This window comes from Apteryx mantelli, chromosome 7, assembly GCF_036417845.1.
Source record: "Apteryx mantelli isolate bAptMan1 chromosome 7, bAptMan1.hap1, whole genome shotgun sequence".
Taxonomy (NCBI): Eukaryota; Metazoa; Chordata; class Aves; order Apterygiformes; family Apterygidae; genus Apteryx; species Apteryx mantelli.
Window position 1 is genome coordinate 28,350,122 of NC_089984.1, and position 126,822 is coordinate 28,476,943.

A 126,822-nucleotide genomic window follows, 5' to 3' on the forward strand; every position below is an offset into this window, starting at 1 on the left:
GGAGAAAGAAACACAGCAGGGGATGTCCAGTGAGCGTTACAGAAAGGGGATGCGAAGTAAAGCATAGCCAGTGGCTAGAGGCTGTCTGCCTTGATAGACGTAGAGCTCCCTGCAGTTCACAGAGAGGGATGGGCGAAGGCAATGCCAGGTGCCCTTTGATCCCTTGCAGAGAGCCCTCAGCTGGACTGGGCTGTTGTGCTGGCTCCTGTGTCGCTCTGCCTCTTGGCTGTGGGGAAAAGTGGGGCTGTGTCCAGCCACTGGCAGGCTGGCTGGGGCACCTGCTCCTTAGCTCTGCCTCCCTCCTCCCCACTCTTTTCAGGGTGTGATATTTTGGAGGCAGCATCTATCCCCTCAGACTCTCCTAGCCCCATTACTCCATGGTTTCAGTTCTCTGCCATTATCTGCATCCTGCCCTGGGACAAAACACATTAGCAGACTCATAGCAGGAGGCTGAGGTCTGCTCTTCGCCCTGCCAATGGCTCCTGAGACAGGTAGGGGCTGGTGCTACCGAAGAACAGCCAAGCACCTTTGGGAGACAAAGTGGGACCAGGTGCTCTGGACAGCAGTGTGGCTCCTGCAATGCTCTTCCTAGGACAGGCTGGACAGCTAGAAATTGGGTTATAAAAAACAGTGGCTGGTGATCCCTGCCCCTCGCTGTTGCCTTGTGAATGCAGTGGGACCTCAGATGCAGTCTCTTTGGAGGCGTGGAGGACTGGCAAGAACCCCCTGATTGTGGCATCCTGACACACATCATATGCTTCACTTCATGTACTGGTCAAGGCTCTGCCTTAAATACATTGCGGTGGTTCTCCCACCTTCCTTCTCTTCATCCCACCCTACCCAGCCTCTGAAGTTCTTCCAAAGCTGCCCTTTTCTTAGGGTTAGAAACCTTTTAATTTTCAGCCTAAATTTATTCATGGTCAGTTTATCCCTATTTGTTCCTATGCCAACATTGTGCTTTAAATAGCTCCTCTTCTTCCCTGGTATTTATTCCCTGATGTATTTATAGAGATCTGTCATGCCCACTCCTAGCCTTTGTTTTGCTAGGTTAAGCATCCAGCTCTTTGGCTTTCCTTTGTAAAATTGATTTTGCTTTTACCACATTACTGTAGAAGACTTGATTTGTTCTCTGATGGTCTGATTTGCAGATCTCCCCTCACAGAAGCCCACCTGTCTCCATTTCCCTCCATCCCTAGAGCACGTTGTACCCCACTTTCACTCTGTCCCTCCCACAGGGAACCAGTTTCACCTTTCTGTGTGGTCTCCTCATTCCCCATCTATGTGATGCTGTACCCTGCATGTTCGCTAGTCCCCTTCTCTCTCCCATAATTGCTTGCACTACTGTAGTCTACTCCCTCTCCTATACCCTCCTGCAGTTTTGCAGGCACTGCTGTACCCCACCAGTCCAGCTTCCTGCCTGGCCTCCATCCCATTCCCACCATGAAGGGATTTGCATGTCTTGTTCCACCTCTACCCCATAGCCATTTTTTTGATCTTTGTTTGGCTGGGTGTTTGTTTTTTCCCTGGAATTTTTTGCGTAGATCTACTAGAAGCACTTGTTGCTGAAAGACTGATTAAACAGGATTCAGCTAACCAGGTACAACTGAAAAGGTCTGTCTGTCCTACATTACTGTGTGTATTAAATATTCACAGAGATGCAAAGCAATGCTATTTCTCTACTCTCTGATGGGAAAAGATGAAGAAAGAGCATAGCTCAGTCATTTGTCTTTCACAGCTCATCTTCCAAACCGTCCTACGACATTCCATTGCCCTAGGAGCAACTCCCTGCACAAGAAATATAGCTGTTTGTTGGTACGAGATTTTCCATGGGCAAATTGCTTCCAGCTGATTTAAGCACTGAGTTCCCATTGTATCATAACACTAGTCGAGGCCCCTTATTGGCAATGCTTGTCTTGGCCCAAGAGTTAGTTTACAAGACTAGCGGCAGGGGCAGGGTCCTGTAGAGCCCTGAGCCAGCAGGGGACACACACTGTGTTACATGGTTATTTTTGTTCTTTCTTCAGGTGCATTTCCAGCTCAAACAAGATGTGGTGAGGAAGCTCCCAGAGCGTAAAACCTCAGGCACACGCACAAACAATAAAGCCCTTCAGAAGAAGGTAGTGCCAAGAGCCACCCACCGGGGGACCCAAAGATGAAGACAGCTTCCTTGGCTGAGAGCTGGGGGAAGCCATTTGTACGAGGCCTGGCTGATGACTCCAGCCAGTGAACTTTCCAACAGTCCAGCAAGAAACTAGCCCAAATTATTAGGTTATTAAATGAGGAAGTATTTAATCCCTGAGCAAACAGTGAAGTCATTCACAACAGAATGTGCCTAGGCTGCAGTTCCCAGGGCAGAGCATCCGTAGCTGCTGAGCTGCTCTCCTGCGCTCAGTCCAGCTAGGTCAGCTCTGCTCCCTTTACTCTTGGACTCAACTCAGTTGCTACAGGCCACATAAGGTGTTCAAACACTGGTGCATAGCAGAGAATGAATCCTGGCCCTGGTTTGACAGCTGGACTCAAGCTGGGCACACAAATCCTGGCAGGGCACACAAATACTCTGGGTGTGAGTCCCATGCTTCTCCCTCAGCTAAGGATGGGAGCTATCTATATGGGAAGGCAAATTGGTAGATCACTTTTAAAGCAGTTTGAGAAGTGACAGCTCTGAACACAGTTTGTGTCCTATGCATAGCATAACTATCGCTGGTTAGCAACTCCACAGGTAAGAATGCAGCACTGGGATATGGTGTTCCAAAGTCATCTCCTGGCTGGTAATGCCACATTTATTTTGCTGCGCAGATGGGACTTTCTGGTAGCTGGTTTGGATTATTTGTAGTCAAACTGGCTGAACCAATACACATCGGCAAAAGCAATGGATTATCCTGTCTCCTTATGTCTTCAGTTCCAAACCAGATGGCTTTCTGAAAGGTCTGCTCTAGCCAGCACAAGCTATTAGTCTCAGCATAGGCAATACTAGGTGAGATCCGACAATCAGTGATAAATAGGAGTGCGAAACAGGTGACCTGAGGGTTTTTTTGAAACAAAGTCTCTGAACCTAGGATTCTGTCAATGTGCAACAGGGAAATATAGATGCATGACTGTGATACTAGCAATGTGCCGCGTCGGCACAGAGCAAGTCATGTGAGCTGTAATTGGGTTAGAGAAGACATGTTCCACGGTTCAGCAAGGTGGGGTACTGCAGACTGAGTCTTAAAACACTGCTTACAATGTCTGAGCAGGTTTAGAGTCAAGAGTGGTGAAAGCAATGCCGGATATTTCTATGGTAAAAATATCTAAGCAGGCAAAACCCTTCCGGCATTCTTTATAGAAATAAATAACTCCAGGGGGATAAAGAGCCCCTCCCAAGTGCCCCAACAATTTATTTTCCCTTGGCTGGTTATCCATCTCCCCTATATAGCCCTCTGTTGTACAGGCTCTCTCCATCTCTCAATCCTGTCCAGAAAGCATTCCCCAACCATCTCCTGAGCTCTTCCTCTTTTGTAGACTTTTCTTCATCTCTTGTGAGCAACCTCTGCCACCCTACTCCATAGGCAATATTCTGCACTTCATCCCTCACCGACAAATCCTCCATTGTCTCTGATATGTGAGGCTAGCGGCATTTTCTGCCCTAGCAGTGTACACACACTCTTGTACCTCTGCTAACAGAAGCTGTTTCTCTGCCATGCCTCCTCCTGGGAAGGCAGAGTGGCCTGGTCCTCAGACTGTCCCTTCCAGCTGTTGCAAAGAAGCACCACAGAAACGGTAGGGCACACCACCATGGCTGTCAGTGATTTCAGTCTGTACAAGCCAGTGTGGGCCAGGGACGCTGGTCAGTTCCACGTTCATAACCAAAGCTGAATTCAGATTCTCTGCATTTTTCTCTTTTGGTGTTTGGAAGTGAAAAAGGACAGCGAGGCTGAGGCATAACTCCTTTGTGGTTTAACATCTCTTCCCTGGGCCAAGCCTAGCTGCCTCACTCCAAGGTCCCCCGTCTGAAGCCAAGTGTACCTACATATTCACACAGATGTTTTTTCAGAGGACCTGCAGGCAGGATGAGGAAGGCTGGCCTGCTCTGTCTGTCCCACAGCCTGGCCCCATGCTGCTTGCAGAAGGGTCCAGGTTTTGCCAGGCGTCCAACCTGTGTGCAGGAGGGTACTCCTTCCCCTCAACCATGGCACCGGCTCAGCTGGCTGAGCTAACCACTCATCTCCAAGGATATGCATGAAGCTGAGACTGAAGAAAGGGCTCCCAGGGAGAAGGCCAGAGCCTACAGGTGGGATCCTGCTCTGGTTACAATGCTGGCTAATTCAGCTGGGGGCTCCCTGGGCAGGGTGATGCCTCTGCCTGCACAGGGCTGCCCATGCCACCAGCATCGGATGACTGCCACAGGTCACCTCACTGAGCCTGATGGCTGCAGGGTGCTCTCATGATGCCCTCTTGTGGCCCTGAAAAATGTAATAACAGAGCAATTCCCCTTGCTTTCCAGGGCAGACTCAGAGGAACTGGGATTTCTTCTCTGTTTGGAACAGGGCAGCCCATCCAGGAGGCCAAAGCACTCACCTTTGCAGGCTGCTGTGGGGTCAGCAGTGCAGGAGCAAAGTTGAGAGTCTTGGTGGCGAGCTTTTTGCCTTATAAAACAGTTCCTACAAGATGCAACTTTCTGGAGGAGTCTCAGTCTCTCTCTCTCTCTCTCTCTCTCTCTCTCTCTCTGGGCTGGGATTTGTTCAGCTTCATCCAGAGTTTGTTCTCCTCCCAGCTCTGAATATTTTTGTGTTGAGCAGTTTGGTAAAGCTCCACTTGGCCATGGTCAAGCTCTCCACGTGAAAACATGGTTACAAAATGTTTCTGAGGCACCACTCTCTTGAGCCTGCCTCTCAAAGGCTTGCCATGAACTTAGCCCCAAGTGTTGCAAGAAGCGTGGGCTAAAACAGTGCTAAACTTTTGGACGTAACATCTGCAGCACGATGGTTTCACATTCATTTGAGACTCAAGTCAAGGCAAAAGCAGTTGATAGGTTTGTGTCAGAAGAAACAGTAAACAGTCAATCCTTCCCCATCCTTTCTGGGCCACTAATGATTTTGTAGACCTCCTACCCCGCTCCTTGTCCTTCTTCCAGGCTGAAGAGTCCCAGCTTGCACAGTTGTTCATTGTACAAGGTCTGTTCCGTATGAATGAGCATCCAAAACTTTTTCAGGTCTCATTTATCCTTTTTGAGACAAGAGGACCAGAACTGCATGGAGAGATGGTATAAACAATGTGAAGCTGGGCCCAGAAGAATGAACCAAACTTTTACAAGCAAGACTGTGAGGATCTTGGGATGAGCAGGAACCCCAGTGGGGAAAGGGACTTCTTTCTCTGTGCATGCTGGTTTCTGCAGCTGGCATAAAGGAGGCAGAAAGTGGGAAAATACAGACAGCTGAACTCAAAGAAGAGTGAGGCAGGTTTTGTGGGGATGCCAGGAGAGACGGCTTGGTCATGGCAGTGACCTGAAAGGTTGCAGGGGGGGATCAGGATGATGAACTCTCTAGCAATACTGAGGTTAGAAAGGACAGAGCTAGAAATGGATGATTAAATGAAGAGCAGTCAGCAAACTGCTTAGTGTAAAAGTACAGGGAGGCACATCTTACAGCAGAAAATATAAAAGGCTTTTGTAAGTGTGTAGCTTTTCTTGGAACACCGGAAAAGTTGAACTCAAAGCCAAGGAAAGGGTTGGCTGGAAGTGAAAAGGGCAATGAAAAGCTCAGAGCAACCATGTAAGTTATAGTGAAGGTAAGTGCGTAAGAAGAGGGACATAAGCCTGCACAACTGGATACTTTAAATCCAGTGCAGGAGTCAGCACAGTCTTGCAGGACAAGCTGGTGGGGTCTCAGAGCTGTGACTGATCCACAGGCCTCAGTGTCTGTTTGAGGACCTAGTTCCCAGAAAAAGCTTCACAGTTTTCCTTGGATGATGTTACTTCTGTATTGGCGTGTATGAGTTTAGACCAATTGCGTTGCTTCCTGCTAAGGGGCTGTGCACTCTTACCCAGAGGTGCCACTGTACTCACCTCCCATCCTTTGCCCCCAGTTGCATTTCTACGTTGTTGTCATTGCAGTGCCACAGCCCTGTGGACATGGACATCTGCATGATCATTTTATGGTGCCCAGGAGAAGGCAGCGGAGCTGCACCAAGCTCACCCCTAACTGTGGGTAGTCTGGATCCCATTCGTGGCTCTCGCTGGCTGCATGCTATAAGCACAGAGAGATTCCAATGAAGTTACGCACAGCACCCAGGTCTTTCTGCTCATGAAGCACCAAGTGGGAGCCTTTCATCCGGTGGAAGCATACTGTTGGGTAAACATTAGCTTCCCTGGGCAGTGTTGCACTTCCCTGGGGCAGAAGATGATGTTACTCATCTTTGCTCAGGCTAAGGTCCTCTAGAGCAAACAAACTGTACCTGCTGCATAGTGAATGGGGTGCCCTAGCTCCATTCATTAGATAGTCTCTCTGCTGGGAAGAACAGCAGACTTTTGGGCCAGGAGGAAAACAAGTAAAGCTCTCTGTCCAGAGCTGATGTCCACCCTTCAGCTCCAGCAAACCATATTTCAAGCAAGCATACCTGTAGGGAAAAGAGTATCCAGCTCCTTGTGCAGCCTCGGGCCCTCTGCCAAGAGCAAAGCAACCGTGCCAGCCGTGGTGGGTCCCAGCATCAGGAGACGGGGTTGCAGCTCCTGTCCTGTGCATGTACTAACACGTACAAACACTACTTTCACAGTGCAGCTTGTTCTGCACACCCCAATCCTTGCTGGTGGCCAGCCAAGCAGTGATCTCGCTGGTTGCTATGGAGAAGTGTAGCTAAATGCACAGGCAAGTGCCAAGCTGTGACGACTGCACCGAAGGCTGAGAGACGTGGGGCTTTACAGCATGTTGCTGAGGGATGGTATCCCGTGAGGCACGAAGGCTTTTTTGGGCCTGCCAGGAAAACCAGTGAGGGACCAACTGTACTTGGTGCGTCCAGCCTCTACGTGACATGTGCAAACCACTCTTCCATGTTACAGCTTTCTGCTGGCCAACTATTTGTTTTTCTTCATCTCAGTGCTCTGGAGTGATCTTACAGTGCAGCTAAGCAGCAGGAGCCAGCTCCTAGCAGCAAAATCGGAGGTTGCACCAGATGGGCAGCGTAGACCCACTCCCCCCATGTTTGGATAGAAACCAGGTGCAGGAAACGGAGCCCCAGCGCTGGTCGTGTCTGCAGGGCAGCCACGCTTTGCAGGGAAGCAGGTGCTGAAGAGGGTTCGGGAGGCAGCTGCAGAAGCTGGCCTCGTGCTGCGTAGGGCTCCCGGGCGGCCTCTCCGCTCAGGTGGGGGCACTGAGCACCCCCGCCAGCACCAAGGCAGGCTTGTGGCACGCAGGCACTGGCGCTCGCAAGTGCTGGCTGTCTGCCTGTGCCCAGGCCGCCGCCCGCCCGCCTGGTGGGCTGTGTGCGGGTGGAGGCCGTGGCCACGCGTGCCCCACGTGCGAGCGGCGTGTGCGGGCACACACCGGGGCAGGCAGCCCGCGTGGGGCCGCGTGTCCGTCCGCCAGCCCCTCCTGTGAGCCCGGGCCCCGCTGGCAGGACCGGGCCGAGCCGAGCCGCGCTGCGCTGCGCTGCGCTGCAAAGGGGCCGCGGGCGCGGTGCCCACGCCACCCCGCGGCGCCCGGCCCGGGGCTCCCCCGCCGCCGCGCAGCCCGGGCCCGCTCCGGCGGCTCCGGCCGCGGCCTGCGCGCGGGGCCGAGGCGGCGGCGGCGGGGGCCGGGCCGGGCGCTGCGCTGCGCGGCCGGGCGGGGCGGGCCGGTCGGCGCCGGGGGCCGGGCCGGCGCCGGGGCCGGGCGGGGCTCGGCGGGCGCGGGGGGCGGAGGCGGGCGCGGGACCCGCGGGGCCGGAGCGGCCGGGAGCGGGCCGGGAGCGGGCCGGGAGCAGGTAGGGACCCGCCGGGGCGGTCGGCGGCCGCCGGGCGCTGCCTCCGCGGCGCGGCGCGGCCCAGAGCTCCGCCGCTGCCCGGCCAGGGGCCGGCGCCGCCCGCGGCAGGAGCCGCCCGCCCGTCGCCGCGCGCCCCTCGGGCTCCGGCCTGCGCCGCCGCGGGGCCCCGCGCTCGCCCCGGCCCGGCCCGTGCTGCGGCCTCGAGCCCCTCTGCCCCGCGCCGCGCCGCTTCCTGGCCCTGCGCGGCCCCTCGGGGCTCCGGCGCCTCGTGCCCGGCTGCGGCACCCGCTCGCCCTCCTGCCCTGCCCCGGCGAGCCCCTGCCGCCGCCCGGCCCTCGCTCTGCGCCCCGCTTCCCTCAGCCCCGGTTGTTTGGCCTCTCCTCAGCCCCGAGCCGGCGCTGCGGGCCCCGGCGTCGAGCGAGAGGGACGGGAGGCCAGGAAGGGAGGTGGCGGGCCGCCTGGCGCCGGGGCCTGCCCGCCCGGGGGGTCACGCCGCGCCGTGGGCCGCCCGTCGCGCGGGGCTGTGATGGGCCACGCGGGGCCAGCGTGATGCAGTGCGTGCGGGGTGACATGTGTCCCCCAGGGCTGGCGTGCCTGCGGGGCTTCCTGCTCGCGGAGGTTGGTGCGCTTTCCGCCCTGCACGGCCTCCGCGTGTGAGCCGCGTCTGCGCCTCGTGCGGGGATCTGGGTTGCCAGCGGCACTGTCCGTCCGACCCCGACACGTGGTTGGATGTTCACTGTGTCTCCCAGACTCCATCCACAGCGCCCACCCTGCCCGGCAAGCGTTTCAGGCACCTCTGCTATATGGACCAGCTGTCAGGTACAGCCCGAGCTCTGCGGGAGCCACCGGTGTAATTCCCACAGTGCGTTCCTGGTGGAGTGCCAAGTGGCCTAGGGATTTTGATCTCTTAAGCTGTGTCTGTGCAGTTGGCGGGCCCTTGGTTTGATAACCTGCCTGGGAGACCCGTGGTTTGTGGCAGCTGGCGTTCTCCAAACGGCTTTTTTCAGGAGAGATCTTGACCATGTAGAAACAGGGCAGGCATTTGGGGCCTTGAATGCGCCAGCAACAAGAGCCTTCAGCAGTGATACTCTGGAGATCAGCAGTGCAAATGGTTGCACCTAAAAAGCAGAAAGTCCAAGCTGCAGCGCTGTGCTTTTCCAAGCTGCTCTTCTGAGAGTTTCCTACTGTTCTCACTCCAGTAAATGTAAATCCCTCTGCATTGCTGCATGCCTGACACCGTGAAGGAAAGAGCCACCTTAGGCTTTAACAAAGATGAAGTGGAAGTGCCTCCTCAGATGGCCTCACCAGGGGATGTACTGCATCCTCAACGTCAGAGAGGCTGCTGCTCTTGTGCTAATGTCCTGCTGCAGCATGCTCAGCTGATCTTGTCCTTCATACCATTTGGCCTTTGAATTCAAATGTCTCTGCTGCAATTTCTTGTGTTTGAAGTGCCCCTCTCCCCACTTCTTTCACATCTCAACCTCTTTGCTGTAGTACCTAGGAAGCCTCCAAGTTGTGTAATAAGCATTGCAAGTAACAGCTGTTTTGAGGTTCACCATGTTTCCATGGCTTTCACATTTTTCTGAAAAGGCCCTTTCTCCCCTTGCCTCTGCATTCTCTCCTTAGCTTCCATTACAGTTCTGAATTTACCTCTGCAAAAGGCCAGAAACAGTTTGTAGATGTAGCATTTGTAGTTTTGTAGATGCTTTGCCAAATACAGCCTCTGTACTGTGCTATGAGACGTCATCACCATCCCCCTCATCTTGACTCACTCTGGCTCTGAATTGTGCCGGGCATCATGTTTAAATGTGTTGTCCTTGTTTTCAGGGCCCTCTATAGCACAGTTAATGCCCACATCTCTGAGCTGGCTTGTTTTGCTGTTCTTTCCTTCTAATCCTCTGCTCTGCCAAGGACAGCAGTTTCAATGCTCTCTCCAGCTGCTCTCAAATGCCCCTTTTCCATTTTCCCCAATGCCTGGCTGTAGCTGCTGCACCCACTCTGTTGCCTTTCTGCTTAGATTTAGCAGTGACATCTAAAGCTAGTATATACATACTGGGCAATACAGGAGAGGGACGGAATGAAACTAATAGCTCTGCCGGAGCGTCGAATCTGTTAGCTGTTGTGGAAAGCACGTCTGTGTGGTGCCTCAGGGTTCAGTGTGTAGCTGAGATGTCTTTTTCAGTGAATGACTGTTCGGATGGACTTTGTAATGGTGATGATGTGTGCTTGGGTGGGATAGCCTGAACTGTGCTTACCTTAGGACTTCACTACCTTAACTGATAATTTCCCCTCAACCTTCAACAAAGGTATTTTTCTAATCATGTTTCTAGTGATTGCTCAACCCTACTTCAGAGTGACACAGCTTTTACTTTGTTTTATTTTTAGAACCTTTCTGTTAGGAAATACATTTATTGCTTCCTTCTCAGGAGCACCTAGAGGCTCTGAAAGGAACTGTGATGCCAGATATCGACAAAGTCCCTATCCAGGGGATTTAGGTTTTGTGGAGGTAATGGGCAGCACAGAACAGAGCTGAAGGCAAAGAGCAGAGCTTCCAGTTCAAACTGGAGTAATTTCCAGATTTCTGGACTTCCTTTCTGGGAACCGAAGCATTGTAATGGGCTTCTTTCCAAAAGCTGTATTGAAAAATATGGTTCGGGGCACAAAGTGAAGCACTCAAGTGTTGAGGAATGTCCTTGTATCCCCAGTACAACCTGTTTTGCCTATGAATTCAAGATATAATGACTAATTTTGTGATCATATGCTGCCTTCCCACAGGAGCCCAGCCACAGGTACCGCACAGCAGAAGTGGTGCTATTATTAGGATTTTGTCTGTTCTCCATTCTAGGTGGCCTTGTCTGGAAAAACGGCAAAAGAGACAAACATGTGCCTCCTGGGGGGAGAAGATAGGACTCACTAGTAGTGTTTGTAAAATGCATGCAGCCCCTCAGTACAGAGTCCTGGCTAAAATTTGTGAAACTATTGTGTCCTGTACTGGTGATCTGGCCTTTGCATGGTTGTTTCCACAATGCCACAGATTAAATATCTATAACAGTGCTCTTGCTCACATGTTTTGGCAAGGTGTTGTGCCTTGCATTAAAAATTGATGCTGTGCTCTAGTTGCCAGATGACTTTCGTTTGCTTGTCATCTGGCCCAACACAAGTTCCTCTTCCGTTCTCCCCAACCTGCACTTACCCTGCACAAATACTGCCAGCCTGCCCTGACCTGCGTCCTGCTAAAGAGCAGGCGAGAACACTGTGACAGCCAGTGTCCAGCCGGAGAAAGAAAAAACAAAAAAAGAAAAGAAAAAAGAAGTGGTTTGAATGACTTGTCTGGCATGTGGCAGAGCTCCTGTGGCAAATATCCCAAACTGTCGCACATATGCTGTGGGAGGCCAGAGGTTGCTCAAGCAGCTCTTGTTCTTGGCTTTCCTAGTTCTAGAGGGCTTGACATTGCAACCTAAATATATTTATTTTAATGATTTTTGTATGTCAGGTCACAGACAAAGGAAATGAAGTTACTTCTCTTTCTCCTCCTGGGAACCATATGGAGTTAGGAGATGGAGTACATAAGAGAAGATTTCCCATTTCTAAATGTATGAAGCTCACTGGAGAGTTCTTGGGGATCTGCTGAGGTGAGCAGTGTCTCCTAACAGAAGAGGTTGCAGCAGTCAGCATTTTCCTGGTGGGAGAAGGCTCCTCTCCTCCTCATCACTAGGCCTCTCTTTCTGCCCTGCTTGCTGCCTCATCCCTTCTGTTGGGATGAGTAGGGACGGCTCTACAGTTTGCCACGGAGACTGAATCCCTGCGTTTGCTCTGTACCCAGCTGGGGACCAGATGCCCTCGCTCAATGGGATATTGTTTATCCCACCCAGGAACACGCAGTCAAGCAAAGATCCCCAGGAGCAACATGTTCTGCCCAGAGCAGTGGGAGTGACTGCGGCCAGGGATGCTGCTCTGAAGGCTTGTGTGAGGGTGTGTTTGTGTGTGGGCAGTGTCCCGTCTGCGAAGCGTGGATGGGGATTGTGCAGGCCTTGCAGATGCAGTGGGGGTAAGAAAGAGTGAGGGAAGGAGGGGTGTCCAGATTTGAAGACCACAAGGAGGTAGGAGGAGCGGAGGAAAAGGGAAGGGAAAATGCTTCGGCATGTAGGTAGTAAGCTTCTGTTCATGACACAATCGTGCGACAAACCAAGTGACACTTGTGGTTTCCTCACGCTAAATATCAGGTATTGATCCTGCATCCCAGAGCACAGTGAGAGCTGCAGCAAATCCCTTGTCAAGGCCAGATCCAGCAGCTGGAGAGTGCACTGAACAGGGTGGAGGGGCATCTCCATTTCTGGAGGTGGATTCTGTTTTCAGGGAGCAGGCATTAAGTTACAATGAGTGGAAGGAGGCGTGAAGAGACATAGGTGAAATGCATGGCATTTTTCAGTTTTAAAAAAAGATAACTTCACTGTCAGTCTCTGTTAGTTTTCTTGACTTGTTCTGGGATAAACTTGGATTTGTACATTTCTGGGAATCTGGCTCCTCCCTGGTCTACTGCTCAGGCAGGCTCTAAGTCTTTAAGGAGGCTGAGCCATCTGCTGCGCAAGAATACACTTGTCTTTCTGGTGCAAACCAAGTGTGCATGTGGAAGCCCGCGCTACATTTTTTATCTGTTTGGTGATATGTTAGTTTCTTGGTTACTATGCTGATAAATTATGCTATAACGCTGATCACCAGCAGGTCTAATAGCACTGCCTCTGAGTGAGAAGTTGAAAAGTATTATTTGGGAGAAACAGGTGGTGGTACTGCCTGTGAAGTGTGGTTCTCCTTTCCGCTAAATTTGTGGCATCTGTGCATTATTGCTTTTTATCTCTTCATCTAATCCACAACTTGGGTATGCCACTGGATTAGTTGTCTCTGTCTGTCCTCGTTAGGTCTGCTTCCATGTAAGTAATGGCTTTCTGAGCAAGTGGCTGACAATAATTCACCACCCTGGTGCTGGTGAGTCTGTTATTGGAGACGTCTTACCCTGTCCAGTTTCAGCTGCAAAGTGAGAGGAGGGATATGAGAAGTTGTCTAAATCAGTGTGTAAATGCCTTCTCTTGGCTGTTGTGATGTGGTCCAGTCTGTGCTGAAGATCTCAAAACAGTATTGTAGCTGAGTTAATAGCTGTCCTTTCATTCTGATCTGCCTTTCATGAGCCCCCACCAGACCAAACATACTCCAGAGCTAATGGCAAAATAGGATGGGCTATATTCCATAAAGGTAATACAAATGTGTGCTAAGCATGCATTCTGAGAAGCGTGATTCGTGCTCCGGGAATTCACTTTCTGCCTTGCTGCACAATATTGTTGTGTCAGGCCCAGAGCTCAGAAACAGACGGGGTGCAGTTGGGCGACTGGAACATGTTACCTAGTTTGTGGAGGATCAGGCAGCGAGACAGAGACAGCGTGTTCTCAGAGGGGCGAGTTCATTGCTCTGCTGCAACCTCATACTTGCACAGTGAGGCCTCCTTTGGATGTGGATCTGCTGCTAGGCGGAGGCAGGAATTCTGTCCTCCTCCAACTCTGCTGTGATTTGCAGCCCTGACCTCCAGCAGGGTGAAGTTCCAGTGTTTGCTCTGTTGTGGACAAGCTCTCCCTCCCCCTGACAGGGAGGGATTACCCATCCTGGAGGTGAGAGGGGATAGTGCTTGGCCAGCAGTCAGGAGCCATGACTCACCGTGGATTGCAGGCAGAGCCCAGCTCTCCCTGCAGTCTGCTCTTCCTGCTGGAGTCTGTGCGTGAGCTGTCGCTGGATGTTTATTTTCACCAGGCAGATCTGGGATGGATCTGGATGAGGTTTGTGTCCACCATTAAGCCTTAAGATTTGAATTCAGTAAATTTCCAATCTGGATGATGCTAGGAGGCTTCCTTCTCTAGATAGGGTTTGGAGAAAATGTTGCAGTCAGCACTCCATGGAGTAAAACAAGGCCCAGATCCTGGAAAACATAATATTTTGTGTTCAGATCATGTTATGGAACAAGCAAACCCCACAAGACTGATTCACTGCCTTCAAATACAGGGGCATACTGTCTAGACTCGGAGGGAGAGAAAAGGATAGCAAACATTCCTGTATTCAGGGGAATTCCCTGGTCCCTTGCTGAAATAGGACAGTTTACCAAGTGCTGGCACTGAACTTTGAAAGGACAGACTGACCTGGGAGCTCTTGCTCCAGTAGCCCCAGCTGTGCTTTGTCCTTCTGGCTGGCAAGGGACTGCTCAGGTGTAGCCTGACCTGGACCCTGCTTCTGGTCCAGCTGGCAGGAGACAGTTTGGGGCGATTCTGCTTCTAGACAAGGACATGCAAGTGAAGTATCTGATATCTCTGGAATGAGGGCAGGAGTGTGGTCTCATCAGACATTTCTGGAAATCTTGGAGCAGAGTTTGTACATGCCTGGCTCTTGTCCCCCTCACTGAGCATCCCCTGTGCCCACTGGTGCTTGCGTCCCTCCAAGGTGACTCTCACCCGTGCTGTGTCTGACTGTAACGACTCCTTTCCTCTCTTTGTTCCAATGGTCAGTCAGCAGCTCCTGCAAAATAAAAGTATGTTGTTAGATTAGGGTTTTCATTGAGATACTAAGCACTTAATGGAGAATGTTTTCAAGTTCCTCCTGTTGTCAGTCTGTAAGGCTTCCAGATTCCCTTTTTCCTTTCCACCGATCTATATGTGAAACCCTTTTGTCAGGGAGGGATCCCACTCTTCACTGTACTACTGAGGGAATATGAGGTGCTTGGGATTTTTTTTTGACAGTTTCAGAAATCACTTCATGCTTTCTTGCATCATGGGCTGGCTCTCAGGGAATGCTTTTCATATGAACATGTTAGAGCCAGTGTTTTTTTATAACTGCAATTAATAGGTGCATAGCAGAACAATTGCGATCCTGCCTGTCCCTCTCAATCTTCTGTCTCATCTGAAAATCTTGAGCATTTTAATGAATGAATCCCCAGAGCTCTGGGTGAGTTAAGGAAGTGATAGTGCTATTTTCACAGGCAAGGAACTGAGTCCCAGGCAGTGGGAGGGCTGTATCCTCAGCCTCACAATGACTGCTGCAAAGCCAGGATTTGGATGCGCAGCCCCCATGCTGTAATCCTTGTACTCCTCAGCCCATGCTGATGGTACATCCACTGACAGAGGAAACTACAAGAAATCTCACTCTGCATGTGCCCTGGGGGAAACTTCCCCTTATGCCTTGAGGCAACAATTACACCTGTTTTTTTGGTGTTTTTTTTTTTTTTTTTTTTTTTTGCTTGTCCACCACAGCTGCGTAATGTGCATATGGAGAATATGAGAAGTGAGCTCAGTGGTGTCTTGTGCCAGGGAGCCCACAGACTGTCTGCGGGGTGGTGGCAGCCCCAGATGCCTACGCGGGGCTGTTGCCAATGCGCCTGTTCATGCTGCTGTCCTGCTCCCGTCAGAACATGCAGCCGGCCTGCCCCAGCCACCCCACCTTGAGCAGCTCTGGCTACTCTCTTGTCTTCAGTGTTTCCAGGCTAATTGATGGTTCTTGCATCTTTTGCCCTGCTCCACATGGTCGTGTTTTTAACACTGTTGCTCTTTCTGCCTCAGTAGGTTCCTGCTATCCTGAACTGCAGCTCTTTGTGTTCCTGATTCACTCTAGTCCATTCATCTCTTTCTGGTGGCAGAGTGCTGTCTGCTGCTGGATATTGGGCTCTTTGTGTGCACGGCCAGCACAATGCTGGTAACAAGGCGGGAGCCTGTGCCCAGGGAGCTCACGTGCTGAGGGTAAGGCGGTAGACAGCGGTAGGCATGACAGAGAGGACAGCAGAGGGGCAGTGGCAGGAGTCCGGCTGGGGCAGAGCAGCTGTGCAGCCCCACGGTCGCTGTTAGGGGTCTGTAGGGCAAGGCTTGGGGGCGGCTGGTGGGGAGGGGTGCAGACGTCTCTGTGAAAGGCACCAGTTTGCTGAAGGCTGCAGGGTTGCACAGCCCCAGGCCTGAGGAGCGCTGCCATGAGGGGTACGTTGCAGTGCCTCCTGTTAGCGCTGCCATTTTACGGTGTTGGCAGACCCCGTTAGTGTCCTGCCTCCAGCCTTCCCTGCACCTGCCTGCTTGGTGTCATGCTCGCGCTGATCTCGGCTCTTCCACAGTCTCCTGCAGACGTTGCCCTTCGCTGGGTACCAGCAGCCCCGCGCTGGGGAACCAGGGAGCTGGGGTGAGCCCCGAGCAGCACGGCGTGGGCTGCGGGCCTGGGGGAGCTGCGCGGCTGCGGCCGTCTGCCGCGGTGGGGGCACGGCAGGGGGTGGGAGGGATTGCTGAGGAAGCGGTCCTGCCGCGCACAAGCCCGCTTTGTTCCCACGAGGTGAGTCCTGCGTGATAAATAGAGCGGTCCCGTCAGCAGAAAGTGTTTCCCTGGCTGCAGCTGCCTGCTGGCATGCTCGCGGGAAGCTTGCTACACCTCGTTATCAGGGATATTTTTCTCCTCTCTGTGTTAACGTGTCCTTTTCTGGACTTGCAAGAGGCTCAGGTGGGCCATACCCAGCTGTATCGAGAAATGTCAGCCCAGGTGGTGGTTGCGGGTTGAGCTCTCTTGAGAGGACTTTATGCCTCTGCGGTGCCTTTGTGCTGGGCAGAAGGGTGACACCGCTTTAGTGCGCGTTTCCTCTGGCTCTGACAGCGAGCCAGCAGCTGGCAGTGCCCTGACAGCGGTGCTGGGGAACGGGACGCCTTCGCCTCTCCTGCAGGAGTGTGTGCGGTGGGACAGTGTGTGCGGGGACCTGCCTGCCCGCCCTGCTCAGGCCCTGGCAGGCTCTGTGCCCTTGGCCTGTCTGTCGGGGAAACACTGGGCTTCCTCCCCTCCTCTCGCTTCCTTCCTGACGGGAAATCATTTCCAGATTTTCTTGCTGCTTCTCCCCCCACGATGACACAAACATACGTCCCAAAAGAGAGATCCAGAGAGGTTGGACAAGGCAGGTTGGACTTGGGGACGTTCCCTGGCTCCTGTGGCAATGAAGTCTGAAGCCTGGAGAGGGGCTTCAGTGACCTCAGGATGGGACTAATTTGAAGTGCTCCTGCATCTCTTGTTTGGGAAGGATTTTTCTTTGTGAGTGTGTACGTGATAATTTCAGGTGTGTCCTGTTGATAACAGACTTGCTGTTGTGTCTCAGCCTTAGGTACTGATCTGCCTTTGGACCTCGCGAAATGGAGGCTGGCTCCGTGGTACGAGCAGTCTTTGACTTCTGTCCCAGCGTCTCTGAGGAGCTGCCCCTGTTCGTGGGAGATGTCATCGAGGTGCTGGCTGTGGTGGACGAGTTCTGGCTCCTTGGCAAAAAGGAAGGCGTCACAGGTAAGAGCTGGAAGTGCCTGCGTCTGGATACACAGATGCACACTGATTAGCACCCAGCTAATCAGCCACCCCGTCTGCGCACCTTCCCTTGTCCAGCGCTGTTCTAGGGGGGAATGCAGGCGTAGACTCGTTTTACTAAGCCTTGCACTGGACTTTGCTTGGGACTGAAGGTGCAGGTTCCCTGTTGCTGATCTCCTGACAGCTTTGCATCAAGCATTCAGATAGCTCTTGTTTGTTGTTTTTTTTGAGAGAGGTATGTCAGTTCTCAAGGAGATTAGAGCTTCATAATACTAGGTGCTCCATCCTCTGCGGTGAGACAGCCCATTTCCTGGCTAGTTTATATGCTGACCTGCTGTGTAAGGGAGGGAGAGGAAACAGATGCACAGAGAGTGGAAGTGCCAAGTGACCCTGTCAGGTCAAGTCAGTGGGAGATGCAGCGACAGAATCAATGTCCCCTCCAGAGTCCTCTAACTCAGCCCACTTCCGCCTTTCTGCTTTAAAACATTCCTGCACAAGCTGCCATCAATACGTGGATGGCTGAAGTAGAGTGCAAGACTGTTAAACTTTTGGAGGGGTATTAGAAACTTCTGAAGCAGCAAAAATGCTCTTAATGAATCACTTAAAGGGTCTCGTAGTCCTTTTTTTAAGCAGCTCTTCTTCATCTTAATAACAATGTTGAGAGGATGTGTGAGCTCTCAGAGAGATGAAAAACAGGCCACTTCAAAGCATACGCCTGACTCTCTCCTCAGCGTGAGAGTGGGACTGCAGTTTCATCCCTAGCCATGGAGATGTGGCTGCTATTGGAGCAGTGGTCTGGGCTTGCTAACAGCTGCGGGCTGTCAGGCGCCTGTCTCCAGGGTAAAACAAAGATGGACAGGAGCAAAGGTGGAGAGGAGAACTCTTCTCCTGTGCTCCACATAGCTGATAAATGGCATTGAATGAGCACCTGATCCTGCTACTGCTGAAGTTGCTGGGCACAAATTACTACTGCAAAAATTACCAGTAGCTATTTCACCTCAGTTTTGTCTCCCAACATAGTTGATGTGCTTGTTTTTAAGAAGATGAAGCTATGGAGGAGCAATAAGCAGATGTGTATCATAGCTCAAAGATAAAGAAACATGCAAAATTCAAACAGTATAGTTTTTAATGGCATTTAACTCAATACCCACTTGTATTCCTGCTTTTCCTTGGAACAGCTCTTGAAGTTTTCTTCACAGTTTTCAAAGTGACGAGCAAGTGACTTCATAGCATGACACTAAGCTAAAGTTGTAGGAGATTAAAATAGCACTTTTGAATGGAAGCTATGGAGATGCTGCAGCCTACCAATAATAATATTTAACACTGTGTGGGGAATAATTAGTGTAGCTCCACGACTTCCTTTCAAATAGCATTAGATTATTTCCATATACAGAGCAGGAAGCTTAAGACATGGAAAAAGAAGTGGAATCAGTTAAAACTGTGAAGGGAGCCAGTGAGATGAGAAGCCTGTGCACTGCTGGTCATACTGCAAGTTAATGACAGCAGATGTCAAACTGCCTAATGCCAGTGGAAAGTGCTAGGTTTCTGGGGTATGGTATTTCCAGGGAGGGAAAAAAAAAATCATCACCAGGTTTAATAGGACTTTGGAGAACATGAACGTCATGTTGAGTGGACATTGTGAGTGAATGCTGGAAATACTACTATCCCATACTCCATCATTCCTCCTTGCCACAATTTACCAAAGATTGGAATGATATTTGTAGTGGCCTTTGTGGTTGGCTCTGCCAGCTCCAGTGCTCTGGGGACTGAAATTGGTAGCTGAATAAAATGGCCAGCAAGTGTGCACCGTCCTTTCTGGCAGTGACTTGCTCAGAATAGCTGTGCATCCAACAGCAACACTGGGTGAAATAGCTACACAGAGGTGATAAAACAGGGAAGGACACTGGAATCTCAGCAGTGACGCAGCTGTGACAGAGCCTGTGGCTTGCAGACGTGGCCTTCCCAAGCGTGGCAGCCCAAATTCTGCGTTGAGGCCCTGTGTGGGCTGTGCCTTACAGTGTGGGGAGCCCAAGGTGGATGTGCCCCGTCACAAGAAACTGGTCTGTGGTCCAGCACTTCTGGTTATTACAGTCCTGATCTTGCCCCCTGAATTGGGAAACAAGCAATGAAAGTGAAGAAAACTAGTATGTCTGTTCCCAGAAACTGTGTGCTGGTGGCGCAGTCCTGGTAATGAACATAGTCTGTTGGTTGCCTCGAGTGAGCCAAGGGCACAACGCTTTTTGTTCTCTTCTAGCTCTTAAGCATTTAAAAACCTCAGGAGTTCCTGAGTCCCAAACCCATTCCTCTTCCACCATGCTATTGAGGCACCCTGAGTAGCTTCCTTCTTTGGCAGGAAGAACAGATCCCAAGATCTAGAAGGACAGTGGAGGGAGTGGTGGTGGGCTACAGGGAAGCTTCATTGCTGACAACTGCTTCTCATTTTAGGGCAGTTTCCTAGCAGCTTTGTGGAGCCTGTGGATATTCCCCCTTTGAAGCAGGGAGAAAAACTGTTTGTTTGTACCAGTGACTTCACATCTCAAGAGCCAGGAAGCTTGTCATTGCAGAGAGGTAATCTCTGTTCCTTTTCTGTTGCTTTGCATCCTGTAATCCCCACTTGTCCTTCCAGAAGCATATGGTGGACCTAGTCACAGCACCCTCCCTAGTGTGGAAGGAGAGAGAAGGGTATTTCCTGATATTTCATGACATGGGTCATGTCACATCCACCAGGGACCTTGTGTATGTACGAGGCTGATGATGCTTCATGCCTTACCTCATTCTATGCTCTTGTGCATCCCCAGCACACACTGCTTTCTGTGCAGAGTGCCAGGCTTTATCCACAGCCAAGAAAGACATGGGGAGGCAGGAATAAGATGTGAGAAGTAACCATGGGGGCAAGTCTTTGACCTGATGTGTCTCATTCCCTGCAGGAGACCTGGTGATCCTGGGGGGCTCCCTGGCCTCCAGCTGGCTCCAGGGCCGAAGCAGCTGGGGTTCCAAGGGCTTTTTCCCCTCCTCATGTGTGCGGGAGCTGTGCCTTTCAATTCGGAGCCATCAGCTGTCCCAGAGTGCCCTCCTGGAGGTGCCTGCCTATTCACTGGGCCAAGCCCGAGCCCTGATGGACCTCTCTGCTCAGCTAGAAGAGGAACTGGACTTCAGGGAAGGGGATGTTATCAACATTGTTGGCATCCCAGAGCCTGGCTGGTTTGAGGGGGAGCTCAGAGGCCAAAGGGGCATTTTTCCAGAGGGCTTTGTGGAGCTGCTTAGTCCTTTGAGAACAGCAGGAACCTCAGAGGATCCAGAGCCCACAGGACCTTGTGCCACCAATGGGACAGTGGAGATGCCCCCTAAGGAGGAGGATAGCAGAGAAGATGGGGGGCAGGAGCCAGGGAGCACCTACGGTGTTGCCCTTTATCAGTTCCAAGCCCTGGAGTCCAAGGAACTGGATTTTGATGTGGGTGACAGGATTCGGATCGTAGGGATTCTGGAGGATGGCTGGCTAGAGGGGGAGCTGAGGGGGAAACGTGGCATCTTTCCGCACAGATTTGTGAGGCTGGAAGCCTCTGATCCCTGCAGGGAAAAGGGCGGTGCTGGAGATCCCCAGGGTGGAGGCAGCGGTGGAGTGACCATCCATCAAGACCCAGAAAGCACCTGCTCCAAAGCTCTTCTTTTGCCAGGAAAAGATGACAGGGAAAAGGAGGATGGCTCGGTTTTGCACCCAGAGCCTGATACTGTTCTGTCTCACACAGCGGGGAGGACAGAAGGTCCTCTAGGCAATGATCTGGGAAAGAGTCAGGCCTTTCCCGACACAGGACTCCAAGGACCGCTTCCCAAAGACACAGCGGACTCCCTCCCCTTTGGCTGCACAAACAGAGTCAATGGCCTTCTCCCCTCTGCTCAGCTGCCTCCCCAGCAGAGCAGCAGGCCTGGCCAAGCAGATGTTTTGGAGCCTGGGGGGACCATATCAGCCTCCTCAGGAAATTCAGGAACTCATGCCCTGCCTGAACATGATGGAGACACTCCCACTGTGCCCCCGCGATCTCCTTGTTTGCCCCCAGGTACCTACAGGAGCAAGGTGATTTCTTCTAACAGCTGGGCAGCATCAGAGTCCAAGGAGAGCCAGAGCAGTGCCCAGGACCTTGACAGTTGGGTGGACGGTCAACAGGAGAAGTCCAAATCCTGTTCCTCCAGCTTGGGCAGTGCCCATGGGGGCCTAGACACGTGGCCTGGAAGCTGGGGGGAATGCTCCCCGCTTGCAGTGCAGGGAGACAGCTGCACAGACCTCGACTCCAAACTGACAGAGCAGCTGGCACAGTTTGAGAAGAGTCTGTCGAGTACTGGTGCCGAGCAGGACAAGGTCTCCCGCCACTTTTCTATCTTGGACTACAGCTCTGAGAAAGACATTGTTCGTGGGTCTCCTGAGTGTGCCCCTCACTCCAGGCAGCCAGAGAGAAGGAAGGTACTGAGGCCACCCCCTCCTCGGCCCAGCACCCTTGCGACGACCCCTGGACACTTGTTGGGTGGCCAGGTTCCCAAAGGCAGGTCTCTGTCATTCTCGGTGAAGCCCTCCCGGCCTGCACCACGGCCTCCATCAAGCAGTCAGCGGAGGAACGTGGCCCCTCCGCAGCTTCAGCCCAGCAGCCAGGAGCAGCGTGCGGAGGAAGGCCGTGAGGATGTGCCTTGGGCAGAATCAGCTTCCTCGCGCTCCATTCTGCTAACAAGGATCGGTGAGGTGGAGCAAGACCTGGAGGCCTATGGCAAGACCCGAGCCGAGCTGAGCTTGATGCTAGAGGAGCAGCAGGACGAACTGGTGAGAGCGGAGACCCTGGAAAACCTTGATTTCTGTGACTCCAACATTGAGAGCCTCAGCATGGAGCTGCAGGAGCTGAGAGGTGAGTCTGCAGCAGCCTGGGATGGGGGTGCTTTAGGTGGACAACTGGCCCTTACCACGTACAGGTACATGGGAGCCAGTCCTTTCTTTTGTGCTTTGATTCTTGCTTTCTATTGTTTTTGTAAGGATTGTTGCAATACAAATCTTCATGGTTTTGTCTCAGAGAACCACAGCATCATTCTCTGGGCATCCCTCAGTCCTGGCCTCCCCCCCTCCCTCTTTTCATTCCACCTCTCCAGTCTCATCTTCCAGCCCTGCTGTGCATCTGGAGTCCTCATCTGTTCCATTCACAGCGTTTCGTCTGTCTCAAGCAATAGCAGCGCAACTGCTGTGTTTTAACCTCCCTGCCTCATCCCCTCTTAGCTGTAGGGAAATGAGTGTAGCTTCAGGGTGGCCTGGCTTGTGGTCTCTTCTGCAGTAAAAATCTTAGTTGATGTCTGTGGAGTGAGAGCTCCCAGCTTGGGAGGGCGCTAGGTTTGCTGGTGGTTCCCGCTCCAGGGGCAATATGGAGCTTTTGGGACTTGCCAGTCAAATCAGAGGGTGTGCGCAGAAGGACACTGAACCAGGCCTGGCAGTGGGATGGGTTAGTGAGTAAAAAGTAAAAAATGTCCCTTGGCACCTTCCATTCTTTGGAATCCAGAATTTCAGCTGCCTTTGGAAAAATGACTCTGTGCTGCCTATAACAGCAACAAAGGCCTTTAAATTGCAACATGTCTGTAGCTGAAGCTGTGGCATTAGTCCATGCAGCCCAGAAGAATTACTCAGGGAGGAGAGATTTGCTTTGTTTATATCAGCACATATGGGCTCAGAAACCCAAAGGTGTGATATAAAGATCAGTGCTGTTAACTACTTTATAGCTGATAATACAATAGGCAAAGTGGAAACGTGGGACCATGTAAGTCTCCCACAGTCCCTTCCCCAGCTTCTCCAAGGCGCTCTTACAGTGCGGTTCTGTCATCAAAGCCCACGATATGCAGGAAATGTGGGCACTGCATGCGGGAGGTGGAGTGAAATGTCAACTCCTGACTTGGGATTACTCACTCTGACTTCATTGCCTCCATCCTCCCACTACTTAAACAGGACTGTAGAGCCCAGGCACTTTGCTGCAGGATTTAGATTTGTCTGATGCAGAGCACATGGGAATGAATGATGATATCAGTGCACTAGGGAAACAGGGTAACAAACAGCCTCCACATCAGTGGAGTGTGAGAGAGATGCTTAGAAGATTTGAGGCTACAGGAAATAACTTGAAATTAGGAAGAGGAAAATCTAGGCTGGATCTCAAGGAAAATTTTCCAAAGGGATGGGATGGCTCTTGCTGGGAAACATCTGCCACTGTCCCACTGCATTCTGACAGAGGACAGATCCTGCTGAACCTATGCCCTATTGGTCACAGAAACTGGCAGTTTTATCCAGGAACTAATGCACTGTCCTGAGACATCCTACCCATCTTGTTATCCCCTTAGTAGTCCTAGGGGATTTTTCATCACTTCAGGGAACCTGAAGATTTAGAAGTAGCCTGCCTGGTCCTATGACAAATATCTGTCCTACCCAAGTTCTGTCTTGCCAGAGGAATCACAGAAGGAAAGTCCCTTTGGGTCTGGGAGTGGACCCCTTCTGCAACATCCAAATGTGGCTGTAGGGCATGTCTCAGGCTTGCTAGCCCAGTTTTAGTGCAGTGGGTGAGATCACTAATGCAGTGTTGCATTGGCTCGGCTGGAGACATATTTACTGCATCGTGCCTAAGGACCCCAGCAGCAGATGTGACCCTCTGCCTTGCCACAGTTAGTGGGACATGGAGGCATACCGGAGGAAGAAAAGCTTTTACGAAGCTTTGACCAGCAGCCAAAGTAGGACTGAAGAAGTCCTGGGGGAGCCCAGCCCTTTTGCATGCCCTTTGGGGAGCTAAAGGACGAGCAGAAAGTACACATTCATCACTGTAAAATCTGTGGGTTGTTTCTTTGGCCTGTCTTGCTCACCCATTTTGAGTTTAGCTCATTACCAGCCTGGGGCAGGAATTGGTCCTTGCCCTCTTGCGGTTGGAGTGGCAGGGTCCATTGGCTTTATTCTTGTCTTTTACCAGCTGGGAGCGTTGGCAGTGCACACCTGACAAATGTTGCAAGAACCTAAGACATGGATGGTATCCATGGATTCTCCTGCTTTCTCTCTGGGGCACTTTGTGGTCATCTCTTGGTTTCTCACTAGAGCACCTGAGTCTGTCATGGAAAACTGAGGGTACTTTGTGGCTTGTGATGATAGGAGTTTCTGGAGTGCATGTTTCTGAAGCCTCCTGGTAACTTTTATTATGTGATTGCGCACGATTGTGGGTGACCAGGCTCAGTAATCCAGGTAGTCTCGTCAAGTGCATTCCCATCAGCAGATGCCTCAGTCGTTCAGCCTGGAGCAGGGAAGGGGGCAGCCCTCACACCGTGGGCACCACTTGGTGACACTCTGCTGTGCAGAGAGAGTGTGTTACAGCTGTACCCCAGTAATGTCAGCTGCCCAAAGGCCTTGCCTTCCCCAGCAAGGTATGGAGCAGAGCCCAAGCTCTGCTAGACTGACAGGTTCGGGCTTCATGCTCACCGCTGCCACTGGCAGCAGGTGTGTGAAGGCGGAGGAAGGTGTTCTGGTATCCGATATCTGGTCTGTGGCTTCCCCAGTCTCAGGTGCCTCTTTCCCTTCCATGGGGTTGTTGGTCTTGGGGCACGGCCTCCTCATGCTCCAGTGCGCTCCTTTTCCCTGCCTTTGAGCAGCAAAGCTGTGGAGAGGCTGTGTGCAAAGCCGCGGAGCCGGTTTGGGCGGTGAGAGCCTGCCCAGCCCACGGCCTCCCTCCCCAGAGCTGGTTACTGATTACTTTGGGCAGCAGGTGGAGGAGGCTGAGGCTTGCGGTGACTGGGCACGCGCGTCGTACCCTCACTCCGTGGTTTCAGGAAGTGGTGCTTTGCGTTTCCCTCGGGACGAGCACTGGAGCAGAGGGGAGAAGTGGTGTCAGACTGGGCTGGGGCTCTGCGACCAGGCGGCAAAGGGGGTCAGCACCTTCACTGCACCCTGGAAGGACTATGTGCACTTATCCCAGGGCAAAACATGGAGTAGAAGATCCAAGACAGGAGCCGCGGTTGCTCAGCTGGGAATATGAGGACTGTTGTGCTGTGAGGAGAGAGGACATTGGTGGGGTGAGCGCGCTGCACAGCAAGGCTTGCAGGAATGACGGATCTGGAGCCAAGAGGCAGCACGTGGACTGCAGAGGAGCAAACGGAGACTGGGCCAGTGACAGGAGAGGGGAGAGCAGCTCTGTAGACCGATGGAGCATGGACGGAGGCAGGGAAGGTTTCTGGAAGGGAGATATCCAGTACATGGACTGCAGGAGAGCAGAGGGTGCTTGGAAGGGTGAAAGCCAGGATACAGAGGGTGGAAACTGTGGGGTGTATGAGAGGGAGGGTATTCAATATAGGGACTGCAATTCTGGGATAGAAAGGTGGTACAGAGAGGACAGAGTACCTGGAGAGTACAGGGAGGGGGGAAGGTGGCGTACAGAGGACAGGAACCCTGGGAAGTATAGGGAAAGGGGAAGGCGATATAGAGAGGATGGAGGCTCCAGGGAGTACAAGGAGGGGAGAAGGCGGTATAGCGAGGACAGAGATCCTAGGGACTATAGCGAGGACGAAAGACGTTACAGGGAGGGGGAAAGGTGGTATAGGGAGGAGAGAGGCTCTGAGGAGTACGGGAAGGGGGGAAGGCAGTATAGGCATGATGGAGTCCGTGGAGTACATAGGGAGGGAGGAAGGTGGAATAGAGAGGAGGGAGGCCCTGGGGCCTATAGGGAGGGGGGAAGGTGGTATAGAGATCTCAGGGATGTAGGCCAAGACTTTGGGCAGCACAGGCAGCTCAAGAGCCATGTCATGGACCACAGCAATCTGGCTGCAAGTTGTGAAACTCCTGCATTTGCACTCTGGTCCTCAGGAGATGGTAGTGTGAGCCCAGAGTCAGATGTCTGTCACACAGAGTCGGAGACGTGGGATGTGGGATACGATGGCCAGGGGGAGCCAGAAGGAGCAGCTCCGGGGCAGGTGGCACGGGCACGGGGTGGCTGCGGAGCAGAGCGCGCAAGGGTACGCACAGGCCGTCCTGACTGGAGCCAGGTGTGGGAGCAGGAGGCAGCGGAGGCAGGCGGCGGGAGCTCCTTGCTGCAACGAAACAGTTTCTACAGGCGGACGGCTCCCAGCGCCCTGAGGCACTCCGAGTTTGTACGCACCAGGAAGGAGAAACAAGGTATGCAGAGAAATGCTTGAGAGTTGCAGGCAATGTGGTCTTGGGTGTTCCTTCACCCTGCTCTAGCAGGGGAGCCCAGGGTCTGGCCCTCTCGCTCAGATGGGCAGCTGGCATGGCAGAGCTCTCACAAGAAACCTTGGGGCTTACTGGAGTGAGCATCATCATAGTTACCTCTCTATACAGTTACCTAACTGCCCTGCAAGGCTTCTTGCCCCTGTTTCGCAGAGGTCCAGATGGGAGGGACACACTGAGGGGCGCCGTCCCGAGGCACACTGCAGTCCTTTGCTTGCTAGTCCTGCTGTGCCCCAAGCACCTCCAAGGTGTTTTCTTTACCAAAACCTGTGGCCCTGCTTTGTCTGCCATCTCAGGACCCAGAGGAGGTTCATATGGGGTATCTGGCTTGCCTGTTTTGCTTTTATAACCTGATGTAAATGGGTGCTGAGCTGCATCTGTCAACTGTGTATAGGAACCAATTCCCATGCTGTTACCATATAACCCTCCAGAGGTGGGCAAGTATGGCAGCTGTTTAAAAGCAGCATGAAGCAGGAAACTGGGGAGGCTGTTATAGCGCTTGGAAATATATGGAGGGCAAGTTCTGTTTCGTGTAATTGCACAAGGCCAGGACATCAGGGCCGGCATTTTGGCACCCACACAGGGACTGTCACAGATGGGAATGGTATCTCTTGCATCACCAGTCTCCTCAATACTGTGGCAATCCTTGTGATCTGAATTGCCCTTGCTATAGTAGTTGCAAACCCTGTATTCTGGATCCCTGAGCCTTCCCTAGGTCCCCAATCCAATCACACATACCCTGGAGCTGAAGAAATATCAAGCTGGAGGGTTCATGCTGTCCTAGCATGGGCAGAGTTGTCCTGTTAATTCCCTGGCTGTGATGGAGTTGTCTGCAACAACTTTATGGGGTTTCGCTCGTGGTTGCAAGGATATTGGTAGGAGTTGGGGAAGAGGCAGCAAGATGGCTGGGACTTGGGGAAAGAGACTGAAGGAGCCGTTCTTGGTGAACTAACCTTGCTGTTGGACAGGCCCACGTGCCCGAGAAGCTGTTTGCTGTTGTGCCCTTTCTTCCAGTGTCAGTGTCATGCACCTGCATGCAAACTCTCTTTGAGAAGGAGTTGAAACACAGAGGGAAATAGCAGTGAAGTACAGCAGCCAAAGAGGTAGCAGGGCTGGAGGCTGTGGCTGCCTGTCAGCTTATACGGCGTGAAGTCTGTTCTCTGGAAGTATTTGATTGAGCAGGCTCTGCTGGCTGCATTTCTGCACACTCGGGCTGCCCCGGTAGGGTGGGACTTTGCTCCGCTGTGTCCCCAGGGCAGGGGAAGGGAGAGGGTTTGCAGTGCCAGGACGTTCAAAGGGCAGCAGCGAAGCTAGGAGGAGCCAGGAGCAGAGCGAGGAGAAAAACAACCCACAAGGCCTCGAGAAACTCAGAACAGGGCAGGGACTGGCTCAGCTTGGGGCTGTGGGAACTGCATCTGGAGAAATTACGCAAAGGGCTCCACGCCGGGCCTGGGGAAACCATACACCCACCTCCACTATTGGTCCAGCTGCCTGCAGCTCTCCTGGAAAAGTGCTGACCTGGCCAGCTTTTGCAAGAGGAGGGAGGACAGACTGCAGTGCAGGGCGAGCGCCCGTAGTGCTGAATGGGACACTGTGTTCACTAATGCTTGCGATGGGGGAAGCGAGGCGCTTGGTTTTTCCCCACTGCGGCAGGCTCAGGGCCGCAGTGGTGGCTGCACGAGGTGCCGGGGCAGGGGTGCGCTTGGTGAGAGCAGTGGCCACCAGCTGGAAGGGAGACCTCAAATCTTCGTACGCAGGGGCCTGGGGCTGCGCGTTCGGGGCTTGTAGCCAGCAGGAAGGGGTGGCAGGAGGAGGCTCCAGGCAGACATAGTTTTGTATCGCTGTCTGTCTTGTGGCCTGTTTCTGAATGAAATTCCCTGTTATGTTCCTCCTTCTCCCGCCCTGCCAGGGCACAGTGCTGCAGCAGGAGCACCCTGCTTCGGGAAGTATAGCTTTGCTTCTGTAGCTACGCTGCCCTGATGTAAGACCCACGAACACCTGGGAGTCTTCCCAAAAGTCCTTCCACAGCACTTGGCAGCAGACACTCTTCTGTCCAGCTGGTAGGAAAAAGTCTTCTCTGTTTTTAGCTCCATGTGCTGGAGGCTCCTTCCGTAATGCTGGCTGCTCCTCTCCCAGGTTCCTCCTCCTTTCCATGGGCTAACAGAATTGAAGGCTTGAAAGCCCAATTAGAGATGATGTCAGCAGGGTTATTACACTTGGTACTGATTTCTCTGCAGTGAAGTCCGGTGACAGCCACTTGGTCAGAGCGTCTCTTCTGAGACGATACTCAGTCTGCCTAACACATCAGCAGGAGAACTCACCTGTCAGTTTTGCTGTTTAATCACCAGCACCCTTAAGTGTTTTGTATGCTAATATGTTGCGTTTCAGCTTTGAACCCCAGCCTTTCTCTGTCAAATTAGAGCTTTTTAGTTTGTGGTATTTTCCTCAGACAGGAACTGTAATTAAGTAATTTTCCCATCTTCAGTTCTTCGTAATGATTAAAATCTTAAGATACTCATGGCAAGGACTCACAGAAAGACCTTTAAATGTTTATTTTTCCTGATCCTCACCCATTTTTCAGTTCTTATTCTTTTAAAATAGCTGACTTTAGAGCTGCGTGAGGCATGCTGGTACTGGTTTCAGCACTTGCTTATACAGCACCTTGCCACATTCCCTGCCCAAGGACCACATTTTTGCCTCAGCAAAAAAAAAAGCACTTTTTGCCTCAGCAATGCTCCAGGCACTCAGGCTGAGTTTTGGCCAACCTGAGCAGAATCATTATTCTCCAGGATACAGTCCTGGGTATGGCTGCATTTCTTATTCCCAATAAGATGTTGATGTGTTCATCTGCACTAAACCTGTTTTGTTTGAATAACTCCATCTTATTCAGAATGTCTTGGATCAGTTAGTGACTAATATGCCCCATCCTTATTTGCAATTCTATTGAGTCGACATTCAGTTCTCTGCATTACAGCAGTGATTTTGCATTTACTTTTAAAGTGTTATGTAGGATCAACTTTAAAGACAGCCCCTGGTGAATCTGATTAGAAATGCTCTCTTTTCTAGATATTCTCCACTGGCAGTGTTTTCTGAGGTGCAAGTTAGCAAGGTCTTATTTCTGCTCTTTAAATGGAGAGAAACAGAATATTTATTGTACACTCTTGCCTTTTTGCCAAACTTATTAAGAATTTTACTACCTCTGCTTACTCATGGGATTACATTACTGAAAGGTTTTTCTTTTGTTCTGGGTGGAAATAAAATTGTATTATAAAGTAGCATTTCATTTCCCCTTTTAAAAAACAAAAACTGAATTCTTAGTTCTGCCATCCATGTTTTTTTCTTGGTATCTTTCTTCTCTTCTTATTTTTATGTACTTCGTAGTTCCTGGTATCTATTATCTGTTTTTCTACATTCACTCATTTATGTATTTCCTTATTGTTCTCTTTCCTGATTGCATAATCATGGTTTTTTGGATTATCTATTTAAAATATCCTTATAAAGAACTCCCAGTTTTCATTCCATTTTTCTATCAGTGTTTTTGCTCACGGTCATTTTTGTTGACACTTCCTCAACTTTGGAAAATTAGCTCTATGCAGTCCATCATATTACTTTGCTTTTTTCTGTGTTGCTGGTTGGGACTGTCCTCTGTTCATACTGATTGTAGTAGAGTTGTGTTGGTTTCTGGACAACCGCAGCCTGCTGGGGCAATGGTTGTTGTTACCTATCACAGGGATGTCCCCACTGAGCACTTAATGGGGTTTGTCTCATCTCCCTCTGCCATGGTTACTCTGTCCCCACTGTCAGGGCATGGCAGGCAGGGGATCATCCTCGCAGCTTGTCTGGGGCTCACAGCACTGCCGTGGTTCCCATGCTGCTACCTGCTTCTGGGCCACTGCTGCCCCATGAGGTACGGGAGCTTGGCCAAGAGGCATACCGGTCCCATCTACCTTTAAAGACCTTGTGTACTGCTGTTCATCCCAGGGCTTTTCGCCTTTGTTTACAGGTGAGTGTCTGGTGAGGGTCCCTGCTTTTTTCCAAGGCTTGACTGTTTGGTTTGCTGCGGTAGGGAGCCCAGCCCTGCCAAAGGGGAGCCTGGCAGAGCAGCTAAGCTTTGCAGTGTGGTCAGTTCCACATACGTACTCCCGTAGGACCTCAAAGGTCACAGTGGGGAGCCAGCAGACTCTGCCAGAAACGTCTTGGAGATCTTCTCAGGCAGTTCTCCCATTCCAGTGATCCTGGAGAAGGACCCCGTTCTGTTCCCATTTAACATCTGCTTGTGTTGCAATATCTGTATTCTTGAAAGTGTCCTTTTCCACAAGCTGCATGTGCTTGTGACCATGCTGCTGCTGAATTTCCCATCCGTCTCAAGGACTGACATCTAGGTTTGGATGGCCTACGCTGGCTGTCCTGTTCGTACACTAGCTCCTCCTCTGGGCTCTAGTCATCACCCCTTCTTCAATGGGTAGGTACAACTCCTTGAGCAAATGTTGCCTTCCCTCTGCTTTATATTTCCTTACCAGACATGAGAGCTGAGCTCACTTTTATGGTTTATCTGGATTTATCTTCACAGGACTTGGTCACAGGACTCTGCCAAGGCCTGTGGCTGCATTCACTTCCTTGAACTGAAGTCCTCTTTTACCATGGCACTTCTCTGCTGCACCTCCTGTTTCCACCTCAGGAACTATGAGCCACTGAATATATTCAGCTTGTTGCTTTTGGAGCAAGATAGTATGTTCTGTTATGGGCTGATTTTCATCCAGTGTCCTTTCTTAGCAGTGATATTATCTATGTCCAAAGTGAGAGTTTTTGCCCCACCAGTTCCTTCTCTTGGCAGAGAGTTTAGCCTTTCACTCAGTTTAATTATTCCCTGCCCTAGTTTCATCCCCTCTCCTCTCTTGGTAAGAAGTAACTCCTCCCCTCCTGGCGTTCACATTCTTCAAATATTTGCAGCTGGTTTGTTTTGTCCTGAGTCATTGCTTGACTGTGCTGAGCTGTGAGCCCGAGGCTGGGCTCTTCCTGCTGGTGGGTGCAGTTCCCATCGGAGATTTGTGCATGCCGAGCCTACGTAAGGGGTTGTCCTCAGTGCTGAGGCTCTTTGGGCTCAACTTGGGAGCTCTCGGTCCCTCTTCTGCTGCTCCTCTTGGAGCTGTTTTCTGTGACTCACCCTCCTTCTAAAGGAGTCACAGACGTGGAGCTGGAGGGGACTGTCCGGTTGCAGCTGTGGTGTGGGGTGTCCAGCTTCACCCATAGCTACTGATGGAGAGCAGTCCCCTCTTCAAATGGTTTTAGCTGCCCTCCCGCTGGTCACCCTGCGAGGGCTGCGCCGTGTCGCACCGCGGGAGCGTGACAGTGATGGGGGATGCTGGCAGGTGAGCCGTGACGAGCGGAGCTGGGGAGGGGATGCGGCCCTTCTGGAGGGAGCTGCCAGGCCTGGGCGTGATGGACATGAATCCTGTTGGATCTGGTCTTCATGGGTTAACCCGGGTTCCTCTTGGATCATTCCAGAATGGGGCAGGGAGAAAACCTGTGATTGTGTGTGTGCTCATGCAGGGAAATCAGGTAATAAAAATGAGAAATTCTGATTGAAAATTGATGGAAGTAGTGTTTTTGAGATGAGCCATGGGATTGCAATGTTAAAATCACAGCCGCCACGGGAAGGGCAGAGGTGGGAAGTGTGCTCTGCATTGACACCTTGCTACCTGTTTTCAAGGTGGTGATTACCAGTTGCTGCTAAATCTCCCATGCATCAGTATGCGAACTAGCAAAGCTCAAAAGCAAGCGCTACTGGAAGCTGTCTCAGACTATCAAACCAAGCCAGCAAACTAAGGGCTTGTCTTAAAAACTCTGAAGGAGATAGAGAAAAAAACATTGTTAGAAATTTTAATTTAACAATACAGATTGCAGAGCTCATGCAACCTCATGCAAGGAGAACAAAATTTAAGTATCTAAATCTTGTGATTTAGAATATTGTTTTTGTAAAAGTACTTGTGAATGCACTTTTGGCATCTGTATCTCAGGTAAGCAAGAATTTGTCACTGGATTGGAATTTGGTGGCTTCATTAGAAATACCAGTTACATTCCTGTAGACTAACAGAGACAGTTCCAGTCAGTAATGTATATATTTACTGCCTTCAGAGTTGATGGGCATGATGACTCAGATTGAAAGGTAACATTTAAATAGAAAGTATGTGGATTAGAATGGGGATCTGTTTAGAAAGCATTTATTAGATGACTGAGAAACCACAGCTGTGAAAGAGATGATTTTAGTTAAATGCTCAATAAGCCTCATTTAGATAAAGCTGCAATGAGACATACAAGAATATATAACAAACAGGAAAAAAGAAATTGACAGAAATTCAACAAAGATGATGTGAAATAAGAAAAATGAGAGTTTTAATATACATCAGATACAAATCCTAAATATTAAACATATCTATCAAGTAGAAATACCAAGTATTAAAAACATATTCTGTATATGAACCTTTTGACCTCTGAGCATTTGGAAAGAAGTAGAATGACTTCATTAATTCTTCATTAATGAAGAAGAAGGATGTGAGACTAGTGATAAATAGCAAGAGTCATAAAAGAGCTGGCCACAGCTTACTCTCTTTTTGAATTAATCTCACAATATTCAGAAGAAACAAGAAGGCTGGAGGAGAATTAACTTGTGAGAGTAGCCAGAAATCACAGGCAAAATAATGGAAGCACAGACAGAGTGTAAGTAACTAAAACTGGTGGGCAGTGTTGTGTCAGGTCAGACAGGCTGATCTGATGACCCCTGCGGGCTTAAAATTTGTACAGGGAAGGTTTCTGCTTTCCCCCAGAGAGGGATTTGAGACTTAGAGCAAAGGCATAGTGGAGCTGGAAACAGGAAGTTCGATGTCACGAGTGTCCCTCCGAGCCTTGCCACAAGGCGCTCTCTATATGGGTCTGACCTAGATTTTCATGCATCAGGTTTGCTCGGTGGAACGCAGGGGGCTGGTGCGTTGGCTGCCGGCGTCGGGAATCCTTGGCTCTGTTTCGGGAGGCTGTGGGAGTGGATGACAAGTCCCCGCTCGTCACTTGAAAATGCCCAGCTGGGGCTCCCAGCCGGCCCAGTGGACGCAGCACACCCTGCACCAGCCCCGATGGAGCATGCCGTTTCTGAAAGGCTCAGGGTTACCCTCCAGGTCAGAGGGGTTGCAAATACCTGGAGCAAAGATCCAAGGGCCTGGGTACAAGAGCTTCCTTGCAGTTAGACTTATTCTTGCAACTGCCAGATAGACAACTAGGGATAAATCTGGGAGCACGGCAGGATCATGTGGCAATGGAGGAAACCTCTGAGATATCTAGTACAGATGTCCTGGAACTGTCCTCTGGGTTTTTGTCACTGTGCATGCGGATTAGTGCAAAACTCTGTTCTTTAGCCATGGCAAATTTCATCTTTCCCACTGATCTTCACTAATGCTGCTGCGTAGTTCATTTCTGGCTGTTGTTGAATATAGGCTTCATTTTCAAGATTCTTCATGGATTACTCCATTTTCTTCTTGATCTCATTCAATATTGCAGTATCAGCTCTCCCACCCATCCTTGCATGGTTTTCACACACTTGTTTACATTTCGAATTAACACTTTTGTGCTTCTTTCATGTTGCTCTCCCACTTGGGTTTGCTTTTCTGCAAAAAATGCCATTCCTTAAAAAAAGTCCTTCTTTAAAATAATTCTTGTTATTTCTGTCTCTTAACTTTTTATAAGTTACCTGCTGCAGAGACCTGCTGACCATATTAGCTTAGCATGTCTTTGTCCCCTCTGTGCATCTGGATCTGTCTTGCCGCCTCTCCAGACTTCAAGCGCAATACCTCCGGCGGGATATCCTTGTTGTGTGTTTGCAGAGGACCTTGCACAGTCGGGCCTGGTCCGTGACTGAGGCCTTGCAGATGCTATGGAAATACACACGGTAAATATTAAACCCAATGTCTGCTCCCAGGCCCTCCTCACAGAGTCTCGCTGCATTTGCGTTGATAAAATTCATGATGTGGAGACTTCCCTGGTGGGAAGTCAAGGCAGTGATTGAGTAAGTTAGCTGAAAGCAGAAGCCTTTTCCCTTATATAGGATGACCATGATAGTGGTGTTTTTAAGAACATTTGCCACTAGGAATTAGTGAAGTCTGCTCTTCCCAATATGCAGTAATTGCTCACTAAATGTAATGCTAGTTGTGCTGCTAAATCCTGCTCCACTGAGCTGGCCCTTTTGCCTCTGCCCAGGCCTGATTTCAAGACGGAGCCGCGGAGACTCCTGGTCAGAGACAGGTATTTTCCCTCCAGTCTCTACGGCATCTTCAGCTGGGTGCTGGGTTTCAGCTGGGTTTCCTGTTTGCTGCTATTGGAGGTGTGTGGCTGGTTTTGGAATTAGTTTTCCTGCAAGAGACACTGCTTTTTCCTCAGTCCAGGCAGATCCGACTAGTCACTGTTTGATGCTGATGCTTTTAGTGTGTTTGTTGCTGTTGCTGTGCAACAGGAAGGGCTAGAAACAACGGCACAACTTCAACAGGAGTTTTGGGCCAAGTCGGTGACTCGCCCTGGCAGAGTTTCTTCCCTTTTCTGGGGATGGTTTCGGTGTGAAGGCCCAGCCTGGCAGAGCAGCGGGCAGGGCATTTAGGCTGAGGCAGCGATCACCCTTCCCGCGTTTCACACTGCGGCTGGTTACTCGTGTGTCCCTGCTCCGTGCGCTTCTTGCAAGGTTTGCAGCCGATGCCTGGGGTCCCTGCTCGGTGCCCTGAGGGATAGGAGGGAGCCGTCAGAGCCCCCAGGGATACAAAGCAACTGCGAGGGTTTCCCTTTGGTCCGCAGAGAGCCTGGCCGTAGCGGCTCCGTGCTCGCTGGCAGCCCTCCCGCCTAGCGGGCGCAGTCCTGGTTGGAGCTGGCGTCTCTGTGCGCTGGGAGCGCGGAGGCCCGAGGCAGGAGCTCGCGTTGCCTTCGACACCTGCCCGGCTCGGGCTCGGCTGCTGACGGGGATAACCTCCTGGCCCTGCTGCGCGTCCCGGGGGCCCGGCTGCCTGCCTGTGCCTTCCCCGAGCCAGCCCGCACGGCTGGAGCTGGAGGCAAGGCCGGCTCCCTTCGCGCCGAGTGAGCCACCGTTGCCTGGGGCTGGCACCGGAGAGGTCGGGGAGGTGGCGAGCAGGAAGCGCCTGTCCTGCGGAAATATTTTTACAAATATCTGAGCCGGGGTATTTCCGCAACTTCAGTAAGATCTCAGTGAAACAGAGCAGCTGGGGATCTGTGGGAGGCAGCTGGAGCTGATGGGCATTTGTCAGATCAGCCGTTTGCGTTAAATCCCGTACCTGGGGCGGGTGCAGTGCAGCGAGTGTGCGTGCAGGGCTCCAGGGCCCAGCAGCCCCAGTTCTGCAGAGCAGCAATAAAATGCAGGAGGCTGAGTGCTTGCGTGCCGGTCCCTGCCTCCGAGCAGCCCTGGGAGGGGGCCGGGGGATGGGGCTGAGCAGGGAGACGAGGGAGAGGGGCTCGTTCTCTCTCTGGCTGAATTTGGGGGTGGGCTGTTGTTGTGTTTTTGGCCAGAGGGCACATGCGGCTCCTTTTAAAAGCAGGCAGGTGGGGTAGAAAGTTGCTGAGGCCCAGGAATCTGCAGGGGTAAAATGTCTCTGAACCTGAATGAAGATTGGAGGGGGCTGGGCTGGCCTGGGAGCCGCAGGTGGGACGGAAAACCAGGAGGAAAATCAGCTGCCCGGGCCTGGGCTAGGGAAGAGGCGGCTGGCGAGCTGTCTGCGCGCCCCGAGGCCGTACGTACAGGGCAGCTTCACACCCCGTGTCGCGCTCCCCTTTTCGCACCCCAGCAGTTTGCCAGGCGTAGCGCAGGGAGGCGGCTACCGGGGCACGGCGCACGCTGTGCTTGGGGCCCAGCGTCCTTCGTGCCCTGGGACCGATGCCCTGGCAGCGTGTCCGTCCGCGTGGGGTGCGTCCGGCCAGCCCTGCACCTCTGCCTTGCTCTGCCTCTGCGTGTACGTGTCCGTGCACCCCGCGTGTGCGGTTTGGGCTCGTGCCCGTCTCGCTCGGCCCCCTCGCGTGCTTTCCCCGCTGCCAGGGGCTTTTCGGTGGACTCAGCCCTGGCGACGGGGCAGGGGCACCGGCCCCTCGCTGCCAGCGTAGGCCGGTGCTGCTCCAGCCTTCCCGGCGGTGCGTGCTGGCGAGCTGAGCTGGCCTCTGTGACCGCCGAGCCTCTCGCCGGCACTCCAGCTCCAGGCTTTGCATCCACCAGCCCCGCTGTGGTGCAGGGGGCCTCTGGCTATTCAGATGGAAATGCCCCAGAGCTGGAGACTGGAGACCCTGTCCCCAGCCTGAGGGGAGGCTCCGCCATAGCCAGCGCCCCAGGTAGGTAGCTCCGGTTGCTCAGGGAAGAAGGGCGCAGGGCCCCTCTCCATGGGGCTGAGCACAGGTGGAGGTTTCCTGGGGCAGCAGAGTTTGGGGTGCAGGGCAGGAGAGGGGTGTGCATCCCCGGGCCGGGACGTGAGGGCCTAGCTGGCCTCGGGGGGGACAGGCTGAATCTGCTCCCTTCTCCTCACTGAGCTGCCAGCAGCGTGTCTGAGCACCCCGGCCCTGCCGCTGCCCTGCCAGGGCCTGGGCTGGCCTCCAGCCGGCCACAGGCATGCTGGCTCCACGAACTGCAGGCCTGGAGCAGGTTTCTGCAGCTTGGTATCTGTGGCCCCTAATGCCAGGAGCAGCAGAGAAGTGGTTAACGCCTGGCAAAATATTTGGATTGCCACAGCTACCCCCTACCCCTTTGCCAAGGCCGAGGGAGCTGGAGGCGCCCCAGGCTCCCGGCAGCTGGTGCTCTGAGAGCAGGAGGCACAGCCCCTGCAAGCTGTCCCTGTCCCTGCAGCACTCACCGCTGTGGGGCCCTGCTGCAGCAGTGGTACTGCGAGTGCTGGAGGCTGAGGGCAGCCTGTGGGAGCAGAGCAGAGTCCTGCCACCCTGGGGCTTGCAAGAGCACAGCAGGGAGAGAGAGAGCCAGGCACAGCCTCTCCAGAAAGATCCTTGGTTAGGACAGTCCTGCTGGCCCTGCTTGCTAGCCATCGTGTTTGACAGTCCCATAGGTTGAGAGTGGCACAGTCCCAGTGCTATGTGTCTCCTCTACTTGCCATGCAAGGGTCAGGCCAGGTGTCACTGGAGGGTGCTGATCTTGCCTGTCTGTCTTGCAGAGATGACCCTCCTTTCCTCCCAGACACCATCCCTGGAGACTTCCTCGGCTGCCGCTGAGAGCCCAGAGCAAAGGATGCTGGAGAAGAGGTCCAAGGTTATTGAGGAACTGCTCCAGACAGAGCGGGACTATGTCCGAGACCTGGAGATGTGTGTGGAGAGGATCATGGTGCCTCTGCAGCAGGCACAGGTAGGAGCATGGGGGCAGGCTGCAGTGTAGCACTGGCAGGGTGAGGTGAGGATACTGAGTCCACTTTGTTGTCGAAGGTGGCTAAAAACGGCATGGAAACCCACACAGGAAATTCAGCTGCATCCAGGGGAGCAGGATGGCTCCCTGCACCAAGGGAATATCCCATCTCTTTTGGGAACCTGCTGAGTTCTTGCTGTTGCTGATACCTGGCAAGTGTAGCAGATTGATTTTCTAGGGTGGGAAGTGCTGTTCCTCTTCATTTGTTTGAGGTTAAGTTCATTGTCAGGAGAAAAAAAATGGAGTCTTGGCATGTGGGCAGAGCTGGTGGGAGGAGAGGGAGAATGTCAGGTCATCAGAAGCAGGGATGAAGTTGGTGGGGAAAGGGGAGACACGTCAGTGACACTGTGGAGCTGGTGGGACATGTTCTCCTATCCAGGATCTCTCTCCTCCCGTTTCACAGATGCCGAATATAGACTTTGAAGGCCTTTTTGGAAACATCCAGGTGGTAATTACCTTTTCCAAAGAGCTGCTTACCACCTTGGAGGCTTCAGATGCCATCGGTATGAATTTTACTGTTGTTTCTTCTCAGCAGGCTGCGAAGGTTTTGCGAGTGGGGTAGAGAGGAGCAGAGTGGTTTAAATGGTGGGAGAAGGTCACTGGGGTTGAGCCCAGGACAGTGTTTCCTCCCTACTGGTTCGTGTCAGAGCTCATCAGTCCAGCAACAAAGCTGGGGAGATCTCTGTTGCCCCATGGGTCTCTATGCTGAGACATTTGGTGTCTGTGGCCCTCCCTGGCTCCTTGCTCCAAGGGGACACCCATTCCCTCACATCTGGGCTTTCAGCTTTCACCATTCAGGCCATGGGCAGCCTGTGCCTTTGTTTTCTGTGTGGCTCCCTGCTCACACTGCCAATGACCAGTTTCCCTGCTCCTCATCCCTTGGAGAGCTGGATTAATTGAGGTCGCTGTGCTAGCGGCTCTCAGGGGTCCTTGTGGGGCTCCTTGACTATCCCCTCAAAGCATGAGTGAACATGCGCTGGTGAGTTAACATGACATGTTCTTGGCTTCAGCCCACAGGGTCTCCTTGCTTTGGCAAACCTTTGTTGCATAGCTTCCAACTTTCTGTCCTGACTGCCTGCAGTGCCCGGCCTGTGGCTACAGGGAAGCAGGAAGGACATGTGGGTGTGCTGAGGGAGATTAAGAAGGATCTCGGGTGCTCTAACAACACTGTCCTCTTGAGCTGTGTGGGAGAGGGACACTGGGCATCTTGCTGTGGGATGCACTGGGGTTATTGAAGGCAGTCGAGGGGCCAGGAGACGCTGAAGTCTCTCTTTGCTGCTCTCTGCAGGGCCAGTATTCCTGGCACGGCGTACAGAGCTGGAGGACATCTACAGGGTGTATTGCCAGAACCACAATGAGGCCATCGCACTTTTGGAAACCTATGAGAAGGATGAGAAGATTCAGAAATTACTCCTGGACCTGCTGGATAGCCTCAGGTTGGAGCCTCTGGCTGTTCTGGCCACCAGGCTGGTGTGGGGGGTTCAGTCTCCAGCATCCCTGCCTCCCTGCCAGCAGTACTCAGACAGTTCAGGTGGTGGCAGGAGAGGGGCAGGCTGTGTTCCCTGTGTGCCACTGCATAGATGACCAGGTTCTGAGTTCAACTAGAAGGGGCCTTGCTTGAGCAATGCCCCTCTGCCCCGGTGCATAGGTGCTGGGACAGCTGTAGCCCCCCTTAAATGCTGGGCAGAAGCCACCAAGGTATGGAAAAGGCAGTGTGTCCTGGGTAAAGGGTTCAAGCCCTGCTGTACCATGGTGGGTGAGGAAACAAGCCACTTTGCCTGGCTCAGCAAACACCACGGCTCCAGCTTGTGGAAGTTAGTGCCCCGGGAGCTGGCAGCACCAGCTGCTGCTCTGGGACAGCACTGCCCACTGTGTTGGCAGTGTCGTTACAAGATGGGGTGAAGGCACTGGCTGCGGGATTGCACGCCTATCACCCTGTTAACCAGTTGCTTTTCTTTGCTTTTTGGCACTCTGTGGGCCGGCAGGAGCCTGTACAGTGAGTGGTAAGTGTCTCATTCCTGTTGGTCCCAGCTTGCCTGTCTGTCTTGGCCTGGCTGCCCCTTTATGACTAACCTTTCACCACCAGCTGTGTGCATGCCTGGGGGCTCTAACAGTACCTTGTGGAGCTGAGGAGGAGCGTGGCATCTGTGGATAGGATTGTGACAGGCAATAGATGGGCTACACAGACAGGGAGTGTTGGCAGATGATGAGGCAAGATAGGGGGTCTTGGGCAGAAGAAAGGTTTTGGTAGCCATCAGCCCCTAGGAGAGCTGTGTGCAGGCTGAAGTCCTGAGCACAGTCAGCCCGTTCTGCACTGCAGGTCAGATTGGGGCTGTAAACATACAACCAGGGTGGTAGGATGGAGGCTGAGGCGCATGGAGCTCTGGTAAGTTTGAGGCTGTGCGCTTGTGGGATTTCATGGTGGGACCAATGGCAGCCTGGCTAGGAAGGTCACTTAGTATGTCAGAGGTCTGGAAAGCCTGGAGCTGACTTGAGATCTTGGTGGGTTCAGGAGTGCAACAGGTTTGGAGATGAGGGTGCAGTGACTTAGGAAGTTAGAGGTGTTGGTGCTCTGGGTCTGGTTGGGGTTGGTTTAAGGGGGCAGGAATTGTTTTGCACAGCTGGATTGAAACCTGGTGCATCTCCTTTGTCCCAACTTCCCAGGGGCTGCACAAACTACATTAACCTGGGCTCATTCCTCATCAAGCCAGTGCAAAGGGTGATGCGGTACCCGCTGCTGCTGATGGAGCTGCTGAGCGCCACCCCTGAGTCTCACCCTGACAAGGCGCCTCTCACAGCTGCTGTCCTTGCAGTCAAAGAAATTAATGTCAACATCAACGAATACAAGCGCCGGAAGGACCTGGGTGAGTAGTTGGGTAGAGCTGGGGAGCAAGGGACAGGAGTGGATGTACTGAAATTGGAGTCTGTCAACTCCAGAGCATTAGCTTGCAACCACAATAGTGCAGGGAATCTGCTCTCAATAGACTGTGCCTTCACAGCAGTATATTAAAAGAAGTGCATTTAAAAATCTAAGCATGAGATACAGTACACAAAGAACAATGCAGTACATATATGACATGATTTTCTTGTGATACAGTGATATGAAATGTATGCAATTGCTGATCATGTGCCTACCAAATGAAAACAAAAATAGTTAAGACAAAATAATAGATATTTTCAGTTAAAAATTGCTATTTTGAAGAACACAGGTAGGGAATTAATCTGTTAGGGCAGTACCTTGTGTATGTCAAATGGTTATTGTATGCCAGCTCCTATGTTATCTTATGCTAATGCTACGTATATTCCTGCTGAAAGAGTTTGTTTGAGTAGTGGGTCTGCAAACTGCAGGGCAGATCCAGAGCCAAGCAGGAACATTACAGGTGGCAAGCACAGTGCTGGATTGCAGAGATGATATGAAGCATGGGGCACTTGGGACTACAGAGGCTTAGGAAGGATGGGAAGGAGAGATCCAGCAAGGCGAGTGTTGTTGAAGCAGCATAAGACACAGGCATTGGGCTGGTGAGGGTTCTGATTTCTACATCAATCTCTTTAGTGCTAAAGTACCGGAAAGGGGATGAGGATAGCCTCATGGAGAAGATCTCCAAGCTCAACTTCCATTCCATCATCAAGAAATCCAACCGCGTGAGCAGCCATCTCAAGCATCTCACAGGCTTTGCCCCTCAGGTAACATGTATCAAGTGCCAGGGGCACTTACACTCTGTGATGCTTGAGGAGATGGCAATACCCACTGCCCCTCCCCACCCCTTCCCTGACGAGTATTTTAGATCCAGGGCAGGGCAGAGTGAGCCTGGGGTCTGAGCCACACAACTCTGCTCTCTGGCTTGTGGGCAGGAGGCCCCCCATCTTGCACTCTAGGAGGTGCCAGCTTTCTGCATTGCTTCCCTTGAGTTATTTTCTCTCATAGCTGAAGGATGAGGCCTTTGAGGAGACAGAGAAAAATTTCCGGATGCAGGAGCGGCTGATCAAGTCCTTCATCCGGGACCTTTCCCTCTACCTGCAGCATGTCCGGGTGAGTCTATCTGGGTGTGATGCCCATGGGGCTCTCTGTGTGCTGCCGCTCCAGCCTGCATGGTGTGCACCTGCCAGTGCTCCTGCCCACAGCACTGCCTGGGTGTGTTCTCTGCTCTGGGCTGCCCTGGGGAGGTCCTCAGGCTGCCCCTGGCAGTGTGGGCCTGTGCCAGGAGGCCCGTTCTCCTAGGCACCAAGCGTGGCTGTGCTGACTGTGTGTCCCTGGCACAGGAGTCGGCCTGCATGAAGGCTCTGGCAGCGGTGAGCATGTGGGACCTGTGCACAGAGAAGGGCAGTGGGGACTTGGACCAGTTCCAGAAAGTGAATCGGCTCATCAGTGACCAGCTCTTCTCCAACTTTGTGAGTGAGCCTGTACCCTCGCGCACTGGAGGCTCCCCTCAGGGGCTCTCTCTGCAGGGCTAGGTACAGACAGGCAGAAGAGCCCTCCTGACCGTGGGATGCTGCAGGGAGGGCAGCACAGCCTGGGAAAGGTGTGAGCACCTCCATTCGACTCTTCCCCTCCTGAGAGCTTTGATGCCTGTGGGCTTGTGTGGTGCATTGAGCATGCCTGTTCAGGACACATTTTTTCAGCCCTACCCAAAGGGGCGCAGCCCCCTGTGTGAGTGGTTTACATCCCTCCCAGAGGGTTGCCCATGCTGGCATATTTACATGGGATTATAGAGTGAGATGTGGGAAGGGACCTCTGGAGTTCTGTTGAGTGGTATCTGGAAAAAGGACCCTACGCTGTCCTGGGAGTCTTGTGTGCCAGAGAATGAGCTGTGGGTGTTTGTGGCAGGGCAGGGGAGAGGTGAGATCTGGAGCAGCTCATTTCACCTGCTCCCTGCGTCTCTGTCCACCAGAAAGAGCGGACAGAGCGGCTGGTGAGCTCGCCCCTGAACCAGCTGCTGAGCATGTTCACGGGGCCACACAAGCTTGTGCAGAAGCGCTTCGACAAGCTCCTCGACTTCCACAACTGCACGGAGCGAGCGGAGAAGCTGAAGGACAAACGAACACTGGAGGAGCTGCAGTCAGCCCGCAACAACTACGAGGCCCTGAACGCCCAGCTGCTGGACGAGCTGCCCAAGTTCCAGCGCTTTGCCAAGGAGCTGTTTGCCAGCTGCGTGCGGGGCTATGCCGAGGCTCACTGTGACTTTGTACGCCTGGCCCTGGAGGAACTGAGACCCCTGTTGTCGGTGGGTTCCCGGAGCAAAGCTAGTGTGTGGCGCTCACTACAGCACTGCTCTCGATGTAGGGCTGCCCCCTGAGCCTCTCTGAGATCCATCCCATTGCAGGAGAAGCTGCTGCTGCTGCAATTTCAGGCTCTGAGTGCCTCAGGGAGGGCTCTTTGCGGGCTGTTCGCAGGCAGGGGTTGCCTGGTCAAGATGCAGTTGTGTTTAGAGATGTTGGAGATGAGACTCATGCTCTGGCTGCTCCCGGAGCAGTGGCAGGTGGCATTTGCCTGGGAGAATCTCAGGGCCTGAGTTTGGGGATCACTCAGAGCTGGGTCCTGACAGTGCTGCAAATCCAGCCCTGATGCAAGTCACAGGCAGGGCTCAGAGCCCTGCTTGGCCTGGGAGCTGGTGTGGTCTCTGCCATAGCTCTCAGCTACTTTTGCCGGTGGCTGTCACCTAACTGTGACCCCCAACCCTGCTCTGGTTCCAGTTGCTGAAGGTGGCCGGCAGGGAGGGGAACCTCATTGCCATCTTCCAGGAAGAGCATGGTCGAGTCCTCCAGCAGCTCCAGGCCTTCACCTTCTTCCCAGAGTCCCAGGCAGCTCCCAAGAGGTCCTTTGAGAGGAAGAGCATGGAGCGTCAGTCTGCTCGGCGGCAGCCGCTCGTTGGCTTGGTGAGTCCCCTCTGCCCCATGTCGGGGCTTGCTGGGGAGCCAGGACAACCCCTCATGTGTACCTTGTTCCTTTCCAGCCCAGCTACCTCCTGCAGTCAGATGACATCCGAGCTGCCCTCCTGGCCCGGTATCCCCCAGACAATCTCTTCCAGGCAGACCGCAATTTCAATGCTGCCCAAGACCTGGATGTCTCACTGCTGGAGGGAGACATCGTGGGTGTCATCAAGAAGAAAGACCCTATGGGCAGCCAGAATCGCTGGCTCATAGACAATGGGGGTAGGTGGCCCTGGCCTGCTGGCCCCCAGGGCAGGACCCTCACTGCCCTCAGCTGGGGGCTAGAGGCTCTGGCCCTGCTGCGCCTCCCCTCCTGCAGTCTCTGCTGCTCCCTGGTCTGAGCTCCCTTCTCCCTCTCCACAGTGACCAAAGGCTTTGTGTACAGCTCCTTTCTGAAGCCCTACAACCCGCGCCGCAGTCAGTCGGACATCTCCGTGGGCAGCCACTCTTCCAATGAGTCTGAACACAGCAGCTCCTCTCCCCAGAGCAACACCACGCTGACCTTCAGCCCCAGCGGGGCAGCCGTGACCTTCACTCAGAAATCCCTACAGGACTCTGCCTCCCCGGGAGACCTGTACCAGTCCTCACAGCCCCCCTCAGAGATGGACTCCCCCTGTCAGCCCCAGCTTGGCTCCAGTGATAGGACGGCCCCCCTGGAGGCCGGAACAGTGTCATCTCAACGCCGCCACAGCCGCCCTGAGCCAGGGTGCAGCCCCAGCCCTCGCAATGGACACCCCACCAAAGCACATTTCAGGCCTGCGCTCTCGGTGGAGGACAGAGACTCTGGGCTGGAGAGCAGCGAGTCAGAGGGCAACCAGGTGAGCCCTCAGCTGAACGGGGAGTTGTGGGGTGGCTGAGGGCTGAACACCACACTTGAGTGGGGGGGGCTGAACCATCCTCCTCCCTGAGAGCTATCAGTGAGAGGTGTGAGGTGTCCCAAGGGGCTGAGGCAGAGGATGGCACCATTTCTCCCAGGGGTGGATGTGCAGATGCATAAAACTAGGGTGTGAATGGGCATCTTCTCTCCTGAGGGAGGCAGATTGGGCTGGCTCTGGTAGAGGCCAGGATGAGGGACCTGCTGAGTGCCTTGAACTGCACAGGCCATCTGACACGTGCTGTCCCTCTGCCCGACAGGTCTATTACGCTCTCTACACTTTCAAAGGCCGAAATGCCAATGAACTGAGTGTGTCAGCTAACCAGAGACTCAGGATCCTGCAGTTTGAGGACATCACAGGCAATCGAGAGTGGTGGCTGGCCGAGGCGCACGGGAAGCAGGGCTACGTGCCCTCCAGTTACATCCGAAAGACAGAGTACACGTGAGGCGAAGGGCAGGAGCCTGCACCCCGTGCCTTGTTCCTGCTGGGACAGTTGGGGCTCAGGGAGACTGGCCGGCCCTGCTGGCTGCTGCAGCCTGCCCTGCTTGCCCTGAGGGGCTGTGGCTGTGTCCCTCACAGCTGCACAGTGCTCCCAAACCCTGCCGCACTGGCTGCCACGGGGAGTGGGAAGAGTGGGCTGGCAAGGGCAGGTAGGGGACAGGCTGCTTGTGCAAGGGCAGGGTCAAGTTGCCTTCACCCTGGGCTGCTTGCTCCTCCTGTGTCCAGCTGGTAGCAGGTGAGCATGGCGTGGGGCCATGGTCCAGGAGGAAATAGCTTCACTAAGGCCGAAGAGCTGCTGTGGATTTAATGATGTGTGGAAGTCTATTGCTGAGTTTCCAGGGTCCACCCTTAGCCAAATAGTGTTAAAAGAAACCTGGGCCCTGTGACCAGGCTCCCTGTGGCCATCTCCTGCTGTTGCTGAGCCTGGTTGAGCCTGTCTCTGTGCAGGACGTCAGGGTGGGACATCTCTGCTCTGCCCAGAGCAGTTGCTCTGAGGATTGCTGTGAGTAGTTCAGCTGCAGGGCCAGTAGACCCAGCAGCCAAGAAAGCCCACAGCAGAGCTTCCCACCATGTTATGTTTGCCTGCTTGGGCTCCCTGGGGCTGGGGCCGCTCCAGGCTCCACTGCTAGCAGCAGCCATTGCATTCCTGTCTCCCAGGTGAGCCGAAGGTCCCAACACCATCTTCCCTTGTCACTGCATTGTCTCCAGTCCCCAAGACCCATCTGCACCAGCACGCCCATGTGGCTACTCTGGGCTGGGGCAGGGCAGAAGGCAAAGAGCAGGCTCTGTCCTGGAGCCTGATTTTGTTCAGGCTTTGACCAGGACTCAGTCGTGCCTGCACTTGCTGCAGGGCTCTGGCAATGGTGCTTTGTTCTGGGAGGGCAAGGCTCTCCCCAGGAGAGATGTGCTGCCCCATGCTGGGGTGGTGTGCTTACCCACTGCTGCCATGCCTTAGAGGAGGGATGCTCCCTTCTCCTGAGGGCAGGAGTGTTTCTGTCCCCTGTACTGCTGCTCTGTAAATAAAGATTTGCCCTTGTGTATAGAAAGTGCCTGTGCAAGCATCAGGAAAATGGGAAGGAGTGGCTGGCAGAGCCTGCAGACTTAATGTGGACCCCACAGGAGCTGTTGAGGGCACTTTTACCTTACAAGGTACCCAGCACACTTCTGCTCTGGCTGCTTGTGCTGGCTGCAGCTCAGGTGCTAGGAAACCCTCATCAGACTAATCTTCATAGAGATATTGCACTGCCCTCTCCCCAGGCTCTGTGTTAAATGCTACAGCTGGGGCTGTGAGTGGCTCGTGTCCCTCAACAGTAAACGTGTGTTTGTGTGTGTGTGTGTGTGTGTGTGTGCGCGCACGCATGTGCACATCCATGTTGGTGTAGTTTGCACCTCTCCAGCAGCTTGTCTGCACCACAGTCACATTTGTAGTCTGGCCCCACAGCCCAAAATGTGCCCAAATCGTGGTTACGGTGGTCAGAGCTGGGTCCCAAGGACTGCCTCAGTTATTTACAGTACAATCAAAGGCAGATACAGCCATAAAGAAAACAGCTAGGTCCCAACTCCTGGCTCCTCCACCTCCACTGCCAGCAAACATCTTAACCACCATCTTGCAGCCCTATGAATATTTCTGCTGGCCTGATAGTGTGATGGGGTGGATTCTTTGTTGCACATAAAAAAGCTGCCACCTGGGGCATGGTCCTCTCTGTGCCTACAGCAGTGTGGATCTGGGGCTCACCTCAAGTCCAGGAGTGACAATAAGACCCCTTCTGATTTCTGTAGGACCCTTGCAAGGAGGGATTCTGGCTGCGACTGTTGGGCACCCATGGAGCCACGCACTTGGGCCTCTATGTTCATGCTGGGGGCAGAGGCTCGAGCATGCCTATGCCACTCTTTGGACGCTCTAGCCTTGTGTGTCTGCATAACCTCAGTGTACCACATTCCCCCAAGGACTAGACAGCTTTTTAAGCTAAACCAAGGCATATTTAGCATGCCTAAAGTCAGGCTTTTCGTTGGAAGACTAGAAACATTTACAAGAAGTAAATAAATTATAACATTCACTCCTAGATTAAACTGTAAATTTCATTCCATAGTGCTACAGTATCTCTCAGCTAGGTTCCCCTAGCCTGGTACAAAAACTAAGATCCCAAGGAGGCTACAGTCTCGCCATCTGACAGATGACTTTCCCCTCTGTACTGGAATAAATTAAACAGCTGCAGGCCCTCGTGCACAGTAGGCAGGGTGTAGTAGCAAGGTCAAGCAAGCTCACTCAGGTCCATATCCTCTGTCCCTGACAGCCAGGGAAGCCATCCTCTCCCCTTCGCTTCCCAGCTGCAGAGACAAATTCCTGGGCAAATTCCCAGCTGCAGGGAGATCCAGGCGCCTGCTCAGTGAGTCCCAGCAGGAGGGAGCCGTGTGACCGCACATCACACGCTACTCCACTGGAGCTACAGGACGGTGGTTTGTGCATTTATAATGCCAGCATCCTTTGCCATCGCAGAGAAGAGGCCCTGTTTCTGAAGCAGCTCCTCAGGGCTGTCGTATTCCACAATCCTCCCTGCCTGCAGCACCATCACCCTGACAGCAGGGAATGAGAACGTGTGAGCTCCCGCAATCTGAGCCGCCAGCCCCAGCCCTACAGCCCCCACCACCACGCCTGCTCCTACAGCCCTGTTCTGTGCTTCAGCCCCCAGCAGAGAAATGAGGGACCTGGCCAAGGCTGTCAACAACTACTCTATGGCTTTTTACTGATAAGAAGCAGGATCCCAAGAATGTGTTTCTCCCCACAAAGGCACAAGCAATGCATGGCCATCCTTCCCCTCCTCTGTTCTGCTCCCCTAGCAGCTCTGCATATTGCTTTCCTTGGCACTGCACCCACCCCTGCCCTCTGGCTGCCTCCTTGCCTCTGCTGTCAGCTACCTCTTGCCCCATCCCAGGAGTCCAGAGGTCCATTTACCCCTTGCCACACAGTACCTGTTGCTGTCCATGATGGTGTGGAGGCGGTGGGCAATGGTAAGGACAGTGCAGTTAGCAAACTCACTCCGGATTGTTGTCTGGATTAAATGATCAGTTTCCAGATCCACAGCTGCTGTTGCCTCATCCAGGATGAGGATTTTGGCTTTGCGGAGAAGGGCCCGGGCCAGGCACACGAGCTGCCTCTGCCCGACACTGCAATGAGGTGGGGAACATGAGTTACTAAGCAAACAAGGTGGTGAGCACCAGCAGGGTGTCTGCAGGCCCAGCTCCCACACACTGCCCTGTCCCCCAGCTCCATGTCTGCCCCTCCAGCCTCAACTCAGCTAATGATTTGCCACCCCAGGCACCACCTCCCTGTGTCCTGCTCGCTGGACCACCAGTGAAAGGTTGGCTCATGCTGGCCCCCATGCAGTGAGGACCAGCCCCTACTCCTGGACAATTTCTTTCACTCACATTCAGTCCCAGAAGCTTCTGCCCTTGTCCCTGGACAGCTGCTCTGCTCTAGGGCTGCCTTTCAAGGCTGCTCTGAGGCCCCCTCTCACCACCATGACCAGTTTAGCCTTTTTCTTGGGGCCAATGGAAGGGATGGGAGCTGGGCATGCCCCAGCTCCTCTGCTCACCTCAGGTTCTCTCCTCCCTCACTCACAAGATGAAACAGCCTCTCGGGCAGGTCTTGCACATACGTCTTCAGGTGGGCCAGTTCAAGGGCCTTCCAGACCTCCTCGTCTGGGTACTGGTCAAAGGGGTCCAGGTTCATCCGCAGGGTCCCGGAGAAGAGCACGGGGTCCTGCCAGGGACAGCACAGTGTGTTCGCCCATGCTGATCGTGGCCACTCAGCAGGGGTAGCAGCTCCAGGCTGCCCCGTGGCTGCTGCATGCCCCCATGTTTGGCCACAACAAACAGCCTGGGGAGGCTGTACAACAGTGGGATGTGGGGAGGCTGGAGTCAGCTCACCTGGGGGATGATTGTGAGATTCTGGCGCAGGTCATGGAGGCCAATCATCGAAATATCCAAGCCATCGATCATGATTGTCCCTCCAGCAGCCTCCAGCACCCGGAAGAGGCAGTTGGTGAGGGAGGATTTCCCAGCCCCGGTCCGGCCCACAACCCCAACCTGTGGAAGGAGCTATTTAGACCAGCTGCCAGAGCTGAAGAAAACAGGGCAGGTGCTCTCTGTCTTGGGCTGGTGGGACTTCCTGGCCCCTGCTCCCCACACATGCTCCCCTCGCCTTCTGCTGGCTCCCTCCATCCTTGTGGGAAAGTATGTAGAGCCAGCTCCACCCTGCAGCCCAAAAGCCCTGCACCCTGCTGCCCACCAGGCCTGTCTCCCTGCATGCTGCTCCTCTGTGCTGTCCCGCTGGCAGCATTGCTGGCTCATCTCCACCATGGGCTGCCAGAGGACCTGTGCTGGCTGCAGCCACAAACCCCACTCCCTCCAGCTGTAGGACTTGTGCAGGTTCAAGCCACAGACTGTCAGCACACCAGGGATGGGAGCAAGCATCTGCAATCACCATCTCCCAGGTCATCTCCCTTGGTCACTGCCCTGCAGCTTGGGAGTCCCCAGGAGCCATGTCCACATCACCATCCCTCCCCAGCCTGAAGCCAGAAGCTAAGAAGACAGAAACACCTTTAACGCAGTGTTGCTAGGGAAGGGGTGTAGCAAGGGCACCTCACCTTCTCAGTGCTCCTAATATCGCAGGTGATCCCCTGAAGAACCAGCTCCAGTTCAGGTCGGTAACGAACTTTATAGTCAGTGAACTGGATCTCACCTTTGCTGGGCCAGCCATGGGGTGGGCGCTTCCCTGTCACCCATGGAGCCTGGGGGCACAAGAGCGTTAGGGAGCTGTGCCCTGCAATGCTGGCTAGCACTGAGCTGTGCAGCAGGCATTTGCCTGGACCTTGATCTCCTCACCTCATTCTTCACTTTCGTGTACTCATGTATCCGCTCCACAGCCACAATGTTTGTTTCCAGCTCTGACGACATCCGCACCAGCCAGTTCAGTGTCTGGGTCACCTGCGTGGCAGAGTCCAGAGGATGCAGAGCTCAGTGAGGCCCAGGAAAAAACAGCTCTCCCTCCTCAGCTCAGGGACTCAACCTGGGCACGAGCACCCCTGGCCTGGCCTGTAACTCCCCCCTCACCAGCCAGCGCCCTCTTTCCCCAGCCCTTCAAAAGCTTTGCTGCAGCGTCTGAGGCACAGAGACAATGTGCTCCTCCCCACAGCAGCAGGCAGCCCTTTGCAGTGGGATGCACTCTCCCCTGGCTCCACACCAGTTTCCCAGGTGATCCCCTCCCCATGAGGCACCATCCCAGCTGATCCCCCCTCCGTGTTTCAGAGCTGGATGCAGCATCCTGCAGCCAGCCCAGAGCCATCAGAGTGTTGCTCCCAGACAGCCCTGCCCCGCAAGAAAAGCTTTCGCTGACTCACATTGAGGGCGGAGGAGATGGAAAGACCCACAATGCCGCCCTCCAAAGTGCCCTTTGAAATCACAGCTAGCAGTGCAGAAAAGAAGACCACCAGGCTCCCAACGAACTCCAGACGGATGGCCAGCCACCTGCACCGGGAAAGCATGGCTGTGAGAAGTGGTGGGAGAAGCATTTGCCTGCACCCAACACAGGAAGCCAGCATCACCCTTTCTGGGCATCAGGAGCAACCATCAGTGAGACCAGCATCACACTAGCATCCCTGAGTATCTATCCCAGAGCTCAGTGCTGTACACATGGTACCTGCACCTATGTAGCATGTGATTTGCAGCCAATTCTGCAAGCAGTTTCATTTTATCTGTCAAGATGATGGTAAAACAGTTCTGTGTTTCTCCCTAAATCATTCCAATTCTTCCTGCTCCAGGAGACTCATATATCCCCATCTCTCCTGATCAAGTCCCCTCCAGTCACCTTGCAGTACCTCACCCAAACCACCCCCCTCACTCTTGTGGTTCCCATTAACTCACCCCCTTGCCACTCTCCAAGTGAACCACCCCCATACTGCTGTTGTGTCTATGCCTGTCCCTGTTCTCTCGCCACGTCCTTTTCTGTTACCTGTTCTATGTCACCCTATATGTTCTATATGTCCAGTGCTTCCAGTGCATGCTTGATTGGCCTTCTAGTCATTCCCTGTGTCTCACATGTGACCTCCTGTACTGGTAACACCAACTATCAGAGGAACCCCAAATGGTACAAACCTTACGTACACAAAGCATCTACTCAATAACACGCCAACACGAGACAGTGCCCCCATTGCACTCCCACCTGGTCTGGAGCATCAGCCTCTTCCTAGAATGCACCAAGAGTTATCTCAGTCCTTGACTGTGCAGCTTGCCCTGCCCAGGCTCTGGACGTCTCCCAGAGGCCTGTACTCTAACATTCAAAATCACCCTAAAACATCTCTTTCCCACAGACTGTGGCACTCTGCTAAGCTCCCCTATTCCTATCCAGACCCTCACAGCATGTCCTGAGATCAACAGGGAGAACTCCAGCATCTGAGGGACCTCCCTCAGCACCCAGGAGCCCCTGGGCAGAGATGCTTCAGGCTGTGCCAGGGCATAAGGAGCAAACTCACCTATTGGAGACTATCCAGGAATAAACACTTTTCTGGTTGATGTCCACGGTGCTCTCATTCTGCTGCAGGAACCGCTCCTGGTGTCCATACGCCCGGATCACAGACAGGCCTGATACTGTCTCACCAAAGTGGGAGTAGATGGGAGACCTGGTAACAGAGTCCAGACGCCGTAGCTGGCGTGATGTGGAGACATAGAAGCGCTGAAACAAGGGAGACAGCTCTGTTACCAACACAAAGCCCAGCAGGGACAAGATATAGGTCTATGCAGGGCAGAAGCCTCTCGCAGGTCCAAGGTACTCACCAGCACAAAATAGTAGAAGATGCCCAAGGGAATGATAATAAGGGCAAAGAATGGGGTGGCCAGGGAGATCATAAGCAGTGTGCTGATGATGGCCATGGAACAGGAGAGCCAGCTGCGGAAGGACATGGGGATGGTCTCGTCTACTGTGAAGATGTCCTGGAGCATACAAAGAAGCAGTCAGTGACCCCAGAGAGAGGGAAAAGCCCAGAGGCCCCACACATACGAGGTTCCTACACACTCATATGGTAACACAGTGTCAGACACTTGCAAAAATACAGAACGATACTGAACTGCTGTTGGGGTCACAACCCTGTTTAGGGCCACAGACCCTAGCTTGGGAATAGCTGAACTAATAGAGAAGCTCTAAGTAACATTCCCTTCTGGTATGGGCCTGCTTTGGGAAGTGCCTCTTTGCCTAGTCGCAGGATTCAGGATAGGAAACTAAGGCAGAAAGAAGGCAGGGCTGACCCCAAGACCATGCAGATGCATCCAGGTCTCCAACCTTGCCATCATCCCTCTTTTAGCTGGGCATCATATCCTCTCTCATCTCAGAGTATACCTAGCAGGTCTATGGTCTTGATCTCAAGAGAGATTTTAATTCACAAAATCAAGAAATGTCACCAAAGCAAGAAGTGGAGTCACAGCATATTTAAAATTACCTGCCTCTTTTCCCCCCACTCTCTTTTTCCCCTTTGTTTTATGAGTCTCATTTACATAGCAAAGACTGCATATTTTGCTGTGAATCTGTAACCAGGACAGCTTGACATGCCCTAAGCAGCCCAAGAGCATGACATGTTAGTCAGACCTCAAGCAGGTGCTCGAACCTTGCACAGGGCTCATGTATCCAGACTGAAAGTGTAAATCAGGCCCAGAAAAGCAAGAGCTATACAGTCTATCCTTTCTTCTTCTGCAATCCTTTCTGCGATGTTGGCATCTCCTGCCTTGAGGGATGCAGGATGGACAGGGGATCTAGCAACAGCAACAGTTGGCTGCAGGCAACTGTGATTTTTCCCTCAAAAATGAGAAGTGTGACCAAGGGAATGGAACAAAGAATAATGTTACAATTTCCTTAAATATGTAACGTTTCAAGTTTTTTAACTGTATTTCCTCCCCTTTCTAGAACTTGAACAAAAAGATGACAAGATTAATAAGGATGTGCTAAGCAACCCAATATCTCTGTACACAAACCATGGAATCACAGATGTGCTGGCTGGAAGGGACCTCTGGGGTCTCCAGCCTCACCTCCTGCTCGCAGCAGCATTATTCCCAGCACTAGATCTGATCAGCCATTGCTCTCTCCAGACAAGTCTTGCTGATCTCCAAGGATGGAGGTCTATATTGAACTTCTCAAGCTACCATCTGTGGCCACTACCCCTTATATCGCCTGGCATTGTTGAGAGGAGTTTGGCTTCATTTTCTTTGTAGCTGCACTTCCAAAGTGGCTGTAGGCTGTGAGCATATCCCCCCTTTGCCTCCTCTTAGCCCGGCTCACTCCAGGTCTCGCCATGGGACATGAGCTGTAGGCTTCTGCTTATCTTGGTAGTTTCCTCTGGATCCTCTGCAGTTTCTCTGCAGCACTCTTGACCCAGGGCTCCCAAAACTGGACACAGTATCCGGATATGACCTCCCCAGCACTGAGCAGAGGAGGTAACAACTTCGTATGATCTGCTGGCCACTCTCCTCCTAGCATAGTCCAGGATGTGGCTTCCCTTATTCGCAGCAAGAGTAACTGTGAGCTCACGACCAGCTTCGCATCCACTGTACCCTCCCGGTCCCTTCCAGGCCCTGACCTGTGCTCATCTGTGCAGTGTTGAACAGCAACAGGGTTATGCCACTACCCAACACTCTCCAGACCGACCAGATCTGCCAGAACAGACACCACCTCCATGCCCAGGCTGTTTTCTTACTTTGGCAAACCTATTCACGATGCGGCCAGTAGGGGTTGTGTCAAAGAAGCTCATGGGCACGTGCAGGATGTTGCTGAGGAGCCGCTGGTGCATAACCCGGGAGGCCTGCACAGCACCGTGGGCAGACAGGATAGTGGCAATGAATAGGAAGAGAGCTGCAATGAAAGCATCGAGTAGTCAGTGTAAGCTCACATGGGACACTGGCCCCAGGCACCCTTTGGCTCACAGGACACATCAAGCAGCTCCAAGCTGGCAGGTCCACAGGGAGCCACTGTGCCAGTCCTTGGGAGACCCCACTAACCACATCCCACCGCACATGAAGAATGTTAACCCTTCTGGAGAGGCTTGGGCCCTGGCACTATCTCCATGCTGGTTAAGGACAGTGACCTTCAACCTAAGGAGGCAAACAGAGTCTTCTTGGGGCAGTTTACATGGGGCTCATGCTGTCCCCAGTTCAGCCAGGAGTGAGAGGGAAGGCTGCAGTGGGCAGACAGACACAATGCTAGACACCCTGTTCCTTGCTGTGCTGCTGGCTGTAGGCCATGCAAGCCCTTTCCCTGCTGGACCATGTAGCTGAGGTAAGCAGCATCCCCTGTGTTCCCACACTCACCTTGTGCTACCCCCAGTGCCCCAAAGACACCAATCCGCAGGTCTCGCTGCCCTGGAGGGTAGGTCTGGTTCAGGTAGAGCTGTGCATCATCAGTCCAGGCACTGAGCCACAGGTTGGTCCCGACAAAGGCAACATATTGTGCAAGGTAGCCCATGGCAACCCAGAAAGAAAATCCCCAGCCGACAGCACGCAGGTACCGCAGATACATGGAGAACTTCACCTGTAGACCAGTTCAGCCCATCACCACCGTCCAACAAGCCATAGCTGGTGACACCCCCCTACAGCCTCAGGACTCCTGACTCGCTGCCCACAGCACTCCCCTCCATACACGTCCTCCCTCCAACACCCTGCACAGTGCCAAGCAACATGCCCACTCAGCCAGGGCCACCCTCACCCACCAGCCCCACACATCCGAGCAGCACTGTCTCCTTTCGTGCCTGTTGGCTGCAATGGGTACACAGACAGCTGGTGCCGGTTTTTTTGGGCCAAAGTCAGGATCTTGTAGCACTGAGTCTCCTCACCTTGCCAGTTTCCACAGCCTCTTTCTCAATCAGTTGCTGGCCCTTCAGCTTCTTGGGGGTCTCCTTCTGGGCTTCCTGGTAGGACTTGGTGCTCCTTGCACTGAGGCTGCAGGGAAGGGATGGTAGCCATTATTCACAGGGTGCTGCATGGCTCCCCCTCTCCTGGGAGTCTGTCCCCGTGCTGCACTGGCGTGTGCCAGAGCCCTCCAGGGAATGTCCTGACTCAGGCAGCTTTGAACGAGCTGTGGAAGTCGTAGGCATTTCCAGATATGAAATCACAGTCCCTAGGCCCAGCTCGCAGAACCAGCCCAGTGGTAGGAGTTTCAGGCAAGATTGCAGGGTGAGAGTGTGATACAGCAGAGTGGGTAAAGGCAAGGTCAGATGCTCCTGAACCAGCCCACCCCATGGTAAGAATGGGTATGGGGGCTCGCAGCCCCTTCTCTTCAGGAATCCCCCAGTGAAGCCCCCCAGGACCCCTGCCTCCCAGGAAGCAATGCAGGAGGCAAGGCAGCGGGTTGCAAGCTCAGGTCAGGTCCTCACCTGCGACTGAACTTTCTCCGCTGGATGCTGGCCTCTCGCTTCATTGTCATGGTCACCACATCATCAGGACCCTCCTCCACACAGGGCTCAGTGTTTTCATCACCCTGCTCTTCATCCTCAATTAAAGCAACAGCTATAGGCACAGGAAAGAGGGAGGGTAGAGTCAGGCACTGAGGAGAGAGCAGATCCCACATACTACACTTCTGCCGCACTCATGCCCCTCTCCTCTAGCCCTGCACCCCAGGCTCAGGCTGTGTCCTCCTACCACAAACTCTCCTGTGAGCCCAGTACAGCAGGAGAAGGAAGAGACCCACTGGGGTACTGTGCTAGAGGGAGAACTGACAGGGGATGCAGGGCTAAAGGCCTGCACAGAGGCAGACCCTGCTGCTGGTCCATCCCAGTGTCACTGCTGGAACCTTGCAGAGAGATTCGTGCTGGTTTAGAAAGCGCAAGACTTGGTAGGTCATGTTACTCCAGTTCAGGAGCATGCAGAGGTTGACCACCTCTGAGCAGATGGGACATGGGTCCTGCAGGGACAGACTGGAAACAGCCAGGCTCCAGCAGGGCACCTGCATTATTAGTACCTACCCAGGGCTGAGCCAAGGCATGGTGAGCTTAAGCCTGACCTGAAACCACTCCTCCTTATAGTGTTGGGGAGCTGAGAAAGACAAAATATCATCCAACATGATGTTTAGAATAAACAAAAGAATCTTTCTTACTCCGGCATCATTAAGGTGCAAAGCCTGTTGCCAGGGAAGATTATGGGAGCCATAAACATAAATGAATTTAAAAGGGACTCAAAAACTTATCTAAGTCCTTTGGTGGCTATTCAATGCAATGCCTGGATGCAACTACTTGAGGCAGAAACTCCTTGAGCTGCTGATTGTAAGAACCTGGGAAGGATTCACAATGACCACTGCTGGGGTCGGGGCTGGACAGAGCCAGATCAGACCAAGGAAGCAGGTTTTAAAACCCTGAGACACACGCGCCCCCTTCGCTTGCCCCAGCCCAGTGGCGTGCCCAGTACCTGCAGCCTTTTCATCTGGAGCATCCTTCTCCTGGGCACCGTAGGAGTTCAGGAACTGGGCGAATGCCCCCCTGTTCGCAAGCAGGGTGCTGTAGGAGCCATGCTCAGACACTGCTCCTGCCACCAGCACCACAATGTTATCGACCTGCGACAGGAAACTGATACTGTGCGTCACCAAGATCCGTGTCTGCAACAAAGTGGCACTGTGGTTGCAGGGCAGTGAGCATCAGAGCATCCCTCTCCCCTCAGCCCTGGGCCTGCGGGCTCTCCTTCCCCTACTTGGGGACCTCTTTCCTTATCACTGCCCAGCTTTGGGGACCCATAGGGCACTCTTCACTTATGTGCACCCCTCTGGAGACCCATGAGGACTTTTCTCCTTCCTGCTGCAGCCCCACCTGAAGGTCTGCAGGACCCCACTCTGTCCCCAGCAAGCAGCCTCAGCCTCCCCTGGATGGCCAACACAACGTCAGGCAATTCTGGCATGGTCAGTTCCCGGGGGGGAGAGCAGAAGTACTCACCTTCTTTTGCAGCAGCCCTTTTGGCCCCAGCACATGGTCAAAAAGGTACTTGCCAACATGTGCATCCACGGCAGAGAGGGGGTCATCCAGCAGGTAGATATCTGCGTTGTTGTACACTGCCCGGGCCAGGCTGACTCGCTGCTTCTGACCCCCACTCAGGTTAATGCCCTGAAAGGGAAGGAACCTCCATGAGCCCCTGCCTGGCACTGGGCAACAGCTCTTTCCTCTGCTCCACACCCAGAAAGCTCATGTTAACAGGAAACTTGGCGGCCCTCCCCAAACACACCTTGCTTGTCTCCCCCACTACACACAGGTGTGGGTAGGCCGCAGCAGCATGATGCACGCCACAATATGCCCTCAGAGGACCCCAGGCACCAGTGCTCCTCCCCACCATTAAACCCCAGGACACTCTGGTAGCGGCACAGACAGCTACCCTCATACAAGCACCCACTGAAGCATCATGCTGTCTCATCTCTGTGTGTACTACGCTCCCGTGCAAGGTGGAGGCTGCTCCCGCCACCAAACACTCTCCTGCTGAGCCTTGTACGCCTACTGTGCATCTCTCTGCCCCTTCCCATGCCACTCTTACCACCTCTCTCCCCTTTCCCATGCACCCAGGGGCCACCCAGACCTGTTAGCCCATGAGAGACACCTGTTCCTTCTCCCAGGACTTGCACATCTATTTCTCCCTTCCTGTGCCCTGATTGCCCCACATTTGTTTATCCCCACCTCATCCTGTAGTGCCCAGAGCCAATACCTTCTCTCCAATCTCTGTCTGGTCGCCTGCAGGGAGCAGTTCCAGGTCAGGAAGGAGGGCACAGGCCTTGAGGACCTGTTGATACCTGGCTTCATCCAGTTCTGACCCGAAAAGGATGTTGTCTTTCAGCGTGGCATTCTGGATCCAGGCCTGCTGGGGGACGTAGGCCAGGGAGCCCTGACAGAGAGATTCAACAACAGCTGTGTTGCTGGGGCACCAGCCTGAACACTACCACCTCCCATAGCCCTGGCCCACCTCTCTGGGATCAGTCCAGTCCCTAAGCCGGGAGGCTGCACAGACAGTCAGTGCCTGGTGTGCTCACTGTCCCAGAGCGGTCCTGCCCTGCCATCTCCCTGCCAAGCTCCCAACCAGCCCACAGCCCCTCGCACTGGCCAGCTCCTCTCACCTGGATATTGATGTGTCCCTTGATATTCTCCATCTCTCCCAGCATGGCTGACACCAGCGAAGATTTGCCTGAACCCACAGCCCCCACCACAGCCACCAGGCTCCCAGGTGTGATGTCCAGGGTGACACTGCAAAGACATGAGGGCCAAGTAAGCAGTTGTACTGGCCATGGGCTCCTGCACTGCCTGCATGGGACAAACACAGAGCAGAGCAGAGCAGAGCATCTCTGGAGGACTTGCAGCCAGCACTGTGAAGAGCCAAGCGCCATCCCCAACAAACAAGGTACAGTGAGGGACCAAGATTCCCTCTCCTCACCCATCTGGCCCCCACACGGTGCAGAGCACTCACTCTCTTATCACAGCATTGCCATCTTGCTCCCAGGCAAATGTGGCCTCTGAGAAACACACAGCACTGCCTGTCAAAAGAGAGCCATACCTCAAGGCTTGAAAAGCACCCCATTTCAGCCAGCATGCTCCACACCAGCTTGTCTAGTCCCCAGCCCCAGCCCATATATCCCCAACTCCAGCCTGCACGGCCCCCAAGCCCTTCCACACAGCCCCTTACCTGGACTGCCTAGTTTCTGCCCACACAGCTCCATCTTTGCAGATAGTTACCCCTATTGTCACACTGCCCCCAGCTCAGCTTGCACTGTCTGTTGCAGAGAGGGCCTGCACAGTGGCGCAGGGTGAGGCTAGCCTGTGACCCACAGGGACAGACCTGGAGGTTCACCTACCTGAAATGGGATCATGGTGAATAGCTGAGGTGTCCAGGTCTTCTCCGCCCAGGTACCGCTCCAGTCGCTCAGTCGACACATTGGTCTGCCGTGGCAGAGAGAGGGGGGCATATGGGCATGGAGCACAGCTGGGTGGTCTGGCAGGAGCCCCATGAGCAGAGCACCCCACTCAAGCCTCATGCACATAGCTCCCACCCAAGCACCAGCCCCAAGATCTGAGCCCCAAGTCGATGTCACATTTGTGAGTCCTGTCACACCCATTTGCCAATAGAACCTTATGTATCGAGCCTGGGTGTCCAAGCCCTAGGCCCATCATACATCTGAGCCCCAAACACCATGTGCTGGTTTGGACAGAGGTATCATGAGACCTCCACCCTCTGCCCTATATGGGGGCTGACCTGCACCAAGGAAGAGATGACCATGGGCAGCATTGCCATGGGGAAGCGCAGCACGTTGAAGAGGGAGATGGCAGTAAAGGCCTTCTGTGCATCCAGGATATTGTTCTCATCCACCAGTACGTAGACAGCAAAGCTGGCCAGGGAGACCTGGGACAAGTACCGTCAGAGAAAGCCGCCATCGCCCTGGCTGTGAGCAGATAAGGTACAGCCCCTGGTGCTCCCCTAAAGCCTCTGCAGTGCTCTCCTGTTGGGGTGCTTCCCTCCTCCTCTGGGCCCTGTCTCTCCACTCTGATGGGACCCTTTTTCCCCAGTGCTGTCCTGTCAGAAGCCAGGACCCTACTCTGCATGCTGGGCATCTGTCAGCATGTGCCTCCACTCCCCCTCGCTGCACTCCAGCTGAGGTCCCCAATCTTTCCCATCCCCCTGGACACAGCCTCATCCAGCTCTGATGAAGGTGCAGGCCAAGTCCTCCCCAGGCTGCTGGAACTCACCAGGAAGGGGGCACAGCTGAAGACGAAGATGGAGATTGACTGCAGGTAAGAAAAATTCAGCAAGTCCCTGAGCTCACGTGCCCGGATCTCCTTGATTCGCTTCTCAAATGAGGGCTCCCAGGCGAAAAGCTTCAGGATCTGTGGAATAACCAGGATGAGCAGATGCTGGCCTCACAGGAATTCCCATCTCCACACTCGGCTTGCCAGGTCCCAGCACCTCCAACACCGACTTCTGGCTTGCTCAGAAGCCTGTTTGCCCACTGCATCTCTCCCGCCCCGTCCTGGCCCACAGCTCAGGGCACTTCCCCACAGCATTCCCACTCCCTCATCCTCAGCTTACCAGGTCACTGAGAGCCCCTCTGCCATCACAGCAGCCTGCTCCCCATCATGGCTCTCCAGGAAATTCCCAGGAAACCATCTCCATAGCTCCCAAGGCTTGGTCCAGCTACTCACAGCTCCTCCCCAGCCAACCTTTTGCAAGGTGAGGAAGCCAAGGGAATTGCAGGAATTGAGAGTTGGCTACCCCACAGACAGTGGTCCCAAGCTAGACTATAATTCAGGTGCTGCAGGGTGAAAGTGCACTGCCTCCAGGTATAGTGTACAAGAAGAGGGGTGCTTCAGGGGAGGGCTGCAGCAGCTGCCTGGGGGCACTCCACTGCTCACCTTGATTCCATTAAGGATTTCATTCATTATTTTCATGCGTTCATCCTTGTTCTTCATGTTCCTCACCTGCAAACAGAAGAGCCAGAGGTCATGGCCATGCCTAAATCTGACAACAGCTCAGCTCAGCTCACCCATGGAAATACATCCAGGCTGCAGGAGGGAAGGGAAGGCTGAGCTCCAGAACCCAAAGGAGCTGTCTCACAAAGCTGGACCTTGGCTCTCTGTGGCTGTGTTGTCAGGTAAAAACTAGAATTATATTTTATTGTTGGTAATATCTTGCATTCAGTCCTCAAAGCTGTACTCAGCCCTGTTCAAGTTCAGCTGGTAGGACAGGTCTCGCCTGCATCCTGCTCACCTCACCCACTCATCGCCCCTCAGATCAGGCTAGGGCCCACCCAGCCAAAGTAAGATGAACTTCCCAAGCTCAAAAAGACCTACGGTGTAGCAGGGAAGAGAGTGTGGAAAACAAATTGAGGGAACAGCAATAGGCCTCAGGAGCTGGGGAGGCAGGAAGGATCTTGCACCCACCACTGACCTGGATGCCTTTGGCCTTGGTGACCAGAAACCCATTTATAGGGATGAGCAGCACCATGACTCCAATACCAGCAAGGACAGAGGGGCCCAGCTCCATCCACAGGAAAACAATGGAGAGGACAATTTGCAGGGGGCATGACCAGAGCTGGTGAATGAAGTTGGCCATGTCCATGAATCTCTGGGCATCAGCGGACATCAAATTCACGGTCTCTCCCACAGTGGACTCTTTGCGAGTGGCGCTGGATACGGTGAGTGCCTGGAGAGAGAGTGCATAGTCACTGCAAGCCTGTCTGGGAGCAGCCTGGATGCCAGCAGCATGGCACAGAGCAAGGAATTAGCAGGCCAGGCTGAAACTGCTCCTGGGTTTGCTCCTGGATTCCTCTCTGCTAAGCACGTGTGCTCTCATCACTGCCTGCACACCAGGAGCCACTGCATTGCTGGGGGCAAAGAAACACGTCCCTGTGCAGGAATCCCAGCAGCAGTTATCCTAGATCTTGCACTGCTGTGAAGAGAAACCTTCTCAGCCTCTGGCAGCCGACAGACACACAGTTGCAGCACCCAGGTCCTGGGCAAAATTAGCACCCATGGTGTCCCCAGCACGTGGCAGGTATCCCACAAGCTGAGCTCTTCACATGCCTTTCTAGGCAGGAAAAGACTTACACCCCAGTTGTCCCAGGTTGATGGAGGCAAAGGGTAGTGGTATCCCCAGCCCAGCTGGGAGGGAGCAGACAGAGGATGCCAACAAGGCCATACCAACCTTCTTGTAGATGGCAGCTGTGAGACTGGCACGCACAGATATGCCAAGCTGGAAGCACAAGTGGAAGTGCTGCTGCAGGCAGAGGGACTGAACCAGCGCTGCCAGGAAGAGCAGGGTGGCATACAGGTAGCCTTGCCAGGCAAATGCCTCCGGATCTGACACAAAGGCGATCAGCAGCCTGGGGGCAGAGCGACCCATGAGACATCCACCAGACTGAGACAGACCCAAGCAGGATGTTCCAGACCAACACAGAGAGAGGATCCTCACAGGAGTAGCTACAGAGACCCTACCCAAACAGCTGACTCTATGCTCAGGGAGCTGCCCCCCCTCCCCCATTCCGAGGGAGACTGCATTTCATGTACAGCAGTGGGTCACTGCTGTCAGATTATCCACAGACACCTTTGCAGCTCTGGAAAATGCACCAGCCAGGTTCTGCCGGGCTGAACTGAATTGACACATGGATGGGCCCAACGAGAGCCAGAGCCATCTCTAGGGAGGGAACACAACTGCGTGAAGTTGGATGTAGGGAGCAGGGAGCAAGCCCTTGTTCTTGGTGGCTGGAATTGAGCTTGGATCTGTTCAGCTGTTCATTAAACTGCAACCCAAAAGGTTCTCATAGCTTTGGTTGGGGCAAAAAAAGTCCCCAGGGTGTGGGCTGGGACATGTGCACGTATGGAGGTGGTTGGGTTGGGTGTTGCACACACATGGACATGGTGGGGCTGGGTGGAAGGCCTGGATAATGCATGGACAGGGGAGGAGAGAAAGGACTCACTTCAGCAGCTGGGGGCTGACAAACACCAGTCCATCATGCACCAGCTTGAAAGCCACCGACAGCAGGAGGTTCTGCCAGAAGGTCTTAAACAGGGTTTTCAGCAACCAGCCCTTAGGGAAATCCTTGTGAGGGCCAGAGTCCCCTTTGGCCCCCTTCCTCTTTCCCTTCGTCTGCTTCTCCTCCTAGAGGGAAACGCACACGTAAGTAAAGGAGGTGGTTGCACAGGCTTTTTCCACCTGAAAGGATGCTTCCAGGGCTATTCCCATAGCCCCCAGGTCAGGCATCCTGAATGAGGCCTTACCTTTATCTCTGCTCATGTTCCCTCTCACTGGTCACACGTCATGCACCCCTAACACTAACACCTGCTTCCTTGATTCAGATACTCTAAAGACAACTGTTGCAATCCCAAGACCAGCCTGACCCCAAGTGACCCAAAGTCAGGCACCTCAGAAAGATCTGAGGCTGGGGCCTGATACAAGGTGATTCTCACTCAGACCTCATTGCTGGAAGGTATTTGGGGAAGGGACAGAAAGAGAAAAGGTAGCTGCTTGCACTTCAGACTTGAGGATGGTTCCTGCCCTTCTGTAGGACAGAAGGATGGAGACTTTCTTGGTCTCCTGAAACAAAGGGATCTGCTCAGGATGGGGGAGACTATGTCATCCTTGCCCATGGCCCTGCATAATTAAAGCAGGGATAACTCAGCAGTGGGGGCAGCAGGGGGATGAGGTGACCCTATTCCATACAGTTGGGCTTGGATCTTTGAGTCCCACACAAGGCCAGGAGTGGGAAGGGATTTACCAGCACCAGGATGTCTTGGCTCTGGGCCTTGCTCATCTTGCTCCCATGGTCTGGGTCACTTTCCCGGAGTCTCTTCTTGCGTTTCCTTTTCTCCATTTCTGCTTGGGCCTTCTTTACCATAGTTTTCATATTCTTCTCCAATATGGCAGAAATAGTCTTCGTCTTGTCTTTATCTTTCAAGTCCCAGAGATCTTCCATCTCCAAGGGCTTGCGATAGCCCTTGAAAACCATGCTGTGGGGCATAGAAACCTGCCTTCAGCAAGGTCCCCACACGGCACTTGAGGGGTAGCCCTTACTGCAGACACTGAGCCTTCACACTCAGCCTGGCCCTGATGGAAGGAGAGGTACACACCCAGCACCCAGCTAAGCCTCAATTTGTATTCACACATCACAGTATGGCTGCAGCTTTACCTCCTGCTCGCAAGCAGCTCCACCACTTCTCTGCCATGTGAAACAGGAGCAACAGATCACTACTACCTGCAAGCTTGGCCCAATGCGCCTGGTACCAGTGTGCAGCAAGGGAGGAAGGAGCCAAGCTCATGCTGCACAGACTGCACCAAATGCTCATGGCTCACAGCTACCCCAAAGCAGCCTGGGCTGCAGGCTCACCCGCACGACACTGTGCCAGCCCTAATGTGCCCCTGCATTACGCCAGCCCCAGACCTTTGGGGAGCCCTGCTCACCTGGTGTACCAGTCAAAGGTGACAGAGCTCAGGAAGGAGGCTGTGACCTCTGGGTTCTAGGACACAAAGCAAAAGGAAGTGGGTACCGAGGGATCGCGGGTGCTCAGAGGTAACCAGCTGTGATGGCAAGAGTCGACTCAGCACCCCCAGCCACAAAGCACAGGGGTTTCAAACTGTGCCAGCTCCAGCCCGAGGGAGCCCCATCCCAGAGTCAGAAGTGGCTCCACTTGGACACACATGCAGGATGCCCTGGGCTGCAGGCTCTGGCTTTCGCCGTGTGCCCTGCTGAGGCCCCCAGGCCTGCCCTCATGCAGGGGTGAAGAGGAGTGTCTGCCGGGAGCCCACCTGGGCTAGCCAACCTGATGCACCCCCACCCTATCCCAGGCAATGCCAGCTGGGATGTGATACCCTGAGCCCCTTACCCGATCCTGCATGGACCTCGCACCTTTTTGGTGATTTCCTTTGCTTCTGGGGCGATGTCTGAGAAGCCCGATACAAGGAAAAGTAGCAGCTGAAGCCCATAGGAGATGAAGAAAAGGACAAACCGTGGCACGTCGGAGATTGGGGCCTGCAGGAGTGGGAAGTCCAGCATTACTACTGGGGCCTGTTTCAAGGCCACCTGGCCCTAAGAGCTGGAACATCCCCAGGACAGTGCAAAAGCCCCTCTGCATTCTGGCTCAGCTCCCCTTCAGCCATCCCTCTCCGCTTCCCCCTGGTCTTCTGCATAGAAGTCCATAAGGGGAGAAACTAGTCACAAAGAGTTTATGCCTCCCAAAGGAAGAGGAAGAATTCAAAGAGCAATTCCTCCCCAGCTTTCTCCTGGTTCCCCAAAGTCCCTGAGGTGGCTGGGACCTCAGTCCTCCACCAGGAGCTTCTTAAGAGATGAAGTCAGAAGGGATTTTCCTTGGGAACAAGACAAAACCATGGGAAAACGCACAGCTTCCTGCCAAGCCTAACCTGCAGTGCTTTTCGGATGAGTGACTGGAATGAGACTATCCCAGAGAGCAGGGACAGGATCCAGAAGCAGAAAAGTATTCCCGAGTCTCTGCGCAAGCAGAAGCGTCGTGCATCATGGATCAGTAGGACCAGGAGCTGGTGGGAGAAAAACAGTCAAAACAGCACTGAGAAGACATCCAGGCAGGGCAGCAGGACTGGCCTGGGCTCTAAACATTTGTCAGGGTCACGTGCCCTGGGACGCCAGCACATGTGATCCTCTGGGATTCACTGCCTTGGACACTGAGCTCCTCGTGCCTGAACTCACTGCCAACTCTACATAAGCTTCAGAGTCAATTACACAGGGCAAAGGTTTATTTCAGGAAAACATACCATCAGGCTCCTTGTATGAAAAGCAGAGTCTGAAGGCACCTCAGCATTACAGCAGCACACTATTTCTCGTTAGCTGTTCTCACCTGGGATTATTACCCTGCCCAGCTGCAAGGGGCAGGCAAAAGGCATCACCCTGTCTTCTCAATATTGCCTCCAAGCCGGGCACAGCAGCCTCCCATGGCAGTCCCTTGGCTTAAAATCTCTCATAAACTCCACATATGAAACCAACCAAAATGCCAAAGTACCAAGAATAGCAATCTGAGGTCTTTCTTTTACTCATCAGTGCAGCTCCAGAATTTTATGACATCATTAGGACTGTTTTACAATATCCCATATCTTATTCAAGACATCTGGTACTTCTGTGTGTATATTTGATCAAGCAAATAGGCTCTACTATGTCATTAGCTTCTCAAGATTTGTGAGTAACATAGGCCACCAAACCTAGTAACCAGGTGCTTTGCCCAGACAAGCCCATGAAAGCCAGTTCACTCTCTGCTCATTCTCCACGTCCTAGACATCTTGCTGCTCTCTGGGGCCACAGCAGCAGCCTGCAGAGAGCCCAGACCCATAGATCTGTCCTTGCCCTTTCTCCAAAGCCTAGAGCCTAAACCCAGGCACTGTGTGCTTCCCCTGCAGCACCTCTCTCTCACATGGTTATCCGAAACACCCCTCCAGTCTCCTCTGCCTGGATAGTCTGTGGCATTTTTCAGATCTCCACACAAAATTCAGCAGCAACCCATGGGAAACTGTGAGATGTCAGAGCAGCATAGCCTGCCATGAACTGATGCTTGCAATGTGCAGTCAGTCCTGCAAAGCCCACACTATTCTCTCCCTGCCCTACATTTCTTCCCAGAGCAGCTTTGCTTGTTAGCCTGGCTGCTGAGCCATAATTCCAGTTTCTGGGGTTGCCCCCATCACTTCCCAGAGAAGCAGCCAAATCCTTTTTGATGTATCCCCATGTTCAGCAGCTTGTCTACCGTGTTGCCTATAGCTGTGCTTTGCGCAGAACTCCCACTGCCCCATCCTGCCTTGTCTGGCCATGTCTGGGGCCTTCCTCAAAGTAGGAAGGTTACTAAAGTCTCTGCCAGGCATAGACAGAGCTCAGCTAAACTCACAGGCAAAGTATCCATACCAGATTTAAGGAATTTAAGGATAAACGGAGGCAGCACCGTACAGCCAGACAGCTGCTCTCAACCTATTGCCTTGTGCACCAACCATATGAGTGCAGAGCTGGTCCCTGCCCGTCTTCCAGGAGATGTTTCCCTGGTGGATGCAGCTCCCCACTGACCTCTGTGCTATGGAAGTTTTCTTGCTGTCCAGTTAGGTACTGTTTGGCCCCACAGTCTCACACCCTGTCTCTTTGGTGACATAAGGCACATTTGCCAGGTGATCCCTTACCCAGGTGACAATGTACAGGCTGGGGTTTGTGTACTGGACAGGCAGCGGCTGGTCCTGCCTCACGTCCCCTACGAATGCCAGTGCCAACTCTGCCACTGCTGTCAGCATCAGCAATGCAGCCAGCACCTGTGTGGAGAAGGGAGTATCCATGAGGAGAGACCCAGTCCATCATGGGCACTAGGAACCACCAGGAGAGAACACGGTTGCGGGGAGAAGCACTGGGCCCCACACACCGTTACACCCCCTCCAACCCAAACCCAGCCTGGGAAAGCTTTCTAGGCCCCCCTGCAGCACTTCCACATGAGCACTGCCATCATTTCAAGCTTGGAGCACAATGGCCCATCACAAGCCACCAGTTCAGAGACCCCAACACACACCTGAGCCCACCCTCCAAGAGTATCCCCCACCCTGTCATCCCCTCTGTCTGACACACCTCTTCCTGGCCTCCCTTTAGTCTTCTGTACCAGACAGTGCCCCAGCTCATTGCTCCCTCTCTCCAACACCTCTCATCTCTCCATCCTGCACCCATCTCCAGCCCAGAGGCTCTCCACTCACCATCCCTCCATCCCAGACTGCCCTAGCCTCCCTCAGCCCCACTCCACCTGTTTGGTGATGTAGAGTTTGGTCAGAGATGATTTCTTGGCTTTGGATTTGCACATGGGCAGAAGCTGCCAGGGAGTGAAAATCCAGAGGAAGCCTATGGGGATCCAGACCAGCACGGTCTGCTGGAAGCAGATTGGCAGGTCGGCATCTGGGCGAGCGAGGAATGAGGCGTTCTGGGGGCAACAAGGACAGACAGCCAAGTCATTCGGGACTGCACCACCCTCACCTGACTCACAGCACGAGAGCCAGCGCTCCTATAGCTCCTATTCACCCTGTTTCCGACCCCATCGCACCCCCCTCCTCAACATCCGTCTTCCTGACCCTGGCTGAGCATTTCAGTCCCCACCCAAGATCCCCCTCTTGATCCATCTTCCCACAACCACCCCTTCCTGGAGCCAAGGCAGCTGCAGTAGCTGGGCTTGAATAATTTCCTGAGAGGTCTGTTGAGGGTGCCCTGCCTTCACAGCTGGGCTGTGGGGCTAAGGCAGAACAGGGCTCACTTGGTGAACTATCATTTGGATCATTGTCTCATGGATACCACCCAAGCTGCCCTGGCAGTGTACAGCACTCAGCACTGTGTAAGCCCCGGTACAAATACCAGGACCTCTGCCTAACACTGGCACTTGGACCCACTGGCTAAACAAGCCTGTGCTTTGAGCCGTGGGATTTAGTGGTCTCCCTCTTCACTGAGTGTCCTGCACCAAGGATGGGTGATCAGGGGTGACGCAGCCACTCACCCAAAAGACAGAGCCGCAGAACTCCTCCAGGGCTGCTGACATGGCTCCAGCAAGAAGAGACAGCAGCTCCTTTCCCTCGCTCTGCCTGGTTGTGAGATCTCTAGGTGGACGTTTGGGATAAAAGTCCCCACACACCCACTGATGGTGCTGTGATAAGGTCCCTGATGACAGGCAGTTAATTGTTAACTTAGTGCTAATGTACAACACCACAGACCAAAGCAGTGACTGAAAGCAAACTTGGCAAACTACAGAAGCCCTAGAGAAGGGAGGAGAGGAAGGTCCCACGAGAGAGATGCTAGGGAATATGCAAGAAAGCTGCTGTCACATAGTCAGTGCAGGACACCATAGCCATGGCTCAGAAATCACAGCCTTTATCAGTGCACACCATATGAGACAAGCTTGTGTTGATCCACAAAAGGCAACCTACTTTGGTGCAACAGCTTGTTCCTGCCAGAACAAGCCTGCCAAATACTGTCAAAAAGTCAAGCAAAGTCTAGACCTTCAGGTGCCAGAGAGGACAGTAACTCTTTTCTCATGTGCCACTCCAACAAGGAGGCCTGGGCCACCAGCAGAGCTCTGGACCCGGTGACCTGCTAAGTCAGGCAGTTGAGTTGACCTCATGCTACAGTGGTCTTTGTGAGCCAAAAGTGGTTCCTTTTACCAACTTTTTCTTGCCCACAGAACCTGGAGATTTTCTCATCTCTCACAGTTGCTTCTCCCTTTCCCACATCTCTACGTTCACAGAGCTTGAAGCTGCATGTCATAGCAGCTGGCTGACTGCAAAGCCAAGAAGATTCTTTGAAACTTCATTCTAATTTCCAATCTGAAACAGTCAGAGGACCATTGCCAGGGAGGATGACTCTCACTAAATTGTCACCCTGCAGCTTAGGATGGCAGGGAGAAGGGAGTAGGGGCTGGTGCTATCCTAAGGCTGGAACAGTTTGCTTTGTCATGCAGGCTCTAGGGAAGCAGTAGGTAAAAGGGGTAGATGGGGCGGGGGGATGACAGGATTCTGCTGTCTCATTGCTAACATTGTTACTATGTAGCTCAGAAGTCAAGGGTGATTAAATGAGTAATTGCTCAGGAACAATCCCCTTGCTATCAATAGCAGAGGAAGGTCCAAAGACCAGAGACATGATAATACAGAGGACTGCTTGGTTAATTATTATCAGCTTGACTGATTAAATCTACTTTTATTTTTGTAAACAAAGCTGCCCTAGGTCCTGGGCCCTCCAGGCCAGAGCCAACACACTGCTGATAAGAGCAGCAATCTGATGTATTAGACAAGAAACAACTGAATGGAGCAGTCACTCCCTCAGGCTCTTTGACCACATTCCTGCCCTTACTTCATGGTCCATACTTCATAGTCTGTCCTGTCAGTCCAAGCCACAACCTGGCCTCTAGAATTGGATAGTTCTTCAGACCTAGTATCTAGGTTGCACCTAAATCTTACCATTTTTTCCTGTTATTCTGGTACAACAATGGAGATCTTGTCTTCCTCATTCACCTTCACAATCGCAGTCCTTAAAGAGGCCCTTGTTTCTCACAAGCTTCATTCTGCTCACTGGCACAGGCATCCTCTGGCCTTGCTCATATCCACCTGGAACACTGCTGCCAAGATCTCCCCTAACCTGTCACTTGGTCTATTAACATCTCCCCATTTAATGGCAATGCTCTGTCCCATTGCTTGTCTTTCTTTCAATGCATGTCACTACCCTCATCCATTCTTTGATCTCTCACTCAGAGCTGAGGAAGACTCCTCAGCCCAAGATGCAGCCATCCTTACTGTTGAAAACAACCACATCCACACTTCCTTTCTCTCTGCCCTCATGCCTGGGACATACTCCTCCTAAACACCCACAAAGCCACCTCACTATCCCTCAACTCCTTCTGCAAAGTTTCTTTTTTTACAATACCTATGAGACATTCACCAGGACCAAGCTAATCAGTCTGGTGAAATCTCTTTTAGCCAGTAGCACACTGTTTCCCTGTGCTCCCTTGTCTTTACCCATCTGTCATATCCCATCTTTAAACTTAAGTTTTCAAAAGCAGGCATTGCTTTATGCCTACCTTTCTGAGGGTCTGGTCCAGGATGGAAGCTTCTACAATGCAAATTGCAAGTTAGTTGAGCCTTGACAGTTCAACTCTTTGTTTCTGAGGAGTTCATTTCTCTACTTTTCTCTACTGTAATCTCATTTAAGTTCAAAAATTTTTTCTATTTTTAACTTTGCATAAATGGAAGGAACCCCAACTCTTTGTTTGAGAGTCTGGCAGGCTGTGTCAGCCGAACTTTCATGTTCATTGAGTTACAGGTTATCTTGATCAGCTTCATGATGCATGAAATCTCACAACATAAGCCATGAACTTGCACATCAATTAATGTGAACTCGACTGACTTTAACCACCAATTAAATCATTTCCTCTTCTGAGTTTGAATACTACTGACTACACCAAGCACTGACACCCATACTGAGCTGGCATTCCCTTCACAAGTCCTGTGTTGAGAAATATCATATATTTTCTCTGATTATCGTTCAACAGCAATTCATTTATACAGCCCTTTTGTACACATTTCTACAGAGCTCAAGTCCCACCATGGCAGAAGGTTTAGTCCCACTTTTAACACATGTTCCAGTTAATTTCCTCTTTCATTTTCTGGGCAGCTTTGGAAGCTGAGAGATGCTAGACTCCAACAAGCCTTAGCACTTGTTACATTCCAGTTAATACCTAGGATGTTCCTGAGGCATGTGTTTTGGGAGACATTGACATCTTTCTGATGGATCCATGTGAAAAAGTGGAAGTACTCTCTGAGCTGAAGAGTTGTAGTCTGTTCTTTTGGCTGCAGGTTTTCAATGACCTGATTCCATTTAAGGTGCCAAATGCTGTTGCTACCTTGTCAAACATTACATCCTGCTGTACATTCTCACAGACTGTATGGTATTGTCAAGGTGGGCAGATGAATCTGTCCCGTCTTTCTCTTCCTAAGAGGGCCTACAACTCTTTCCTGTCAGAGGGATTCTCTTCAGCTTTGTGGATCTTTAAGAGAAGTAAGAGCAGGGTGCAAGATTAAAGATACTCTATCTCTGGGCCTCCATGGTTCCCAACTCTTTTAATGGACTACTCAGACACTGCTCAGATCTTTCATCAGCTATGTTGCAGGATAACTGAAATGAGCCTAAGGCCGTAAGCAATAACCCAACAGCTATACTCTCCTGAGCACTGTCTTGAGCATGAGCAGATGATCTGTGCCTCGCATTAAGAAAAGGAGCTGGAAACCCCCTGAGAAAAGTACCTTGTATCCCACAGAAATCTCAACATATGCCCATCCCACCTCAAGCACTCACACCCCATAGCCCACGATGCCTCACAACCACCTAATCAGTCAGGTAGTTAGAAGCTCCTTTCCATCAGAACCTGATGCGTTAGTCACTTCCACATATGAAGAGAGACAGTTTAGATGTGCTTCTCTCTACCTAGCTGCTACTGGGTTTCCAACCTCCAGCTGTCATACTGGCTGACCACAGCAGCCATTGTTTTCCAGCATTCTGGACATGACTGTTTTCTACTTTGGTGCAGTAGGGGGTCTGACTATTTCAACGCCACTTTGTCTGCCTCTTGCCTCCGCTTGGCTGCACTGAGGCACCTCTGGCTCTCCTGTGACCAGGGTTTGATTCATGTATTTAGCTCAATGCTTGTTTGCTGTTACCTTGTTTTTGGGAAGTGTTTCTCTTCCCTGTGCAAACTGTCCCGTGTCACACAGATGAGTCCATCAGGACTTCTCCATTCGCAGTGTATATCTAGAACTGACACCAAAGCATACTGTACTAGGCTATGCGACACAGACCACGCAGTCCTACCTGTAAAAAACAAAACAAAACAAAACAAACACAGCAAGAGGGGAGCAGCTGCTGCAGTGTTTATTTGACAATCACATGCAGTGCTACACAATTCAGTCCCCCTACTTGCTCAGCTCCCTTCCTCCCCAAATGCTGCTGAACAGCTTGTTGCCACAACATCCAGGAATGAGTCCTTTGAATTAAAATGGCCAACTTAAGTCTCAAGGCCAGGGACTGGTCATTCAGGGGAAGCCAAGGGAAGAGATGTCAGGCTTCGTCACCTAGTTCACGTCCTCTGCAGCCTGAGGACGGAAGCAGTACCCATCTGTCCACATAGCAGGGAAGACTCTGGAGTCTCAGCGCTCTTGTCCCAGCATGGTGCCTTCCACTACAGAATGTTCTTTGCAATTGCATTCAGGGTCCTCACTTTGGCCACATCTGCCACCTTTATGGAGTATTCAGGGGCAGAGAAGGACGCTCCCATGGCAACGTTCGGATTTCTGTTGGAAAAATGACTGATTACTATCTGTGGGTGATACAGACGGTTAGATACACTAAGGAACACCCACTATCTCCCCTAGTCTCAGCAGAGGCCAGAGAACCTGCTGATGCTACCTCAGACCAAAGATGAGGCAGTAATAGACAGAAGGGTAATCCAACAAAAAGAGGCACCAGCATCAACGGAAACCCAGTGCAGACCTGTGGACAAAACTAAGCCATTCCCCACTGTTCACAGTGGTACATCCCACAGGCCTCCCAAATGCCACACACCAGTGTTACAGGTCTGAGGCAGCAATACCAGAACCAAGTGCCACACAAGTGCACTCATGAGCCCCAGGGCAGCAGTACCAGAAGAAATGCCCCAGGGATCTCGTTCTGCACGGAACTTGCATGTCCAGATGATGAGCGCTGCTGGATTTGTGCACTGCAGAATACAGAGCCAGGCATCATGATCCCAACCACAAGAGAAGAGCAATTAGCACCCAGAAAGAAGTTGGGAATTTATGCCTCTTCTGCAAACTCATTTTCATATTAATCCAGCTTTTCCACCATACAATTTTGTTAGTAAAAATACTCCATTACCTGAACTTCATTCCTGAGTCCCGGACCGAGCGAGCAGAGCAGTGAAACTCAGAAGCACTGGAGCCTTCCAGAATCCTCTGCAGGTTGCGTTCCGTGATGCCACCCCCTGGCGGGAAGAATCCCTGTCTATGTCACATACAGCACAAAAAGCAGCTCTCACATCCCTGGCATTACCCCTTGGATCTAGCCCCTAAAGGAAAACACCACCTAGACAGAGAGGGAAAGATAGCCCTTGGGACAACAGAGACCCAGGCAACTGAAAAGAGTTGGGAGAAGCCTTGGCTTCTCCCATAAATCTAGAAACCTCCAAGGAAGAGCAGCCGCAGGGCTCTGCCATCCCCAGCCAGCTGTGTGGCCTTTACTCACACCATGGCAGGAGCACGTCCTCCTGGGGACCGGGCTTAGAAAGCCAGATTGGACAGTATGTCTCAGGGTGAGAGAGGGGAAGTAGGAGCCATGGACTATTGGACCTGCTACACATGACAAAAAACATACCTGGCACTACCACGATCCTGCCCTTCGCCTGAAAGAGGACAATAATGCGTTAGTGACATTGGCACATCGCTCCATCTCTATTTTACCATGCACATAGAGTCGTGAGGTAGCAAAAAACTTGCAGCACCTTCAGCAAGCTCACGAATGTCACTGTACTCATGATTCAAGCATTCTCACTTGTTTTTTCTGTGCTACTCATGTATCTAAGCTCAAACCACCTCTGCCTCCCTCCTCCCACTCTGAGGGCAAGAAGAGCCCAAATGGCCTTTGCTGTAGGAGACTTCAGGGATCCACCCTGCATAGATGTTGGGGGAAAAGATTAACCCAAGCCAGGGAAGGAGGGCAAGTGCTCCTTGACAGAAGTTCCCTTACAGAAATGAGGGCTTCTGTAAAGGAGCTGCCTCCAGGCTATGAGCAGGAAGCAGCCAACATAACCCAGAGCAGCACAGAGAATACTTACCTGCTCAGCAAGTCTCTTAATTAAGGACAAGCCTTCCAGCGCAGAGCTGTCACAACCACTGGTCAGCACCCGCTCAAACCCCAGAGAAATCAGGGTCTCCAGTGCTACCAGGGGGTCATGCACCATGTCGAAGGCTGAAAGACCAACAGAACAGCTCAGAAATCGCTCAGCTCATCGTTCAATCCCTATTCCCCAGCCAGCTCAGGAGCCCAGGAAGCAGAGACAGAAAGGGTCTTTCTCACAGCTGGCAATCCCTGCGGAGCCACAGCTCCTCACCATCACGAGCCTCCTCAAGGCAGCAGCAGGGCCACAGAGCTCAGTTCCTGGGACACTCCCCCCATCCCAGGGCAGCGACACAGCCACCAAGCCTGGACCCTCACGGACCCTTCCCCTCCCGGAAGAATAGCTCAGGCATAGGCCTGCTTTTGCAGAGCATGAACAGCTCATCCCTTCCCACAGAAGGGCCAAACGCCAGTTCCCTCCCCAACCCCACTTTTCACTGGCCAGGGCCACGCTGAGGTGAGGCAACTCACCTCGATGAAAGGTGACTGGCAGAGGACGGCAAACAGCTGCAATTAACAAAGCATATGGTCAGTGAGGCCCAGTCCCGAGAGTCTCTTGTGCTAGAACTGAAAGGGATGGGAAAAGAAAGAGGGCAAAGGTTTCTTGGGCTCTTCCTGGGGAGCTCAGAAGAGTACCAGTACTTGTTGGGAACAACATGGCTGCAGCTGCTCCTGTCCATCCAGACTCTTTGGTGGGGAAAAATTATTCTACCTTTGGGGAAGCATCAAATTTTGATTCCTTAATAAGCAACATCTAAACTCCCCTCATTATCTGGATCGGGCAGAACCTTCAGTCTCTCCAGAGACGTCTTTCTCTACAGAAAGAAGGCATGAAAACCATCTCATCTAGCTGGGGAAGGGACGGGACCAGTGCTCTTTGAAAGCAGGAGTTTATTTTTCCTGCTTTCTCATTGGATACACGAAAAGAAAAATTTAAGATGAGTTGTCAGCAACCCACAAGGCCAAAGGCTAAGACAGACATATTCTAGACATCTGTAGTAGGGACATCAGGAGAAGAACAAAGTGAAAAGAAAAGTGAGAAGGGAGAGAATCCAAAACCAAAATACTCTGGTCTTCCAAATGCAGCTCACCTAAGCCTCACTCCTTCTTAAAATCTGCTCTTATGTCCTAGGTGGCTTCAAACTCTGTGCGAGTTCCTTGGGACAGTAGCGCTTGACCTGCAAAGCTCTTTACCTATTTGACACATTTGAAGTATGACAATATGTGAAACTGGGAGAAGCTGGAGAAAGAAGGCAAGGCCTTAGAAATGAGAGCTGCAGACCAAAGCACCCTATACAGTGTCTTTTAGCATCATCGGACAGAGCAGCACTGAACTACCACCATCAATCGCAGCAAAGATAATATCCCAAGGAGCTCAGAGCAGCGTTCATGGCTGGGGACACCCTTACCCAGCAAGGCTGTGCAGAGCTCCGTATCAATGCGCCCGTCCTCCGTGAGAGCCCCAAACACCAGCCCATCGGCCCCATGCAGCTTGGCCAGGCGGATATCAGCCTTCATCACTTCCACCTCACGGTCCGAGTAGAGAAAATCGCCACCGCGAGGTCGGATCATCACGAACACCGGGACTCGCACGCACTGCTTCACCACCTGCAGCAGCCCTAGGGACCCGCGGGGAGAGGCGGCTCAGCACGCGCGGGGGGGGGGGGGGGAACCCGAGGGCAGGTGTGGGGCTAACTCGGGATCGGCAGGGGCAGGGGCCGCGGGCGGCGGAGGCTCGCGCCGAAATAGGAGCCTCCGGCTCACAGCGGGGAGGGCGGCGGGGGCCAGACTGGCCGGTAGGGGGGGACGGACGCGGGCTGACACGCGCGAAGGGGAGGCGAGAGCCGCCGGGGCGCGCGGGCCCCGAGGGCAGGGCAGGGCGGGGCGGGGAGGGGAGGAACCGAGGCCGGGGCGGGACCGGGGCCGGGGCCGGGGCGGCGAGGCTCACCCATGCTCGGGGTGGTCCCTCCTTCCACGAGGCCCGCGCACAGCTCGATGCGGCCGGCACCTACGGAGAGGCACGTCAGCACCGAGGCCGCCGCCGCCGCCGCGGGGGGCCCCCCGCGGGCCCCCCCCCGCCGCCCCGGGCCTTACCTCCGCGCTCCGCGTTCACGGCGGACTCCACCGAGTCCACGCACACCTCCATGAGGAAGCCATCGTCCATGCCTGGGGGAGAGCGCCGCGGTGAGGCCGCCGCGGCCCATGGCCGCCACCGGGCCCGCACGGCCGCCGCGGCGCGCGCCCCGCCCCCGCCCACTTCCGCCGCAAGACCCGCCCCCGCCCCCGCTTCCGGTCTCGCGCCTCGGCGGCCCGGGCCCGCTCCGCCCGCGGGCGCCAGGGCGGGCGGGGGAGGGGAGGGGACGCGCGCGGGGGGGGAAGGGGGGCGGGCGCCGGGCCCTCACGCGGCGGCTCAAGCCCCGCCCCCCGCCGCCTCGGCCCCGCCCCCGCCCGGGCTCCGCCCCCGCCTCGCACGCGCCCTCACCTGCGCTCGCGGCGCGCGGGGGTCGCTGCTGGCTCTCGGTCACGTGCCGCAGATTGTCATGGTGACGCGCAGGTGTTTCCGGAAGTGCTCGCCCTACTTCCGGTGCGGCGCGCCACTTCCGGGGTCACTGGGGGATGCTGCGGGCGGTGGGCGGTGGCGTGCGGCTCCTGCTGTCCGTGCGCGGCGGTGGCGCTGAGGTACGGGCGGGGGGGAGGGAGGGGGCGTCTCCGGCCCCGGCCCGGCGGGCACCTCCTGCCCCGCCGCTCCCTGCCCCACTGACCCCTCTCTGTCTCCGCAGCGATGGCTCCGGTGGCGGCTCCTGCAGCAGGCGGCCCCCGCGGTGCCCCGGGCCGCCGCCCCGCCCGCCGTGGGCCGGTGGCTCCTCGTCTGCAGCGGCACCGTGGCGGGCGCCGTGGTGCTTGGCGGCGTTACCAGGTGAGAGCGACCCGGCTGCCCCCTCCCCGGCCCCGTGTGGAGCCGCTTCGCGCCCAGGTGCCGTTTCCCTCTGTAGGGCCGGTGGAGGGGATCGGGGGGAGGCCGCGGGAGCCACGTTGCTGCTGCCCTCCGGTCCCTGCTTTCGGTCTGCCCTCCCGGGGGCCATGCTCGGGCAGTGGCGTCACGGGGGCACTGCCCCGCCATAGCTACTTGCTCCCTGTCCCATTCCTCCGTCCCGCAGCTGCACGCTCGCAGGCGAGCCCATGAGAGATGTTTTCCCTTGGCTTTTCTCCTGCCTGTAGTACTGAGCACCTCTGGGAGCAAGGGGACAGCACGGTGTAGGGCTGTGAGTACAGGGCAGAAAATGTCTATGGTGCACTGATACTTGCTAGGAGTTACATTCTCTTATGTAATTCTGGTTGTTTTAGGTCGGTTGATTGTCCACAGGCTCCCTGATCCTGTTTCTGTGTTTAAAGTTTGGTTAAAGAAGCATAGCTAACAGCTCTTATTCCAGCTCTGTAGAGCTGCATGCCAGCCAGAGTAAATTGTGTCTGTGTGCGTCTCTGTCTTCTCCTAGGCTGACAGAGTCAGGCCTGTCTATGGTTGACTGGCACCTGGTGAAAGGGATGAAGCCCCCCAGGACACAGCAGGAGTGGGAAGCTGAGTTCCAAAAGTACCAGCAATTTCCAGAATTCAAAATGTGAGTGTTCAAGATGAAAGGATGGTGCTCTGGGACCCTCCCTTCTGGGGTTCAGCAACACAAGGAACTCTTTTAAGAATGAAAATACTTCCTGTTATGACCACCAAGGCACACAAAGTGTGTTTGAAGGAGGAGGCCTGCCCTCCACCACCATTATCACCTTTTTGGGGAAACTGATCCCTGACTCCCCTCAGCCTCCACTATTGTTTCCTTTTTCTGAGGAAAACAATCCTTGTCCTGGGCAGTGTGAAATAGGACTGCTGTATTAAGGAGTCTTCTTTTAATGTCTGTAACAGCCTGAATCACGATATGACGCTGACAGAATTCAAGTTCATCTGGTACATGGAGTATTCGCATCGTATGTGGGGTCGTGTTGTGGGTCTGGCCTATATTCTGCCTGCTGTGTACTTCTGGAGAAAGGGCTGGCTCAGCCGCCCCATGAAGGGATGTGTTCTTGCGCTCTGTGGGCTTGTCTGCTTCCAGGTAAGAGAGCCCTAACAGCTGAAGGGGTTTGTGGCAGTGACAGTATCTCCTGTGAATGTTTTCTGGTGGAGAATAGTTAACATAAGGGGATTTGTGTAAATTTTCAGGGGGCTCAGTGTTGAAAGGTAGTTAAAGATGGAAGAAATCATTTATTTTGCCGCTAATGTTTATCTGATTGTAGCAGTCACTGCTGCTCTTTCTGTGCTGATACAGACATAAGGGGTTCTTTACCGACCTTTCTTTCTGATGTGAGAGGCTGTATAGTGGGTAGGGGAGCCAGCTCTCGCCCCTCAGTGGCCCTCATGCCTGCTCTCTGGTTGTTTGGTCAGGGACTGCTGGGATGGTACATGGTGAAGAGCGGACTGGAAGAGAAGCCAGATTCTTATGACATTCCTCGGGTCAGTCAGTACCGTCTTGCAGCACATCTCGGCTCTGCGCTGGTTCTTTATTCTGCTAGTCTATGGACAGGGTTGTCTCTGCTGCTCCCACAACACAAGGTATGTAGTGGAGTGTCAGTCAAAAGCACAGAGTAGTAAAAAAAATTCAAATGCAGGGCTTACAGGACTTAAACACAGGAAGTTCTTTACTTTGATCCTTTTCATGTTTTGTATTTTACAGTTACCTGAGACCCGTCAGCTGCTCCGTTTGAGACAATTTGCTCATGGCACTACAGCTCTCATTTTTCTTACTGCTCTTTCAGGTAAGACTCTTTTAGTGCTGTCTCCTCCCAGGGCTCTTTGCCTTGTATTTCTTCTGATCTGACAAGGCCTCTGAGGAACCTCATCATGTTCTCTGGAGAAAACTTATTCTTTCCAGAAAACTTGGATCCAAGAACCTTTCCTGGTGGCCTTTCCTGGGGAGGCGGGCATGCCGCTTACAGCCCATGTACTACTGTGTGACTTATGTATATGTTTCTGAAAGAAATTCAAGATCAAGTTGAGTTCTTGAGTCAGGCTGGATTTAAGAGCCAGGCAGCCTGAGGTGCCACCTGCATGCAGTCTGTTAGTCCGATTTCTCTGCTCTGGAACTGCAGGTGCTTTTGTGGCAGGGCTGGATGCTGGCCTTGTTTACAATTCTTTCCCCAAGATGGGGGAACGCTGGATCCCTGATGATCTACTTGCCTTCTCTCCTGTGCTGAAAAACTTCTTTGAGAATCCTACAACTGTACAGTTTGATCACAGAATCCTGGTAAGTGCCATCTTCCTGCTATGCTGCAGCTTCCTCTTAGTTGCCTCCTAAAGCCAGATTGTCCTCTCTGCGCTGTGGTTCTGTCAGCAGGAGTGACATTCAGGGCACCCTGAGGTTCTGAGAGCTTGTTACCAAATTCTTTCTCCAAAAAGAGGAAGGCTAGCACTTCTCTGTTCTTCAAAGTGATCTTTTTTAAGGAAGTTTCTTTCCTTCCCAAGTTACACACTTGATTTTGTGCCTCAATTTCCATTACATATGAGCTACAGATCATGGTAGCCCTCACTATTGAAATGCCTGGAGATATTGGTTGAAATAAAACCTGGAAATCTTAGTACTGAGTGCTCTCTGCTTCCTCTCGCATTTCTGAACGCTTGGGATGCTTTACATCTGTAATGTCCTGTGAAAATATCTCAGCTGGTTGGAGCAATCCAGATATTAAATAAGAGTGGCACTGCTGTGGACTAAGCCATTTCTAAGACTGAAAAGAAAGATTAAGTGATTTAGAGGAGGAATCCTGTGGGGTGACCTGCAGAATGAGATTATGTTGGTAATTTATAGCTGAGTGGTGATAATGAGATCAATTTTCTGGTGACAGCTTCTACCTGTAATTGGCAAGGTGATGGAAAGGGACAGGACAGAAATAATCCATAATGACTTAAATTGGGAAAAACTATGGGAAAACAAAGCATTAATTTGGGGAAAATGGAACTCTCAATAACCTTACTTAGACTTCAGGGTTGTTAACTTAGTGGGTCACAGGAGCTCCATGATTTGATTATGGCTATTAATGTATTTCTACAGTTAAATATTACTTACAGAACAACATTTTTCTGCATGAAAGATGCAGCCAAAGGCATCTGCACCTATTTTCTACGAACTGTTCTCGAAAGGTAGCTGTTTCTCCTGCCCATCCCAAACTCTTTCTCCTTTAGGGAACTGCCTCAGTCACAGCTATCACAGCACTGTACCTCTTCTCACGGAAGATCCCACTCCCTCGCAGGACCAGGATGGCAGTGACTTCCTTGCTAGCTGTGGCATGCGTGCAGGTATGGTCTTTGCCCCAAGAGTGGAGCTGTCCAGACCTGGGGCCCCACCATCCTGTGTGCACAGTCTGAGCTGGAGGGTGGGAAGTCAGACTGTGGGTGTTTCTGTGCTGTGCTTGGGCAGGGGCACACATCAATTTTACAGCTGTCCTTACTGCTGCTTCCTTCTTGGCAGGTGGGCCTGGGCATCAGCACCCTGCTGCTCTATGTGCCGACACCTCTGGCTGCCACCCACCAGTCGGGCTCCCTGGCACTGCTCAGTGTGGCGCTGTGGCTCATGAGCGAGCTCCGGCGGGTCCCCAAGTAACTGCGCTGGGGCGCAGCAGCGAGAGGCTCCAGCGCTGCCACAGAGAGCCGAGCCCTTCCCTCCGCGGGGGCTGCGTGGGCGCCGGGAGCTGCCAGCCGCGCGCCCAGGGTGCTGCGGGCTGCAGGCGAAGCACCGGGCTCCCTTCGGACTGGGGAAGGGGCTGCGCGGTGTGCGCAGAGGGGGCACCGGGGACGGTTTTGAGGGCAAACGCTGTCACATAAACGAGTTTTCCAGAGTCGCCGGTGTGTGCCCGCGTCCCTCCTTGGTGGAGCGAGGTGAGGCGGGACGGGGCCACCCTTCCCCGGGGCGGCATCGGGCGGGCGCGCGGGCAGCAGCGGGGGCAGCGGGCGGCTCCCTGCGGCGCCCCCTGGCGGTGGCCGGCCGCGCTGGTGGCGTCACGCCGCTCTCCCGCGACGTAGCCAATAGGGGCCGGCGCCGCGGCGGCGCGCTCGCGGATTGGCCGCTCGGTGCGGCAGAGGGCGGAGGCGCGTGCGGCGGCGGCGGCCGGTGCAGCGGCGGTTGGCCGGTCGGTCGGTCGGTGCGGCGGCCATGACGGCGCACAGCTTCGCGCTCCCGCTCGTGCTCTTCTCCGCCTTCTGGGGCCTCGTGGGCGTCGCCGCGCCCTGGTTCGTGCCCAAGGGGCCCAACCGCGGGTGAGTGGGGGCCGCGCTGCGGGGAGGGGGGGGGCAGGCGGCGGCGGCGCCCCGGGGCTGACGCCGGTGTCTCCGCAGGGTGATCATCACGATGCTGGTCACCACCGCCGTGTGCTGCTACCTCTTGTGAGTACCGCGGCGGGCCGCGCTCCGGGGCTCCGTGCGTGACCTCTCTCCCGCTACCCCGGCGGGGTCGGTCCCCGATGCGGGGCCCCTCTGGTTCCCCCGGGCCGGGCCTGCCCTGCTGCCGGGGCTCACTCGCGGCTCGGGTCCCTTTGCAGCTGGCTCATCACCATCCTGGCCCAGGCCAACCCCTTGTTCGGGCCGCAGCTGAAGAACGAGACCATCTGGTACGTGCGCTTCCTCTGGGAGTGAGCCAGCGCCCGGATGGAGACCCCCGCCACCGTGAGTGGGCAGAGGGCTGGCACGGGGCGGCTGCCTGCGCGTGTCCAGCTGGGGAGGGAGCTGCTGCGGCTGCTGTGTGTTGTGGTTGTGGTGAGCCGTTCCCAGCGTGGGGCGGCCGGCTCTGCACCAGGCGCAAGCAAAGCAAGCACTTCCCCCTGAGCCTGCTGTTCTCAAGGTGTGGGGGGCTTATGCATGGGCACAGCTCAGTGCTAACTCCTCCTTATTTTTCCCTCCCCTAGCTGGACCTGCTGCCCCAGCACCCCCTGAACACTGCAACTGGACACAGCGTCAGCTGGGCCCTCAACCTCGGCAGGCAGGACCTCTGCTGGGCCTTAGGGCCTGGGAACCAGGCCCTGTGTGTACCCATGGTACCTGGGAGAGAGCCTGTCAGCTGGCCGAGTGCTGCAGCCAGTGATGTTGATGACCAGCCTGAGTCTTCTCCTGGAGAGAGATCTATGTGGATGGGCAGGACATCCTGCCTGCAGTGCTTGCCGTGCTCCTTCCAGTGTGCTCAGCCCTGGGCTCTCCTTGTGTGAAATCCTGCCCCCATCCCAACCTAGTTACAGTATCCCTCATCTCCTCTTTGGGCCCTGGCTGCCCCTGTGCATGAGAAGACAGGAGCCTGTGGCATCCTTTATGTTCAGTCCCCTGTAGGAGCCTGGGCATGCAGTGGAGTCCTCTTTGCTAAGACAGGTTCTGGCTGTGAGTGGGAGAAGGGAGGTCTGACCCTGGAGGAGCATGCTGACCCTCTTCAACATGAAAGAGGAGATGGTATGGGTGTAGGACAGGGGGGTCTGCTGCCAGGCAGCCAGCTCAAGCTGGAGGTAAAGGGATGCTGTGTCCTCTCTCTGAGCGGTGAGGCTTAAGCAGTAGTATCTAGGTACTATCCCTCTTGCCTGTGTCAATGTCCAGGGAAGAACTGAGTATCAAGTAGTATCTTAGATCTGTTCCTTTATTTATCAATAATTAATCTGTATTTATTTATTTATTTGTCTGTGTTTGATAAATTTGTGTTGTGGAAATAAATCATTTTCTAGTAAGTGATGCTGGAGGCAGTAGTCACTTACTGCTCTGAGGCTGAGGAAGAGTCTGAGTTGTATCCTGATATATTCCCCACCACCACCTCTGCTGGTGCTGGGATCCTCAGTTAGTGGAGGGAGAGGTAGGCACAGCCAGTGGTGCACAGCCTGTTTTGTCCTTGCTTCCACCTGTGGAGTACTGCTTTAAGACTAAGGCCACAGCTAGACAACAGCATGCACTAGAGGAAGATGCAGGTACGTGCCCAGCCTCCCTGGCAGGGGGCAGTTGTGCCCTGCCGGAGCTGTACTGTGGGAATCCCAGTGGCTGCTGGAGCTGTGGAAGATTAGCAGCCTGTTTCCCAGGCAGTGCCTTCAGCCCTGGCAGCTTGGCAACGCTGGGGGACACGGAAGGTAAAGAGGGGGAAGCTATATCTCCCTGAGGCCTGGGCTCTGCAGGGGCCAGCTTGACTTCCTTGTCTCAGGTGGAAGTGGGGGGCACATCAAGGACTGCTGCCTCCGAGGATCCCAGCAACAGTTTAGTTTGGATCAGAGCTTCCCTTGCTGCTGCAAGCTCTGCTGTGTGCTGGAAGCACAGAGGGCAGCTGCTAATAAAGCTACTTAATTGTCCCATGATGAGGACAAGTCCCAGCAGCACAAAGCAATGCTATGCAAGGGGTGCCTAGGCCCAGTCACGCAGCCAGGCTGGGTGGGTGTTCACTAGAAAAGGAGACGAGACCAGTGCTGGATGGCTCATAATTATTTTATTGCTAGGGGAATAGGAACAGTTCAAGTATAAACTGAAGAATTTCATTAGGTCATCAGGGCTCCAGCCCCAGGGGAGGAAGGCTTGCTGTGCCTGTGCACAGAGGGAGGCAGCAGCCAGCTGCCACCACCCAGAACTGCCCAGGGGCAGTGAGGTGGCTTTCCCAGAGGCAGGCCCAGCCTGCACTCACAAGGGGGAAAGAACCACTGGTCCTTTTTGCACTAGTGCCTGATTAGCCTGTGGGACACCACAGGACAAACACATGCTTAGAAGGGAATGAAAAGAAATGCAGCCACCTTTGGTGGTGCCTCAGTTGGAAACAGCCCCTGAGCCCTCAGAGCTGAGCCTGGGGCATCAGCTAGGGCTGTGGGAGGATGGAGCAAGGAGAGGAGGAGGATACAGCCAACAGCTAGACACCCCTTCTCCTGGTAAGGAATGCTTTGAGAGCGGCCAGGCCAGGCAGCTCCATAGAGCTCTAGGCCACACATGGCCACGGGCCTCACGTGGTTCTTGCGGAAACCTTGCAGGCTTCCTGTTTTTGAGCCCTTGCACTCACAGTGAGCTACAGAAAGGCCACACCTAGGTGATGATGAACTATAGCACCATGTCAGGCCACGCAGCAAAACAGGGGCTGAGTCATGAGATGGCCCAGTGGTTCAGGCCATGGCCCTGGGTTGGCTGCCTCTGTGATTTTGAGTCCTGCTTATCTGAGGGACCCAGTAAGGGCTGCAGCCTTGAGCCAGCTGGCAGCAAAGGACTTTGGTCTATGCCTTGTAGCAAGGAGAAGGCCAGAGGCCAAGGAATGCAATGATTTGGGCTGGGGAGCAGCAGAGAGGAAGGCTCTGGTGTCTGTAGCTGCCTCGGCCCACTGGCTCTGGTTCTGGTGCGGAGATGATAGAGTGCAGCATTGAGGCAGTCTTCAAGAAAGAGTCCAAGCCCTCAGAGTCCAGGGCACTGTCATCCAGTCCCAGTACTGGTTCTGCTGGTGCAACTGGATGGTGGGTACTGCTGGTGTCACGGCCCATCTCCCTGACCCGGTGGCAGCAGCACCACCTTGTCCAGCCAGAGCATGTCAAGCTGGGCAGACCGCAGCTGCCAGCGGTGGATGCGGCGCAACCGCAGGAGGTAGAGGACTATGGCCAGCACTACAACCAGGATGCAGGCAAAGAAGAGATAGTGGTTGTAGACAAAAGAGAGGCGCAGCCAGGAGGTATGTGCTTGCCGGACGCTCTCTGGCCGGAGATCCCTGCAGAAGAGAAGAGTCAAAATGAGGCCTGAGAACTGCTGGGGGCTGCCTGCACTGCCTTTCCCCCTTCCTTGGGTGGCAGAGCCCTTGTCCCACACAGCAGCTCCTGCTCTGCTCCCGGGCCACCCTTTCCCTCACAAGCCAGACCACAGGATCCAGCACTTGAGCTCATGCTCCCTCCAGCTTTACCTGAGTGGCAGAAAACGTGTTTTGTAGAGGATGGCTCCCAGCGTCCACTGCACCTCCCGGTCGTACACCAGCTGGGCTGTGCGCAGGCTGGGGTAATCCAGGGGGAAGTGGAAGCCCTGGTGAAGGACCTGGTACATCCAGGCTGATTTAAAGCACTGATACCTGCAGACACAGCGCACAGCAGCATCAGCCAGATGCTACTGCAGGGCCTGAATCCAAGCCAAAACCTATCACGCGTCCTACCTGCGCCACAGCTCCCAGTTATCCTCACCCTGGACAAAGTCCCCCCAACATCCAGGGCAAGCCCCCTCAGCAGGTACCTCCACGGCACAGCCCCTTACTTGACCCGGTGCTGGTCTGCGTGCGACGAGTAGAGGCCATTGTGGAAGCGCTGTGTCAGTACCGCCCAGCTCTGGCTGCAGTACTCCTGCGGGACGGGGAAGCCAGGGCTCAGAGCAGAGAAATGTGCTCCAGTCCCTCCTGGGACAGGCAACAGCGGCCCCCTCTTCCCCAGACCAGGCTAACGCTCACCTGGGCAGCGGAGGTGAAGGAGAGGGCATCATAGCGGCCCCCCAGGCGCAGCACGTCCTCGGTGCAATAGAAGAACTCAGAGAAGCCATAAAACTCGCTGTTGCTGAAGTCGATGGGTGCTTTGTAGGCCCCCGCCAGGGAGGCCTGGCTGCTGTTGGGCCCCATCAGGAGGGGGTGCAGCAGCTCCGCACAAGTCTTCCAGTTTCCTTGCCCACGAACATGCAGGGTTTGGCCACCCCTTGCCACCGTGTCTTCCAGCCCCACAGGCAGGCAGGGGTCCAGGAAGGGTGTCTCAGGGCTCAGTCCTGTCTGCTGGTCATGCAGGCTGGAGAACAAGCCAGAAAGGAAAGGCAGCTGTGCATGGGATCCTGTACTGCCTCCAAAAGACAGGCCTGGGTCCAGTGCTCCCCCACATCCCAGATACCCCCACCCCAGAGAAGGCTGTATCCCCTTATACCCTCATGGTCTTGGCAACCACCCTGCCACCTCCTCCCTGAAGCTGGACTCTCCAGATCTGTCACGCTGAACGGTGGCCATGTGCTCTGCGCACCTGATGGGTGCAGTCTGTCCCACCCAGCCCACAGGGATTCACACCCCTCCGGACCACCTGGAGGAGCTGGAGGCAGGGTTTGCTCCCGGCACAGGGGTACATGGTGACCAAGCCTGTCTCACCCTGGGGATAGTTTCATGCAGCGCTCTGGGAAGGGAATGAGAGAGAGAGCCTGAGGTGGGGAAGTGATGGAAAGATGTTCTGAGTGGGATCAGTGCTGACAAAGGAGGGAAAGCCAGAGCAGAAAAAGCCCCCGAAGGGGACTCCTGCAGCTTGGTGAGAGGGGAGGAGGAGGGCAGCCAGTTGCTGCGCTGATAACGCCTGAGAAGGGCAGCGCCTGTGCACCGTGGGCCAGGCTGTGCATCTGCTACCATCACACGGCTGCTGCCAGCGTGGCTGCTGGGAACTGCTATCACCACGGGAGGCCCTCAGGGTAAATCCAGCTGGGAGAGGAGGGCAGGAAGGAGCCAGCACTCCATTTTGCAACCCAGTGGGGGCATCCCCAAGCGAGGTGACCTTACCGGTTGTGCGCATAGGTCTGGTTCAGGACAAGATCCTCATAGCGCTGCCGAGCAAAATTGCCCCCGAAGCCTAGGAAGGTGTTGACATAGACGCGGTACACATGGCCAGTGTGCTGCACGTCACAGCCCAGATTAAACTCTGCCAGCAGGCTCTTGGCAGCCTCTTCCTGAGGAAACAGAGAAGTCTGTGATCAGCCACAACCTGGGGAAGGCAGGACCTGCTCTTGGTGCCAGGCTCAGACGGGTGATCAGATACACACCTGCTGCGGGGAGGAGAAGGCTCCAGAGCTGGGCACCTCATAGGCAATCTGCAGGGAAGCACCCCCCATGTCCAGGATCCCGACCGTTCGTTTCCGCACCAGGGACTCCACCTGGTCTCCCAGTGCCACAGTGACCACTGCATCCTCCTCTGCAACCCATAGCCGCATGTCAGCGAGGGATGAGGCATAGGGCAGCACGTTGTCCCTTCCGCCGCTACCTCACTGCCCTGGTACAGCCACCTGGCCCTCTTCCACCACGGCAATGCAGCACTGCAAACAGTCCCCAAGGGCTGCCTGTAGCACAGTGGGTCCAGGCTCTTGGCACTGGCTGCCCACCAGCTTCACAGATTCCCCCAAAGCAGCCAGGGCTGAAAATCATCACAGGAACCCTCCTACAAACTCTCTCTCTCTAGTTCTTCCCCCAAAATGCTGCTGGTGCCCCCTCACAGCACGCCGGGACTCTTCCCTGCAGCCCGGGCTGCTGCCTCTCTGTGTCACGGGTTCAGGAGGGTTTTGCACGCACAGCTGCAGTCAGTCACTGCCTGGCCAAAGGGGCAGGCGCTGCCCTCTCCAGAGTCTGCTCTTTGCTCCAGCGCCTGGGTCAGCTCCAGCAGGGCTCCGCTCACAGACTCCCCTGCCAACCACCGCGCCAACAGCCAAACTCACCGTCCTCATGCTCAAACCTCCCCAGGACAAAGTTGATGCCAATCCAAGCGTAGACACCTGCACAGAAAGTAAAGGGGGTACTCAGGCAATGCCCTAAGGGGGGCTGGAGCACCCTCAGCACTGCATAGCTGCACTCCCGTGCTGGAGAAGCTTCTTGCGCTCAGGCACTGGGTGTCATTTAACATCTGACAGGACCAGAGAGCAGAGCCCTGCCTGACCCTGTGCATCGCTGCGCTCGGCCTCGATGACAGACCTCAGTGAGGAGGAGGGCAGGGACAGCAACCATTTGCCACACAGCCCCTTACCAATAGCACTCTTCAGGGCAAGACTGAGGCCTGCTGCCCCAAATAAAAGCACGAAACTGCTCCCACCCAGAGCCCATGCTGTGTCTGACTCAGGGGGCCTGGCCATGGCTGGCAGTTACAGGTGCTCCTTGCTGGACACGAGGACAGAGCAGCACTCTGAGGCAGGGGCAGCTCTTACCTTCCTGCTTCCCTGAGATCACTTCTGCATGTGATTTGGAGAAAAGGAAATCAAACTCCAGAGGCACATTTCTCACCAAGTCTTCCAAGATTGCAGCTTGCTGCCTGCAAGTGTACAGGAGAGAGACAGATACCAGGCGATCTTCACGAGAGTCGCTCCTTTGTGGGGCACAAGGGACAACAGGAATCCTGCTGCAATATGCCTCGTGCCCAGCCCCATGAGCCCCCTCACTGCATCCAATATGTTTCGGAGATTGAAGGTTAGTATTTTATCTATTTGCTTTAGACTTCAGTTCAAAGTGTCTCCTCCCGTGAGGAAGGCTGCCACAGTCAGCACCATCTCCTCCCTGCCAAAAGTCCCTCCCAACGTGCTCAAACCCTCCTGCGCCTCTCGCCTCTTACCCCCAGCCACATACCCTCTCCTTTCTCGAGCACCCCCACCATCTCACAGAGCACTACATCGTCTCCCATTAGGCTCAGGATGGGCCGAGGCCTTTCTCCTCGTGGCCGGGGGATCCCAGCAGATCCCTGGTTCCTCGGCATCAGCGAGGAGCCCCGCCAAGGGCTGATGAACTCACCTCTCAGGCAGCAGCCTCATGCCGGCCGTGCACAGGATGTAAAGTGGAGTTTCTTTGTGCTTCTCAGCTGGCACGTGAGCTGCAGCAAACTGAAGCAGGGGGCGCATGTAGGGGGTAGCTCGCTCGGGGGTCGCCGCCACCACAGAGATGCCTGCGTGGGAAAGGGAGACTTTGCACGACCAAGCCCTGCCGCGCGGCGGCAGCCTGCCAGCACCAGCACTGGGGAGACCAAGGCTGCTCAGAGGCAGCCCCGATTTTTACAGGGCCTTAACCTCCGGGCCAGGAGAGGGCTAGCACAGACCTGGCTTAATTTTCTTGACGACGGGATGGCTGCTCTCGTCCCGCATCTGCTTGATGTCCAGCAGGTCGTGGGGGTTGCCGTTGTGCGGGGGCCAGAAGTAGACGAAGACGCGGGACCCGCTGCTGCCGCAGTCGACGACGATGCCGTAGCTCAGCGCCGCGTCCTCGGTGTCGGTGGCCCCCAGCTCCTCCACGCGCGCCAGGTACCTGGCGAGGGGGCGAGGCGGGGACTCAGCGCCGCTCCGGGCCGCGGCCAGGAGCCCGGGGGGGGGGCGGTTACCGGGGTCCCCCCCCGCCCCACCGCCGCTCACCTCTCGTACTGCCGGGCGGCGCGGGGCGGCGCGGCCCAGCGGCGGGGGGCGGCGGCCGCCAGCAGCAGCAGCAGCCCCACGGCCAAGGCCAGCGCCAGCGCCGCGAGCCGCGGCCGCGGGCAGCCCCAGGGCACCGCCAGGCGCCACGACGCCGGGCACAGGCAGGAGAAGCCGATCCTGCGGGCAGAGGCGACAGCTCAGACCGCGCACCGGGCCCCACCGGACCGGAGCCGCCCGGTCCCCCCGTCCCGGCTCACCTGGCCATGTGCGCCCGCCCGCGCCCGCCCGCGCATCGCCCCGTGCCGCCCGCGCACGCGCCGCGCGGGGCCGCCGCCGCCGCCGGGGCTCGCTCCCCGCGCCCGCACCGGCGGCCACGTCACCAGGCGTCCCGGGAGCCGCCAATGGGGGCGCCGGGAGAGGAGCCGGGGGCGGGGCGGTCCCGGAGGGCCGCGCTCCGCCCCCCTCGCCGCGCCGCCCAATCAGCACCTCCGCGCTCAGGCGGGGCCCCGCCCTTGCACTTCAGCGGCCAATCAGAGCTCTCCCGCTCCGGCCGCCGAGGCTGCGCCCCGCTTCGCCCTTGCTTGCCGCCGGCCTCCCACATCCGCCCTTCGTCGCAAAACGTCACTGGGGCTCTGGCCAATCGTCGGAGCCGCTGTCTGATTTCTAGGTCGCTCCAGCTTATCGCAGCGCTGCTACAAAGCATAGCCCGCCCTCCAGGGGCCGTTGGAGCCAATCCGAGCCGCCCAAATAAACAACACGCGCCAAGACTTAGAGTGGCAGGCGAGGCAGCTAATGGCTGCTCAGGCACTGCAAGCTTGGCCCTGTTCTCAGAAAAACCAGTTACGAGACCTCTGAGCGGACCAAAGGTCAAAGGCTTGTCGCCCAATCGGCGGCGCGGATGGGCGGGGCGAAAAGTTCAGCCGCCCAATGGGCTCCGCGGAGCGACAGGGCGGAAAGGGCGGCGGGCCAATAGGCGGCGGGCCTGAGTGTGGCGGAGGGAGCGGTTGGCCAGTGGCGGCCGCCGACGCGGGGCCGCGCTGGCCAATGAGGACGGCGCGCGGGGGCGGCGGGTGCCGGGGCGAGCCAGTGGGAGCGCGGCGGGGGCGGTGCCGGGGTGGCGCGGGCCAATGGGCGCGGCGGGGCGGGGCGGCGCGGGCGCCCGGGGCCGGGGGAGGAGGCGGCGGCGCGGCGCGGCGCGGGGCCGGGGCGGCGGCGGCGGCGGCGGCGCCATGGAGCTGGGGGCGGGCGCGGGGGCGGGCGCGAGCCCCGGCGCGCGGGGCGGCGCGGAGTCGGGCCGCGTCCTGCTGCTGCTGATGGGCGGCGGCGGCGCGGGCCGGGCGCGGCGGGGCGGCGCGGAGGCGGAGGCGGGGCCCGGCCCAGGGGGGCCCGAGGCGGCGCGGGGCCCCGAGCCGCGCTCCCCGCCCGCCCCCGACTACGAGGCGCTGCCGCAGGGCGCCGCCGTCTCCACGCACATGCTGGCGGGCGCCGTGGCGGGCGTCATGGAGCACTGCGTGATGTACCCCGTGGACTGCGTCAAGGTGCGCGGGGCGGCCGGGCCCGCCGGGCCCCGCGGCGGGGGGGCCCGCGGGGGGCGGCCGCAGCACCGGGGCCCGCCGGGGGGGGGGGCGGGCCGGGCCGGGCCGCGGCGGGGCCCCTGCGCGGGGCGGGGCGGGGCGGGCCAGGCCGCGCGGGGCAGGGAGGGTCCCCCGGGGGTCCCCCCGAGGGAGGACGGCCCCCCCCGGGCCCTCACGGGACGGCGGGGACCGACCGACCGACGGAGCGGCCCCGTTTCTTTCGTTTTCAGACGCGGATGCAGAGCCTGCGGCCGGAGCCCGCCGCCCGCTACCGCAACGTGCTGGAGGCCCTGTGGCGCATCGTGCAGACCGAGGGCGTCTGGAGGCCCATGCGGGGCATGAACATCACCGCCACCGGCGCCGGCCCGGCCCACGCCCTGTATTTTGCCTGCTATGAAAAGTTAAAAAAGACACTGAGCGATGTTATCCATGCGGGGGGCAATAGCCATGTGGCCAATGGTACTGGTCCTTCTGCGCCGCTCCCCTCCGCCCCCGGGAGGGCCCCTGGGTGCCGCCACGGGTGCCGGCGGTCACCGCCGCCCCTGCTCCCGGGCTCCGCTGGGCACTGGCTGCCCTGCGGCCGCTCTCTGCGCGCCCGGGTGCAGGGCAGGCAGCAGCCTGGTGCCCCCGCTGGCACGGCCAGTGTGTGGGACGGGGGCTGGACGCCTCGGGGGGGCCGGGGAGGGGAGATCCGGTGCCCCGCGCGCTGTAGGGAGGTCCCATCCAGCCCAGCAAGCACCTCTGGCGGCGATGGGCGGCGAGGTGGAAGTGTTGGCGCGGATGGGGTAAGCGCTCAGTGCTTTGGCCTTAGGGCGTTAACGCTGCTGCTCTGGGCCAGTCGGGTCGAGATGCCACAGATGTCCTAAAGCCCTGTCCTCTTTCCAGCCGCTAGCTCGCTGCGCAGTGCTGCGGTGCCACGCCACCCCTCCCCGCCGGCCTGGCGCCGGGCAGGGTGAAGTGCTGGTCGTGCCTCCACCGGGTCCTGTGCCTGTCTGAGCTGCTCCCAGGTATCTGGCTTGAAGCAGGTTAGTGGCCAGCCCCTGGCTTAGAAGGATGCCTGTGGATGGGAGCTGCCTACAGATGAGCTGGGACCGACCGCGGCCGCGTGGGTTGGTGATGTGGAGCTCGGGCCAGGAGTCCGTGTGGTTTTGGAGGCCTTATTGCTGTGGTGCCTGTGACTCTTCTTGTGTCAATGAGCTGCTGTGTTGGGAAAGCGTGGGAACAAGGGGAGAGTAGGGCATGTCCTGCCCTCGGCAGGTGTGCAGTGAAGTCCTGTCCGGTTTCTCCTCTTTGTTGTGGGGCATGGGGCGCAGTGACACTTACTGTCCTGTTGGATCCCTGTGAGTTGGTGGCATTCTCCTGTCCAGCAAGGGCTGGGACTGACTGAGTCCCAGCTGGCCTGCAGGACCTGACAGACTGTTGTACTCCGCTCCCTCTCTTTGCTGAACTCTTTTGGGGTTGGAACTGCTGAGGACTGGCCTTCCTCTTGGACAGGAGATGGAGGCTGCCTTTGCATCTCGCTCTTTTCCAGGGGACTCTTCCTTTGCTTTGGCGGGGGACTCGGGGTTGTGGTGGAGCCCCGGGGTCTCTCGCCTCCTCCTCCCCTCACATGTGGCAGTTCTTGTTTTGCAGGTGCAGCCGGGTGTGTAGCAACGTTGCTCCACGATGCGGCGATGAACCCTGCAGAAGGTAACGATGATCCTGTCCTCCCTGGAGGGTCTAGGAGTGGGAGCTGCCCAGGCTGCTCTGGTCCTCTCTGTGGCACCAGAGGGTACTTTCCTCGCTGCTCGCCTGACCGCAAGGATCCTTCAGGTGCTAGTGGCTGCAGCTCAGTTTAGGGAGCCCAGTGGCTGCCGGTTATGGAGCAGGGTAGGTAGAAGCGATTCATTCTGGGAAGTGCGACAAACCCCAGCCTAGGAGCGGGGAGGGAGCCAGCCTTTTGCCCAGCATTTTGTGCTGGTGACGGTTTCCTGGAGCAGCAGAGGAAGCAAGAGAGAGACGTGAGCCTGATTGAGGAAGTCATTCCAGGGGAATGGCAGGGAAACCGGACATTACTGTGGTGAGATCTCTGGAAGATGTGATGTGATCTGAGCTTCTGTGTTCAGGGAGGAAAAGAAATGATGAGATGCAAAAGGCATGTCAGAGAAGTCAGGACAAGGGAGACCTCGTCTTATGAAGTGTCTGGAAGAGACTGGTTTTGTTATGCCTGGTATGAAAAAGGCAGAAAGAGATTATGATTACAGTCTATGAATATGGTGGGAGGAAAGGGGAATACTGAGTAAAGATCAATCACAAATACTTGGGTTTTTTTCCCCTCAACATTAGAAGGCTTGTGACAGCAGGAGAATAAAGAGCTGTAGTAGCCATTGATAGCGGCTCTCAGGGCAAACATCACACGCTGATAACCTGAGCAGAGCCTAGGGCCTTTTAGCCCTACCTAAGTTATTTCAGGGCAGGCTCAACTGATTTGGGCTCAGCAACTGCCTTGTTCATGCAGGGCTGTCGCTCTTGAAGCTGTGAGAAGGAGATAGGTGAATGCCCTTCCTCTGTTCAGGGGGACCATAGGAAGGCTTTGGACCTCCGCAGCCAGCAAGGCCTCCTGCCTGCCCACAACGTGGCTGTAACCCTAAGGAACAAGCAGCTGCTTTGGCTGAACTGTTGTCATTCCTTCCCTGGAGCGCCTCTTCTTATCACAACCGTAGTATTTGTTGTAATCGCATTGGGTTTAGCTCCTTATGGTCACCCTGTGGGATAGGGGGAGGCAGGACAGCCGTAGGCTGCCTTCTGGGCTCCTCTGGTTTGCTGTTGGGTGTTTCTGGTGAATAAACTGGGTGTCTGGTTTTGCCCCAGTGGCTGGTAACATTTCCTTGCAGTTTGGCTGTGCAGAGTGCTCCCGTCGTTGTGGGCTGGGAGAGGGGTGGCTAAGGAGTGACAGGTTAATACGGATCTAGAGATCTATCTGGAAAATGCCAGAATAAATATAGGAGGGGTTATTTTGGCTGCATAGTAGATCTGCAGTGGTGGATGGGGAGAAGTTCGTCACTTGGGAGTGGGAGAGGTGTGCACATTGGATCTTCAGTATATACGCCTTGGTGTGAGGATGTTTCATAGAACAGGCTGTAGTAGCTGCAGGGTTTGCAGGTGATGGTTATGTTGTGTGTGACAGTGATGCCTTGCACAGATCTAAATCGCTATAGTCCTGCCTGGGGGCATACAGGACATTGCTGGTCAGAGTTGTCAGTCATTAGCTCTTAAGCCAGTGTGACTAAAATCCAGGGTGTTCACAGGAAGCCTGGCTTCACACTTACCCTTTCTCTCTCCTGTTCCTCTCTGTGCCTGGGTCCTGGCTACTGCTGCTGTCTGCTGCTGTCTGTCCCCAGTGGTCAAACAGAGGATGCAGATGTACAACTCGCCTTACCAGCGTGTGACGGACTGTGTACGGACTGTGTGGCGCAACGAAGGGGCTGGAGCTTTCTACCGCAGCTACACCACCCAGCTCACCATGAACATCCCCTTCCAAGCCATTCACTTCATGACCTACGAGTTCTTGCAAGAGCAGCTCAACCCCCACAGACAGTACAACCCAAGCTCCCACATGGTCTCCGGGGCCTGCGCGGGGGCTGTAGCTGCTGCTGCTACTACACCTTTGGACGTTTGCAAAACACTGCTCAACACCCAGGAGTCCCTGGCCTTGAGCTCCAACATCAGCGGACACATCACAGGCATGGCCAATGCCTTCAGGACGGTGTACCAAGTAGGCGGTGTGACTGCCTACTTCAGAGGGGTCCAGGCTAGAGTCATTTATCAGATGCCCTCAACAGCAATTGCCTGGTCTGTGTACGAGTTCTTCAAATACATCCTCACCAAGCGCCAGGAGGAGCGTCGGGCTGGAAAGTGAGCCAGAGCTGAACCCTATTCCAGACCTGCTTCATCTCCCCTCCTGGTTTGTCTTCTGACCCTCTGCCTTTTGGTTTGGTTTGTGCTGAAGAGAGGGGGCAGCAAAGCCCTTCTGGGTTTAGCAGTGCCATTTCTTGCCTGTGGCTGCTGCAGCTCTGCTCAGGCTGCACAGCTTGTGCTCTCATCTCATCTCAGAGATATCCTGCTGGGAGCTACAGCCCGGGTTGCCTCCCCTTGCACTTCAGTGGAGCTGTGCTCCTGTCCTTCCCTTAATGAAAACCTCCTCTAATGCAAAGCTCATCTGTTCTCGGAGGGGAAGGTGAATGTCCTGCGCTGCCACTGGCAGGGTGAAGCTGAGCTCACAGTCACCATGGAAGGGGCAGCAGCACTGCCTAGGATGCTGAGGGTTGTTGTCTGGCTTTTGGCTGAAGCAAAGTGTAAGCCTTGCCGTTGTCTTGTAGCACGCACACATGATGCTGACTGCCCTGGTGGTGGTGGGTGGGGAAGGATGGCACTTGAGGAGGGGAGTCTGTAGGTTTGTTATTGTTCCTGCTCTTGACACCTCCAATAAAAACAGTTCTGCTCTATTGTCATGTCCCCTTTTTACTCTTGGATGGCCCAGCTTCAGCACTAGTGTGGGACCTTTCTCTCTGTGCCCAATGCTGGGCTCTTTTGCAGGGCTTCCCGTTAAGGTGGTGTGTTTGAAACTACCCACTGGAGACTTTGGAGCAGGAGGGAGACAGACTTGGTGATGTGCTCAGTGGAGGCTCATGTATGAAGGATGGGAAATGTCTTTTGCAACCCTCCTCAGGAATTTGAGGGAGGAAATTGTTAGATGGTGGAGGAAAGACAGTGAGAAAGGCAGTGCTCTTTGCTTACTCTTCCATTGGGCCAGCCCTCTGCTAAGAGTTGCATCATGTAACAAAGTAGGCACTACTGTAGCCCTGAGATGCGCTCACTGGTGCCATGAAGCTGGATACAGCTGATCGGAGCAGCTTAGTCTCTAGCAGGGGTGATGCTGAGAGTCCTGTACTCTGCGGGGTCTGCTGTCACAGGCACTGGCTGCCTCCTCTCCCAAGGAGAAGGACACCATCAGCCATGCAGTGCGGCTGGGAGTCATCTTGACTTTCCTCAGTCGGCATCTGCCTCCCTTCCCAGGCCTTTCTCATGCTGCGCACCAGCTCTGCGACGGGAGGTCCCTACACAGACCTGCCAGCCTGGGAACAGACCAGTGACCCTGGCAAGGCGGCAGCTGGGCTGGCCTTGATGGCTGACTGCAGGGTTTTGTGGTGGGGGTGCATTAAACTGCAGAGGGCAGTTCAAATGATCCCGAATCCTACGCCTGTGAGGCCATCCTGTTCTCTGCCCTGAGGGAGCTGCGACTATGAGGGTCTAACTGGGGTTAAGGGGAAAAGGGGGGGGTACTGAGGGGGAAAATAGCAGCAGTGGAGAAGGCAGTGGCTGGGAGATGGGCCTCTGAGGGGAAACAGGATGCAGGAGCTGAGCCACAGTGAAAGGGAAGCAGGGTCTGGACGATGACAGGGAAAAGGGGAGCCAGAGTGGGTGGTGGGAGGAGAGGGCCTGCCTGGCCTAGCCTGGCTGCCCTGGAGATGTCCAGCCCATGGCCTGAGATGAGCAGGGCTTGCCTTTCTGGCCTTGGGGAAGGCTGAGCCTCTGCCCCTTTTAGTGACCAGGGGGACCATCGTGTGGGAAAATAACCTGCTGCAGTACGAGCCCCCTGCCTAGCCCGCGGCGCCCTGGGGTTCAAACCTGCGGTTGGTAGAGAGGGGACTACTGGGACCTGCCCCGGCTGCCCAGAGTGGGATGCTCATGGGGTGCTGCCACCAGGGAGGGTGTGTATGAGGAGAAGGGTGTAGGAAAGTGCACAGGGCATTTTGGGGACACTTGACTCTTGGGTACATGCTGGAGCTGCGGTAAACAGATTCCTGCCACCTTCACTGCTGTGGTCTGGGAAGGTCTTGGAGATTTTGCTTACAGGGTGAAGGCAAAGCAAGCACTCATGGCACGTCACCTGCCTCAGGCGTGGGTTGCCACCCTACTGGAGCAGCATGGAAGGCTCTTGGGGCTTCCAGGCCGGTCAGTCCTGCCCTGTCACTCTGACTGTGGGTCCTCAAGAAGTCTCCAGGCTGCTCTGAGCAGCGCCAAGGAGGGAGGTCCTGGATCGTGAGCGTGGGTAGCACAGGAATTGTGTTGGGTTAGTCTGGAGGGCCATCAGGGGGGTCTGTGCACCTCGCTCGCATAGATTTGGGGCTCAGCAGGGCTTTTGCCTCCTGGTTTTGAATAACTAGACTAGTTTGTGCCTTGGAGAGTTTAACTGTTTAAAACTCTTCCAAAACAGTTGCTCAGCATGCTAATGTTTTTTCTGATCTAACAGTTATTAATACATTTTTTGGTTTTGTTAGCTGTGTTAATACCAACTACTTTTAGAGTCCCACTAAGCTCCGGACCTCCAAGCCAATGTTGCCAGGTTGTGTGCTGAGCACCAAAGGATTGTTTTAGTTGTTCTGAACTTCCCAGACCTGAACCTCTGTTTCTCTTGAGTCGGGCACCAGCACAGGATGCCTGGCTCTAGCCGGATGCCCCGTGGCAGGAGACCCAGGTAACCTTGTTGAGAAAGCTGCAAATGGGGCAGAACAACAGAGCCGTCCAGGCTGGAGCCGCGCGGCTTGCGCTGAATGGATGCTGTGCTGTGGCGGGGCTCACGCCTTGGACCCGGGCAGAGCCTGAGACGGTTGCGTGTGTCCCATAGTGCCTGGAGGAGGGATATCTATCCCACAATGCCATGCCCAAAATAACTCCCTGGAGGAAATGCGTTCACAGCTGTGGTATGCGATGTCTGTTTGCATCTATGTCGGCTTGGGGCTGTTCCAGTGGATTCTCCGGCCTGTTCTGTCCTGCATGGAGGAGGGCTGCACCCGGCCAGGTCCTGCTCCGCCTGCTGGGGCCAGGGCAAAGAGGGGTTTTCCTGCCGCTGGAAAGGTGCGGGGCTGGCGCCCGGGTAAGGAGTGGGAGGCGCAGCTCGGTGGGGGCAGCCAGCGCAAGAGGCCCTGTTGTGGGCGATGCTCTGCCAGCAGCCAGCACTGGGCTTTTTGAGATACCCTTCACAGTGCAGATCCGTGTGCTTGACACCCCTATGCCAAGCCCCATCCCACCCCTAGCTCTATGTCTCTTTTGAGGAACTCTCTTCTGGCTTCTAATGCAGATTGAACTCAGGTGGGAATCTGAGTGTGCCCACAGCTGCCCAGCAGGTCCGGCTGCCCCCGGGGTGCAGGGAGGCCACGACTGCAGCCTGGGGCTGCCTTGCTGTGCCGTGCCTCGGCTGTGTGCCTGCCCTCTCCTCCCTGGCATGGGCTGCAGGCTCCTGCTCCCAGCTTTTTCTGCTCAACCAGGAGGATTAGAAACTCCTTAAAGAAACAAAAGGCACCGGAAGCAGGGAACCTCCAGTTTTCCCACCGTTTCAGGAGCTGGGGCTTTAAGAAATAGCCCGAGTATTGCAAGATTTGGCAGCTGTGCTGCTCCTCCACCCAAGAGGGAGAAATCCGAGAAGCAGAAATGGCTGGGAGAGACCAACGGAGAATTAGCAGGCAGTGCATTAGACTGGAGTTTGCCAGGAGCGAGGCAGCAGAAGACTGGTCGACTGAGCTCTGCAAGAATGGGCCTCCCTGCGCAGAGGCGGAAATCTGTTCCCAATGAGCAGAGCTTCAGCGTCGCCTCTGGCCCTCACCATGGATCAGGGCGATTACAGGCACCTTGGAGGGAAAGGCATAAACACGGGCAGGGTCTGGGGAGAGGTTCACACAATTGAATCCATGGGCCTCTGGGAGAAGCTCTATAAATGTCAATGGGCGAAGGCATGATTGAAGGTGACTCCAGGATGAGGAGAGAGATGTTTTCAGGAATAACTGCGCAGAGAAGTGCTGGGGGAGGGAGCAAGACTCGCGGGAACTGGGATATTATAAGTCTGCCCAGCATGGAGAAGCTGGTCCTGTAAGCGGTTGTCCTGAGCAATCCTCTCACAGGGATGGGGCCTTTCGGGTTTCCTGGGGCTTTGCCAGCTTACTGAGCAGCGGTCAGAGCAATGCCCAGTGCAGGCAGCAGTGGCCCTGGGGACCCACTTGGCAACAGCGCCATGCGCTAGGTCCCACGCGCTGCGGGGGGCACGAGCACACCCGGGGTGGGAATGTCCCCACGCCCCGCCGGGGAGTTTCCACATATCCACTGCAGCTTGGACCAAGCCATGGAAGACTAGAAAAATCCCCTGTCCCGCTGCCATCTCCATCCTCTGAGCGGAATCTCTGCCTCGGATCAGCAGCCAGCTCCGGGACTGTGTGTGGACTCCTGTGGGTGGGAATGAAGGCGCCTGCTGCTGGCATTGCCTGGCGGGGCTAGGGAGCCAGGGGCTTTCCTGCCCCCGTGAGACTGCTTCAACCCTAAGCTCCGTGCGGGTGCAGCTAGCGTGGGAAACCCTGAATTCAAGGGCCAAGGTGCTCAGAAGTTGGTTCACACTGCTCTCCTCATGCCCGAGGCTCGGGCTGTCCATCGTGCTGCGCCGCTGGGAGGCAGGTGGCCGGGCACCATTTCTGTTTCGTGCTCCTTCTTGCTGTGGACTCTCTGTTTCTGGTGCCATGACAGTGCCCAGGGCCTGGGGGCACATTTGCACTAGCTGCTAGTCCCCCCTCAATAACGTTGTTGTACCGACGTGGATCTGGGTTATTCTCTGTCTCCCAGACTGTGCGGCAAAAGCTGCCCCTGCCCTCTTGCTCAGAGCCAGCCCTGCTTTTAGGGCATATGGAGGTACAGGAGGAGAGCTCCCGCGACGGCAGTGCCTGCTGGGATGTCCCCACATCTGGATCAGCTCAGCCAGAAGCGGCCAATCTTGCATCTGTCCTGCTTCCTCCCGAACCTGAGCCGCTGGCACAGCCCCCGCGAGGACGGGGCTGCCGAGGCCGGCGGGCTCCGAGCTGCACCACGGGCGCCCGCTGCAGGCGAAGGGCAGCTCAGAGCCACGCGAGGGCTGATCTCGGGGCGCTTCCATAAAAAATACTTCCAACTGCTGCTTTCAGGTTTGTGTTTAGTTGTATTGACTTGGGCTTCGTTAGGTCCTCTGCTGTTTCCCCTTGCCCTGGTGTGACTGTGTATGTCCAGGTCCCTCTTAGGTGGATAAAAAGCCTCAACTTTGCCACCTCTCCTAGCGTGAGGCTGGTTCATACTGAGTCAGTACCTGTCTAATTTTCAGGATCTTCCCCAGCACAGCTAGTGCTATAAACGCTGTCGGGGAATACTTTGTTCCTCTCCTTTTCCGCTGATTGCTGTGGTGCTCCGAGACCTGTGTCCAGGCACCTGCAAGTGAGCCACCAGCCCTGGATCCCACGCCTCTGGAGCCGGTGTGCCATTTGGCTTCCCGCCTTTGGGCAGGGGAGACCTGGCACGGGCTTCCCACTTTGCTTCCCTGGCTCTGCGAGCACCCTGGTGCCTTTGGCATGGCGAGACGTCCAGAAGGGAAGGAAGTTGTCGGCTGGTTCTGCCGTGGCCGCTGCCTTTCCGAGGGCCGATAAAGCCTCCGTGAAGCCACGCTACTCCAGGCCTGTCCTATGGTATCCTAGGTATTTGGCTGCGCTTTGTGTGAGATCCCTCCTACAGCCTCTTCTGAGGAAAAAGGCTATTTTTGGCTTCCAGCAAGGAAGCCACCCTCAGCCCATCAGAGTTTTGGAGACAACCCATTTTCTTCTCAGCTCCCTGCAGCATCCCTGGCTGCATCCAGAGGGGCCAGGGATTTGCTGCCTTTCCTTCTCGTGCCTGACTGCTCCCTCGGGCCATGTCCTACCATTAGTGCCAGGGGGCAGGCCGGGGTGGGGGGTATCCCATTTTGGGGCAACCCCTCGAGCCGAGCAAAGCCAGGCAGCGCTGCCCGCCTGCCCCTGCTCTGCGCTGCACCCGAGGCAATGGACGGGCCGTGGCAGCCCCCCGGCGCGGGTCCAGGCTATTTCAGGCAGCCCGAGCTTGCAGCGCCAGGAGCGAGACAGCTCCAGCGAGCCCCCGGCCGCCCTCCTCGGGTAACGCGAGAGGCTGCAACTCGCCCGGTGAAGGGCAGAGCCGGGGGCCCCGTTGCTGCCCGGGTGAGGAGCTCGTCCCCCCAGCACAGCAGCGAGGGACGCCTCCGGCCCGGCGGCCGTGCCGCGGGGAGGGGTGGCAGGAGCCGGCGGCAGCGCGGAGGTGCGCTCCCAGCCTCCCTCCGGCTCCCACCCGCTCCGGCTCTGGGATTGCTCAGGGCTCTGCCAGACCCCAATAAACTTATACAAGTTCTCATGACCCCACGGCCCTTACAGTGGTGGTAAATTTGTGAGCCGGGGCTGCCTGGACACAGACCAGACGCTGCCGCTGGTGGGCTCTGGGAAAGCGTCTTCTGAGCCGTGTTGCTGCTTGGGGTAAAAGAGCCGAGAGACAACCCCTGGCAGCGCTGGTACCAGCCTCCCCGAGCCCCGCTGTGCGCTGCGCCCCTGGAAGGGAAGAGCAGGTCATGGTAAAGCAGAGCCTGAAACCTGCTTTTTTTTTGCACTAAGGAGTTACCAGAGAAACACCCCCCCTTGCTGGGCTGGCAGTGTCCTTAGTGCATCTGGATCGCATCGGTTGGATGGGGAGATATTAATAATACTTGCACTCGGTGTAGGGTTACGTGTCAGATTCCCGCAGCAAGGTGGAGCAGGGAGGTTTTTTGCCTGGCTGGGGCCGGGGTTGAAACAGCCGGAGCAGTGCACTGGGGACCCGGCAGAGGCGGGTGAAGGGCCACCCCTGGGCTTGCCAGGGCTGGACGGCACAGGAGATATAGCAGCAGGGTGCAGGTGCACCGCAGCGCGCCCGAGTGCGAGCACACGCTGGGGGTCACCATCCCAAGGGCCAGGACGGTGGGGACGGCTTAGGTGTGCTGTGCTGCTGGAGCCTCCCCTGGGATGGCTTTCAGAAGAGCCTGAGCCAAGGGTTGTTTCGGGCCCTGGAGACCGGGGGGCTCCAGCCCTAATCTCCCTGGTCTGCAGCCACTGCTCTTGCTGCCATGCGAAACCTGGAGAAACCCTGTGGTTTCCCCAGGGCATATATATATATATATATATATATATATGACACAAGGGCTAGTATAAGAGGCTCCTGGCGGTGCATAGGCCATGTCTGGCACAGCAAGGCAGGTCCTGGGAGAAATGTAAACCCAAGCAGCCTGCCTGCTTCTCTGTCTCCTGGCACCTTTGGGTGTCCCTTAGATCTGGGCCCTGCGCATTGCCAAGGGCTATAAAAAGGCGAGGGATTAGGGAATTGGGCCAGAACCGGGCTGTGCCTCCAGCGGGGACACAGCTCCCTCTGGTGAGGACGCAGCAGTAAGAGGCGTGAGGTGCGGGACACCGCAGCCTGCGAGGCGTCCCGGGGGCAAGGGCTTGCGGGGGCGAACGCAGTGGCCGGAGGCTGAGGGCGGTGCTGGGCCACAGGGAGCTTCGGCCAGGGGCTGCAATTCGCCCAGCACCACGCGTTACTTCGGGACGGAGAGGCTGATCGATGCTAACAACCGCTGGGGTCTTTTGCAAAGACTTGTTGGATGCTTGTGCTCGGGTGAGAAATGCAGACAGTAAAACATTAGTCGCTAAAGAGGGCGGCTAGAGGGACTGGGACGAGGCCGGGTCCCGTTCCCAGCTCTCCCACTGCACCGCTGTGCGATGCCGGGTGGCTACCGCTTCCGGGCGCCTTCGCATCCCTGCGTGCGGCCAGGGCTGGTGGTGCTGCCTGGTGCCCTGGGGACCCTGCATGTACAGGGGACTGGGCAGGGTGTGCACCCCCCCCCGCCCTTCCCTGGAGCCTCAGAGAGATCCCGGCTGCCCAGCGCAAATCCAGACAGTCCGGCCTTCCTGACGCCCAGCGCGTCGCGCTGCTGTCCCCCAGCCCCGGGGACACGCGCCCAGCAGGGAGACGCGGTCCTGCCCAGCCACTCTGCAGCCCTCTAAGCCTTGGCCTTGCGCAGGGGGGTAAGTTATCCCTTAAAAGTAGCCCAAACCAGACGCAGAGCCCCTCCGGCGTGCGGTGGCCGGGACAGAGCGGTACCTGTCCCACGCCTGTCCCTGTGCGCTTGCCGATAGGTGGCGGTGGCGTATCTCGCTAGGGGACAGGCCCAGGGGACCCAGTGTCCCAGGTGGGAGCCCAGGGTGGCCTGGGGGTCCCAGCCAGCACCCGCTGCCCAGGTGGGCACCTGGGGGTCTCCGCTCACCCCAGCAACAGGGCAGGAGGGGCCTCTTGCTGCCTGGCTCTAGCAGCTAGTCATGTTCATGGCTCAGTGTTGTCCCCTTGAAAATGTTGATTTTATTGCACACTCAGTGAAACGTGGCACGCTGTGCAGCCAGGCAAGGGCTCCGGCAGGGCCCGAGAGTCTTTCTGGCCTTCAGCAAAGCTCTGCTCCGGGGGTATCAGCAGAATCGCAGCAAGGAGGTGGAGCAGCAAGAAGATGCATTGCTATCGCCCTTCTTGTCCTCCAGGAACCCAAACTGCACAGCTCCCCGAACAGCTTCTCTAGGGCTGGCACAGCCATTCAGGGCAAGCCAGCACACAGCAGAAATGGGAAATCTTCAGGGACACTGGCACCTGCACACAAGAAACAAGCCTTCACCAACGTTCTGTAAAGCCTTTCCTGAAAAAACAGGGGTTCCCGGACGTCTGGGTTCATCGTGCTCAACACAAGTCTTCAAGTCTGGTCATTGCAAGTCAGTGAGGGACAGGCAGGTGTAATTGCCATCCCGTTTACTGGGAAAGACTGTCCTTCCCGAGATGGGGCGAAAGGCCCCCACATCCATGCGCTTCATCAGTGCTCATCGCCACCTCTGCAGGAAAAGGTCAGTGAGGGGGTGCATCCCAGCAGGGCCTGCATGGGGGCCCCGGTGTGACCAGATGAGGCCTCACCAGTCACCCACAAACAGCCCCTTTCTCTGGTTGGCTCCCTCATACCACTTGCCTGAACGCCCCTTAGCAGCACTGTGTCTGGTGTCACCGGTGCAGGAATCAGAGAAGAAACAGCTGAAAAGCAAGTATCTCCCCACTTAATCAGGTGTAATCATCCAGTGACGGCTGAAGGGACAGGCTCAAGGACTGGGGAGGGATCGTGGGCATAAGTTACTCATCTACGAAAGCAAGACAGGCCCCTGGCCCATGTGCTGGTGGACATGTAGTGGGAGAGACCCTTGTTGGAGGCTGCACAGCACAAGTACTGGTATTTTAATTTATTTACCAGATCCATGGCTGGCCACAGCATTCTTGGCACTGGGGAGTGTTTGTGCAATGGAGAAGTCCCTCACTGCCATAGCCAGGAGGAGCTTCCAGCATCTCCAGCACCAGCTGCCCATAGAGCACATGGCAGAGACTCCTGCAAAGTCCCAGGTGGCCAAGCAGCCTCAGCAGCTCCCTGCCCACAGCCAGGGGCAGCTGCGGCCTGTGCTCCTGGCAGAAGTGCTGCAGAGCAAGTGTTCCTGCTCCACGGGCCACAGGGAAGCCTTGTCCCTGCCACTGGCTGAGCCTGCCAGGTTGTGGCAGCAGCCCCTGCCCTCCCTTGCACCCTCTCTCTGCCCCTACATAGGAAGCAGAAGGGAGGGGGGGTTGCTAGAGGTGTGATGCCCCATGGGAACACTGCACTCACCCTTTGCTTTTATGGCAGGCGAGAGGAGCTGCCCCAGCTCTGAGACAAAGTGGGAACAGCCCAGCACCATCACATCGTGCAGCCGGGCCCCTGGGCCCTGAGGCAGCCGTAGCTGTTCCAGGGTAGTAGGAGATGGGGCCAGGATGCAGCGAGGTCTGCCTGCATCCGCAGGCAGCTGGCACCAGCATCTCTGAAAGGAGTCAGCTCTCTGGCCCTGAATCTTGCTCCAGACACAGCGGTGGTGCTGATCAGCGTGCCCAATTTCCTTGTTGATGCCAGCAAATGGACATGGGATAGAAAAGGATGAAGGGCATAAGGGGAGATGGCTGAAGTGGGTGAAAAGGAGAAATGGAAAAAGATGTCAGGAGGGAGAGGAAACCAGAGTATATCCGGGGTGCTCCAGAGGGAACAGCTCTGCTCCTGTCTGATTCTGAATGGGACAGAGAATCCATGGAAAAACAGGTAGTACTGGGATTTGAATAAACCCTCCCTGGGAATCACTGGAGCCTGCTGGATAGAGAAGAGTTTTTCTTATGGGCTCTTCCTTGGCAAGGAATCCTGAATGAAAAATGGAGTTTGAGCCTGTGCACAAAATGAGTCAGATGCCCGGTAGCTAAAGCCTAGCCCAGGGGATGGAGCTGCCCTCTCGTCGCCTAAGACAAGCCGCTCCCCCCTGCCCCATCCCTCCTTTGCTTTAAGTCAGCGTGTTATTTTAGACCAGTCTGGGCCCTGTCCGAAATCAATAGGTGCCTTCCCTCTCTCGCTCCCAAACAGCAGTAAATCCCTCTGTTTGATCAGGAAGAAACAACACGCGACCTCTGCCCCTTGACCATGGCTCTCTCCATCCCTCACTCCCCGGCCTGCCGCCCCGTCCCTCCAGCCACGTCGCCCGCCACGGCGGGATCATGCAGAAGTGAGTTCCACAAATGTCTTCCTGCCCCTCGCCAAAAGCGCTCCCTCGCGTACCACTGCAAGCGCGACACGTCACCGCCGGGCGCCAGGGGACGAGGTGCGTCACAGGCGGGTGCTGCCTCCTGCTCGGCCACGCAGTAACTTCCCTCCATTGTGTCTCTCCTCCCTGGGCAGCTTGTCCAATCTGCGATCTCCCACCATCTCCCTCCCACCGGCCTCTGCCGGCTGTTCCTCCTCTTTGGAGAGCTTCATTTCCGCCACAGGGCTCAACAGGCTCCCCAGCATCGCGAGATCTTTCTCGGCTCCTCTGTCCTCTCCATCAGCTCGGGGGCTTTGGGCAAGGCAGTCTGCAGAGGGGTCCCTCCCACTAATCCCCTGCCCTCCTCTGACTCTGATCTTGCTGGGACAGCTGGGATCTGTCCCAGGAGAGGGGCTCGCTATGGTGGACATCCAGAAACTCCCCTGCCGTGCCACATCAGCCTTCAGCAAGGCTCTCTCAGCATCCCCCAGGCCCTGGATGAGCAGCAGCTGTGTGCTGCTCCAGCCCTTGGATGGGGAGAGCAGGGGTGGGGAGTGCACATGGGTGCCACCAAGCAGGAATGGGGTGAGCACAAGACTAAACTTGTGCGTATGGCAATGCTTGGTACTCTTGGTGCCTGATAATGTTGGTGCTGCCTGGCATTGCATCTCGCAACACGACCATGGGATTGCTGCTTAACCGTCCGTGCTTCAGAGACCATCTGCAACCTTGGACATGTGTAGTATGTCCCACATCAGGGCTCTGGTCTTGTCCAGGGCCTCAGGGCACTGCTGGGGATGAAGTGGGTTTCTACTCAGCAACCACATACCTGGAGGGGATGCACTAAGCTGGGAGATCCTCTCACACACCCTGGTTTTGGAGAAAGTTATACGGTGGTTATGATTTCTTTAGCTTGCACACCAAGGCATGAAGTCACAGGTACTGTTTTTGCAAACGACAGTCTGGCAGAACATGGAGGAAAATGCAATTCTTTCCTATGGCAGAGACAAATCTCCTGAATTTGACTGCAGTTGCAAAGAGAGAACATCGCCTATCTTTGTTCTTGGCTATCCTGTTTCTACCCACGAGACCACAGGGCCTTAACCATTCATCTCCAAAAGCCAAGAATGGAGCCTGGGCTTCCTCTCCCGCGACACCTTGCTGCCATCCAGCAAACAATCGGCTGGGTGTGCCGCATCCTCTTCCAGGGCTGGCCCCGCCGAGACTCCCAGCCTCGGAGTAGCTCGAGGGACAGCGGGGTGCACTGCAGAGCTGAGGGGCTGGGATGTGTAACCAGCTGGTTGCCTGCTCTGCGTCCTAGGTGTTGCTACTGAAAAGCGTTCTCCAGTTCCTTTCAAACAGCAAACCCAAACCATGAGCATTTAATTTGCATGGAGGAAATGCACAGTGTAAAATCTTGAGCGCCGATTTTACAAAGCAAACTGTTGTAACCTGCTGCTTCTGCAATGGCATGCTACAAATCCTAGACCTCTGCTCGTGGCAGAGCGGCCGTCACGCAACATCTGCGGGGAGGGGAAGCAGGAGGCTGCAGTGGGGCCAGGGGCACCGCTGGGCGCAGGGGGAAGGGTGGGCATCCTGAGACCACGGGCTGCCTCTCTCCCCGAGGCCTTCGGGAGACTCAGCTGGAAACATCTTCAGGAGCTCCAGCACCGTGGCCGGGGAGCCGTGCGGTGCCGGAGGGCTCCCTGCGCCTCTGCCTGGCCGCGCCGGCCCTGCTCGCCGGAGGCCGTGACAGCGCCTGCGACCCCCTGCGTGGGCCGCCGCCCGGGGAGAGCCCGGGGGGCGGCAGGCAGCCGCAGGGGAAGGCAGGGCCTCCGCGGCGGGGCCGGGCCGGGCCGGGGCAGCGCCTGTGCGCCCGGGCCGGCGCGGCTCCCCGCGGAGCCTGGCCCGCAGCGGCGGCGGCGCGGCCCGGGGCGGGCGGGCGGGCAGCGGCCCCGCGGCCGGGGGCGCACTGCTCGGGGGCCTCGGCCGCCCCCTCCCCCTGCAGCCGAGCGAAATGGCTGAACATGTAGCAATAATGCCCCGGCATTCAGGCTGCCCGGCCCGGCCGGCCCTAATCAGCGGCCCGCGGACCCCCCTCCTCTCCCCCTGCGCTCACAGAAAGGGGAACAAAACCCAGCACGTTTCTGCAGCCCCCGCGCATAAAGCGCCGGGCCTGGGCCTCAGTGGGGGGCAAAGCGGCCCGTCAATCTCGGCGCCGGGGCCCCTTTGTCCCTCGCCTCCCTGCCACACCTTTTGTTCCCGAATCCAATAAGCGCCTATTCCCGCTACCTTCCGCGGCGGCTCCTTTCAGCGCCGGCCCGGCGGCCACAATGGGCCGCTCTGCGCGGCGCGGCCCCATTCAGCGCCTTGGCACGCTCACAATCCGCCCGGGCCGCCCTGCCCGCGGGCACGGCGCTGCGGGCCGCGCCGCCGGCACCGGCACCGGCCGCCGGCACCGGCACCGGGCGCGGGGCGCGGGGCGCGGGGCAGGGCCGCCCGCCCGCCTGGCCTCCCCGGCGCCGGGCGAAGGAGGAGCGGGCGGCGGATATTGCACCTGGTTTATTGACTGACTCCGCGAGCTGGCGCTGGCAGTAACCGATACAGAGTAGATAGAGGGGCCGCGGGACCCCCGGCCCCGCCGTCGGCTTTTTTTTACAAGCAAAGCTGCGCCGGTGGCGTGGCGCGATCAGCTCCGGCCGCGCCCGGCCCGGGGCCGCCCGTCGCGGCGGCACCTCGGGGGGCTCCGTGCGGCGGCGGCGCTTCGCTGCGAGCTCGGGCTGCCCCGTCCTGCCGCTCCGCGCTACGCCGCGCCGCTCTGCCCCGCCCGCCGCGGCCCCGGGAGGAGCCGGGGTCCCGCCGAGCCGCCCCGCCGCCGCCGCCGCCGCCGCGCCTCCGGTCCAGGGCGCGGGTTGCGCGGCGCGCAGCTGGGCTGTAGTGCGCGTTGTAACGGGGCTCGGCGGCCGGGCCCGGGGCCGCCGGGCCGTCCCGCCTGTCCGCTCCCGGCCCTCAGTGCGTGCGGGCTACCAGGCCCGGATGCCCTGCAGTGCGCCCTGGCTGCAGGAGGGCCCCGCCGCCGCCTGGTGCAGGGGCTGCCCGCCGCCGCCGAAGCCCCCCAGGCCGCCCACGTTCACGAAGGGGCCGGCGGCCGCGGCCGGGCTGCAGGCGGCCTGCATGGAGGCGCCGCCGGTGCCCGCCGGGTAGGTGCAGCCGTAGCCGGGGTTGTAGGAGGCGGCGTTGCCGTAGCCGTACGCGGGGAAGCCGTTGTAGGAGTAGGGCCCGTTGTACGCGGAGCTGTAGCCCTGCGAGCCGCCGAGGCACGGCTTGCCGTCGCGGACCAGCACGGGCACGGCCACCCTGCGCGGCGGCGGCGGGGCCGCGGGGCCGCCCAGCTCCAGCGACTTGTCCTGCCGCTGCCGCTTGCACTTGTAGCGCCGGTTCTGGAACCAGATCTTCACCTGCGTGGAGGTGAGCTTGAGGCTGCTGGCCAGGTGCTCCCGCTCCGGCGCCGACAGGTAACGCTGCTGCTTGAACCGCCGCTCCAGCTCGAAGACCTGTGCCTGGGAGAAGAGGACGCGCGGCTTCCTCCGGCTCCGCTGCTTCGGCCTCTCCGCCTCCTCCGGCTTCTCCGCCGCCTCCAGCGGCTTCTTCAGGACGCAGCTCTCTGCACGGGGGAGCACAGGTCACCGCTGCACCTCGCCGACGCCGGGCGCTGCTGCTCCCGACGGACCGCACCGGCGGGCGAGACCCCGCGCCGTGCGCGGCGCGCCGCGGCCCCGCGCCGAGTCGCGCCCGTCGGGGAACCGCGTCGCGGGCGGGGAGGCGGCGCCGGGACCGGCCGGCTCTGGCACCGCCGGCGTTTGCGAGGTGCCGGTTCGGGCGCCTCGGGGCCGGCTGCGGAGCTACGCGCCGCGCCGCGGGGCCGAGCCCCAGGCACCTGCTCCGCCGTCGCCGCCGCCTCTCTCCCGGAGGGCCCCGCCGCACCGGGCGCGGGTCAGGCCTGCGCCGCCCCGCTCCTCCCTCGCTGCCCCAGAAGTTGCGGAGCGTGGGCCTGATCCGGCGGCTCCGGATCGGGGCCCTGCGGCGGCGCTTCCCGGGGCCGCGGCGAGCGGAGCGCAGAGGAGGGGGGGGTGCCGCCCCACGACGTGCCAGTCCCTGCTCGAGGTGCCCGGGGCCGCGGCGGGGAAGCGCGGTGCGGGCCGGCCAGCGGCGGCGGGGACCGGGCTGCGGAGCGAAAGCAGCGCCGGGAGCGGGGCTCCGCGGGGCGCCCGGCCGTCGCGGCGGCGATGCCCGCCGGGCCCGGGACGGCGCGGCGGGGCGCGGCGGGCCCGGGCTAGGGAGCGCGGCGGGGCCGATACTCACTTGGGTCGCGGGCCGCGGGGTCCAGCTCCTCTCCCGGGCCGGGGGCCTCGCAGGAGCCGCGCAGCACGGCGTGCACGTAGTTGTCGGCGGAGATCCGCGCGTCCGCCTGTCCGCCGGGCGCTGCCATGGGGCTCAGGTAGGAGAGCTTCTCCTCCTCCTCTTCCTCCTCGCCGTCGGAGAAGCGGGCGCCGTCGGCGGCCGCCAGCAGGCAGGCGGCGGGGTGGAAGTGGTGGTCCAGGTGGTGCGGGAGCTGGGCCGCATAGTGCGGGTCCTGCTGCTGCTCCAGGTTGAGGATGTCTTTGACAGAGAAGGGGGTGGAGGTGACGGGGCTCGGTAACATCATCGGGGCAGCGCAAGCGGCCAGGCAGTGCCGCGGGCCCGGCGGCGCTCGGGCTGCGGCTCGGCGGGGAGCGCCGCGCCCGGGGCGGGGGGAGCAGGCAGCGCGGAGAGACGAGGGGCCGCGCCTGCTCCTGTCTAAGTTGCCTCCATTAGCCCGGCGCTGGGGGTCTGCGTTTTGTTACAGCTTCTGCAGGGACAGCCAAGGGCTCGGGAGCCTCCTCTGCCCCGGGCCGGCACGTCACGGCGAGGAGGGGCCGGGGGCCGGGGGCGGCCTCGCCATTGGAGGGAGGGGGAGGCTGAGCCGGCCCCCTGCCCGGCTCCGGCCGCCCGGCCAGAAATAGCAATGTATTAAGGCCGCGCTCGGGGCGGCCGCTTCCCCGGAGAGCGCCCGCCGGCCCGACCCGGCACCCGCCCGGCCGGGCAGCGCCTGCGGGCGCGGGGACCGTGCGCCGGGGTCGGGGACCCTGGAGAGAGCCGCGGCCGCCACCGCGCCTCCCAGTGCTAAGCACGTGTAGGTAGGTAGGGACCCCCGCCCCGGGCGCGCCCCGCCGGCCCCGGCCCGCGGACGGCTCGGCGCGGCCCCGCGAGGGGCGAACACGTGCGGCCCGGGCCCGCCGTCCCTGCCCCGCAAGTGCCCTGCACTCCCGCTGCCAAGCGGCCCCGTCCGCCTCCGCCGCCCCTCGGGGGGCCAGAGGCGCCCCCCGCCTCGGGCGGCTTTCAGCCCGGCGACGTACACTAGGCCGACCCGCCCGCTGGGCCCCGGCACCGCCGCTCCCCCCCGCCGCCGCTCCCGCAGGTCCGCCCGCTCTCGGGAAGCCTCCGGCCCGCCCGGGCCCCGCCAGAGCCGGCGCGCAGCGCTGCCGCCCGTGTGCGCGCCCGCTCCTCCGCCCGCGCCGCGGCGGCAACCGGCGCGGCCGGATCGGGCCCCGCACCGCGGCGACCGCCGGGCCCCGGCGGGCCGGGCCGGGCCGGGCCGGGCGGGCAGCCCGGGGCCGCGGCGCTGCGGGGCCGGGCCGGGAGCGCTACCCCGCGCCATTCGGCGGCTCGTTTCGTTTTCTTTCGTTTCCTTTCGTTTCCTTTCGTTTCTCCCGCCGGTAACGGGCGGGCAGCGGCTCCACGGAGCCGCCACGTCGCCGTGCCGGCCGGTAACGCACCGAGCGAGCGCGGCATCGCCCGCCGAGCCCCGCGCCGCGCCGCCGAGACCCCCGGGCCCGGGGCTGCGCCTCGGCGCCGCCGAGCGCACCGGCGCGGCGGGGCGGGCGGTGCCGGGGCCCCGCGGCGGCGCCCCGCGGCCCCCGGCTCCCTGAGCGGCCCCGAGCCGCCGCGGCGCGGGGACCGGGCGCGCCGAGCGCCGGGCGGGAGGTCCCCGGCGAGACATTTCGTTGTGATTAAAATGCTGCCGCCCCGCAGGGCTCGGATCGGCGCCGAGGCGAGGCCGCGGGGAGCCGGGCGCGCACGCCGGGCAGGTGAGTGTCCCGGGGCCGCGGCTGCGCGGGGCCTTCCCGGGCGCCTCTCTCGGGTTGTTACCGGGCGGCGGCTCCGCCATTTACCGGCTCCGTCGGTGTTCTCGTTTCCCCGGACCCCGCCGCTCCACCCGCCCCGGAGAAACCCAGTTACCGGCCGGCCGCGGCCCCGGGCCGGGGGCTCGGTCCCGCGCACTTCGCCGCAGCTCAGGCGCCCACGATCCTGCGGCGGCGCCGGTTCCCGTTCTCCGCGGCGGGGCCGCAGCCCGCACCGGGGCGCCGGATCGCTCCCGGCCGCGCCGCCACAAACCCGTCGCGCTGAATCGCGGAGGGTCGCTCCCTGCTCGCCGCTCCCCGCCCGGCCGGTGCCGTCCAGAGCCCCGGTACGCCGGGAAAGGGGCCCGGCCCTTCCCGGCTCGCCGGTGCGCGGGGCAGCCCTGCGCTGCCTCGCTGCCCGCGGCCGCGGTAACGATTAGTGCCTTTTCGGTGTGTCGCCCGCCCGCAGGCCGGGCCCCACTCAAGCCGCTGCAAGGCCCCGCTCCCGGCGCGGCCCGGCCCGGCGCGGCTGCCGGGACGTGCGAGGCGGGGAGCCCCGGCGGCGCTGCGGGCGGCGGGGCCTTTGCACGGGGCCTGGCTCCCCGGGAGCCCCGCGGCGCGGCTCGTCGCCTGCGCCGTACCGAGGCCGGTGGTGCGGCGGGGCGAGCAGGGGCAGGAGCAGGAGCCCCCGCTCCCGGGCGCGGGGCCCGCAGGAGCGGGGCGGCGGCAGGCGGCGGCCCCGGGCCTTTCCGAGCCGAGGGCCGCGCTGCTCCGGTGATCGCGGGAATTAGGGGGCCCGGACACACGCCTGGCACAGCCGCCTCCGGGCGCTGCAGAGCCGTGCCGGGGCTCGGCCCCGAGCCCGGCCGGGGCTGCCCACACTCGTTGTCCCCTTGGGCTCGCCTGGCGCCAGCCCGCTGCTGCCTGCAGCTGGATCCCGGCCGGGGCCCAGCGCCAGGCGCGGCCGGGAGGCCCGTGGAGCCCGGCGGAGCGGATCTGACTCCCCGGATCGCCCCGGTAGCGCTGGCTGTCCCGCCGGGGCCTGCTTCCCCGCACCCACCGGGCCGGCCTGGAGCAGGCTCCGCTCCCCCGCGCCCGCCCGCAGCGAAGTGCTCGGGGGACCACGGCCCTCGGGCAGAGAAAGCGGGCCCCAGCCGGGCCCCGACAGGAGTGGGCGCACCCCCGTGTCACCCCGGGGCCTTTCCCGAAGATGCCTCATCCCCTGCCCGTGCTCCCGGGGCAGTGCCCGAGCCAGCCCCTTCCCGGCCTGCCGGCCTCGGCCCGCTCCGGCCCCTGCGGGAGCTGGGGGGGCATCGGGCCAGCCTCGCGGCGCCGGCGGTCCCGGGCCCTCTTGGCTGCGTGGGGAGCGGCGACTTCCCAGCCGGGGGTGTCGGGGGAAGCAGGCCGGACTGGATCCGCGCGGGCCGGGCCGCCGCGCCCTGCTCGGCGCAGCGGGGGGGTGTCCCGGGAGCGGGGCGCTGCTCGGTCCCCGCCGGTGCCGGGGCGGTGGGGCACGGCCGGGCCGGGGCAAGCTGCAGGCAGGGCAGCGGTGCGGGGCGGCTTGCGGGACCCAGGGGAGGGCGCAGGCCCGGTACCTGCCGACGGGTGTCAGCCCCGGGATGCGGCTCCGGGGCTTTCCCAAGCTGCCTAGGCCGGGGTCAGCGGGCTATTAATGGTTATTTTATTTATATCATTAGCGGCGTCCCCTGAGCTCTGTTTACAGCGGGGCCTTGTTGTCCCGGCCGCTCCTGCGCTCTGTTTAGACAGGGGATTATTGTAATGGATGGAGCTCGCCTTGCGGATGCTGCGGCGGAGCCAAGAGCCCCCCCGGCCGCAGAGGGGGGAGCTGCCCTGCAGCGACCGCGCACATCGCGGCTGGCGGGCGAGGCTGCCCCGCAGAACCCCCCCCCCCGCGGGGCCCAGGCGGCCCGGTAGCACGCGGCCGCGCCGGGAGGCCTAGCTCGGGGCGATGCTATCAGCCGCAGGGCTGCTAATTGCTCCATTAGTCTCGCGGGTGCCGAGTGCTGGAGCCGGCCCCGCGCTAATGGCCGTAAACAAACAAACACACTAATCCGCCGCTGTCTCCGGCTCCGGCCGCGCAGCGCGGCCGCGCCCGGCGGGTGCGCGGGGAGCCCGCGGAGGACGGCGGCTCGGCCCCGGCCCCCTGCGGGAGGAGCCCCTCACCGCGCTGCCTGCGCGCATCCACCTGCCCCGCCGCCCCGCCGCGGGCCGGTGTCCCGGGGCGAGCTCCGCCGCGCACGGCCGGGCCCTTCCCGGCCGGGGCGGCCGCGGGGCCGGGGCGGGCCCGCGTCGCCCCGCGCCGCCGGGAGCTGCCCCCCGCGCCCGGCTCTATTTACACAGAGCCTGCCCTTGTGTAAACGCTCCGCGCCATGGTTTATCTCAGGGCCCGTCTGTTTCTCGTTCTCTGTCAGCAGCGCCCGGTGAAGAATGGCCCTTTCCCAGGGGCTCGGCCCTGATTTATGTGAGAACCGCAGCGCGCCGGGGACGCCCCCGCACGGCGGGGCCGGGACGCGGCGCGGAGAGGCCGCGGGGCCCCGCGGGACCGGCGCTGGGACCGGCGCCGGCGCCGCGCCGCGCCGCCGCCCCCGACGTGCCCGGCGCGGCCCGGCGCGGCCTCGCACGCTGCAGACACGCGGCGCCGCCGCCGCAGACACCTGCCGGGAGCGGGCCCGGCCAGCGCCCGCCGCGAAGCGCGGTCGCCTCGGCTTGGCCCGGCCCGGCCCGGCCTGGCTCGGCTCGGCTCGGCTCGGCGCGGGGGTCGCGGCGCCGCCCCCGCCCGGCCAGCACCGCGCCAGCCGGCCCTGCCTCCCCGCCGGGCTCCGCGGGGCCCCGCGGCCGCAGCCCCGACGGCGGCGCAGCCCCGCCAGGTGCGCGGCGGCGGCGCGGCCCCGCTGCAGCGCCCGGCCCGGGACGGGCTGCCCCGGCGCCCCCCGGCCGCGGCACGGCCCGGCCCCGCCGTCCCGGGGCTGGGCGCGGGTGGGACCCCGGCGGGCAGAGCCGGCGGTGCTAAGGGCGACCCTTCCCCTGCTGCCTGCAGCACGCTGCCCTCGCCGCCCAGGCGAGCGGAGGGGCAACGGGCGACAGACAGGCGCTGGAGATTTCCCCACTGTTGTAGGAAATGACTTTTATCCCAATTGCGTTGTTTTCCCAGGGATTACTCTTTTTTTCTCACCTTTTAAAACGACATATTGTCTTTATCCCCCAAGAAAGCTGAGCACCCCTGCAGGCTGAGCACTCCACTGGCCTGGGGTGCTGTGCACTCACCCAGCAATGTGCTGCCCATCACCCTGCCCACCCAGGTCTGCCGGCCTCCTGCCTCTCAGGGTCCCGGGGACCCCCTGGCTTGGCTTTGCCAAGACCCATTTAATGTCTGGTTTTGTGAGAAGGCTATCGCTACAAATATTTTTTTTTCCAATATTGAACTGTGTTTGTGCTGGGAATTAATTTTCTTGCTCTCTCTGGCACTGGCTGACATACTTTTGCTTCACAGTTCTTGCAGGGATGTATGGTTTTGGAATATGTCCCCCAAAAAAGCAGTGACCAGAAGATGTGTTTTTCTGGCGGTCAGACCCAGACTCTTCACTGTCCTGAGAAATGCATATGTTTCAAAGGTGGGAACTTGATTTATCTGATTCAGAGTGGTGCTGGGTACCAGTAGCTGTGTGTGGCATTCAGTGGTCTGTGCTTTGTTGGGTAAGAGTAGCTCGTGAAGAGTGCAGGTCATTGCAGGAAGGAAAGCCTGTTAGCTTTGGACACTCAAAGGGAGGCTGCCCTTTATTACAGTGTCCGATGGACCTGTGAAGCTGAGGCTGACCCGACGTGTTGAGCTCAGTGAGAGCCAAATTGCAGGAGCAGGTAAAGGTCATCCCGTGTCTGAAGCAATGCAGGATAGGAAATGTCAGTGCCGAGGACCCCCTTCTGTCTGCTTTTATTTGGCATCTCTTGTGCACAAAGGATATCCAGGCTTCACAAAGCCACCCTGCTGCACAGCACAGCCCCGCGACTGCGGACGTGTAGAGGGTAGTAAAACACCTCTTCCTCTGGAGAAGAATCTGCCATAAATCACAGTTTACTGCTTGTGCGATGAGATGGTCCAGTGTCTGGGCTTCTGCTGGAAGACAGCACCACAAACACATGTACGCCACCCCCTTCCCACTCACATGGCGCAAAACCCACAGCCTTTCTCCGAGTGTCTTTGCTTCGTGCTTCGGAAGCCGTTGCTACATGTTTGTGTCCATGAGGTTAAGAACTAGGGCTGAAATTCATCCTTGAGCAGAGGCCCAGCACGAGGCTCATTCACCGCTTGCATCCGCAGGCCTGCGTACCACTTCCATCCCATAGGGCTTAAGTGGAACGTAAGTGGACCCTGGGCCTTGGGCTGGCGGCCTGCCCAGCGCTGGATTTCAGCTCAGAGCCCAGGCCTGCAGCTCTGATTCATGTGCGTAATCCTGCTGAAGTCAGCGGGTTTCATCCTGCTCCCACCGCAGCCAGTGGGACGGTTCACACGAGAGTGGCAGGGTCAGGCTCTGCGTTTGCATGTGCTGTAGAAAATGGAACAATTAAGATTAAACCAATTAAATTTTAACAGGTCTGGAAAGCGTTTTATTACATAATAAACAGCAGGGATTAGCCGTGTCAGGGGTTGCTGTGTATATACTGCATGGAGTGGTTCCTTGCTGTCCACGGCACTTGGTGCTCCTCCTCGCTCAGGACCTCCTTGCCGTTGGGGCTGGTCCTCTGACGAACACACGGCGCTGGGAGCGCAGCTACACACTGGCTCTCGTTCCAGTCCGGCACCTCCCCCGAAGCATTCTGGGTGCAGCGCTTTTCTTAGCCCGAGTGAAGCCTTTTCTAGAACAAATTTCACAAGTTACTTGGTGGCTATTTCTACACGCGTCCTTTAGAGACACGGAAACCCTCATGCTTCAATATGTGCATGCTTTTGAAGAGCGAGCAGCCAGGCTGAATCTGTGCGAGGTGGTGACATGTCTCGTCTTGGAAACAGAGCTGATAAGTTCCCCTTGTTTAGGGCATCTGCCTGGCAGCCAGTCCCCACTTCTCTTACTGCTTAATCAAGATTCCTCTGGCTGCAAGCAGGGTTTGTTCCCATGTGGATGATGTTATCCTTGTGAGTGGCTAGCCCCAGGAGCTGGTAAATCTGCACCAAAAATGGCACCCAGCCCTGGCATTACAGGCTGTTTTCTGGATAACCGGATTTAGAAAGGATGCAGAAATCAGCTTTTGGCAGAAACCATGCTGCAACTTTGCCTGTGCTGCAACTACAGCTCCCAGGAGCGCACGCATGGTGCGGCGTGCATGGCAGTCGTCCTTCCGTGACGACATTCACTCCGGTTTGCCTGCTGGTCTCAGCCAGCAAGTTGCCTCTGGAGTTCCTGGAGGGCCCCTGTGGGACCTGCCCGGGGCTCCGAGGGACATCTGCAGCCAGGACTGCTGCACGGCTTCATGCTCTGAGCCAGCCACTTGTCGCTGGTCAGCTCAGGGGGGTTTTGCACAAATATCCCCCTCCATGTTGTACCAAGCCTCTGCCCCTACCTGCAGCCTGTGTTGAGGGAATAAGACAGGGCCTGGGGAACCTCATCCTTTTTGTTTCTGCTGGGAAAATACAAGGCAAGAGATGGCACAGCCTGACAGGCTCATCTGAAAGGCATTTTGCACACTGCTTCCAAACACCATGGCAAGCAAGCCCCTGATGCCGTGGCATGTTTTTCTCTGGAAAGGGAATGGTTGCTGTGGGTGGGGATTATGGCATGTTCAGGGGAAGAGAAGGAAAACGGCTCCCCGGCCAGCTATTGCGGCTGGCAAGGTTAATTGTGAAGCATGCACTTGGACCGTGCGTTTTTAGTCAACACCCATTCTTCCATTTTCCTTTAAAATAGTTTTCTTTTCACATTTTGCCATTGCAACTCGTGTTGCTTTCTCCTCCTCACTGATGGCTGCGGTATAAATAGAGCAGACTCCGAGTCGCGCACACAGCCAGGCAGGTGGGAGATTTGGAAGTTTCTGTTAATAGTTTATCTGCTGAGTTCGTCTAATGAATTCTCCTTGTAATTACTGAACAGCAGTTGTTAGTGTATCCCGATGAATCAGAACTTTCAAACAACAACTCTAGATAAAATTATAAACTGTTTTTCTTTCTTGGAGTGGAGACTTGAGAGAAGATTCCTAATTGTTCTCGTCCCTTCTGGGGCCGGTTTTGGATTATCCCACACAGGCTTCTCTCCAGACTTGTTTTTAGTGTATCAGTGGGCTCTCTGCCAGATCTAAGGGAAGGGGAACTCAGTTTTCCAGATCTTAATCCCCCCCTCCACCCTTCCACTCCACTTACACCTCTAAGGAAGAGTGCAGATTAAAAAGGATTTGTCCTCATGGGGCTTTGGTTTGGGTTTGTAAAGATACGTCCTCAGAAACTTTGTCTTTCTTTCTTCCTTTTAAATCTGACTCCCAACTTTACGCCAGGAATGGGCAAAAGCGAGGCGCTGTGTTGTTCGAAGAGCACAGATCTCCCCCCTACGTAGGAATACCTGCCTCGAGCTGGCGTTTCCTTTGCAAGGAAACGGCTTAGCTTAAGGGAAAAGCCGGTAGGCACTGAGGGCGGTCTGGGACGCGCAGCTCCCAGGGGAGGGAAGGTTTCCCCGCGGCGAGCAGAGGCAGCCGGCGCGCGCGGCCGGGAGGAAACCGGCCGGGAGCTAACACCGGGCGCAGGCGGCTCGGCCTCTTCCTCATCCTCATCCTCATCTTCCTCCTCTCCCGGGGAGGGAAGGGGCCAAGCCCTTCGCTGTGCCCCGTCCCACTGGAGGCGCCGACGCCACTCCGGCCGCTCAGCCGCACGGGACGCCCTAGCCGAGGCACGTCCCCAGCCGGCGAGCGCGGACACTGTGCCGCGTCCCCAGGCAGCTCGGGTCCGGACACCCGTCCCCGGACGTGCCCCCCACCCGCACCGCGGTGCCCCCGCGCGCCCGGCCGGCACGGCGGGCCCACGTCCGCCCCGGGCGCACGCCCTGCTGCTGGTCGGGAAAGCCGGAGCCGTGTCCTTGCGCTGACCTTCTCCTGACCTTCCAGTAACGTTCGAGAAACCCTCGGAAAGGCTTTCTCATTGTGCAGCCCCAGGGTTTCCAGGGAATTAGTCAGCAGGCTGGAATTGTGCTCTGCGTATGTGACCCCCCCGCTCCGCCCGCCTCTCCCATCGCCGGAGCCGGACCGGTCCAAGAGATATGTTGCCAGGGTGACAGCGAGGTGTGATGGATGGACGGAGAGTGGCTGCGGAGTGGCAGGGCCGCTGGTCAGTAACCCAGGGCTGTGTTTATAAGAAGGAAGAGGCTGTTTCCTGGAGCGAACATAATGCAGCGCTAAAAAAGGCAGGGGAAATACATCATGCGAGGCGAGCGCGGCCCTGGGAGGGGAGGGCCGCCGCGGAGCCCAGCACCGAGGCGAGCCTCCAGGTCAAGGTGCCTTTGACAGGGGCCTTTTTTATAGGCCATTTGCGTGAGAGTTTGCTGCTGTTTCTCTGTAGCCCTGACAGCGGCTCAAGGCCCAGCCGGGGTTCGGGGAGGGTCTAATCTCCACCGCCGCTTTCCAGCCCTTCAGCTCGGGACCCGCTGATTTATTTAGCAAATAAATAACCGTTGCTGACTATTGTTCGGCCGCCGCGGAGTGACAGTCCCCCCTGTCGGAGCGGGCCCGCGCCCTGTCCCGCGCCGCGCGCCGGGAGGCGGCGGGATCCGGATGCAGGCGCCCGGCTGCCGAGGGAGCCGGGAGGTGGGTCAGCGGCGCAGGCAAAGCCTCCGGCTCCCGGCCCCGGCCGTGGTCCCACCTGGCAGGCGGAGAGCCGGGGGCGCCCCGGGGCGGCGCGCCCCTTCCCCGGGCGTGCGGGAGCCGGGAGCCCCGACGCCGAGGTGAGGGGCACCGCCGCCTCACCTCGCAGCGGCTGCCCCGGGAGCTTCGGCCTCGCAGCGCCGCCGGCGCGCTCGCCGCCGGGCTTTGGCTGCCAGCGGCACGGTGACCCCGGGGGCCGAGGCGCCGCGATCTGTTTCCCTTCCGGGCAGACGGCGGCAGCGCGGGAGCGAGGCCGGCAGGTAGGCCGGCGTGCCGCAGCGCCCGCACCGCTGCTCGCGCGTGCCCTGCTGCCGTCTCCCTCGCTCTGCCTCGCTCTCCTCCCGGCCTTAATAATCCCAGCTCAGCAAAGGGTGCTGCCCGGCAGAATAGCCCCGGATTTTTCCCGACAAAAAAACTCCAGTTAAACATTTGAGAAGAGAACATCACAAAAGAAAAAAGAAACCTCATTTTGCTATAAGTTGCACCATTTTCTATGTAGGCGCAAATTGTTTCTGTTAAACCTGAACAATTACTGAAATGTTGAAAATCTTTTTTTTCTTTCTTCTCCTTTTCTTTTTATTCCTATTACCCTGAGATAGCTGAGCAAGTGACATTGCATTTAGGGTTTTCTTTTTTCTTTCCCTAGAGTTATAAAGCTTTGAAAAGTGACAGCGCAGGGAAGAAAAGATGAGAAAATAGAGGAGGAAATCTAATGCGAATGTCAGGCATTCTTCAAGCAGCTTCTGGGTAGGGGAGAAAAAGAAGACAATGAAAACACAAAAACATGTTGTTTCCAAATTTTGAACAGCTTTCTGGTTTATGAAAACTGAAATAAAAACCAAAACTTCCATTAAAAAATTTATTTCAAAGTGTCCTATTGAAAAGTTAAATTAAAAACTCCTGTTTTCCATACAGTAGTTTTCAATCAAATTCATTTTGGGCAAGAACATTTTCTGTAATTTTTATAATTGATTTTTCACATTTTAATAATAATAATTCTGCTTTATAATACTAATAAAAATCCTTAATTTCCTCTTTTCCAGCAAATATCTGCATTTGGGTGCTCTCCTCACCGGTATGGGAGTAATTTTTTTCTTTCAGGTGGAGGTTCATTTTTGGCTAATGTTTTTGATTTTCCCTTTTTTCTTCGGAGGAATATTTTGTCTTTGGTGTTGTTCATACTTCCCCTTTTCCAATTCACGCAAATAGTGCCTCATGCACAAATTCCTTAATGATTTTAATATTAATCAGTTAATATTTTTTTGCTGCACAGCCTGATTGCTATCTGAAAACCACTTTCTTAAGTAGTTGATGAGTATTTGTATATTTAATATTTGCATTGTTCTAAGTGACTTTTAACTTTTGGTTCTCTTACCCAGTTTAAGTTCAAATTAGCATACTCGCACGCACTTATATTTGAATTTGCTTTCAATTTAGATTTTATACAATGTGCTGAACAACTTTAAAAAAAATCCACGTATTTAAGTTACTTGGTTCGTCTGACGTATCCATTATAGCTGCCAGAGCAGGGGAAAGTAATTTATATCTACGCAAGTTCCTACGCGGGCAGTCCCTAGAAGCCGTATTCAGGAATTGCTGCCTGTTCAACAAGCCGTTGTACAGACCTATTAAAAAAAAGCCCGAACCCCGGCCCGGCCGAGCGTGCCCCGGCTCCGGCCCCGCTGACGGGGTGCCGCTCGGGCTGGCGTGCTGCACCCGAGAGCCGCAGCGCTCTGAGCTCAGACACCAACGCAGCCCGGCGTGTTTTGCAACGCTGTTTATTAACGCGCTTTCATGACATCTTCTCATCGGAGTTTGGTCTGCCCTTTCGCATCCCCCCGGACACCAGCGTTGTTTGGTGGCGCAGGCGGCTCATCTTTCCAGCCCTGCAGCTTAGGGCCGCCCGTGCTCCTCTCCGGGCTCTCAGAGCCTCCCCAGGTGGCCGCGATATTTCTAAGGGAATTGTCAGTGTGTTGCAGTAAGCTCATTAGCTAATTCCCTTATTACGCAGCATCAACTGCAGCCTGTGTGTTTGCATTTCCAAGCAGCCCCTTCTTGCCTCTCTCCCCAGCCTGCCTCATTATCCCCCTCTCGTCTTTGTTTTAGCCTGGAAGGCGGGTTTTTAAGAGTTCCCTTGGCTCAGCCATTTTGGGCGCACTCATCCCTCCCTCGTCGTTCCCAGGGCCGGGATGTTTCCTCCGCTCCCGCAGCTCCCAATGAACGGGGCCAGCAACGGAGCCGGCATGACTCTGCTTGCCCGCGGTTGCAGCACGGCGCATTCTCGCCTGCCTGAGCGGCTTTTCGGGCCCGTTCGCATTTCCGTGTCAATCAATCGCGGGCTTGGTGGGGTCACCCGGAGCCCGGTTTCGTTGGGCTCTCGCGCCTTGTTTGCAAGGGACCACCGAGCCCCTTGCCGGGGTTCCCGCGCCCGGCGCCAAGTGCATGGGAGGCGTCCAACAGCCTTGGTGGCCGAGGCCAGCTGTTCATCCTGAGCCCGCGCCGCCCTGGGGCCTCTTCCGCCGCCGCCGGGAGTCTTCCTCCGCCGCGACAGAGGAGCCGGTGCCCACCCTGCGTGCGGGAGCCCGGTCACAACCCCTGCACGGGGAAGGAGGATGGACCCGGCCTCCCACCCTCTTCCTTCTGGGGGGCCACGCAGCGCGGAGTCCATCCCGCGCTGGCGCTTTCCGGCTCTCTGTGAGAACGTACAGTTTGTGGCTCGTTCATTGACTTTGAAGAATGTCCCTTTATTCACAATGTTATTTCCTTTAATCACTGTGGGGTTGCAGGAAATCTTCTTGGAAAATTATTTCAGATTGGCTGGAATCACCGTACTGTCGCAGGGATGGAAAACTCACTTGAACTTGTTTTTATTTTACCCTAAAAAGTCACTGTCCCCAGAAGGCTCAGATGAATTTGGATAAACATGTGAGTTCCGAGGGTTTTGTTGTTGTTGAACTGTTTTTTTCCCTTTTTTTTTTTTGCAAAATGAACCTCAGTATCTTTCCAAGTTCCTGAGCTTTACTCGAGACCAGGGGTGCAGAGTTGAAGGAAAAAATGGGACATCTGCATAAACAGATTTGAAGACAGGCAAATACATCATTAAGGAACACAACGTGTTAGTAGAGATAACGAAGTGATGTGACAGCTTGAACTGTCTGTTAGGAGCCAAAACAACCAAAATTTCATCTACTTGAGGATAACTGTTTGCCAATATGGAAGAAAAAGGTGTGCTGTATCTTGAGTTTTGCAGAACTTTAGTGATGCTTCCACACAAAATTCTCATGAGCAAGGGAGAAGAATTTGGTCTAGATGAATCTGTGACTAAGCTGGAGCACGACTGGCTGGGAAATGGTGTTGAAAAGGTAGTTACCAGTGCCTGAGCGTCACACAGGATCTGCTCTGGATCTAGTGCTAGTCAATGCTCTCATCAGTAATTTTCATCACGTTCAGGCAGCACCAATCTGGTAGAGCCTGAAAGAGTGAAATTTAGATTTTCTTGACAAATTGGAAGAATCTGAAATATAACTGAACAAAAGAACAAATGTAAGGCTTTTCAATTGGTTGGGAAAAATCAGTTGCACAAGTACTCGCTGGGGAATGAGCAAGCATGGTCTGTGGTAAAGTAGCTGGAGGTGATAGTGGGTCCCAAAGGGAACACGAGCCTACAGCGTCCTGCTGAGTGAGAGGAGCAAAATCGGACTGGGACATACAAACAAGGTGTCTGTAAGACACCTGATATAATTCTTCAGCACTTATAAAGTGCTGTCTTGAGTGCTGAATCCCACTCTGGACACAGCATTTCTTGTTGTGGATCTTGGAAAAAGCCTGGGGAAGAACAACAAGAATGATCAGAAATTCAGAAAACATGACATACTGGAGAAGGCTGAAGGACCAGGGTTGCTTAGTGTCAAGAACAGAAGACTGCGGGGAAATAGGATAAAAGTCTTGAAATACATGAAGTGTTGCCACAAAGCAAGAGATAATGAGCTATTCTTTATTTTCAGGGCAGACAGAACAAGAAGCCATAGGCTTACACTGCAATGACTGCAGTAAAGGAGATTAAAACTAGTTTTTCTTGGGAGCTGTCTTCACCACTAGAGGCTTCTTTTAGAAAGAGGTTAGACAAAACCTCCACCAGGAAGGGTTTGGGTAGAGTCTGTCTCCTCCTGGGGCACGCAGACAGGCTAGGGGACCTTTTAAGGGTCTTCCAGCCTTATTTTCTGTAATTCTGTGAATACGGATACTAGAAATAGAGAAGATCATTTTGCCTCTAGCCAGTCTCCTCAGGACTGGTCCTTGCCAGGTGTGTTCCTGGAGCTGCAAATGTCATCCAAGGCAGGTTTCCATCATTTCCATCACCTTCTTTTGTTTTTTACTCTTAAACACTTATTCCATCTGTTCTTTTGCCCATTTCTGTACGTCTCTGCAGTCCTGCGTTTGCTAGAATGACCATATGCCTTGTGTGGTTCCTGCCAAGTCATACATAGAGAAACCTTCTCTTTCCCATCCTTTCATGGTATGCCTCTACCACTGGGATCCAAGTGTGCCCTAAAACAGACATGTCTTGGTTCACGAACTTGCCTGGTGACAGACTCAGGGAAGCTCACATCTAGCTCCTGATTTCACTCCCATTGCAAGGCTCTTGCTGGTCCGCTGTGGGTTGGGTGTTTTCCTGTTTGTAAAATGGGACTAACAGCAGTTGCTCCACTCCCTCTGTGGGTTTGCAGATGTCAGCTGGTTAGTGTTTATGCTGAGTTCATGTGATGTGAATTTTTGTATGTGTAACATGATGTATTTTTGCTCCCAATGTTTAAGATCAAAATTAGTCATTAGATCACTCATTCTGATCTCCCTGAGCATTTCGTCTAGTTGCTCATTTTAGATCCTAATAACTTGGGTTTTGGCTAACACAGAAAAGCATCTGGTCTGGAGGAGAGAGGCAGTTCATGGTTTTGTCTTATTTAATCACCAATGGTTAATCCACTGGCTAATAAGCATTGCTCAGAAAATGTATGTCTTATTTCTTATGCAGGTTTGTCTAGTTTTTAATTTCCAGCCATTGATTCTACCTTTTCTGGCTGGAACAAAAACACTCTAGCACAGAGTATTTTCTTACTATGAGAGTAGTTGCGCATAGCAGTCAAATTTTTTAAGCTTTTTAAAAAGGAAAACAGGTTGAACTTGATTCTGTCACTGTGGGGTGCATTCTCCTGCCCTTGTGTCTTTTCTGTGGCTGTTTTCTGCACCCTCTCTCATTTCACAGAATAACTTTGGCCTCAGGACCTCTGTGGTGGTCTAGCCCACTGGTTGGGCCTTGATCAGTCAAATTTTGGAAATCTTCAAAGATGGAGATCCCACCGTCTCTCAGCCCCTGTGCCAGTGCCACACTCAATTTTTAACCCATCTTGTCATCTCCTCTTCCAGTCTCTGCCTGCCCAGTGTGGCTGGCAAGGATGCTATGGGAGACTGTACAAGGCCTTGCTAAGGTGAGGGGAAATGAGACCCACTGCTGTCCCTTCATCTGCATCTTTCTAAAATGGGGCACTGGTCTAGTCACGGTATGTCAAGGTTGGCTTCCCAATGCTATGTTCAGGTGTAAAGCACTATATAGTAACTCCTGTTCACTGCTCTACTTACTTTCGTATCCAAGACTGCATTCGCCCATTTTGTTCTAGCATCAACCTCCCATCTAGTGCTCATTCCTGTGACCCCAAATCCCCCTCAGAGACAGAGCTCAGCATTATCCTCTGCCACCCAGAAGGACATCCCACTTTCTTTGCTGAAACATCAGATTTTGCATTAATCTCAATCAAAATAGATCACCAGGTGAGCTCGGCCTCTCTTTCACATGTTGAACTGCAGCAGATGTTGCCAGCCAGAGTCATACCGACTCTCAGATCACTTGTGGTTATATTGAATACCCAGAGTTTAGTGCTGATCTTTGAGGCACACTTCCAGACACTGTCTCAGTGACATTTCCCTATTGGGAAGTACTTTTGGAGCCCTGTCAAGATGTATTTAATGTGTGGGCAACTGGCATTACATAGCACTAATATTTAATTAGAAAATTGTGTGGTGCTAAGTCAAGCACCTTGCAAAAATCTAAGTATATGACATTCATAGCCTTAACATTCACTGTTTCTTTGAAACCATTGCTTTTGATTCTTTAGGCCGTTTGAGTCCATACTTTAGTCTCACATCTAAGCCTATTTCCAATTTTCAAGCAAGATTTCCTCAGAAGATCCTATTAAGACAGCTGTGGACTAATAATATCTTCACCATATATGGCTCATTTCATCCTCAGTTTGTGTGTGACTGGCAGTATATATTATATTGCAATCTGAATGTAGCCAGCTATTCAGTAGGGAACGACAATTGCCTGGTCCAGCATGGCTGCAGTGTCCGCGGAGGCCCAAGAGCCAGGGCTGACCCTGTTCTCAGGACGTGTATCCTCTGGCCAGACCTCCAGTCTTCCTCCCATGCAACACCAAAACTGGACATGTTTGGCCTTTATAGTGCAAATGACTGCTAGCAGTCCTAAGACTTATGTGTGCTTTTACATCATAGCATTTCAAAAGTCTAATTGCAAGGAGACGCATGCATTTTACCTCTAGGCCTGGCCAAATATCTGGTGCTTCAGTGCACTAGAAGACCTATATGGGTATAGTTTTGGAGAATATGCCATTCATGGTCTCCAAACATGTTCACCAAAGACCAGTCTTTGCCAAAATCTGGGGAAGAGTGAAGATGCTAGCATTACTTTCCTTCTACGGGCTTTGCTTAGTTTTGTTTCTTATTCTGCCCATCTGCGGCAGCCCCGGCTTTCTTGTTCCTGCAGTGCACAAGTCGCAGCTCTGTGAGGGCTGGTGGTGGGATGAGCACCAGCTGGGCCCCCCAGGCTCCATTTTAGCCTTGATCTGTGCTGGTGTGCGAGTGAGTGCAAAAATGATGGTGTGACATGTGCGCACAGCGTTTGGGCCAGCAGGCTCTTGGACTGCAGGTCTTAGACTCTCTCAGGGCAGGTAAGTCCCCAGGTGTCAGCCCTGCCAGAGGGGGCATCACCGCATGTGAGCGCAGAGGATGATTTACATGTGCCCAAGCGAATCAGCTCCCTGAAACCTGCCCAGACGTGCTGTGGGCTCTTTAATGGCCAGGCAGCAAGGACAGACCTGATGCTTCCAGGTCTCCTCTCATGACATCCTGCCGAGTCCCCTTCCCGCACTAATCTTGTCATTCTATCCAAAACAATTATGGAGGCCTTGTTGTTTTTGGCACAGTCCTTTATTTACAAATCCCATCCTGCTTATAGCTCATGGTTTCATTATCCTCTAGATGTTTACAGAGCTCCTTTTCTTAATATTTGTGCCATTATTTTACTAGGGACCC

The 126,822-nt window shown here is 56.0% G+C and overlaps 9 protein-coding genes and 1 long non-coding RNA gene across 17 annotated transcripts in view; 6 read left to right on the plus strand and 4 right to left on the minus strand.

Annotated features, from left to right (window-relative positions):
* Positions 1-2,292, plus strand: part of CPN1 (carboxypeptidase N subunit 1) — a 12,363-nt gene extending 10,071 nt beyond the window's left edge. Inside the window, exon 9 of the mRNA XM_013955020.2 lies at positions 2,025-2,292. Coding sequence (XP_013810474.1) covers positions 2,025-2,156 — 132 coding nt within the window. The 3' untranslated portion in view covers positions 2,157-2,292. The remainder of the gene's footprint in view (positions 1-2,024) is intronic.
* Positions 2,293-17,082: 14,790 nt separating this feature from the next.
* Positions 17,083-46,290, plus strand: DNMBP (dynamin binding protein). Of its 4 annotated transcripts, XM_013955003.2 has the most exons (16): positions 17,083-17,259; positions 19,723-19,845; positions 20,205-22,166; positions 37,696-37,883; positions 38,344-38,443; positions 39,229-39,376; positions 39,926-39,943; positions 40,605-40,804; positions 41,494-41,624; positions 41,866-41,970; positions 42,201-42,329; positions 42,830-43,162; positions 43,632-43,814; positions 43,892-44,090; positions 44,232-44,686; positions 45,003-46,290. In XM_013955003.2, exons 1-16 carry the CDS (start codon positions 17,115-17,117, stop codon positions 45,186-45,188), a joined length of 4,605 nt encoding a protein of 1,534 aa, XP_013810457.1. In that variant the 5' UTR covers positions 17,083-17,114; the 3' UTR covers positions 45,189-46,290. The 4 variants fall into 4 exon arrangements, with proteins under 4 accessions (XP_013810457.1, XP_067156196.1, XP_067156195.1 ...); XM_067300095.1 differs by lacking the exon at positions 42,201-42,329 and having other exon boundaries at positions 17,084-17,259; XM_067300094.1 differs by lacking the exon at positions 39,926-39,943 and having other exon boundaries at positions 17,084-17,259.
* Positions 46,291-47,302: 1,012 nt separating this feature from the next.
* Positions 47,303-68,760, minus strand: ABCC2 (ATP binding cassette subfamily C member 2). Of its 4 annotated transcripts, XM_013955004.2 has the most exons (32): positions 68,254-68,760; positions 67,516-67,689; positions 66,914-67,039; positions 65,147-65,281; positions 64,635-64,757; positions 64,190-64,245; positions 63,507-63,738; positions 62,709-62,890; positions 61,937-62,114; positions 61,181-61,435; positions 60,646-60,711; positions 59,983-60,120; positions 59,492-59,638; positions 59,094-59,178; positions 58,709-58,775; positions 58,362-58,488; positions 57,956-58,132; positions 57,199-57,366; positions 56,681-56,867; positions 55,654-55,786; positions 55,114-55,219; positions 54,593-54,812; positions 53,983-54,137; positions 52,076-52,231; positions 51,775-51,974; positions 50,644-50,770; positions 50,129-50,230; positions 49,891-50,034; positions 49,172-49,330; positions 48,838-49,004; positions 48,215-48,409; positions 47,303-47,818 (listed from the first exon to the last, which is right to left on the minus strand). In XM_013955004.2, exons 1-32 carry the CDS (start codon positions 68,293-68,295, stop codon positions 47,689-47,691), a joined length of 4,659 nt encoding a protein of 1,552 aa, XP_013810458.2. In that variant the 5' UTR covers positions 68,296-68,760; the 3' UTR covers positions 47,303-47,688. The 4 variants fall into 4 exon arrangements, with proteins under 4 accessions (XP_013810458.2, XP_067156198.1, XP_067156199.1 ...); XM_067300097.1 differs by lacking the exons at positions 53,983-54,137; positions 54,593-54,812; XM_067300098.1 differs by lacking the exons at positions 65,147-65,281; positions 66,914-67,039; positions 67,516-67,689; positions 68,254-68,760 and having other exon boundaries at positions 64,612-64,635.
* A 3,387-nt stretch (positions 68,761-72,147) lies between these two features.
* On the minus strand, positions 72,148-76,713 carry CUTC (cutC copper transporter). The gene is made up of 9 exons (XM_067300103.1): positions 76,672-76,713; positions 76,284-76,355; positions 76,138-76,197; positions 75,599-75,808; positions 74,661-74,696; positions 74,128-74,261; positions 73,668-73,695; positions 73,173-73,278; positions 72,148-72,589 (listed from the first exon to the last, which is right to left on the minus strand). Exons 2-9 carry the CDS (start codon positions 76,351-76,353, stop codon positions 72,478-72,480), a joined length of 756 nt encoding a protein of 251 aa, XP_067156204.1. The 5' UTR covers positions 76,354-76,355; positions 76,672-76,713; the 3' UTR covers positions 72,148-72,477.
* A 59-nt stretch (positions 76,714-76,772) lies between these two features.
* On the plus strand, positions 76,773-80,906 carry COX15 (cytochrome c oxidase assembly homolog COX15). Its single transcript, XM_067300102.1, has 9 exons — positions 76,773-76,868; positions 76,970-77,106; positions 77,684-77,806; positions 78,103-78,289; positions 78,619-78,786; positions 78,908-78,989; positions 79,323-79,477; positions 80,410-80,523; positions 80,696-80,906. Exons 1-9 carry the CDS (start codon positions 76,806-76,808, stop codon positions 80,825-80,827), a joined length of 1,161 nt encoding a protein of 386 aa, XP_067156203.1. The 5' UTR covers positions 76,773-76,805; the 3' UTR covers positions 80,828-80,906.
* A 205-nt stretch (positions 80,907-81,111) lies between these two features.
* On the plus strand, positions 81,112-82,925 carry ATP6V0E2 (ATPase H+ transporting V0 subunit e2). 2 transcript variants are annotated; one of them, XM_067300105.1, is made up of 4 exons: positions 81,112-81,480; positions 81,559-81,606; positions 81,762-81,830; positions 82,125-82,925. In XM_067300105.1, exons 1-4 carry the CDS (start codon positions 81,377-81,379, stop codon positions 82,150-82,152), a joined length of 249 nt encoding a protein of 82 aa, XP_067156206.1. In that variant the 5' UTR covers positions 81,112-81,376; the 3' UTR covers positions 82,153-82,925. The 2 variants fall into 2 exon arrangements, with proteins under 2 accessions (XP_067156206.1, XP_067156207.1); XM_067300106.1 differs by having other exon boundaries at positions 81,123-81,480; positions 81,762-81,885.
* A 718-nt stretch (positions 82,926-83,643) lies between these two features.
* Positions 83,644-89,616, minus strand: ENTPD7 (ectonucleoside triphosphate diphosphohydrolase 7). The gene is made up of 12 exons (XM_067300101.1): positions 89,559-89,616; positions 89,302-89,478; positions 88,992-89,197; positions 88,691-88,841; positions 88,114-88,217; positions 87,631-87,687; positions 86,965-87,113; positions 86,705-86,871; positions 85,634-85,958; positions 85,444-85,529; positions 85,103-85,264; positions 83,644-84,913 (listed from the first exon to the last, which is right to left on the minus strand). The coding sequence occupies exons 1-12, from the start codon at positions 89,564-89,566 to the stop codon at positions 84,682-84,684; spliced, it is 1,824 nt and encodes a 607-aa protein (XP_067156202.1). The 5' UTR covers positions 89,567-89,616; the 3' UTR covers positions 83,644-84,681.
* Positions 89,617-90,345: 729 nt separating this feature from the next.
* Positions 90,346-95,360, plus strand: SLC25A28 (solute carrier family 25 member 28). Its single transcript, XM_067300107.1, is given in 5 exon segments — positions 90,346-90,477; positions 90,480-90,839; positions 91,106-91,334; positions 92,508-92,564; positions 94,256-95,360. Coding segments are annotated over 5 exon segments (1,296 nt in total). The 3' UTR covers positions 94,774-95,360.
* Positions 95,361-107,928: 12,568 nt separating this feature from the next.
* Positions 107,929-110,409, minus strand: NKX2-3 (NK2 homeobox 3). Its single transcript, XM_067300110.1, has 2 exons — positions 109,745-110,409; positions 107,929-109,046 (listed from the first exon to the last, which is right to left on the minus strand). Exons 1-2 carry the CDS (start codon positions 110,085-110,087, stop codon positions 108,406-108,408), a joined length of 984 nt encoding a protein of 327 aa, XP_067156211.1. The 5' UTR covers positions 110,088-110,409; the 3' UTR covers positions 107,929-108,405.
* A 160-nt stretch (positions 110,410-110,569) lies between these two features.
* LOC136992466 (uncharacterized) lies at positions 110,570-120,371 on the plus strand. The gene is made up of 3 exons (XR_010884738.1): positions 110,570-110,598; positions 111,494-111,549; positions 120,083-120,371. It is a non-coding gene; the product is annotated as an uncharacterized lncRNA (long non-coding RNA).
* Positions 120,372-126,822: the final 6,451 nt, after the last annotated feature.

Bases quoted from the DNA above. Each gene is read 5' to 3' on its own strand.
- DNMBP (XM_013955003.2), top strand. From the start codon at position 17,115: ATGGAGGCTGGCTCCGTGGTACGAGCAGTCTTTGACTTCTGTCCCAGC. The intron at 40,805-41,493 runs GTGAGTAGTTGG...CAATCTCTTTAG, and splicing joins CAAGCGCCGGAAGGACCTGG to TGCTAAAGTACCGGAAAGGG. The intron at 42,330-42,829 runs GTGAGTGAGCCT...TCTGTCCACCAG, and splicing joins ACCAGCTCTTCTCCAACTTT to AAAGAGCGGACAGAGCGGCT.
- ABCC2 (XM_013955004.2), bottom strand. From the start codon at position 68,295: ATGTCAGCAGCCCTGGAGGAGTTCTGCGGCTCTGTCTTTTGG. The intron at 62,115-62,708 runs GTGAGTCCTTTC...CTCTGCCCCCAG, and splicing joins GTCAGCCCCCAGCTGCTGAA to GCTGCTGATCGCCTTTGTGT. The intron at 58,133-58,361 runs GTGAGAGGAGCT...TCTCTCTGTCAG, and splicing joins AGGGACACATCAATATCCAG to GGCTCCCTGGCCTACGTCCC.
- CUTC (XM_067300103.1), bottom strand. From the start codon at position 76,353: ATGGACGATGGCTTCCTCATGGAGGTGTGCGTGGACTCGGTGGAGTCC. The intron at 73,696-74,127 runs GTAAGTATTCTC...GTCCTCTTTCAG, and splicing joins TTAAGAGACTTGCTGAGCAG to GCGAAGGGCAGGATCGTGGT. The intron at 73,279-73,667 runs GTATGTTTTTTG...TCTTCCCGCCAG, and splicing joins CAGGATCGTGGTAGTGCCAG to GGGGTGGCATCACGGAACGC.
- COX15 (XM_067300102.1), top strand. From the start codon at position 76,806: ATGCTGCGGGCGGTGGGCGGTGGCGTGCGGCTCCTGCTGTCCGTGCGC. The intron at 78,990-79,322 runs GTAAGACTCTTT...CTGGAACTGCAG, and splicing joins TTTTCTTACTGCTCTTTCAG to GTGCTTTTGTGGCAGGGCTG. The intron at 80,524-80,695 runs GTATGGTCTTTG...CCTTCTTGGCAG, and splicing joins TAGCTGTGGCATGCGTGCAG to GTGGGCCTGGGCATCAGCAC.
- ATP6V0E2 (XM_067300105.1), top strand. From the start codon at position 81,377: ATGACGGCGCACAGCTTCGCGCTCCCGCTCGTGCTCTTCTCCGCCTTC. The intron at 81,481-81,558 runs GTGAGTGGGGGC...GTGTCTCCGCAG, and splicing joins CCCAAGGGGCCCAACCGCGG to GGTGATCATCACGATGCTGG. The intron at 81,607-81,761 runs GTGAGTACCGCG...GTCCCTTTGCAG, and splicing joins GCCGTGTGCTGCTACCTCTT to CTGGCTCATCACCATCCTGG.
- ENTPD7 (XM_067300101.1), bottom strand. The intron at 88,842-88,991 runs GTCTGTGCTAGC...TTTCCCACGCAG, and splicing joins CGTCAAGAAAATTAAGCCAG to GCATCTCTGTGGTGGCGGCG. The intron at 86,872-86,964 runs GTGTGTATCTGA...CTGTTTCCTCAG, and splicing joins CCTTCTCCTCCCCGCAGCAG to GAAGAGGCTGCCAAGAGCCT.
- NKX2-3 (XM_067300110.1), bottom strand. From the start codon at position 110,087: ATGATGTTACCGAGCCCCGTCACCTCCACCCCCTTCTCTGTCAAAGAC. The intron at 109,047-109,744 runs GTGAGTATCGGC...TCCCCCGTGCAG, and splicing joins CCCCGCGGCCCGCGACCCAA to AGAGCTGCGTCCTGAAGAAG.